The sequence below is a fragment of the Vigna unguiculata genome, chromosome 10 (assembly GCF_037176805.1).
Source record: "Vigna unguiculata cultivar grain cowpea cultivar isolate G323 ecotype 2 chromosome 10, ASM3717680v1, whole genome shotgun sequence".
Lineage (NCBI taxonomy): Eukaryota > Viridiplantae > Streptophyta > Magnoliopsida > Fabales > Fabaceae > Vigna > Vigna unguiculata.
Genome location: NC_140801.1, coordinates 526312 through 650408, shown reverse-complemented (window position 1 = coordinate 650408; position 124097 = coordinate 526312). Strand labels below are relative to the sequence as shown.

Sequence of the window (124097 nt, the reverse complement as noted above, 5' to 3'; positions counted from 1 at the left end):
GCTTTCCAACTGATAACACTATTACAGAGGGTAAAGATGTAACCTGAGAGAGATCTTCTTTTATCAAGATCACCAGCATAATCTGAGTCAACATATCCTACAACATTATCAGTTGTAGCCAATTTTTTGTCAAATACCAAGCCAACATGAGAAGTACCTTTTAGATATCGAAAAATCCATTTTACAGCATTCCAGTGTTTCTTGCCAGGATTATGCATATACCGGCTTACCATGCTAACATCATATGCAAGGTCTGGCCTGGTGCATATCATGGCATACATAAGAGTGCCAATAGCATTAGCATAAGGAACATGTGACATGTACTCCATATCTTCCTTTGTATATGGGCAAAGATCTGAGGATAACTTGAAATGCGCAGCAAGTGGAGTAGAAACAGGTTTACAATCATTCATATTAAACCTATCAAGTACTTTCTCAATATACCTTTGTTGAGATAAAAACAATTTACCAGCTTGACGGTCCCTGCGAATCTCCATACCAAGAATTTTCTTTGCTGCACCTAATTCTTTCATTTCAAACTCATTGATTAGTTGAGTTTTTAATTTCCTGATAGAAAACTTGTCACGTGATGCAATTAACATATCATCAACATATAGTAACAAGTATATGAAAGATCCATCTTGGAATGTTCGAAAATAAATACAGTCATCAAATTGACTCCTGCAGTAACCTTGCCCAATCATGAAAGAATCAAACCTCTTGTACCATTGCCTAGGTGCTTGCTTGAGGCCATATAAGGATTTCTTCAAACGACAAACAAAATGCTCATTTCCAGGAACAATAAATCCCTCTGGTTGTTCCATGTAAATTTCTTCTTCCAACTCTCCATGTAAAAAAGTTGTCTTTACATCTAGCTGCTCTAACTCCAAATCAAACAGAGCAACAAAAGCAAGCAAAACACGAATGGAAGTATGACGAACAACAGGTGAGAATATCTCATTAAAGTCAATACCTTCCTTTTGATTAAAGTCTTTAACGACTAGTCGTGCTTTGCATCTTGCATTTTCAACCCCGGGAATGCCATCTTTCTTCTTATAAATCCATTTACACTTTAATGTCCGTTCGTCTTTAGGCAATTCTGTTAGAGTCCAAGTATTGCTTTTATAAAGACTCTGAATTTCTTCATTCATAGCACCTAGCCACTGAGAAGACTCAACACAAGAAACAGCTTCAGTGTAGCTGACAGGCTCAACACCATCATTTGCCTCTTGTGCAATTGATAATCCATAGGCAGTTAAATAATCATTAGTGTATCTGGTTGGCTTTCTGATTTGTCTTCTAGCTTTGTCCCGAGCAATACAATAATCATCTCCTTGTTGTTGAATAGGAGAAGTGGTTCTATCATCACATTCACCATCATCATGATGATTATCAATATTGGAATCATTTGTAGAGGAAGATGGGACATCAATACCAGGAACTTCAGATTTGAATTCAAACTCCACCTTCTCATTAATACCCTGTATAGTACCTGTATTGGTAGAAGAAGACACAAAAGACTGCTTTCCAGAAGATAATAATGCATACTCATTAAAAATTACATCTCTGCTAAGAATTAGCTTTTGAGACTTTGATTCAGAGCATCATAAACGATACCCCTTAGATTCAGATGCATAACCTAAAAATATGCACTCAATAGCTCTTGGAGCTAATTTGCCATTATTAATATGTGCATATGCAGGACATCCGAAAATTCTTAAATTAGAATAATCAATAGGATTACCTGACCAAATCTCTTCTGGAACTTTGAAGTCAAGTGCTGAGTGTGGAGAACGGTTGACCAAGTAGCATGCAGTAGATACTGCCTCGGTCCAAAGATCATGTCGATCCCATATCCCAGCATTTGAGAGCATACAACGAGCTCTCTCAAGTAGAGTCCTGTTCATTCGTTCTACAACACCATTTTGTTGGGGATTCCTTGGAATGGTTTTGTGTCTAGTAATACCATGATTTGTGCAGAACTCATTAAAGTCACCACTACAAAACTCTAATCCATTATCTGTTCTGAGCTTCTTTACTTTCTTCCCTGTCTGGGTTTCAACCAGAGTTTTCCACTTCTTGAATGTGGGGAAAGTCTCATTTTTATGTTGCAAAAAATAGACCCAAATCTTACGAGAAAAGTCATCAATGATAGTCATCATATAACGATGTCCTCCATAGGAAGGAACTTTAGAAGGCCCCCAAAGATCAGAGTGAATATAATCAAGAATACCTTTTGTATTGTGAGTTGTTGTAGAGAAACTAACCTTTTTTTGTTTCCCAAAAGCACAATGTTTGCAAAACTCCAACTTACCAATGACATGCTTACCAAGATATCCTTGCTTGCTTAGAAGATGCATGCCTTTTTCACTCATATGGCCTAGGCGCATGTGCCATAATTTAGTGACATCATTTTTAGCCATAGAAGATGATACAACTACTGAACCTGTCACAACAGTCCCTTGTAGGACATATAAGCTTCCAATTCGGTTAGCTTTCAAGAGAACAAGAGAACCTTTTGATACCTTTAGAACTCCACCTTCAGCTGAGTACTTGCACCTGAGAGATTCAAGAGTGCCAAGTGAAATTAAGTTTCGCTTTAATTCGAGTATATAGCGAACATCAGACAAAGTCCTGACGACACCATCATTAGTCTTGATCTGAATTGTACCTATTCCTGCAATCTTGCATTGGGCATCATTACCTATCAAGATGTTAAGACTTTGGCAAGTGTACCAAGTCGCGCAAGTAGTAACCGGTAAGACCGGGATATCGTTTTCCAAGAGACTCGTGTATACTAAATAATTGTGTAATTAGTGACTAGTTTAAACTAATGAATAAATTCATGATTTGGGTTTTTATATGCAAGAAAGTAAATATTTCATAAACAATTAAAATTGAACTTGGATATTTGAAGACTCTAGAAAATGGTAAAGGCTAGAAATGCAATGGATTGATATCGTTGGAGTTAGACTTCACCTACTTCACTCTCATGTATATTAAGCAATAAAACTCTTCTCCATTAATTACTAATGTCAACCCACAAGTTTACTCAAACTCTAATTCCTTAGTTGAATGAGCCTAGGTTTCCTTATTTAGAGTCAATTCCTTGAATCCCTAAATAAACAAACCCGCTTTACAAATTAGGGTTTAAGACAACTAATGGGTCAAGTTCCATTCCTAGATACAAGTTCCATTAGGTATCTTGTTCCAATTCAAGGTTTCAAGAGATATTTTCCAATACCTAATGACCCAAATATCATGCAATGAATGGGTAAAACAAAGCAAGCTTTAAATGCATAAACAAAGATACTAGAAATCAATGGAAGAAACATATATATATTCAACCCATTTGAAAATACATAAGAGTTCAGTGGCTACATCTAACCCCAACAAAAATGGGTTTAGCTCTCCATTGTCATGGAGAGCTCAAGCTTACAAAATGGAAATGGAAGAGGAAGGAGACACAAAGAGGAAGATGGAGCTGTTCCCACAAGCCCTAGCAGACCTCCAAGCGCTCCAAAACGTGTTGTTCGAGCTCCAAAATGTCCAAGATGAGTTTCCCTCGCGAAAACAGAAGAAAAGGAGCCAACTTGCCACATCAGCAAACACTGGCGCCTGGCGGAAGGGTCTCACCGCCAGGCGGTATCGAGCAAATAGGGGGCAAAACTGGCAGCTACCGCCCGGCGGTGTCCAGTTACCGCCAGGCGGTTCGTAACAGGGGCGCTTGGTTGGCGCTTGACTGGCGGTCTGTTCCGCCTGGCGCTTGCTTTTGACATTTTTCTTCTTCTCCTTGCTATTTCGGATCACTCATTAATCTGGATTTTTGGACAAAGCTTCCCATCTACAAAAAGGACACAAAAAATGGGGATTAGTGGTATATTTAGATAAATGTAACCCAAAATGTATTTATTTACAAAAGTAAGGTAAAATTGAGGATTAAGTAGGTTAAAAGCTTTGGAAGAGATGATTTTGCTAATGAAATATAGCTTGGATAATGGTAAAAATTAACATTATCAACTCCCCCAAACTTAAAACCTTGCTTGTCCTCAAGCAAAAAGGTAACTTAGCCTAGATGAACAACACAATTGCAATGATCTAGCAAATCATGAAAACATATGTCAATTGTGCCTGCTCTTATTTGAAAGATTGTGTAGCAATTGTGTTTCATTAGCAAGGCAAACTAAAGCTATGGTGTTCACAAAACAAAAATATCACAAGTGCATGCAAGAGTTTATAAGGGATCAACAATCATGGCAAAATGTTTCCTTGATCAATGGGAACCACTTCTCACAAGAACAAGTGTTTCACTCAAGCCCACTAGTGTATGGATATAAACAACATTCTCTCTACCATCACAATGTCACACAATTTAACTTTGCTTTTTGTTCAAAATGTCTAAGACTTTCACAAGCATGCTATCATCACAAGGTCTTTTATGGCTTGTATCGTGGCTAGGCTAAGAAGGAAATTTGGTTTTTCAGGATAACAAAAATACTTTGAGCTAAGAGAGCAACTAATCAAATCATGAAAGTATTTTTCTCCCTTCTCTATTGAACCAATGAAACCAATTCCCAACTTGCTTGCACCAATTTTCTTTTTCTTTCTCTTTTCTTTTCTTCTTCTTTTTTTTTTTTTTTTTTGAATTGAACCAAAAACTTTACAAATTTTCCCATGCTCCCTTGTATTAGCAATAATTCCCCCAAACTTGAACCATACTCATGACTAACAATCATTTGCTCTCTCAAGCTCAAAGTAAGGTAGTCAATATCTTTACTATGCTCAAGGTTCAAGGAATGGCACATATTATCTTTAAGGCTCAAAGAAGACTCAAAGGATTTGCACAAGAAATCAACTTAAAAAGGATTGGCTCAATTATGTAACAAGAAAAAGAAAGATGGCCTTGATCACCTGTAGCATGCAAGTAAATGAATAACAATTGAACTCAAGCAAAGTCAATTATGAGTCCACAGTGATAGCATTCACACAAATCAACTCTGGGGCACAACCTCTCACAGGGTATTTGGGTTCCACAATTGTCAACATATGCCAAAATCATTGATCATAATTAAACTCAAGCATCACTATATCAAAATGAGAACAACCACAAGCTTATGCAAACAAGCCAATTCAACATCATTTCATAACAAGCACAAAAGATGATCATGAAAAGTAGTAATTCAATGCAAAAGATTAGTTCACCACAACCAAGTTACGAAGTTCTACACTATGCTAAAAGTTCAATACTATCAAAAGAAAGTTAAGACTGAAAACTAAAAGCATAAAATAAATCAGGACTATCAACAAAACAAGTCCTGCAAAATGTGAATCACTCTCTCCAAATGCTCAGGCGTCATTCTCGCCCTCTTCGTCTAGCTCCTCCTTGTCATCATCACCAGCAGCTGAGGCTCCACCTCCCCCAGTAGTAGTGGCTTGGGCCCCAGGCCAAGCAACAGTGGTAGCAAACTCCTCAGCTGATGGGGTTTTGCCCTTTCGAAGGGTTGCCAACAGTGGTCTTCATTCTTTTGGGATTTGAGGAGGATGCCATCTGCAAAATAAACATTGGTACAAAGAGGCAATTTAAAGTTAGCATTGGAGTGAGAGATTCAATCAAAAAGAGAGTTAATTGCATCTAAAGACTAAACTAGAAACACAAAATGTCAAGTCATTCAGATGCAAAAACCATTGTAGCATTGGTGCTTCACAACCCAAGCTACAATCACATGAAAATCAAAGAAAGAGGCAAAAATAGGGGCCACCGCCTGGCCCCTCCAAAACTGCCGCCAGGCGCCAGCTTGCAGCAGTGGGCACTGCTAGGCGCCACCGCCTGGCGGTAAAACAGGCCAAAATGGCCACCGCCAGGCGGTATATAACAGGGCAGCCATGGATTGTTGTCAACGAGCACAAAACAGCAGGACATTAGCACAATGACAGCCCAAAAATAACAAACACGAGTGTATCATCACAAAAAGCAACAGAAACAACATGTATATGAAGGCAACGTAAACCCTAAGCTAGTGAATCAACAATGGAGTAACAAAACAAGATGCTAGAACGAAAATAGTACAAGAAGGAAGTTTACTTGAGTTGAAAGCAAAAGAGAATGTTGCAAGAAGAGAGATTGGGGAGTCTGTGAGAGTGGGTTGGTGCGTGGAGAGCTTGAGTGGTGGAAGCAGCTGCAATGGCACTTCGCCTGGCGAGCGTGTGGCGGCAGTGTGAGTGAGTGTGAATAAGGGCATGAGAATGGGTTCCAATTGGAGGCTAGGATTTTGGAATTAGGAAAGGAATTAAGAATTAGAGAGTGAAAATGGGGGCTAGGGTTTTTGCAAGGTGAGAGTGTGAGGGTAGCGGCGCCAGGCGTGAGTGGAAGTTAAGGTAAGGGGTTGGGCCAGTTGAAAAACACGTTAAAAAGGCCCAACAGCGTTGACGCAGTGGTACCGCCTGGCGGGAGGTCACGATCCGCCAGGCGGCGTATCAGTGAAATGCCTCTGCACCAGTTTTTCTGGTGTGGCGCCAGGCGGGCGCTAGTGGGCCGCTAGGCGGCTAGCTCCTGGAATGCTCCCAGGGACTGAATTTACAGACTGCGCCTGGCGGGAGAGTGTGCACCGCCAGGCGGTTAAGCTGCAGGGGTGGAATTTTTTTTTGTTTTTGGGTAATGGTTGGGTTGGCTTTGACTCAATTGTGCTCCCACCAACCTTTCACTCTTGCACACATACTTTTTCAAGCTTTTCAACTTCAAACCAAGCATTCACACTCAAGCAAAACATTCAATTCACTTAACAAATACATAATTTAATTTAAGACATGATTTCACTACACAACTATGCTACTCCTATTCTTACAAACAACCAACTTTACACTACCACAATCTATGATGCATAAATGTTGAACTCAATTTAAAATGCAACAACAAGCATATGCTATCACATCCTAAAATTAATTATGCATGACAACACTCAAAGTTATGGAACCACATGTTCACAGATGCAAATTTAACACAAAGTTCAACATCTCAATAACAAAACAATCATACTAACACAATTCACACATGCATACAAACATCATACTGAATTGAAAACAAAAATTAAACGCTAAAATGAGTTTAGAGCACTGGGTTGCCTCCCAGGAAGCGCTTGTTTAACGTCACGAGCCTAACGGATAAGGCGCTTAAGCTTTGTTGTTGCTTTTGGTGTGCTCCTTCCCAACCTCACACCTATACAACTTCAATTGATCACTAGTCACCAATTTAGTCCTTCTAGAATAAGGAGCTTCAATTTCAATCCTTCCATCAACTTTGATGTCTCTAATAATCCACAACCTTGCCCATTTTGACTTGAATCTTCTAGGAGGAATCTTCAACTGTTCCTTTCTCATCACAATTGGTTGGCCAAGTCTAAGTCCATTAGTCCCCATCAAAGAGTAGTGGTGAACTAGAGCATCATCTTTCTCTTCCCTCTCTTCATTCACCTTCGCAGAGAAACAATTGGAGCACTTTTCAAGCAACTTTGAAGCTTGCCAAGGTCTACTAGTCACAGATAAGACTTCATTGACGACTTTAAGACTAGTTTGTTCATCAGTCGGTTCTTGCACAGCTTCAAGAACATTGAATGTCACCTCCTCATCTTGGTCTTTCAATTTTAGCGTTCCATCATCCACATTGATAACAACCTTTGCTGTCTTCATGAATGGCCTCCCAAGAATGAGTGGTACCCCTTCATCTTTCTCCATTTCCATCACCACAAAATCAACTAGGAATTTAAGATTATCTATTTGCACCACCACATCTTCCACCACACCATAGGGGTATTTGACGGAGCTGTCTGCTAGCTGCAAGGTCATCCTTGTTGGCTTGGCTTCTAGACCACCAATCTTTTTAAGCATAGATAGGGGCATAAGATTAATGCTAGCCCCTAAGTCAACAAGAGCTTTCCCCATATCTTGATTTCCAATGGTGTAGGGGATGGTGAAGCTACCAGGATCCTTGAATTTTGGAGGAAGATTTTTCTGAATTATGGCACTACAATTCCCTTGCACTTCAATAGTTTCCTCTTCTATGTACTTCTTCTTTTTGCCAAGGAATTCCTTCATGAACTTTGCATAAGAAGGTATTTGTTGCAGTGCTTCAGAAAAGGGAATCTTGATCTCAAGCTGCTTGAATATGTCTTTGAACCGAGCTAACTGTCTCTCTTTCTCTTTTCTTGAAGGATTTTTAGGATAGGGAAGGGGTTTCACAACAACTTTCTCTTTTTGTCTTTTCTCTTTATTCTTCTCTTCACTTTTATTCTTTTCTTCTTCCTCAACAATCTCTTCTTCATTCTTTCTCTTTTCTCTAGCCTCCACATTTTCTTTACAACCTAGTCCAACCTCCTTTCCGCTTCTAGTGAAGATGGCCTTACATTGCTCTTTGGGGTTGACTTCGGTGTTGGCGGAAAAAGGACTTCCTCGTTGATCAGCCAATTGCTTGGCTAATTGCCCCACTTGCATCTCCAAGTTTTTTATTGATGCATCAGTGTTCTTTTGATTTTGAATTGACATTTGCAAGAACTGTTGCATCATGTCCTCAAGCTTTGAGGTTCTGTCAGTCAAAGAGGGATGTTGGTAAGTTTGTTGATGTGGGGGCCTATTGGAAGGTCCTGCTTAGCCCATGTTTTGGTGAGGTTTCCATCCTTGATTATAGTTCCCTAGTCGGCCTTGATTGCCCGTATAACTAACTTCCTCTTGAGATGTGCTTGGCATAGCACATTGCCCATTGGTATGGTTTCCTCCACATAACTCACAACTTTGCACTTGTTGGAGTTGAGCTACAGAGGCATTTTGAAGCTCTTGAGGAAGTTGTGACAATTTCTTCATGAGGGTCTCCAGCTGCTGAGTCATAATCTTGTTTTGAGCCAATAGAGCATCTTGAGATTGAAGCTCTAGAATACCCTTCTTTTGAGAATGGGCTCTCTCAGTGTAAGCTTCATTATCATTGGCGGCCATATTCTCTATTAACTCATAAGCTTCCTCTGGCGTCTTCCACTTGATACTCCCACCGGCAGAGGCATCTAACATCAACTTTGATTGGGATTTAAGACCTGCCAAGAAAAGAGTAAGCTGTGTAGGTTGATCAAACCCATGAATGGGAGTCTTCCTCAGCAGTCCCCTGAATCTATCCCATGCTTGGCCCAAGGACTCATCCATATCTTGCTAGTGAGAATGGAAAGAGACTCAGTCGTATGGCTTCATCAGGAACTTGATGGATCTTCACAGTATTGCATATCTCTAAGAATGTGGCCAGATGAGTGTAAGGATTCTCATGAGACAAGCCGTTGAACTGATTACTCTGCACCAAATGAATAAGAGTTGGCTTCATCTCCATGTTGGTAGCATTGACGGTTGGCCTAGCAATACTGTTGAAGTTGATATGGCCTGTGAACGCTGCATAATCTTCCAAAGTGCGTCTTTCACGACCTCTACCATCACCATGAGGATTGAGGATTGTCTGCCATTTCTTCTTCTGGCAAAGGATCAAGATTCTGAGAAGTAGATGAAAGAGTGTCTGAATCAGAAGAGTGATGGGCAACTTGTTGTGCTTGAGCTCGTCTTCTCCTTGTGGCACTATTGTTTCTGCGGGCAGTTTTCTCTATCTCGGGATCAACAAGGAGTGGTTCTGAAGATGCAGTCCTCCTTGTACGGATCCTACCCTGCATAAACTATAGAGCAACAACAAAAACAAGCTCGAACTACAAGTTAGCCCAAAAATAATGTGAGTATATAAGTAAACAAAAACAGTAAATATGCACAAAAGAATTTAAGTCTAAATAAGTCAAAAATCACACAATAGTCTAGGATTAGACACGGGTCCCCGGCAACTCATTTTTATGTTGCAAAAAATAGACCCAAATCTTACGAGAAAAGTCATCAATGATAGTCATCATATAACGATGTCCTCCATAGGAAGGAACTTTAGAAGGCCCCCAAAGATCAGAGTGAATATAATCAAGAATACCTTTTGTATTGTGAGTTGTTGTAGAGAAACTAACCTTTTTTTGTTTCCCAAAGCACAATGTTTGCAAAACTCCAACTTACCAATGACATGCTTACCAAGATATCCTTGCTTGCTTAGAAGATGCATGCCTTTTTCACTCATATGGCCTAGGCGCATGTGCCATAATTTAGTGACATCATTTTTAGCCATAGAAGATGATACAACTACTGAACCTGTCACAACAGTCCCTTGTAGGACATATAAGCTTCCAATTCGGTTAGCTTTCAAGAGAACAAGAGAACCTTTTGATACCTTTAGAACTCCACCTTCAGCTGAGTACTTGCACCTGAGAGATTCAAGAGTGCCAAGTGAAATTAAGTTTCGCTTTAATTCGAGTATATAGCGAACATCAGACAAAGTCCTGACGACACCATCATTAGTCTTGATCTGAATTGTACCTATTCCTGCAATCTTGCATTGGGCATCATTACCTATCAAGATGTTAAGACTTTGGCAAGTGTACCAAGTCGCGCAAGTAGTAACCGGTAAGACCGGGATATCGTTTTCCAAGAGACTCGTGTATACTAAATAATTGTGTAATTAGTGACTAATTTAAACTAATGAATAAATTCATGATTTGGGTTTTTATATGCAAGAAAGTAAATATTTCATAAACAATTAAAATTGAACTTGGATATTTGAAGACTCTAGAAAATGGTAAAGGCTAGAAATGCAATGGATTGATATCGTTGGAGTTAGACTTCACCTACTTCACTCTCATGTATATTAAGCAATAAAACTCTTCTCCATTAATTACTAATGTCAACCCACAAGTTTACTCAAACTCTAATTCCTTAGTTGAATGAGCCTAGGTTTCCTTATTTAGAGTCAATTCCTTGAATCCCTAAATAAACAAACCCGCTTTACAAATTAGGGTTTAAGACAACTAATGGGTCAAGTTCCATTCCTAGATACAAGTTCCATTAGGTATCTTGTTCCAATTCAAGGTTTCAAGAGATATTTTCCAATACCTAATGACCCAAATATCATGCAATGAATGGGTAAAACAAAGCAAGCTTTAAATGCATAAACAAAGATACTAGAAATCAATGGAAGAAACATATATATATTCAACCCATTTGAAAATACATAAGAGTTCAGTGGCTACATCTAACCCCAACAAAAATGGGTTTAGCTCTCCATTGTCATGGAGAGCTCAAGCTTACAAAATGGAAATGGAAGAGGAAGGAGACACAAAGAGGAAGATGGAGCTGTTCCCACAAGCCCTAGCAGACCTCCAAGCGCTCCAAAACGTGTTGTTCGAGCTCCAAAATGTCCAAGATGAGTTTCCCTCGCGAAAACAGAAGAAAAGGAGCCAACTTGCCACATCAGCAAACACTGGCGCCTGGCGGAAGGGTCTCACCGCCAGGCGGTATCGAGCAAATAGGGGGCAAAACTGGCAGCTACCGCCCGGCGGTGTCCAGTTACCGCCAGGCGGTTCGTAACAGGGGCGCTTGGTTGGCGCTTGACTGGCGGTCTGTTCCGCCTGGCGCTTGCTTTTGACATTTTTCTTCTTCTCCTTGCTATTTCGGGTCACTCATTAATCTGGATTTTTGGACAAAGCTTCCCATCTACAAAAAGGACACAAAAAATGGGGATTAGTGGTATATTTAGATAAATGTAACCCAAAATGTATTTATTTACAAAAGTAAGGTAAAATTGAGGATTAAGTAGGTTAAAAGCTTTGGAAGAGATGATTTTGCTAATGAAATATAGCTTGGATAATTGTAAAAATTAACATTATCACAAGACAACACCACAATCAACAGATTCAAAAGTAGTGAATAAGTCCTTATAGGGACACATATGAAAAGTACATCCAGAGTCAAGGATCCATTCTGTTTTACTCCTCTTATTGGAAGAGCAACAGACAAAGTAATGTCACCGTCAGAGTCAGCTTCAATATTGGCAGCTTTAGGGGATTGTGTGGCTTTTCCTTTTTCTTGTTTTTCTTGTTTTTTCTTCAAGATAAAACAATCAGAAATCTCGTGACCAGGTTTCTTACAATAGCGACAAAATTTGTTGGATTTGCGTCCCCTAGACTTAGATCTGAACTTTTTGTCACTTGTACTCCTTCTTTCACGAGTTCTACCTCTGACACTTAAACCCTCACCCTTGTCCACAGAATGAACTTCAAGATCAAATTTTTCTTTGGACAATAAATCAGATTTAACATCTTCAAAGGATAAGGTATCATTATTTCCATACAACATAATTTTTTTGAAGTGTTTATAGGTAGAAGGTAGAGAGACAACCAACAAAACATCTTTATCTTCATCATCAATTTTAATATCAATATTTTCCAGATCCAAGAGGATAGAATTAAACTCATTAAGATGAGATTGAATAGGAGTACCTTCAACCATTCGAATGGTATATAAGCGTTCTTTGGGACGAAGCTTATTTGCAAGGCTCTTGGTCATGTATAAAGAGAAAGAGAAATAACACACAAGGATTTACGTGGAAAACCTCTTTTGAATGTAAGAGGAAAAACCACGGGACGGTAATGAACAAAGTTCCACTATGAAAAGAAGAGTACAAAGCTCTTGAATGGGAACAAGAATCCTCACCAAAATACACTAAGGTGTATAATACAAAATGTGTCTCTGTAAATGTTTTTCTATATTTTTTCAAGTCATGGAGATGTTATTTATAGGCTTCAAAACTGAACCAGTTAATAGACTATATGAAGAGTCTTCAGAAACTGCACCAGTAAATAGGCCATATGAAGAGTCTTCAAAACTGAAGCAGTAAATAGGTCATGTGAAGAGTCTTCAAAACTGAACCAGTAAATAGGCCATATGAAGAGTCTTCAAAACTGAACCAGTAAATAGGCCATATGAAAAGTCTTCAAAACTTAAGCGGTAAATAATTAATAATTAGTGCTTAAGTAACATGTGGTATTAGGAATTGAATGAAACCACGTATTCTAACACATATAAACTTAAAATAATGAGGTAAGCTTTAGTAAATATTCTAAAAGTTTGATTACTATATCATCCCAAATATTGTTTGTCCAATTCATATTCCTCTCACAATTCTAAGTCTTTCTATACTAATTCTCACTTTTATTTTATTTTATTTTATTTAATTCCCCTTCCACCAAATGTAGACTAATTTTTTTCTTTTCTTTGACTATTTAAACTGCTATTGATCATTAATTCATTTGGTAACTCTTTTTCCAAAAACTAGAATCCAAATCCTTATCAACAAGCTCAAAGTCCTTTCCAAATATTACTGATAATAGTTTCTTCTCCGATGATGTGTAACATATAATAAAAAATTACCATCATTACAATAAATTTTTTAAATAATAATAAATTTCAGTAATTAAAAATAATAAGTGATTAATTTATAAACTATAAATTATTAATAACTAAAATGATTTCTATTATAAATAAAAAAGTTAAAATTAATTTCCAAATTAATAACTTAAACAATTTCTATTATGAATTGATTTTCAAATTATTCACTAAAATTAATTAATAAGATATAACATATATGAAACATTTTTCTTTGCACTTCAAGAGCTTATGGAATATGAGTTGGGTTTAAAATAGTGTTCTTTAATGCAAGTGATATTTAAGTTCAAACTGGGATTCAATATACATTTATTTTTATACCTTCAACACTTTCTCATCTGCAAAAGATACAAATTCCTTTGAATAGTATGGGTGAGATCACTCATTTATCTAAAAGTCATCTGCGATGAGAGTTCTATTCTGACATAAAATTGGTAACAGCTTTAGATCTACAGCTATACTGCTCTCAAAATATTTATATTTTTATTGTACTGAAAATGTCTTCAGAGATACACGACAAAATGTTGAAAATTCATATGAATATATAAATGAATTCATCACAGCAAGTATGTAGCATAAAATAACAAGTGGGAATTTAAGAACACAACATGAATAGAAAATGTAACATATAAGTCGATGTAGACAAATAAATTGCACGTATAATTAGTATCCCAGAGCTTTGGTAATGAAACAAATTCAGACACATTAGAAGTTCAGGGAAGAGAGTTTCATGCATATCTGACGGTACCATTTTGGAAGAAAGTGATTTTTTTTGAACTAAGAGCCTTGCAGATCACAGGTAATCACAAATTTAACAGACCTTGTTTCACCTTTGTTAACTTAATTCATTCTCAGTAACCATTTTGATTTCCTTTGTCACTGTTGATTAAGGTTGTGTCAGTAACCAAGCAGTGATTTTGCCATAGGTTGAACAGTTTCAATGGATTCTTCTGCTTCTACCTCCACCGCAGTACCTGAAACAGATCCTCAGATAGAACACATAATTGGCATTCCTGATGAAATTCAGCCTGCACTGCATGATCTGTGTTGTATTTACAAAGTTCCTCTCAATCTCAGAAAGTTGAATGAAGGTGAAGCCTATGAACCAATTTTAATCTCAATTGGCCCTTTTCACCACAACAAAAAACCAGAACTAGAGCCAATGCATAAACAGAAGCAAAGGTACTTTAAAGCCTTCCTGAGACGTGTGACAAACGAAGGGGCTTTGGCCTACAGAGCCTTCCTCAGTAAAAACTTTGATACCATAGAACACATGTATTCAGAGCCAACTAGCCTTAGTAAAGATGAGTTTGTGAACATGATGTTGTTAGACTCAGTCTTCATCATGGAGCTCTTTCTGAGAAAATCCAACATTTCTGAACAGCAAAATGACCACATATTCACCACACCATGGATCTGCAAGAGCATCCAGAGAGACCTGTTACTACTTGAAAACCAGCTTCCATTTTATCTCTTGGAAGATTTATACGAAATAGTGATGGATCTTTTGGATTCCCAACAAAGAGTTGACGAGCAAAACAAGCTAAGCTTTCTTGAGCTTGCATTTAAATACTTTGAAGATTACTATCCACACACCTCAACACCTGATAAACAAAACATTGTCAACAACTTCTCATCTTGCAACCACTTCACTGACTTGGTAAGGCGTTTCTACCTTCCAGACTGCAACAAAGTTGAATGAAGCAGGAGTTAGCTTTGAGAAAGTGCGCCATAAGAGTTTGTTGGACATAAAGCTCCAGAAGATTCCATGTTGCAGCTGGTTTCTTTGCCTAGGTTGCGTACCATGTTTCACATGTGTAAAAACCCGTTTCCAAATCCCTCAGTTAAGAGTGCTTCAAACAACAGAATGTGTTCTGAGGAACCTCATTGCCTTGGAACAGTGCCACTATCCAGACCAACCTTTCATGTGCAACTATGTTTCTCTGATTGACTCACTGATTCACAGCACAGAGGATGTGGAGTTGTTGGTGGACAAGGGTATCATTGAACATGAACTTGGCTCCCACACTGAATTGGCAACTATGATAAATGGTCTTTGCAAGCATGTGGAGGTGAATGGCAACAATTATGGAAATATCACAAGTAAACTCAATGATCACTACAATAGTAACTGGAAGCATTATATGGGTGTGTTAAGGTCAGTGTATTTCCGCGATCCTTGGAGAATAACCTCAACTCTTGTAGGAGTTGTTATCTTCTTATTTGCCATTTTCACCTTTCTTCATATTACTGGTTTGTATCCAAAACGATGAACTGTTTTTGTTGTTGTCACTTCATTTCATTGCAACACTGTTCAATCAATAACGAATGAATCTGGTTCCTTTTTTGTATCACTTGCATTGATTAAATTCAACTCTTACCTCATCAGTTTTGAGGAAAACTGTTAAATCCATTGCGTGAAATGATTATATAACCATTTTCTTTAAACTCATGTTTTATTTTTGTAAGATTACCTAATTCAACAACAAAAATATATATGAAAAATGTGAGGATATTCCTTGTAATTCTCCTTTCACAAATCTCGATAGTGTAGAACCAAATCCTTGACATGTACTATCATATTTTTCATATTCAATACTATTTTGAAGGTCATAAATTTATGTAATACAGTGAGGACATGATGATATTTTCATTATATTTTTCATAACAAATTATTCCTTTTAACATTAAAAAAAAATACCATACACGTAACATTTATCTAAAAAATGTCATAATATTATGTTTATATTATTAATAGTGACATTTATTTTAAAAATATTACTATAGTGTGTGGAAATTTTCTTCTTTCAACATGTTAAATAAATATAACTAAGAAAATATTACTAAAAATTATTAAATAATGTAGTGCATTAGGCATCAAACTCAATCATCTTATAAGTGGCTTCAAACTAAAACAAACATATAAACTTAAAATAAGGAGGTAAGCTTTAGTAAGTATTCTAGAAATTTGATGACTTTGGCCAATTCATATTCCCCTCACTCAATTCTAAGTCTTTCTATACTAATTCTCACTTTTATTTTATTTTATTCAATTTACCTCCACTAAGTGTTGACATTTTTTTACTCTTTCTTTGACTATTTTTTAACTACTACCGAACATTAATTCATTTAATAACTCTTTTTTCCAAATACTAGAATCCAAATCCTTATCAACAAGCTCAAAGTCCTAATTGTTTGCTATTTTCTACTTTTCTAACTGGTAGAAACCAAAACCTTTCGAATTATCATAGTGTCTCTCCTTCTTAGACGATGTTTAACGAGTTCAGATTTTTTACTAATTTTTTGTGTTGTCTTCTACTGTGCATTAAAAATATACTGTATTGGTATTTTAAATATCTTTTTAATATATTTTAAAACTTCAAAATTAATGGTAAATCAGTGTATTATGAAGACACAGTAGAAGAACAACACAAAAAAATCCAGTAGACAATCAAAATTCATGTTTAACATACAATGAAGAATCATCATATTTTTTCTATTTACTAAACAAACTAACCTATCCATTTTAAACAACTAAGAAAGAAATGGCAATACTAATAATCATTAAGAAAACTATTTTCTATATATTTTGAAATGTGAACTGGGTTTGAAAAGAAAACAATTATGCATATTCTCTTCTTAATTATAAATCATATCAATCTTCTTTATTTAATAACTACACACAACATCATTGCAAAACCCAATAAAGTTAAGGTTGTTGTGATTAATTTAGTAACTGTGTTTGTAATTGAAAATTAAACCCAGAATATAAAATCATATATATTCTCCATCATGCAAACATAATGGTTGATATTTAATTACTCATGACCCTCTTCTCAAGTCATGAATGATATCATGCTTCTCCATGCCAAAGTAGCAAATATTATATAGATCATTTCATTTTGCATTGACTGCATAAAGTATACCTTACTAGTTGGAAAAAAATCTCAAGAAGATTTTCAACACAAAAACTTTAATGCATTATCTGATCAAGAAGATTTTCAACACAAAAAAAAAAAAAAAACTTTAATGCGTTATTATGTGGAACATTTCTCTAATTTTCCATTTCTAAGAACCTATGGAATGTGAGTTAGGTTTAAAAATTGTTCTTTAACCATGATTCAAACAAAAAGTTGAGTTATTATATATATATATATATATATATAACATGATTTTAAATCTTAATTTTATAAAATCGGTTCGTAAAGTGAGATATGTAACAATTTATATATTATGAATTGGTCGATGCGTCCATTAAACTTTCTCACACCAACTTATATATTTCGAGCATGAGATTAGTCGTCAATGAATGATATAGCAAATGAACCAATAGATCCAATAAATAACAAATTTCAATAAAATACTAACTTGCATTACTAAAAAAACTTATATTTTCTGTCAATTATGTTTTCAAATTTTTTTTTAGGAAATACTGATAAATTTTATTATGAAAAAAATTTGCAGAAAATTGTTGCCATTTTTTTTTGCAAAATATTTTTGTATAAAACACTTTTTGCAACAAATTTTGTAGAAAATACTTACGAATTTTATAATTTTGTAGAAAATAATTACCTACGAAAGAATTACCTGCCAATTAAAATTCTTTAAAAAAAATAGCAGAAAAAGTCTTTTTCTGCAAATTTTTTTAACAAATTTGCAAAAAAAAATCTCATATAATATAAGAATTTTTAGTAGTGTTTTGAATCTCATATCATCTCAAAAATTAGATTTTAAACCTCGTATTATCTTGTAAAATTGATTTGTAGAATGAAATTTACATTTATTATAAATTGACATTAAGTATATTAAACTTCCCATATATATATATATATATATAAATATATATTTGGGTGACATCACTCATTTATCTAAAAGTCATGGGTGATGAGAGTTCTATTCTGACATAAAATTGGCAACAGTTTAGATCTACAGATTTACACATTAGACTGTTCTCAAAATATTAATATTTTTCTTGTATGGAAAATGTCTTCAGAGAGACACGACAAAATGTTGAAAATTCATATGAATATTAAACGAATTCATCACAGCAAGCTTGTAACATAAAATAACAAGTGGGAATTTAAGTACACATCATGCGAGACACGAATAGAAAATCTAACACAGGTCATTGCACGTATAAATTAGTCTCCAATAGCTTCGGTAATGAACCAAGTTCAGACACATTAATTAGCACAGAAATTCAGGAAGAAGAGAGTTTCGTGCATATCTGATGGTACCATTTTGGAAGAAAGTGACTCTTTTGAACTAAGAGCCTTTGCAGATCACAGGTAATTACAAATTTAACAAGCCATGTGTTTCACCTTTGATTCATTTGTCAGTGTTGATTAAGTTTGTGTCAGTAACTAGTGATTCTGTCATAGGTTGTTTCAATGGATTCTTCTACTGCTACCTACACTGCAGTACCTGAAACAGATCCCCAGATAGAACACATAATTGACATTCCTAAAGAAATTCAGCAAGAACTGAGTCATGAACTGTGTTGTATTTACAAGGTTCCTCCAAAACTCAGAAAGTTGAACGAAGGTGAACCCTATGAACCAATTTTGATCTCAATTGGCCCTTTTCACCACAACAAAAAACCAGAACTAGAGCCAATGCATAAACAGAAGCAAAGGTACTTTCTTTCCTTCTGGGAACGTGTCACAAACAAAAGGGCTTTGGCCAGTTACAAAACCTTCCTCACTGACAACATTGAAACCATCAAACAAAGCTATTCAGAGCCAGGTTGTCTCAGCAAAGACGAGTTTGTGAACATGATGTTGTTAGACTCAGTCTTCATCATAGAGCTCTTTCTGAGAAAATCTGAACAGAAAAATGACCACATATTCACCACACCATGGATCTGCAAGAACATCCAGAGAGACATGTTACTACTTGAAAACCAGCTTCCGTTTTTTCTCATGGAAAATCTATACAAAAGTGTTCACAAGCTAAGCGATTTAACCTTTCTTGAGCTTGCATTCAACTACTTTGAAGATTACTATTCACACACCACAACACCAGACAAAAAAACCATTCTCAAGAACTTCTCATCCTGCAATCACTTCACCGACTTGGTGAGGCGTTTCTACCTTCCAGAAAAGGTTCATGCCAAGGATTGGAATCCATCACAACACTTCACTCCATGCAGCAAAAACGAACGTGTTCTCAAAACAGCAACAAAGTTGAACGAAGCAGGAGTTAGCTTTGAGAAAGGGCACCACAAGTGTTTGTTAGACATAAAGTTTCAAGAGATTCGAGTTTTGAGCTGGTTTCTCTGCCTAGGTTGTCTTCCATGTTTCACATGTGTAAAAGCCCGTTTCAGAATCCCTCAGTTAAAAGTGCTTCAGACAACAGAATGTGTTCTGAGGAACCTCATTGCCCTGGAACAGTGTCACTATCCAGATCAACCCTTCATGTGCAACTATGTTTCTCTGATTGATTCGCTGATTCATACCAAAGACGATGTTGAGTTGTTGGTGGACAAGGAAATCATTGAACACGAACTTGGGTGCCACAGTGAATTGGCAACTATGATCAATGGTCTTTGCAAGCATGTGGTTGTGAATTGCAACTATTATGGGAAAATCACAAGGAAACTCAATGATCACTACAATAGTTATTGGAAGCATTATATGGGTATGTTGAGATCAGTGTATTTCCGTGATCCTTGGAGACTGAGTTCAACTGTTGTAGGAGTTGTTATCTTCTTATTCGCCATTGTTAACTTTCTTCGTGTTACTGGTTTGTATCATCCAAAACGATGAACTTCTTCTTGATGTTGTGAACTGTAATGAAATTAATGTAATCACTTCATTTCATTGTAACACTGTTCAACTGATTATGAATGGATATAGTTGTTTTTTGTGTTAATTGCATTGATTAGATTGGATTCTTGCTTCATCAGTTTTGAGGAAAAATGTTAAATCCAGTGCGTGAAAAATGTTAATTAATTTCTACATATGAATAAATAATTTAACACGTGATTTGATTCGGATGCAACAATTTAAATCATGCATGTAGTAATTAGTTTGAATTAATGAACTTTAATGTAAATAATCATTAAATAATTTTAATTCAAATACCACTCATTTTAATCTTTAAGGTCAAACTTTTGACTTTCTATAACAATGTATAAAATAATATACAAAGAAAATACCTCTTTTATGATTACATTTCAAAATTTTAATTTTATCTTTTAAAATTTAATTATTTATTATATTTTTAAAAATTATCAGTTATTTTTATAAACTTTTATAAAATTTTTGTTTTTTCTCCTTTTCTTATTTATTAACAATTATTTTCTTATCTGATATATTTTTTTTTTTATTTTTAATTTTTAATAAATATAATTTTATTTTATATATTAATTTAATAACATGCATATTTAAAAAATACCTAGACGTGTGACGTATAAGATAAAATGAAAAAATATCATTTTTAAATCTAAAAAATGGAAAAGATATTTAAAAAGAAATGATCTTAGAAAGAAATCAATTAAGTAGAAAAGGTATTGATTGATACTCTACAACTACAACTTTTCTAGAACCATTACTTTTGGTTATTATCATGATTTTTTAAAATGTTTATTTTTTTTTTCTCAAAAATCAAATAAAAGTGTATTTATAAAACTATTTATTTGATTGTCTTCTATGTATTTTTGTTCATAACGAAACCAGACTTACTGAGTTTTTTATAAAAAGATTTCCTGTGTTGATATTTTTAGTTTTGAGTTTCAATTGAGTAATGAAAACATCATTTAGAGTATAAAATAGATCAAGAGATTATACTTAACATCCTTGAAGATTATGATTATATAATAAGGGAAGATATATTATAAACTATACATTAATATTGTAAATTATTAAGTAAATTTTATTACATAAGATTTATCCTATTTGAATTTAAAAAATTAAATATATGTTGCGAATAATCATACATATATTTTAAAGAATTTATTATTTAGTTTGTTTACTAAATTAATTTTTAAATAATAAAATAAAATATAGGATAATATGGATGGTAATTCATATTCTTAAAATTTATGTAAGTCTATAGAGATAGTAAAACTAACAAAATAAAACTTTATTTCTATAATGTTAAAGGATATATACATATTTTAATTAATAGAAGTAAATATACGTGTCTTGTCATAAATAAATTAGATCTTACATGAGAAAAGATTAGGTCAACTACAAGGACTTAAAAAAGTCTTTACTTTCTCCTTTATTTATTAAAAATAATTGATTTCATTTTTTTATTGCCACCACGGATAGGTGGGTACTAGTTCATATCATAACCTTCGTAATGTGTAATTTTTTTAAGATGTAAATTTTCTAAATGTGAACATGATTATTTATTCTAAAAGGGCATTCATATATGATACCAAGACTTTACCAAATATTTATTAACCAAAGATCTTACGATATCTCAATTATATTGATAAATTAGCATATATTCATCTTCATCGTTAGAATCAAAAAGTTACATATAGTCTATATTTATGTTTGATCAATATGAATATTTATTCGTGTTTTTTTTTCATTGTTTTGTCTTAGTGATTCCATGATTTTCTAACCCTCTTAGAAACATGTTAAAATGTAATTGGGTTTGAATTTATTAGTCTTATTATGAGAGACCTAAAAGAAAGAAAGTTAAAGTTTTACCTAATACTACTACTGTGTCCCAGCTAAAGTGTAAAAAAGTCATGAACTTTGAAAATGGAGACGAAGCAGCACAGAGCACGTTACCCCATCCAAAAGATAAAACAAAATAACACTGCACATTCATTTTCTCTAGAAGGCTCTCACAAATTCACCATTTTTAGACCATAATTTTGAAATTGAACACATGTGATGATGAATTCGTGTATCTAAGGAAGAAAAAACTCAAACTCTTTCATAATGTTCAACAAATTTTTGAATGAATACAAATCAGCAAAGTGAACCAAAGTTGTTAAATCAGTCAATAAATAGTAACAAAATAGCATGTGGGAAGAAAGACCACATCTTAAGAAAACTATCAATGGTGGACCACTCACACTTTTGCCAACATTAACAATAATTAAGCAGAGTTACTATAATTAAACATTCCCGTTTTGTTATAAACAAATGCACATGCATCATTGCAAACAGACAAAAACTGCATCATAATAGCTCACATACCAAGGTAGCAGCAGAGTATGAAAGTTACAAGAAGGTGTTAATCCTATCTTTTTAGGCCTTGCAAGCTGTAACACACCAGTGAAACATTTTCTATTCAAGTTTACCAGAACCACCTAGGTTTGTGTTTTATCTCTAGAATGACTCATTTGACAAAGGAAAAACATTTTTGTGTTACCATGCTTGTTATGATTGTGTAACATGTGTGTCTTTCCATAGGTGTTTGATGTGTGTTAGTATGTTTCAAGTTCAAAATTCTTGTTATTTTTTTCACCAGATATCAGTTTTTCATGTTTTCTCAAATGAATGTGAAATGCAGGCCATTTTGAAATCTGAAAGCATCCAAGGAATTCAGACCAAAATCAAGGTTTGAAGGTTTCATTCAACAACCTGGTTTTTCCTTGCTGTCAGAAAAAAAGTTGTGTTTCAATGACTTCTGCTACTACTTTTACTGCTATACCTGAAAATAAGCCTCAGATTCAGCACATAGTTAACATTCCTGAACAGATTGAGCCTGAGATGCATGATCAGTGTTGCATCTACAAGGTTCCTCACCATCTCCATAAACTGAATGTTGAAGCGTATACACCATATTTCATCTCAATAGGCCCTCTTCACAGTGAAAAGCCGGAGCTGAAGCAGGAAAAACTGAAGCAAAGGTATTTTCATGCCTTCTGGAAACGTTTATCTCACAAGCAGTGTTTAGCTTTCTCACAGTACAAAATCTTCCTTGAAGAGAACAGAGAAAAGATAGGGAACTCTTACTCCGAGCCAGAACTCCACAAGAAGGAAAACTTTGTGGACATGATCCTGCTAGACTCAGTCTTCATCATGGAACTGTTTCTGAGAAGAACAAACAAATCTGAACAGAAGAATGATGTGATGTTCACCACATCATGGATTTGCAAGATGACTCAACGTGACTTGTCACTGTTAGAAAACCAGCTTCCGATGTTTGTGTTGGAGGAGTTGCACAAAAGGGTCATCCTTGGAGATAGTGACACCAAGGAAAACTGTCTCAAGTTCACTGAACTTGCCTTGAACTACTTTGAAGACTATTATCCACACAAGTCAATTCAAAAGGTGGAGATGATCAAGAATTGTGAATCTTGCTTAAACTTCACTGATTTGATCAGATACACCTACCTTCCTAGACAAATCCAGGTTAACATGAATTCATCACATTTCACTCCTTGTGCTGTGGAATCTGTTCTGAGGACTGCAACAAAGTTGAATGAAGCAGGTGTTAGTTTTGAATCTGTAGAAGGAAGGAGCTATTTGGATGTAAAGTTTGAGAAATCTCCAATTCTGAGCTGGTTCTTGTGTTTTGGTTGCTTACCATTCAGTGAATGTTTCAAATCTCGTTTGCAAATACCCCATTTGAAGGTAGACCAGGTGACAGAATGTATACTAAGAAACCTCATTGCTTTGGAACAGTGCCACTATTCAGACCAGCCTTTCATATGCAACTATGTGAATCTAATTGACTCCTTAATTCACACTCAAGATGATGTAGAGCTTTTGGTGGACAGTGAAATAATTGTGCATGAACTTGGAAGCCACAATGAGTTAGCAACTATGATAAATTGTCTTTGCAGACATGTTGTGGTGACTTCAAACTATTATGGCAGAATCACTAGGGAACTCAATGAACACTACAACTGCCGTTGGAAACACTACATGGGTATGCTGAAATCTGTGTATTTCCGTGACCCTTGGAGATTCAGTTCAACTATCGTGGGAACTGCTGTGTTCTTGTTTGCTATTTTGAACTTTCTAAGGGTCATTGGTGTGCTTAGACCAAAATATTAACACTGATATGATGTTAGAATCTTGCCACACAAATGCTAACAACTGAGGTTGAAAGAAAGGTATGCTTGTTTTTTTTATCAGATTAGCAATTTTGTGTGTCAGCTATGAGATCGATTTCTTTTTCCACGATTAACCGATGAGAATTCTGCAAATGTTATAAATGCAAACAGTTGGAGTGCACTTGTTCTGAAGTGTGAACAGGGGAATGGATAGAAACACGGTTTGTGTTTTCAATTATATTAAAAGTAACGTGAGTCTTGGTTCGAAATATTAAATCACTGTGACAGGGTAACAAGTCCTACTGTGATATCCACCTTATCAAAATTTTGATTCTAAGTATAATAAAATTTGGTTTTGCATAACTTGCAATAAAAAATGGTTCAATTTATTTTAAATCGCTGATTTAGATAGTTTTTTTTTTATCAAAATTATGTAAAGGGAAGTGATTGGTTAACAAAGTTTTTTAACAAACTTTTTGACAAATTACTAATTTAAGTAAAAAATTATTAGTTTATTATTTTATTTTGGTTAAAAAATAAAATAATAATCTATTTTAATTCCATTTATAGTAACTTTGTCAAAAAAAAAAATTTGTCAAAACATTATTTTCCTTATGTAAATATGTAAATCGTGCTTGGATTCACAATTCTTTTTAGTGTCTGAATGGACATTTTTTTCAGTGATTGGAACAATTTTATTGTGCTTGGAAAAATGATTTTATGACAAAACAAAACAAGTCGTAACTCTAATAAACATGATTTTCTTTTAGTCTTTTAGTTTTATGTTTGAAGTCGCAGTACAATAAAAAAAATTAAAACTCTCTCGTGTTTCATGAATAAAAGTTTGAAAGTAGTAGAGATAATGAACAAACAAAATATTAGAAAAGAGGAGCGTGTTGGTTTGAAATATATATATATATATATATATATAGAACTTATTTACGAAAAAGCTTTGTTAATCTATTATTTTTTTCAATTTTTGGATAATTATCTTTTGACAAATTCTTTTTATTAATTTGGCAAAGTTTTCATAAATAGAATTAAAATAGATTAATTTTTATTTTTTATTAAAATAAAATAATAAAATAATATTTTTTACCTAAATAAGTAGTCTGTGAAATTTGTAAATAAAAGACTTTAACCTATCATTTTTTCTAAACTTTTAGATTCCTTTCATTGTTCATACTATTATTTGTTTGTCCACCAAATTTTTATATACACTTTACATTTATTATTTTATTTTCTAATTTTTTTTAATAAATATAAATTTAATTTTGTAATGATCAAAATACTTCTAAGAATGAGTTACCAATGGTGTAAGTGGTGTAAAAAATACTTTCTTTTTTTTTGTAATTTATCTTTTAAATTCGCTTTTTGTTTCGGAATATAAAAATCTTCTTTTTATAAAATGTTTTTTTTTTCACTACTTATATGAGTTCAGGATCCACAAGTAGTATGGTAGGCAAAGTTAATTTTTATATTTAAAAAAAAAAAGTGAAGATCGAAAAGTAAAATAATGAATGCAACATGAAAGAACCGAAACTCTGGTTGTATAAGAACAACAGAACTGAAAAACTATGGTTGTGTAAGAACGACATGAAGATAATTTCAAACACAACAACAAACATAGGTTTATTATTACATTGAAACCGAAGGAAAGTGACACGATGAAACACTAAAGTCTCAGACACAAAATCCAAAAACTTACATTTTGAAGAGAGCACGAATAGCTCGAAGGAATTGGAAGACAGCGAAAATGAGCACAGCAATTCCAACAACAGTGGAACTTGCTCTCCAAAGGTCTCGGAAGTACACCAACCTCAACGATGCCATGGTGTGGTACCATTTGTTCTTGTAATGATCGTTCAGACCCTTTATGGTCTCATAGTAACACGTTGAGTTCGTCACCACATGTTTGCACAAACCATTCACAAGAGACGCCACTTCCTTGTGACTCCCCAACTCATGCACAATCACTTCCTTCTCAACCAGCAACTCCACATCAAGCTGAGTGTGTATCAGAGAATCAATCAGAGACACGTAGTTGCAGATGAAAGCTTCCTCAGGGTAGTGACACTGCTCCAGGGCAATCAGGTTCCTGAACAAACATTCTGTGTTGTGGTCCACCTTCAACTGGGGTATCCTAAAACGTGCCTTGAAGTGGTTCAAACATTTCAAACAACCGAAACAAAGACACAGACTCAGAATCTGTTTCTTCTCGAAGGTTATGTCTAGTAGCTTTTTCTTCTCACCACCTTTCTCGAAGTACACTCCCGAGTCTTGCAGCTTTGTTGCAGTTCTTGGAACATGATCAGAAGCTTGCCCTTTTTTTTTGTCAGTGGGAAGGTAGTAGAACCTTATCAGATCAGTGAAGTGTTTGTGTTCTGGTTTCAGATTCTGATTCTGATTCTGATTCAGATTCAGATTCTCAAAGCTGCCACCTTTGAGTTTCTTGGAGCCAAAGCAATTTTCTTTCTTGGCTATGTTTTCAGAAGGACAAATCTGAGGGTCGTAGAATGCAAAGTACTTGAAAGCAAGATCAACAAAGTCAGTGTCTTCTTTCTTTTGGTAATCTGGGACAACCTTTTCGTAGAGTTCCGACAAAATGAAAAAGGGTATTTGATTTTCCAGAAGGATCATGTCCCTGGCGATGTTCCTGGCGAGCCAGGACTGTGTCATGATGAGATCATCATCATCAACAATGTTTCTCTCTGGAAACGATTGTGATTTCAACTCACGGTTTCTCAAGAAAAGCTCCATGATGAACATGGCATCCAACAGCATCATGGCTACGAATTTCTCTTTGGGCAATTCGAACTTCTCCGAATAGCATTGTCGAATCTCTTGTTCTTTGTTCAGGAGGTAGTGTTCGTAGCTCTCCATGGCTTCATCGTTTGACACACGAATCCAGAAGCATTGATAGTATCTCAGCTTGTGTTCTTGCATTGTGTTGAGTTCTGGTTTTTCGAAATGAATCGGGCCTATTGAGATGCAGAGAGGAGTGTATGCATCCTTGTTCACTTCTCGAAGATTGCATGGAACCTTGTAGATGCTACGCTCAGACAACCTTAGGTTTTCTGGGACTCCGATGTTGATCACGTGTTTCACCTTCACAAGAGATTTGAGTTCAGATGATGAAGGATCAGCATGCACCCCCATTGTTGCAGCAACTCAGTTTCAACTTCCTTTGATTCTGCAGACACGTGAACTTTAGTACACACACAGGAACAAACAGGAACCAAAGTACGAAGCTATCATCGTACAGTAAAAGTCCTTTGTCTTCAATCAAAGTTTCAACCACACAGCATACGGCAACACACTAATTCGTAAATGACTCCACCTAACTCGAAAGAAAAAGTTTTTTTTTTTTCACAGTCATCTTAAAAATACATTTATTTGACACTCTTTTTTTAATAATATTACAATATATATTATGCTTTTAAATTAAAAAAATAATATAATATAATTAAAATATTATTATTTTTCAATCTCAAATGAATGTAGTTTAATCTTTTGTGCCGTCTAAAGTATCACCACCCTAACACTCAATATATATGGTTACCTTATCTTCTTATAATAAATATTTTTGTCTTACTAAGAATAAATGAAAAGTAAACCTACATTTGTGACTACGCAACACACCATTTAATACATTTTGTGCCATCTTCTTAGTTATATTTGATAGATTTCACAAGCTATAATATATATATATATATATATATAAAATATGTTATGACATTTTTTAAATAAATATGTTATTAATAAATTAAATTAATGCATAGTATATTTTTTTAATAGTGAGAATTATATATTTCTTATTTCTCCTATATCTAGATCACCAATATAGTCAGATTTTTTAAATTCATTACGAAATTATAAAATCCAGCTTGTTTTGTTTTATATGATTAGTTACTCTTAATTCATTTAGTATTTTATTTTGAAAATTATGTAAATATATATTTTTTATTATTATTTGACATTAATAGAGAAAAATATGATAATAAGTTGTTGATAATATCATACTTTCCTTATTTTAATTTGAATTATAAAACAAATTATTTAGCAAATATTTAAGTGGGTACATATACATGTTAACCCAAGTGAATGAAATGTATACCAACTTTCTGTCTGTCAAATTTCAGTGAGGTGAATATGAGATCCATTATCATATTTAATTAGAAGTTGAAGTATATTTTGGAGTTTATCTTAATAAAAATTATTTAAAATTTTAAAGAATTTTTATTAAGATATTAAGTAACGTATAGTATAAAATATTAAAAAAGAAGGAAAATCATACTTTCATAACCACCGATTTTAAGAAACTTGTTTTAGTGTATAATATTATATTTATACTATAATAAAAATTTTAAATAAAGTAATATCATATATTAGATTGTCAAATAGTTATATCGATTATAGAAATATAAAATATTATAAAGTATTCAAAATATTTAAAAAAAAAATATTTAGATATTTTATTAGAACAAAACTATTTTAACACTTTATAAATATTTTACAGGTACACTTCAACACCCTATATTATTTAGTTTTCAGAGTTATATATATATTATACATTCCAAAAACAAGTTTATGAAAAAACTGAAGTGAGAAAATAAATACTGTAAAGAAGAGTTTACTATAAATTTTAATTTTAATGCACTTTTGTTTCATGTGACAAATTCTGAATTCAAGTTATATAGCATACTTGACATCTAAAAACTATAACTATTGTTATCTACATAAAATATGTAATCACATTATAGAAACAAGCATTATAATACACATTCAAGATATGTAACCATAGCTCCATTCAACCTTAGTTGAAAAATAAAGCTGCAAAAACTAAATTTTCAGCAAACTTAGGTTCCATTTTTTAGGTTTAATATTTTAGTTATCGTGAGATATCTTCTGGAAAAAAAAAATCACTTTTTCCAAATGACTTTTAACTGAAAAAGAAAACTTTCTATCAGCCACATTTACCATAAAATAAATGAATTATTAAGAACAATACGAAAGAATCAGAAGACACCATGATTAAAAATAGACAGCTTGAGAAATTGAGAATGGATAGAGAACCTGTTAGAGGAGAGAAACTGAAACTTTGTTTGAATAGGAGTTGTGAAAATATGACTCCATTTCTCTCATTTTATGTTGGCCAAATAGGTTGACCTAGAAAGGCTTGATGCAACTTCATTGAATTTATGAGTGATACAGCTGTTATGTTAGGCAAATGCAATTAATTTTACTTCAGATGACAGATATGAAAAACTGAGTCTGATATTTTTGAAAGATGTGTGAAGAATGTGCAAAAGAAATGTTATTATAAAAGGACACTATCATAAATGGTCTATATATTATTGTATATTACTTTATTGACAGCAAATTTAATTATCATGTGTCTTATACGTGCCTTACATGAGACTATGATCTAATTCTTCAAAGTTTTAAACGTGCTGAAAACATTAGAAATTTTAATGCGTTGGTTGAACATTTTTTGTTGAATTCATGTATTTGTTGTGGAGGAATAATGTTAGGCTCCTTAATGGTCAATTTGTGGTTTTAGTTTGATGTTTTTAAGGCTTAAGTGTAATTTGCCTATGTTCTTGTTGGATTAAGATTACACTTAAACATGTTTTTCCTTTCACTCTACTCAATGTCAAACATGTTTATAATGTTACTTTCTATTTTTAGCAGATCTGTATCTAGTTAGCGCTATGTGTAAGGCCCTTTTTATTCTGTCCCTTTTATTTTAAGGGTTGTACCAATCTTATGGGCCTAAAGGCTGGCCCAAAGAGGAAGAATCAGACTTAATCTGTCAATCCTAACCTTTGTGCTCATTTTTGGTAACACAGAACCTTCACACCCTTAGAGCGGCTGCTGTTTTCCTCTGCTAGGGTTTACTCACAACCTAGAACCAGTGAGCTCAGTTACGTTTCCTAGCCTTATGTAAGTGTTCTACACCTCAGGTCTTGATTTCTTTCCGCTCTTATGTTTGTACTTCCAGTTGGGGGTTCGTCATAGGCTTACGTCTATTCTTTCGCATTTGTTCTTCTAGCTCAGTAATCTGCATCTGGGGCTTTCTGTTGAAAGGGGGAGCTACTTCAACTCATATGAAGATGGTTTTGATGATGTCCAAGGCTACATCTCATGTGCATTACCAGTTTAGAATTAGTCCTATTTTAGTTAGGTTGTGCATTAGGTTGTTTGTATGAAATTATCAAATGTAAATCAAGCCTGCATTAAGTTGTAATTAACCATCACACTCTTGCTTATGCAATCATGAATTGATTATTTGTTTAACTAATGGATTAGTTGTGAGTATTGCACTAAGGCAGTGAAAATACACTCACGATAATCGATTAGGTAAATTCCTAATCCATTAATGACAGTAGAGAACTCTGTATAAAAGTTGTTTTCTGAAATCAGTTTCTGGTCTGGAAAAAGTTACAAATCACTGAAAAACATTCTGAGAAACAGCCCTCTGAGATTCACAGAGTTCTTAAGCATTCTTGAAGATCATTCAAGTGAAGATTCAAGGAGATTGATGGTTGATTCTACCTTGATGGGTCTAGCTTGAATTTAGGAGCAAATTGACAAATTTTCACAACAATAGGTGTATTCGTTTCTTGTTTCTTTTTTATTGTTTCTCTGATTACAGTTGCTTCATTGTGTAAAGTGTAGGCGTAGGTGCAATTGCGTGGATGCATTGCTCCTAGGGGGAGTTCTTGATTGGTAGATCAAGTTCTTTGGATTTTAGGTTCTAGAATTATATAGGTGTTCTTGTAATTCTTGGATGTTTATTGTGTTAGTGGAATCCTCCTAAGTGGGTTTACTTAGGAGAAGACTGGACGTAGATTCTTTTTGAATCGAACCAGTATAAACTGTTGTGTCTTGGTTTCTCTCTTCTCTTACATCATTCTTAATTGCTTTATAGTCCATTAACACAGAACTGCAAAATTGGTTAATTGGGTCATAAGGGTTAAAGAAACTTTCAAGATTCAATATAACTAAGTGAAAAACTTATTAACCAATTCAGATCCCCTTCTTGGTTAAGATTTTTAGACAGATCTGATTTAACACTTTCGCGTTTCGCTGTTGGAGACGCACCCTGCTCTTAGTCCTTTCCAGTATGTGGAAGTTAGGGCTTACTGTTTTATTTCGTGTTCTTGTATGCTCGGTCTGGTCTCGTGAGTTGAATGTTGGATTGCCATTATAAACTGTGTGGGAGTTGTTAAAAACATGTTTTGATCTGTTTGGATGTATCTGCCTGTGTGAACAGTGACGGGTTCTGGTTGTCTCGCCCAAGCGAGTACATCTCACCTAGGCGAGATTAGCAGTAACTCGCCCAGGCTGTTTTTGCGAACGGTCGCCTAGGCGACGAGCACCAGTTTTGAGCGAGAACCCATCTCGCTCAGGCAGGGTGGTCTCGCCTAAGCGAGCGGGCGCGACAGTGCCACTGTTCCAGACTCGAGCCCTCGCCTAGACGGAGGGTACTCGCCTGAGCGAGAGAGACCTCTCGCCTGAGTGAGGCTCTTCTGCCTGAGCGAGGGGCTGAGCGAGGAGTATGTATGTTGACGGATTTCCTTGTTCTTGGATGTTGAATACATGTATGAATTGTTTATGTCTTTCTAAGTATGAATTGAGTGGCCTTGTATGAATAAGATGAATGATGAATGGTGATTCATGAGTTTTAACATGATATGAGTATGCTTTTGGTATGAGATGATTCATGGAATTATAATGATGTGTTGGTATGGATTTGGCATGAGACATGAGTGAAGATTGGTTAATGAATATGGCATGATGTCGGTATGAAACACACTCCTACTTTCGTGGTTTGAGATTGGTGAATGAAAGAGATTGACATGGGATACAATGGAGGATGGAATTGCCAAGGTTGGCATGGGATATTTACATATGTGTGTGTTGAATAATTACTTGTTTTGATAATGTTTTGGTCTGTAGTCAGTGCGTAATTCCTTGGAAATCCCTAGGTGGGGTTTTCAGGGTCGTGCTTCAATGGTCGGGACGTAATTCCATGGCCCTGTTAGTGGGTGCCTATGGTGGTGCCCCATCTGTATAACTAGGTAAGGATTCAAGGAAAGGTTGCATCCTGACACTCTAAGGGGTCAGTTAGTCTCACCTAGAGCGGACTGACTCCTATGGTGAGAGTAGCAGGAGGCCTGAAATTCATTAAGGGCTAACCTTGTGATAAGGGAAAATTGATTCATTGTAACACTTGTAACACATAGCTCAGGGGTGAGCAGCTCGGGGGTGAGCAGAGGTATCCACCACAAGTGCAAGCATTCGCTGAATCCGACCAGGTTATACGTATCCGGATGAGTCGAGTCGTGTCTTAGTGTATTGTCTGAGAAGTCATAACATGTTTGGTTGATATGAGTGTATGAGATTGTGAAAATATATTTGATTGCATGGATGAAATCTTTTGTGCTCTAGCTTACCCTACTTTTATTGTTGTGTGTTCTGTTGTGTGGTACTCTCTTTTGCGATGATCATCAACTTGTAGTTGATGTGAGCAGATGCGAGGAACACCCGTGGGCAACAGGGAGGTGATGGTTCCGCTGTATAGTCTCCATGGGTTGGACTTTAAATTTCTTAATGGGTTTTCTTTAGGGTTATGACTCATGTATTGCTTTATGCTTTAATACTCTACCTTCACCGGTTAGACTTTTCATCTGGTTTTCTGTTGACATCGTGATGTGCCTAATTTTGTAGGGGTTGTGTTAAGGACCTCAAGACTACACCATTGTACTATTTGTGTGTGACATTTCTTTTAATTACGATTATTAATTAAATGGAACGTTACACTATGATATCGAATTAGTGTATTAATATATACAAATTAACTTTTTATATAAGGGTTAGAACATTCTTTGAATATTTTTTAATTTTAATTCATTCTTTACTGATAAAAAAAATACCAATCACTCGTTCTCCTTACATTTGTTAATTTAATTGATGGCTTACTTGCGAAAAATATTTTTGACGCTCAAATTATTTAATTATTTAATGCATATCTAATTGTCAAATCTTGATATCTATACAAAATATGAAAAATGAAATAATAAGAAACATTTAACTTTTTCCCCCCTTATCGAAAAACGTTTTGAAGGAAATTAATTGCATATATCGAAAATGTTCTTGCAAAGTATTAATTATTGTATGGATATGATGTTTCTACACCTTTCATTTCCATCTTATTGGTGGATGATGAGTCAGTGTTATGTTTCTGCTGATAATTGCCCAATTTTTGTCTTTCATACATTAATATGCAATCAATTAACATTATGAAATTAACTTATACAGATTAAATTCTTAATTAAAAATAGTCCTCTAGGAATAGAGTTTAGAAAAATCAATGATGAACTAAAAATTCATATATTAAATACATTTCTTTAAAATATGACCAATTTTTTTCTCTCGTACAAATACGTGACGCATCTATAATAGGTCAGCATCGGCGTCATCTACATAAATATTAGAAAAATATCATCATAAACTATTTCACCTATGATAAAGTTGGAAATTAAATGTTTATCATTTTTCTATTTAAAGTATTAAAAGTATAGTATTAAAATTGTTATATAAATTGGAAATTCTAATTTTTTTTTTACTTTTAGTTTTCCTAACATTATTGACTCTCTAGTTGGTACAACAGCAAAAGATAACTTTAATGTAAGATAAAATGAAGAAAAAGCCTTGGATATTTACTTTCAAAGCAAAACTTTATCTCCTTTTTCTTTCAGTCTATAAAAAAATTATCAATATTATGTTTTCCATATATTTTAAAGTCCTCAATCATATTTAAATAATTGTTTGAACAAGCTACCAAACAAAAGCATGCATTGATAATTGAATAAAGTGGCATGAAGTCTTCATCATTTTCCACTTTTGGCCAACATAAAAAGCACACACTCACACACACACACCAACACCAAGCATGAACATGGACAAAGGTGGCAGCTACTGAAGAAGAACACAAACCTCAAACTCTTCAAATAATTTCTCCACTCAAACAGGTTCTGAAATTTTCCAGTTTTTGATTTTATCCTTTTAATGTTTTAATCACAGGTTCTGCTATGTTCTTTCCCTTTGGTGATTTATGTTGCATGTTACGTATTTGCATATTCTTTGAGATGCATCGATAACTAGCTATTTTCTGGGATACATAATTTATAGATTTCACTAATGATTCATTAAAATCTGATTAATCATATTTTAAGTGGTTTTTTCATGAAATTTTTCCTAGGATTTGGGAACTGATGCTTGTTTTCAGAATTTTTTTCAATAAAGCAAACAAAAACCAAACATATACCTTATTTTGATAATATAAAGCATTTCTACTACATATTTTTCTTTCTTTTGCCTTTTTTTTCCTGTTTGTATTATTATTAAAAAGCCTAACAATTTTTCTTTTACCAGTAGCCACTTTCCTCAATATAAAAAAAAAGTTGATGATAAATATTATAAAAAAGATTTTAAATTGCGGTTAGAGTCCAAGTTTTTTTATAATCTTTGAAAATAATCATCAATTGCAAACGTATAGTTATATATAGTTATATGATTGCAGAAACCTTGAAAACCTTATAACGTTTTAGATGAACTCAGGGTTACTTCTTATGAGAGATCTAACAGTACATAATCTAAAATTTTCAAGGATTTTAATTCTGTTAGAAAAAAATGTTTTGTATAATTTAATTTAAAAATAAAATATAAATTTTTATAATAATTTAGAGAAAAAACATATTTAACCATTTCTTATTATATATATATTTTTTAAAAGTAAAATTTCTCACTGAAACTCAAAAAAAAAAAAACATTTTTTAACTGGTCTCACTAAAAGTACGTTTCTTGGTGCATTTTTTGTTAAAAAAAAATTGCAATTTATGAAGTTTTAGAAACTTAGGAAGGTTACCGTACAATGCATGATTAAAGACTAAATTAAAAGAAATAATTTAGAAATTCATTCAAAAAATTTCAAATACTTCTGAGACTAATGCAGTAGTTTATAATCCTTTAAACTTAGGACAATTGACTTGATAATTTTTTCTTACAATTTAAGTGTCATTTTGTAATTAATTTATAAATATAAAAAAATAAAAAATGAAAGATTACTTAAAAAATGATAAATTATAATTATAAGAAAAAGTTATCAAAACTTCCTTAAAAAATCATTTTCCTTTAACCAATGAATGATTTACAATGCAGACAACAGAGGCTTAGTTTTTGATTTTGATAAAGAGAAAGTTGAGTTGAAGCTGGGTTTCTGCAACAACAATGGCAAATGCTTACAAAACTTGTGGTTCTGCACTGTCGGAAACCGAATTTGAGATGGTGAAACACATCATCGACATGCCAGAGCTAGAGGAGCTAAGGTTGTCGGAGTGCAGCATCTACAAGGTTCCTTACAATCTCCGAACGGTGAACGATGATGCCTACACCCCTCAGTGGATCTCAATTGGCCCAATTCACCTCACCAAACACCAACTCAAGCCAATGCAAGAGCACAAGAAAAGGTACTTCCACTGCTTCTGGGAGCGTGTCTCAAACGAACAAGCCATGAAGAGCTTCAAGCACTACCTCCAAGACAAGGAAGAAAACATCCGAGAATGTTACGCGGACAAATTCCCCGACATCCCCAGAGAGAAGTTCGTGGACATGATGCTGCTCGATGCAGTGTTCATCATGGAACTCTTGCTCCGAAACTGTCACTGGAAATCTGAGAGATCCAAGCACGAGCACGATTACAAGCAGACCAAATCGTTTCGGGTGAAACACAGCGATGATCTCATCTTGACACAGTCATGGCTCTGCAAGAACATCACAAGGGACTTGATCTTGTTGGAGAATCAGATACCCTTTTTTGTGCTTCAGAGACTCTACGACACTGTTGTCCCTAGTGAGAGCAAGAAGGATGAACACAGTGCAGGTTTTGTTGATCTTGCCATCGAGTACTTTGCGTTTTACGACACCCAAATGTCTTCTTCTGATGAAACCAAACGTGTTCTTGACAAGAACCAGTCCAGGAAAAACTACTTCAGTGGCTCTCTCCGAAGTTCCAAGAAATATTCTAAGTCGAAGAACAAAGATAGGTGCAACAAGAGTACAAAACACTTCACTGATCTCATAAGGTATGATACAAGTTTTAAAAATAAGTAAAAAAAAATGAACAAATTGTCAGCTTGGTAGGTTTTCGTTATGCTAAAGTCGTGTGAACTTACACGATTTTTGATTCATGAAAGTAAAGTTGTGGTAGCATATTATTCCTCCGGTGTGAATTTTTTCTTTTTAACTTTAATTGAAATCGTACTATTCTAGTACGACTTCTGTGATCTAAACCAAGTTGTATTAACTGAACCACCATTTTTTTCTAGGTACTTTTACCTTCCTACAGATTGGGGTCGAAGCAATGGGTGTGCCCTTCATGTGTTAAGAACGGCAACAAAGTTGCAAGAATCAGGAGTGAGCTTTGAGAAGCATCTGAACAGAAGGTTGCTGGACATAACCTTTGAGAAGAAGCCATTTCTGAGTTCCTTTCTCTGCCTTGGTTGCTTGCCATACCTGAACCACTTCAAGGCACGTTTCAGGATCCCCCAGTTGAAGGTGGATCACACAACTGAATGTGTTCTGAGGAACCTCATTGCCTTTGAGCAGTGCCACTATCCTGAAAAACCCTACATTTGCAACTACGTGAATCTCATCGATTCTCTGATACACACTCAGCTTGATGTGGAGTTGCTGGTTGAGAAGGAAGTGATCGTGCATGAGTTGGGGAGTGATAAGGAAGTGGCAACGCTTGTGAATAGTCTGAGCAAACATGTTGTGGCGAACTCAACGTGTTACTTCGAGACTATTAATGAACTGAACAAGCATTACCAGAATGTTTGGAACCGCACCATGGCTGCTCTGTGGTTGGTGTACTTCAGAGACCCTTGGAGAGCGAGTTCCACTTTGGTAGGCGTTGCTTTCATTGTTTTCGCTGTTTTCCAGTTCCTACGTGCTGTTCGTGCAGTGTTTGGATGATCAAAACTCATCACACACATGCAGCTTCTTGTTAAGTGTTTTTGTGTTGTTTCACGTTGGTAAAATAGCTGCATATATATGCATGAACTTCTGAAGTGAAACTTCAATTCTAGTTAGAAAATAACACAGCAAACACGTAAGAAAATGGGCTTATCATCACGTATGTGGTGGCTTTCATGGTACATCAGATGAATGATACATACACATTTTGTTCATATCCAATTCTGCATGAGGTAATGAATAAACGGTGTGTTAATTGGGAATGTGTAATGCAACAAATAATGCAATGTGTCCTGAAATATGTTATGACGTTATGCTACTTTAGTAAGAGAAAATGCTTCCGTAATTAGTTATATAAGTTTTTTTGAGATAATAGGTTTTCGGAAGATATACTTGTAAATGAATTCACAAAGAATGTTTTAATCTTTGAAAAATGATTTTTTGAAGACTAAATTTTGACAACTTTCTTTTATAATCTTAGGTGTCATCTTTTAAATGGTTTTCCATTTCTCAATATTTTTATTCTCAATATTCTAAAATCACTTAGAAGATGACATGACACATCATATTAAAAGAGAAAGTTGTCAAAATTTAGTAGTCAAAATATCATTGTTCTTAATCTTTTAAGGTGAAGTTTGCACTAAATATTAACCGGTGGTCTAATAATCTTATAGCGAATGACACAATAAGCCTAATAAATAATTATTTTTTTAATAATCAATTAAACAAATTTAACAAACAACAATATCTGAAAAGGCTCTACCATCGATAAGTGGATTATATAAAACTTACAAAAACGATTTGTAAAAGCAAGGTATGGGATCATCTGATCTTTAATCAATGTGAATGTGAAAGATGTTACATCCAACTCAAAATATTAAATAAATGAATTTGTCTTTTTACTTATATATTATTTAGTGTAGTATATTTTTTTAAAGATTTCTAACTTTGTTAATGCTTGTGCATATTTTGAAAACGGATATCATGAATAAACATGCTTGGACTATTTTTATTTGACTTGTTTTGTCTCAATTTTGCTATGTTTAGTCTAATTTCTTTGCGTCTATTTCTTCTTTCTCAATGGCATAAATATCTATCTTCTTTTCTTTTCTTCTTTTTTTCTCTTCTACCTAAAATTTATATATATGGACTGTTCTTCATTTTGGAAAAGAACATTTTGTTAGTTGTTTTAATTCTCTATCATAGATTTTATTTAGCTAATAATAAAAACGGTTAAGTAATAGTGTAATAGTTAGTAATTAGTTGTTCAAAGATTAGTTTAGCCTAACAGTAAAATAAGTGGATAATGTTTTTATGAAATGAAAATAGGGTAATTTATACAAAGTAAATTTAAATCCATTTACCCAGAGACAAAAACAAAAGTTGTTGATGACATAGCTAATAGTCCAAAATGTTGTTGCTTTTCATGAGTGGAAATGTCACAATCTTCAAAGTCTCAGGGTTTAACTTTTAGCTTTTTCTATTTTCTAAAGTTTGATCTATTATTTTTTGCTTTACACATGCATTATACCCATCTTACATTTGCACCACATAAATCTTTCCACTTTTCACGAAGTGGGTGAACATTTATACCAAAATAATCTAAATAATTGGTAATAAAGAATTTAGATATGATGGAAAAAATAACTTAAAAGTTAATATGGTGCTCGATTTAATTTCACAGTTTAAGATTTTGATATGTGATTTTTTATTTTATTATATAAAAGAGCTTTTGTAAAACTTGAAATACAAAAAAAATTAAAATACTTTTTAATATAATTATGGATATAGATATACATACTTTACGTCTATCAATAAAATTGATAATATATATATATATATATATATATATAAAAGAATTTCTATCTTGAACCAACCCTTACAAAGTCATTGATATTTTTTTTAATGATTTGTTAACTTCTAATAAAAATATATATAATGGTTAGGTGCTAGGTAGATAGAGACTCTAAATTCAGGAGTAATAACAACTTGGTAACAAGTTATTTAGCAAAAAGTTTTATGTTTAAATTTTATTTTATATATATATATATATATATATATATAATTAAATACAAAATAGTAAGAAAACTTATGTACAAATTGGCTTTTTAATGTTAGTGTCGGTTAAATTATCACGTTATTAAAGTATGATTATAGCCGATTCTATTAGAATTATAAAAATTAAAAATTTTAAAATTATTTTTAAGCTATTTAATAAATAAATATTAGTTTGGTTACTAACACAACAAAGACTTTTTATATCAATTACTTTAGATTTTTTATGTCAGATATATGTCTAATTATTGTATACATGTAAATTTGTATTACATGACAAATATACAACGTAAAAATACGTTTGACTTAATAGTATCTCACATAAATTTATGTCAAAAACTTCTTTTATAAGTCTGACATAAATGCGTCAATATACGTTGGACGCTGTCAAGTTTGTCTTAGAAAAATCTATCACCAATAAAAAAGTTATACTAATTTAGATGAGCATTTTTAAATTTGTTTGAATTTAACGTGTTGCATAAAAAAATGATTTAAGGTTATTTAGTTCACTTGAAACTTGATGCACAACATCCCAATCAAAAACAAATCCAAAAATACTTATTTTAATGTATTTTTTTTTATTTGGTACTAGAAATGAGCCAATGCTCAATTTTGGTTTTTAATGTCATGAAAGTGAAAAAAAAAAATGCAAACTTTTACCAACGTGTTTTTGCAAACAAACATCACAAAATAAACAAAGGTGACATTGAAATGATTGAATAGAAATATAAATAGTAAGAAACTAAATTTTCAGAGAAAAGACAAAAATTGATACAAAAAAATCTATAAATGTGATAATCCAAATTGTAACATTTATCATTAAATTCAGGGTTAAATATATTTTTGTCCTAGTAAAATTTAAAATTAGTTCATTTTCAAAACTTGTAACCAATTTAGTCTTTCATTTTAAAAAATGCGTGAATTTAGTCCTTTTAACCAAATTTTGTTAAGTTTATCTGACGTTTCAAGTGTATTTCATGATAGTATTTAAATTGTTTACATCGTTTCACACATTTTCACTTCAATGTTAACTCAAATATTATCATAAAACGCGTTTGAAATGTCAAATAAACTTAACAAAATTGGGTTAGAATGACTAAATTCACGCATTTCTAAAAATGAAAGACTAAATTGGTCAAAAGTTTCGAAGAAGAACTAATTCTAAATTTCACTAAAATTTGATGGACCAAAAACATATTTAACCCTTAAATTTATCATTATTTTTAATATACGATCTTCTCAGAGTATTTGAATTGTAACTATAATCTCTCACTCGTATACCTTTATCTCCATACTTGTGACTCAATTTTCGTTTGAGTCTATGTTTTTCACACTTAACATACACCACATCATTCCTTAGATGCTCTCTTCCATGTCTTAATTTAGGTACCATCAAGAAAGGGTAACCACTTGTAAATTCATGGTAGGCTTATAAGTTATAACATTTCTCATAAATATCCTTTCCACAATTTTAATATTTTAATATTTAGGTATTGAAGTGCCTCCCACAAAAATAGAATTCTTTCAACTTCATTGTACAAAATAGTTTTATCGATTTGACACTAGATGCCCTCCATTTATTACGACAAATAAATTATTTCTCAATGTTTAACACATTTTCATATGTTTTTACAACATATATGTCAATAAATAATATAATAATTTCTTGATAAATTATTTCTCAATTATTGTCAATCACAATTTCGTTATGGCAATCAATATATATATTTTGGAAAAGAAAAATAATTGATTAATTATGGTGATTTTTTTATTATAAATTATTCACATCACCCACATTTTATTTAACTAAATTAAAAATAATATTAGATTCGGCCAATAGTGTATTATACACAGATAAAAAAATTGAATGAGTCGAATTTTGTATATAAAAAAGTTAGTGGAATGAAGTTTCTCTAAATCCAAATCTCTTTTACATTTAATTTTACGATTTTAGTCATTAAATTTAGGCTCAATTATTTTTAAATCTTTTAAAAAGTTTGTGTATTTTTAATCAATTTTCTATTGAATTATTTTAATATTCTACTAAGTCGTGTGATTCTTTTGTTAATCAGGTGGCATAATTGTTATATTGTATTTTCACTTATTAAAATGTATGAAGTGTTATGATTAATATAAAATAATACTACGAATAATATAATAATAAGCGGTTTTTATTATTTTAATATTGATTTAAATTAATTATGTAATTTTACATTTATTAACATACAGAAAATAAGATAATAGTCATGTCATTTAATTAACAAAAAAAAATTAAACAGATAAATGTCATGAATGCTCATTATTGATTAATAGAAATTAGGTTGAAGAGAATATGACGTTTGACATGAAGGTTGGGTAAAAATTTTCACCTGTTTAAATGCATCTTATTAAATAGAATAGGTTGTTATAAATTTTTATCAAATTCAGTAGGGCTGCATTATTAAATGTTGTATAGTATTAATTAAATATAATATGAAAATAATTTAAATAAAAACTTTAAATTGAATTTTATGCTCACATGCATAATAAATATGTAGCCGTACGTAGTTAAATCCAATTAAAAATAATCCTTTAGACACTTAACTAAAAATTATTAAATAAATCAGAAATCTAAAGATTAATTTAATCTTTACAACTTTCATTATCTATTTACACTATAACATATTTCTTTGTGGTTATTTTAATTTTTCTTCTATAATATTATAGCAGTCCTATAATCACTCATAGAGCACAAATATCTCTTTCATTATTTTTTTTAATAATAGTGTTTTCTAAATTTTTCTGTACTATTTATACTAATGAAATATATAGAGACAAATATTGTGTTATATATATTTATTAGAATAAGTTACTATTTAAAAATTTACTACAAAATTTAATAGTAATAACACGTTCTAAAATATGTATTTTAATTATTAAATAGAAAACAAGTATTTTTGTGAAATTATTTTAAAAAAGTCGCATTTAGTTTGATAGGTACAATGATATTTTCTTCGTCTTTTTATGGTTTAATACCATAAATTATAAAATGTGTATATAACTGCTTTCAAATAAAACAAATTTGTAGTGAGAGATTAAAAATCAACTGTACACTATCCTCATCATAAGGGTGAATGAAACTAACATAGTAATCATAGAGCTTTTCTAAATTAGAAAAAAAAATCATGAATAATTAGTATTAGATTAAATTAGTTTTTATCCTTAAACACTAATTTAAAGGGGCTAAAACAATTTCTTTTTATTTTCTTTAAGATTTAATATTTTGGTAGAGACTCTTACAAGATTAATTATCTTTTGATGTCAGAAAGTTTTATATTCTTCTTTTTAAAAGTATAGATTGATACATATTTTAAAGACGTAACTAAATACGATTTGAATAAGTGATTCGAAAATAAAAACATATTTAACTATTTTTTTTCATTTTAAGAAAATAAGTTTCTAAAAAAGAAAACTGAGAGATCTACGAAATATCCTAAATTGAAGTGACCACACTAATTAATTAAAAAGTATTTTTGTTTTGAAAATAATGCAAGATAAGAAATTTAATGATACTGAAAAAAGCAGAAGCAAACACATTATTGTTACTCACCTACCCCATGTGTTATAAAACTCAATCAGTGCACCAAAAAACAAAGAAATGAAAATCTGAGCTACCAATATTTTCATACAATTAATTTCTTGGTCCATCAATATTTCCATTGAATAATTGATCATTGAATTACTATTTATCATAACCTGACAAAATTGTACAAAATTTCATGAATATCATGATATTTCCAGCAGACTCTTTATCGATTAAAATTATAAATATACTGTAATCGGTGTATCATGAAAATACAAAATAGTAAAAAAAAATCCTAGAGAAACTGTAAAAATAACTTAGTAGAAAATCCAAATTCATTTTCACCCTTCCAATAATTCATTTTATCATTAAATCCACCAAACATTAACATACAAAACTGGAACAACAGCGATCACTTCTGTTGTAGTGAAGAACTTTCTTTTCCCTTGGCACTGTATTTGCTTTGACTAGTTGATTTTTCACTTACTGCATCTACAAAGCTCACCAAAAGTTCAAGCACAAACCAGAAAGAGACCGAGAAAAGAGAGAGTTTAGAAGTGAAGATCCAGAAAAGCTTGGAACTGAGAAATTGTTAGAGGAGACACTACTCTTTCAGGTTCATACAATGTGCATTGTAGTTAACACTAGTTTGTGATAACATAAACATAATACCTACTACAGGATCCTTGTACTAGTTAAATTTTTTCATCAGTTTTTCACTCTATAACTGTCATGATCTTTTGTTTCTATGCTCTTCCTCCCCCATCTTTTTCTGTTCTACTTCTGGTTTTTTCATTTTGGTTTTGTTCCTTTTCTATTTGAGATGTTGCAAATGTCACTTTACTAGTGATTCTCTTTCCTTGTGTGTTCTATTCCTTCTTCTGTTTGTAGCTGATATTTAAAAGTTCTAACTTTATCTTATACAAAGCAAGAATGCTTTTAGCCAAAGGGGAAAAGCCATTTTTTTGGTTGAAAAATATCTTCACTTTATGTCTGTACATGAAGATGGATGGATCCTCTGTGCATCAGTGGAATCTGCCCTTTTCTTTTTCAAAGTCATTTATCTTGTTTTGAAGAGGCACATCTGCAGTGTAGATGTCTTTTTACTGCTTTATATTAAAATACATCTTTATTATACCTGAGAGCATGGATTAGCATATTTATTCCCCAAGAATGCTAAACATTGGTTTGTCTTTTAACATGATTCATTTCTCATGAATTTGAAGGAATTTTAATGTTCATATCTCTACATAGCAAGAGGACTGAAGAAAGAAGTTTGGTCATTTTTTTAAAGTTTTGAAAAGGTAAACAGTAGAAATCGAAACTACTTATCCCATTTAGTTTGAGTCCAGATTTTTTACTAAATTTTTAATATTGTTTTTTTTAGTCTTCAAAAAGTACTGATGTTGATATATTAGAGGAGTATTGTCCATCGATGTATGTTGTTGAAAATTCAGCGGAGGAACAATACAAAAAAAACCTAGCAAAGAAACCAAATTTACTAAATTGTTGTGAAGATAAACCTTTTCTTTATTTCTTGAAAGTCTCTACAGGTGTTAAGAATCCAAGTGTGGATCTGAGTTCTACATTGACTAAATATATAAGGATAAATACCCATAAATCCATTGTCCTAAGATTTTGGGTTGAGAGTGGTGTCAATGTCTTATGTGGTTGGACTCAGATCTCATTAGTGTTTGTTCTCTCCGGTGAAACACTAGAATTTCTCTGATGGCTGGTGTGTGTTTGCTGAACAGGAGCAGAAAAAAGAGGTCTGATGGAGAATTGTGTTGAACACAACATCCAACACATAATTAACATCCCAGAAGTGATTGAGCCTGCAGTGTGGCCAGAATGTTGTATCTACAAGGTACCAACCAGTCTTTTGAAGGTGAAAGTGGTGGCCTACACTCCTCTATTGGTCTCAATAGGCCCTGTCCACCATAACAACGCTCAACTAGAGGAAATGCATGAGCAGAAACAAAGATATTTCCATTTCTTCTGGGCACGCCTGAGCCAAATGAGCAAGCTTGATTTGCTGCACTACAAAGCCTTCCTTCAACTAGAAGAGCAAAACCTGCGCCGTTGTTACCAGAAGAAATTCCCCGACATCAGCAAGGACCAATTTGTGGAGATAATGTTGTTGGATGCTGTGTTCATCATGGAACTGTTCCTCAGACAATCAAAAAAATGGGAACACAAGGAGGACTACCTAGTAACACAAGGTTGTGTCGGAAAAAGTATCCAGTGTGACTTGATGCTGCTCGAGAACCAGCTTCCAATGACAGTGTTGGAAAAACTGTACGATAAAGTTGTCCCAAGCAGTGTCAAAAGCCACACCAGATTCATTAACCTGGCTCATGAGTACTTTGGGGGTTATTATCCTCACGAACATACCTCAGAGAACAAGTTTGAGCAAAGAAAGTGGGAGAAATCACTGCATTTCACTGATCTCATTCGAAATTCGTATCTCCCTAAGAACCTGAGCATTCAGAAAAACTATAGTCACAAGGAGTGTGTTCTAAGGACTGCAACAAAGTTGAATGAGGCTGGGATAAGCTTCGACATGGTTCATGACAGATCCTTACTCGATGTGAAGTTTGAGAAGAAACGATTCTTCAGCTGGTTTCTCTGCTTGGGTTGCTTGCCATGCTGCAAGTTGTTCAAAGCTCGGTTTCAGATACCCCAGTTGAAAGTAGACCACACAACAGAGTGTGTTCTGAGGAACCTGATAGCATTTGAGCAGTGTCATTATCCTGAAGAACCTTACATCTGCAACTATGTTTCTCTGATTGATTCTCTTATTCATACCAAAGATGATGCAGAGTTGCTGGTTGAGAAAGAAACTATTGTGCATGAACTGGGAAGTGATCAAGAATTGGCAAATCTGGTGAATGATCTCTGCAAACATGTGGTGACAAATTCAACGTGCTACCACCAGATCATGGAAGATGTTAATGAACACTACAACAATGACTGGAAATGGGCAATGGGAACATTGAGGTGGGTTTACTTCAGAGACCCTTGGAGAAGCAGTTCTACTATAGTGGGTGTTGCTGTTCTAATATTCACTGCCTTCAACTTCTACCGTGTTACTGATATGCTCTTTTAGTAAATAATGATATTTTGACTACTAAATTTAGTAAATAATGATATTTTGACTACTAAATTTTGATAATTTTTTTTTATAATATAAAATTATAATATAAAGTGATAATATTTTAAGTGATTTTGAAATATTGAAAATAAAATAATAGAAAAATAAAAAATTACTTAAAAAATTCAAATAAAATACTAATATAAAATTATCAAAATTTAGTAATAAAAAATTATTTTCCTTCGATAAATTAAGAATTATAATGATTAAAAGACCTTTTTCTATATTACTTCGTTATTAATGATTGTACACTAACTTTTACATTTTTTATTGTCCGATAAAAACATTAATATTTTGATAATTAAATTTTAACAATTTTTAAGAGAAATATTATAAATTAATGTTTTTACAAATTTGGGGCGGTAAATTATAAATGGAAGAATGATTAAATATTTTGAACATAAAAGTCATCAAAGATTTTGAAGAAATACATTAACCAATTGATGCATTGTAATGAAAATTTGATTACTTCTAATATTCTCTCTTATGAAGAAACTCATTACATTATTGGTTTTTTTTTCTTAATTATTGTGATTTAATTGTACTTTTTCATATTATGTTGTTGTACCATGTCTTGTATTAAATGCACCATACATTTTTACACTAATTTTGTATATCTTTTAAGTTTTTAAGAAATTTACAATGCTTGCAATTTTACAATTAGTTTTATTTACATTTGATTTGATTTTATATAAATTTATTTTTTAAATCTTGTATTCTTTTTATAACGTCAAATCATTTGTAATTTTTTATTTTCATCTGAGTTCACATAATGTACCAATAATAGTTTAATATTTACAAAAACTTAATCATACGTCATTTTAAATTAATTTTAATTATTAGGGAAGGACTCGTAATATTATAATTTCATCAATTGAAATTTTTTTTTCTATCTATTATATCTATTAAAGTACTAACAAATTTTCTTTTTATTTTCTCGTTTACTTATTCTTTTTTCTTTGATACAAACAACATCACTTTTAACTTCTTTTCATTTTTTGTTTCATACTCTTAAATCTCCCACCTAATTCACACACATTACAAGTATGTGTGTGAAAGGAGGAGGACTTATAATGTTCTAAGTGTAAATGAATGTATATGAGAACATACACAATGTTTTAAATGTGTACATATGTGAAAAAACCGTAAAATATTCTATATATGTATATACATATATTTAATATTACAATGTATATATGTAAAAAATAATAATACTTTTTTAAGTTTAAAAAAAAAGAAGTCAATAAAAAAAATTCAAAATAAAGAATGATTTGCTTTAATAAAAGTTAAAACAAAATTGTTTGTATCAACACACTAAAAAGAAAATTATAAAACAACTATAGTAATAATAATTATTATTACTATTGTTGTTAATATTATTAATTACATTTATAATTTTTACCATGCTAACTTATCATAATAAGTTAAAACTTAATTATTATATTAATTTTAATTTAATGAATATATTATTGTTGCATATTTTAAAATATGTAATGTTCTTGTGATTTCATTTTTGAAAACCTATGAAATATCGATACTTTAATTTGGATTACGTATCTGTGTCCTAACACGTATTTATATTTGATATTTTAAAATATTTTACCGATATTTATTAATGAAGTATCTAATATATAAAACAATATTTTTATGATGACAATAATTTATAACTTTTTATATTGACAAGTTTAATACTTGTGATTTTAATTTGGATGCACACGATAACATTAATATATTTATCATGTTTTTAAATATATATATATATATATATATATATATATATATATATATATATATATATATATATATAACGTATCGTATTTCATTATGTTCAAAACATATATGCATAACAGATATATATACCATATCTGATACATGTATCGTATCTATGTATCATAGTTAAAAATTCTCAAATTCCTCTCAAATTCCAGAAAGAAACCTAAGATTGGTGAAGCATCACATTCATTCAACACCTATTTTCATTACATGCATTCATTTTATTAAGAGAAATGAAATATTCCGAAATATTTTAAATGTATATTTACACCTATTATATCTCATTCTTTTTCATATTTTGCTTTTAATTTTATTCTTTAGTAAATAACTATTTTTTTAAATTCTAATAATTGTTTTATTATTTTTATTATTTAAATAACTATTTTATTAAATTTAACTGTTTCATTCATTTAATTATTTTTTAAATTAATCATTTTAAACTAAAATAAATATTTTTAATAAAAAATTATCTACAAAATAAATATAAAATATTTATAATAAAATTTATAAATTGTTTATATTTACTTTCAAAATTAAAAATAATAATAAACACACAAACTTGTTTTTACTAGTTCTATTTAACTGGTTGTATTTAACTTTGATAGGAGAAAATAGCAATGATTCAAATTTTAAAAAAATACATACTTTTGTAACTAAATTCATTTTAGTTGAAATTAACAACAACAATAAATATAATGATATCTTTGAATAAGAAAATAACATTTTAATTAAAATGTTTGATTAAAAACCTAACATCTTTTTTTGTTTTTGCATTTAATAAATCTTAATAATTTTTTTACCTCTTGAACTTGAGCCAAATGTTTTGTAATTCCTCAAATTTAAAGTGATACAATTAATCTTTTGATTTGAAAAAAAATAATACATTTAATATATGATAATATAATTATTTTATTATTTTCTATTGATAATATGAGAACACTCGTTATGTCATGTCAATTTAGTTTTTTTTTTTATTCAAAAGAAGAGTGGATTAGAAAATATCACCATAAAACAAATTTTTTATCTCTGAAATGTGTTGAATATTATAATTCCCTAATAGTTATTATAACATGAAATATTTTTGTGTTGTTCTCTGATCAGCAAGAAAAATACACCAATTGTTATATTAAATTCTTTTTAATATACTTTGAAACACAAAAATCTGCATTTTAAAGACAGAAAATCCAAATTCAGCAGCAAAATATCCCATGCAGCATTTTAGTTTAACCATATTTCACTTGAAGCCAAGTAACTAGTAGCCTCCATAACACAAACCAAAACAAGATACAATCACTTATCACATTACAAAATGAAATCAAAATCAAAGATTGTAGATATCCATTGCCAAAATAGACAGTGAACTTGGACAGAATCTGAAGCAGGAAAGACTAACAGTAACTGCTTACAATAAAATCATGCATGAAAATGAAACATTAGTCCTATTGATCAACTGAAAGCACCTTCCTCTTATATCGGACCATCACTTTTCCCTTAACTCCCACAACCATGGCATTCCAATCTATCTCAGGAAAAGGTGACACCAACTCCAGTTCAAAATTCCTCAGCAGATGAGTCCATATTGCTTTAATCTGCAGATATGCAAATGGCTCACCAAGGCATCCATGTCTACCACCTCCAAACGAAATGTATGAGAATGCTCCGGCCGCCTTGTCCTCCTCCCTCCCGGCCGAAAACCGGTCAGGATCATACCTCTCAGGGTCCTTGAAAATGTGTCCTAGCCTGTTGGCAAATGCAGGTGATGTAGCAATTATATGGCCTTTGGGAATGTCATACTCTTTCCCCTCTCTTGTTGTGACACTAAAATCACTGTGTGAGCTTCTCAGCAGCATGATCAGAGGAGGGTGGAGTCTCAAGGCTTCTTTGATGCACCTATACAACACATCCATTTCAGCCAAAACATCATGGTCAACTCTGTCACCATGCTTTTCCATCAGCTGCTTCTGCTCCTCCTGCACAGCTGAAAGGTACTTGTTGTTACACAGCAGATATGCACCAGTCCAAGTGGAGGTGATTGAACTTGTGTGTTGGCCAGCAAAGAGTGCAGCAATGAGGAGTCCAGTGACTTCAGCTTCAGTTGTTGGACGACCATCTTTGTATTTTGAGTCGATGAAGCACTGCAGCATGTCATCTTCTGATTTGCTTGCACTCTTGCGAGAAGCTATGATGGTGGCAAAGATTTGAGCTAGCTTCTTGCGTGCCTGGTCTCGGCGCTTGTGAGCTGGGATAGGAAGGTATGGGAAGAGCACACTGATTGGAAGCATCCCATTGTCAAGATCATGGAACAGTGCAGAGACATCATCAAAAAGCTTGTCCCGAACTTCACGCCCCAGGAGACATCTACTGGCTGTCAGGATAATGAGATGCTCAAGCTCATACTTCAAATCAACCTCACCACTGGGTCCCCACTTTGAGAAATAGTCCTGCAAATTGAGTTTGTGTTTGGGATAGAACAGTCTTCAATGTTAAGAGTTCTTATACAGACAAGAAAAAGTACAAGGTAGGAGTTTAATGTTAACAAACAACATCATGAGACGATGAAAACTGTCAGGTTTGATGTCATTTCATTTCACCATAGTGATGTCAAAATCTAAATGAAGAATGAACTTCTCTGGCTTAATATCAGAAATGAACTCAAGTAACAACGTAAAAGGGTCAAGTGAAGCACAAAAGGCAATAACAAAAGCAAGGAATCTAAGCCTATCAGCCTCAAAACTGGCAAATTTCCAAGGGGGTGACAAAATTTTCCCAGTCCCCCAATCCATCATCACTCCCCATAAAAATCAAAGAAAACAAAAGGGCTAATGGTGTTCATCATCATCACAGTAAAATTTACAATATTGGGCTTTTTATTCCTAACTTTTAAAACATCATTTTTCGTCTTTGAATTTTGTAAATATCCAAAATCAACCTAATTTTGGCATGTGTAGACCAAGGGGTGAAAACTTTGGCATCTACAGAACCATGATGGAAGAGTGGAGGTTTTCAAAAGTGGGGATTTGACCATTAAGTGAAAAAGTGAGAAACCAAAAATTGGGAAACTTAAATCCATAAATAAAATACCCCAACAAATTCCCAATTGCAATGATTAAACCCAAGAACAACAGAGAACGAAACCATCATACAAGATCACTCACAAACAACAACAAAAGAAAAGGATCAAACAAACATACCTCTGCTTCTGCAACCATCTGATTGACATAACTCTTTAGCTTGTTGACCCTAAGAGCCTCAGTGAAGAACCTGAACTGTTCCTGTCTGACAGAGTAGTCAACATCAAAGACCACCCCAGGTCCAAAAGTTGGCACATTGAATTGGTACACCTCTTGCTGGCTGAGATCAGTCTCCGGAGCCTTAAAGAAGTGTGCGGAGACCTCAGGGCCAATGAGGAAAGTGATGTTCTTGTGGAAGAGTTTGAGGGTGAAGACACCCCCAAGCTTAGGGTACTCCTCACGGAGCATAAAGATTGGACCTTTGAGGAAACGGACAAGCCCTCCAACCAAGGGCCACCCCTTCACAACTGGGGGTACCCTCTTCCTGGATTTGGGCACTATGAAGGCCGAAATGAGTTTTGCCACAAGGATTGTGGCAACCAGGAGGAGCCCAGTGCTCAAAAACCTGCTATCAATCTCCATGGTTGTTGAGTGTGATGTGAATTGAGGAGTGAAAGGGTTGAAAAAGAATGTGACTAGATTTGATGTGTATTTGGATATTGATCGGTACAAATTTTGGTAATGACACCAATATCTACGATAATCACAGATCCAGTGACATGGGTAGATCTGTGGAATGTTTGTGTGTGGCCACTAAGGAGTGTGAGAGTTCAATTACAAATTTATAGTGTGAGATTGGCTTAGCTGGGCTCACAGTAATCACAGGGTTTGGAAGATGAAACTGTGGGTTAGGCTTTGGAAGGATATGAAAAACATGCATTCACGGACCGAATATTTTAGGGCTTAATTTTTATATGAGTTCAAGGGGCAATTGGAACTCATGGGGAGAAAAAAGTTAAATACTTTGAAATTTGATCAATTTGTACATCAAAAATAGAAAATAATTAGGGCTAAATCTTCTATTATTACCTTTTTTTTTTGTTTATGTGCTTCTTTTGACTGTTCAGATGGCATTTGAATCGTATCTGGGAAATGTAGGGTGTGTCGATAATTTCTGACATAAGATGTTTGAAAATTTCTTTTATTTATGTGGTCGAGGGTGATTCTGAAAAATCAAAATTTGTCTTGATACAAATGAAAACATGGATATGATTGTTTTTTTTTATTGTAGGTCACACTATCTTATCATGGAATGTTAAAAGTTAAATTTTATATTAATTTTAATTCAATGAGTAATAATTGTTGAATTTATGAAGCTGAGTAATGTTTTAAAGTGCATGTGAGAAGATATGCAATGTTTTAAGGGTATATGTATTAGTGAGAATGTATATTAAATGTGTACTTGTCTGAGAGAAAATAAATGTGGTGTTTGTTTTTGTGTATTTATTGTTTTTTTTTTTTGTGTGTGAATGTTAAAAAAGTTTAATGTCATGAGTATGTGACAATAATGTTTTAAGTGTACCATGTAAGGTAATACATATAATATTTTAACAAAATATTATTTTACACATTTTTATTATAATATTAAGTCAAATATTATTATGAAACGTGTTTTAAAATATCAAATAAACTTAATAAAATATGATTAAAATGATTAAATCTATATATATTAAAAGATGAAAAATTAAATTAGTCTAATTTCAAAATAAATTAATTTTAAAATTTATTAAAAATTAAAAAACAAAAATATATTTAACCCTACGTATAATATCTTAATAGTAAAAGCTTTTTCTTTTACACCACTTGCATAAGATGATAATATGGGGGGTATTTTTTATTAAAAATATTAACTTTTTTATAATAAAAAAAGAAAGATCTAAAGGTAAAATAGTGAATGTAAAATGTCAAAATAATAGTATATTCATCTTAATATTGTAGTTATATTGGCATAAGCATTGTTTACACGTGTAGAAAGACGAGTGAGTGACATAATTATATATATATATATATATATATATATATATATATATATATATATTAATTTGCAAAGAATTGGAGGACTTAATTTGTAGAGAAAAATATTAGATTAAAATATATTTTTTAATAAAATTGTTTGACCAATAAGAAGTACAAGTTAATTTTTTTTAATACACTTCTATAATTTTAAGAAAAATAACTACATAAAATACAATTTTATACAATTTAGATAAAATTGTATTTTTAATGATTGTACAAAATAAAACTAAAAGTTATGTAATGTCATTTCATAGAATTTATATATTCTATCTAATGTATATTTAACATAACTTTTACAAAAAAAATGTTATTTAACATAATTTATTGTATGTTTTATCTAATATATTATTTCATATAATTTACCCTATCACATCTTAGTCAATTTTCTCCTAACCTGTAATAATTTATTTTAACCACTTAATTAGAGGTGCTAAAATCCGTTGAACTAATAAAATCTTTCAAGACGAACAATTAAAATTGATTTTCGTGGATATTTTTTTCTCTTTTCATAATTTTTACCATCGTCAACTTGAATAAACACCACTTTATATATTTAAATACAATGAATCAAAACATTCACATTATCTATTTTCAATTTCTTCTTTTAATTTCAAAGTTGATAATACAAGTGAAAAGCTAACTGCAAATTAGTTTAATGGTTGTAACATCCCGAAAAATATGTTATATTAGTTTATAACTTTTATAACTGTTTTTGTATGATTTTATCCTTAAATTACGATAACAATTTTTATTTACTAAAAAAAATAATAAATATATGTGTATATCTGTTTAAAAAGTAATTATTTTAAAAAGAAAAATATAAATAATTCTTATATCTATTTTATTATAATTATAATTTTTATATTTTAATAAATCTTATTGTAACAATAGTTATAAAAAAAAGTTAATATTTCGCATTTTATTGTTATAAAAAAAATGTAGACTAATTACAACATGACACTGCATATATATTTTCACTATAATATATATATTATAATTGACTCTACTTAAAATAATTTCATTATTTTATAAAAAAGTACAAAAAAAAGAAGTTATTAGTCTCAACCCCTTGTTAATACAAACTCACTATATTTTAATAGTTTCTTACTTGACAAAAAAAAATATTTAAGACATTTATTTAATTATATATGCAACTTTATCCATAAAACATGGATTCCAACATATATTTGTTAATTCTGCTTAAGGTGGAAAATTCAACATACTTCAAGAATAAAGTTGTTCTTACAAGAGTAAAATCTCAACTAAAAAAGCTTTACATTAATATTACTCAAGTATAACAAAACTATATATCCTTGAAAAGGTATAATTAATGAGCTTGGGTAATAATTCTATTTTTACAAAAATATCATCAAAATAAATAAAGAAATTCCCATGTCACCGTAAAATTCTCCTTAATTAGTTAATAATAAATAAATAATGTAAAAGTAAAAAAAAAAAATAAGAGAGAGAAAATGTTAAATAGTGAGAGAGAACGTGGACCAGTTAGTGGGAACGAGGCAATAACTGCCATGCATAACCGTAATATCTTACAGAACATACAACAGAAAACATAGAACACATAACATAAAACTTAGTAGTGTGAAAAGTATTTCGTAGAAAACCAGAGAAAAGATTCTTTAGAGTTTTGTGCTATGCATGCGAGAAAAATGCACGGGAAAAAGGAGCAAGAAGAGTATATAAGGAAAGGGCCATGGAAAGCAGAAGAAGACGAGGTTCTACTGAACCATGTGAAGAAGTATGGTCCCAGAGATTGGAGCTCCATTCGATCCAAGGGTCTTCTTCAAAGAACTGGCAAGTCCTGTCGTCTTCGTTGGGTCAATAAGCTTCGACCAAACCTCAAGAAGTGAGTCAGCAATGTTTCTTCATTTTCTCCTCGTTCTTTTGCATGTACCATGTATCATTGTTACAAGTTGCATCAGTAACATTAAGGTTTTTCAACTTGGTCGTGTCAGTCATATTTTGTTAAAATATTAAGGAAACAGCAATCACAAATCACAACAGCAATTTAAAGCCATGGCTGTTGCTTCTGCTAGTGTTTGTTTCATGAAAAGTTACAAGGATGGGTTGCTTTTCTTTGGTCCTAGCTTTGGATTGTACAGTGTTTTTAAGCTTACATTACACTCTTTTTTTATGGGGTTTGCATGATTTTGTATTGCCTTTATGGCGTTTTATCTATTGATCTTACGTAAAGTGAGTTCAAGTTTTTGCTACAAGTTGGTCCATGTTATTGTGTTCACATATAAATGGAAGGTTTATGGCTGTTACTTGCACTGGTGTTTGATGATTTTACAATAATGGGGTTGCTTAATTGATCTCAAAAAGTTTCCTTTTTTCAATGGTGTGTTTATAGTTTGTCAAAAGCCATTTTTTTCTCAAGTTCTTCTAAAACCGTAATTTCGTTGATGTATTTATTCCAAACTTCATGCCTTAAAGGGAAGAGAACTTATTATTTTAACACAGAAAAAGTAATTTGATGCTTTTTATCTGATTATTGTTTTCTGTGTCTCTCTTGGTCTTCTCAAAGTGGTTGCAAGTTTTCACTTGAGGAAGAGAGGATTGTGATAGAGTTGCAGGCACAATTTGGGAACAGGTGGGCTAAGATTGCATCCTTTTTGACAGGGAGAACAGACAATGATGTGAAAAATTTCTGGAGCAGTAGGCAAAAGAGGTTGGCCAGGATTCTGCAGACATCAGGAACAACTTCCAAATCACAGAAGAGCAAAACAAAAGTTCCTACCCTTCTTGATGTTCCAGTTTTCGAGGTAATTAGATGGAGAGATTTCTCTATTTCCATGCTTTTTATAGTTCTATCATAATGCTTTTTTACTTCTTCCCTAGAATCAGTGTTCATCAACAGAAAAAGAAAATGGAACTGAAACACTAAACCAGTTTCAACATTTGTTTGTTTTACTGAAGATGATAAGATTTTACTTAATAAGGAATATGCTGAAATACAGATTCCACAAACAAGACAACTAAAATTGTGACAGACCAAATTTCAAGAACTAAAATTGTTACTATGTACTGATGTTACTCAAAGGTTCTAAATTGTGGTCATGGATGTGGGTGTGAACACTCCAAAAATGAGAAAAATGTTGTTTTCACTGCTGCAGTTTGTTTACATGGGAATAACAATATTTGTTGACTTGTATAGGCTCCAAAGTTCAGTTCTTCATCTGAGGGAGAGTCATCATCAAAACCTCAGTCATGCTCACTACCCTTGATTGAGAATTCTGAGGTTATCAAAATGGTATCTTTGCCAGATCTCATAAAGTCTGAGTTACCTAGTTCTGACCCAATCCATGTCGAACAAGATTTTACCCTTTTTGAGAGCTATAACAGTAGTGAGCAGACTCAACAGATTTCCTTTCCTCAGATTCCAGAACTCCAAAATGATCTCACATTCCCAATGGGAAGCCAAGATGTCTTAGCCAGAATCGATGAACCATATTTCGTTGAAGACTTTTTTGCTCTTGATGATGCATCTGAGTTTGGAATAGATCTGCAGCACCCCTTTGGATTCCCTTTCTTCGAGCCACCAGGAAGTTGCAGAATTGAGACAAGGGACACCGTTGATAAGTTCAAAAGCAGTGACAGCTTCTTCGATGACTTCCCTATGGACATGTTTGATAACATGGACCCACCTCCAAGCCCTTCTTCAAACTTATTATGACTTTTGTGGACATTGTCGTTTATTCCATGTGTTGTTGTGTTTCTGTCATGTAACTGCAGGCTAATAGTTATTAACTTGGTCATGCATTGGTATTTGAAATTGTTGATACTGATGTCATTCATAGGATAACCAAAAACAGACATTGCATTTGTCCATCTTTCTGACGGCCACATTGTTCTAGTCTTGGACCTGAGTTGTTTCAACTGATAGCTACTAATAGTATGATCTTTGCTGTTATATCTTAATTAATTCATCATTGATTGTTGAAGGTATCAACTGCAATGATATTCACTTGCTATTCAAACAAAATTACATAAATATTGATAGGAGTGTATGCAGATAACAGTGCAAAGCATTATTTTCAACATCTTTGGTTTATTCAACGAGTATTTATTTATATTGCAGCCAAAGAATGCAGGACTTTTATCTTATACAGTCTTAACCAAACTAAACTCTTATATTTAGATCAAGGAATCTGTTTCATGTCTTAAAATGGTGATTTACATCTAAAGAGAAAGGAAAAAGAATAATAGATTTCTAAAACATATGATATGATGAAAGAGAGAGAGAATGAAAAAATAATCATAATTTTTTTTAAAAAAAAAAGGAGTGTGTATATTTATATCATTATCTTTAAATAAATTTTGGTAAATATTTTTGAGTTGACGCATTAAGATCTTGTTAGTCGCTGTTCTGTTAATAAAGTCCTAAGTATCAGGGGTTTGTTTAGCTTCTGTTCTTTTATCAGATTGACCACGTCTTTAGGAGATATAAACGTGGTTGTTACATTCTGACCTTTTTTCATGTTTTGTTCCGTTTCAGAGCTTTAAGCTTCCAAAATTAGTTTCTTCAGTTCAATTGGAAGAAAAATAAAATAAAAATTGGAATCATAGAAAATTCATGAAATATACTACCCGAACACTGGTGTGGTGTAAGTGATCATGACAGTCCAGTTTTGAGGAAACAAATTATTTCCAAAGAAGATTGAACATTACATAATTTCAAGACCTGGTTATCGGAAGAAAGCTGAAAATAGTTCAACAAATAGCTTTTAACACAAAGCGTTGTTCCTTTCAAATACATACACAAAACTAATAATATAATTTACAAGCATTTTCCTCCTTTATTTCCTAAAGACAAACTTTATATGTACAACACAGAAATAACAAACATAGGGGTGACAAAAAAGGTATTCTATTAGAATAAGCCAAATGCAACAGTAATAACAAACCAAGGATTCTCATAAGTAGAACTGTCTACTTAGATCATCCATCACCATAGAGTTCTATCAATTCATATAATGTATCCATTAACTTATTCTGATTATAACACTTTTCTTTTCATCCTATGTTTACCATTCAATCGAGTGAAGAATAATAATGGTGTTTATGTGTTCCTACTGAATCAAGCATTCTCAATACAGAAGTCATTTAGTCTTTGGAGGAATGAAACATAAAGTAGCCACAGTAGCAAGTGAGAATCAGGCTCGGAGGTGTAGATGGCCATTATAGTGAAGTTTTGTTTTTTTGGGTGCATTTTATACCAGTTTGACCATTGTGAATAACAGCTTCAAATTCTCCTGCAGTGAATGATTGGTCTTTCTTGAAAATCGGGCGTCTGAGTTGGACGTAACCACAGTAATCAACATCATACACTTCAACCTCCTCTTGGAATGAAGAATATGCCACCCCAACTCCTTCCCCTACAAAAGATGCAATCAAATTAGAATTCAGCTTGAAAAAATCTCTTCCACACTTCAAAATATACCACAACTTCATCCGGTGACCACTGACAGATTCAGTAAAAGATTGCATTTACAAAGAAAAAGGTGTGTTTGCAGATAAAGTTGAGCAATAAATTGAACATTATACCATGTGTGACAAGCAGCAAGTTCTCAGTAGGATATTTGTCAGCAAGATCTTTAACTATTTGCTTATATCTAGGCCTTGTTTGCAAGTAAGGATCTTCTTCCCACTGGGGCAACTGAAGTTCCTCAAGCAAAAAAGATTTCATCAGCCCAAGTGACATTTGCATTCATACCTACATAACTGTCAACTGTGCTAAAACTTCTCAATTGAAAGTGAAGATGAAAACTTCCATACCTTTTCATAGACCCTTTTCACATTCTTATCCACTGTCCCCGTCGGAAGCAGAGCCTCGATCTTCGGTATATCGAAACCCCAGTTTCCATCTTTAGGAACCACATCAAGTCTAATAGCTGCCCTGCTCATCATTTCACACAAGCCATATTCAACAGAGACCTGCACTTGTGGAAAAGAGGGACAAAATTTCTTAAACTCAATAGCTGCTCATATACGAATCTGCTAAGGATTTGTAAGGCATGCAACATCATTTCTTAAACTCAGTGCAAATTGATTCGTTCTGTGCAGACATGATTGTGAAATTGATTCTTTTAAAATTCGAATTATTCTTTTAGTCAGAATAACTAAAAAATCAAAATCAAAGTTGTCACACCAAAATATTCTCATAAAAGACACAATTACCACAAGACAACGAACTAAAAAGTTACAAAAATGAAAATCCTCAAAGCAGAGTTTAGAATCTGCTAAATTCTTTAGTACCTGCCAACCCAGTTATTATCCTTAAATTTAAAGCAGATTATTGTAGTCTCTTAATTGAAAAAATAAAATAAAAATGAGTTCAGTCTTTCAATCTACAGTTGACCACTAAAAATTACTGTTAAAACGGTATATTTTACTCCTATAAACTAAAAAGGTATCTTTTTTATTTCAAATTCAAATGATTAAAATATATTTTCTAAAAGAATTACGGGCTCAAATCAGGGTTGACCTCAGATTCCAGTTAAACATTGATGTTCACATTCTGCAAAAAGAAGAGAAAGACGATTTTGACCTTGATTTTAGAAGGATCGATGGGGACGCCATCGCCGGTGAGGTTATTTGGGTCCTGGTTGTCGGATACGGCGGAGAGGGCGGTGACGACTTCTGCAGCGGTTTGGACACATCGGAGAAAGGGAGAGACGAAAACGCGATTGAGAGTGAAAGGTAGATTTTTGCGGAACTCGCGACCCGTGGCAAAGGCTCGAACCCGACCCTGTTGGACCAGGGGCGGGTCCCAGGGTCGGGCAGCGGAGGAGACCCACATGGGTTCGAAGTTGTCCATGCGATCGCCGTGGCGCATTACGACGACGTTTTGGTAGAACTCTGGTGCTGCATCGCCACTTGAAGCCATTGTTGGGTTCAGAGAAAGAGAAAGAGAAAGAAAGAAAGAAAGTTATGTTCTACAATTAATTGTGTTGAATGAAAATCATGTAATCAAAATAACAGTATTTCTTTCCTTTGATTCAAATATTATTCATTGAAAATCATGAAATATATTAATCTGCATTTCAATTTATTTTAAGGATCGAACACCTAAGACACGAATAACTTTTTCTCATACAACTTCAAAGTATATTTTATTATTTAATTTGTGTCTTAAGTTTAATTTTAATATAGAGGTGTAATTTCCACAATTTGTGTCATCAACTATATATAAAACAAAATATTAGTTTTATATAAACGTAAACTTATGGCTTGGAAATTTCAACAATTGTACACTTTCAATTAAGAGAAATCTTCAACATGGTAAACATTTTTCTTTTTCTTCTAATATGCAAATTTTAGTCATCAACATTATGCAATTTTACTTCTTTTTAAAACCATTCCTAATTTATATATTTTAACCATTTGTATTTGAGATTATACAAAAAGTGATTTCATGAACATAACTAACTAATGATTTATGTGCAGGTTGATAGCATGATTATGGCTAAAATAACTATATTTTCATTATCAATAATATTATTGTCTGGAAATGTATATTCAGTTTATTTAGAATCTGAAAGTCATATCAAATCAACTATTTTTTTGTCTAAAAAATTTGAAGTAGGACTAGGAAAAATTGCATTGAAAATATTTTTAGATATTGAATTTCCAAAAGGTCATATTAGGATAAGAGTTTTAATGCTCAAGTAGTTGATGAAGATGGTAATTTTGTACCTTTGTATGAAGCTTACCTTCACCATTGGTTTGCTGTAAAATATATTGAAAACAATACCTTGTCATACTACATTGAACAATCTCATGACCTTCGAAACGGTATTGAATACGAAAGAAATGATGGAACTTGTCAAGATTTTGTGCTACTACATTATTGGGGCTTGGGAGGAGAATCACGACGAACATCCTCAAATCTTCCAGATCCTTTTGTGATCAAATTAGGTAATCTCATAAAAATCAAGCATTGATTTACAGAAAAGTGGTTGTTTAACATCATGGTTATTGATACTCGTGGCACACATGATAGAAAAGGTTGCACCCAATGTAGATGCAACCTTTTAAATCTCCCGAAGGAATTTTACAATGTCACAACGGGCATTGATGGCCAACCATTGCACTTAAACTACAAAGGAGGAATATTTTGCTGTCAAGATAACTTACAATGCAAATTACGAAAGGATTTTCATGGTCCAACAAGAAACCTTTTCTTAAGATACAAAATAAGATGGATTGATTGGGATGAACACCAAGTGCCACTTAAGTTTTATATATTTGATCCTACTAATCGTGTGAGATCAAATGGTTCTACAATAATTCATGAGTGTAAGATAGATATTTTATCCAATATACACAATTACATAAATGATAAGCATACGTTCGAATCTTAATTAAATTCCAAAGAAAATTAGTAATCTATTGATTACTTTTGAACGAAAAAATGAGTAACATAAATCTCTTAATTTGTTATAGTTAGAGTATACAATCCCAAGAAATCATGAAAGTGACTCCCCTCATATCAAGAAAGCAAACATCACAATAATAAAAGGTGGTTATCTTATATACGGTGTTGCTCATTTGCACACTGGTGTTGTCAATGCAACTTTGTATGGACAGGTAATATTTGATGTTTATTAACATTCCTATTAATATGTATGATTTGTAATAGATACATTATGAACCTTTTTGTTTTTCATATATTCGTAATAACATTTCTTGATTAACTCTATGTAATTTTAAGAAGTTAACTTTTCTAACTATTTTCTAAATTTATATTTTTATTAACTTAGGATAGAAGGGTGTTATGTACTTCAACACCAAAGTATGGATCAGGAAAAGAAGCAGGAAATGAAAGAGGTTACCTAGTTGCAATATCGGTTTGTTATCCAAAACCTGGTTCTATAAAAATTAAAGATAATGAAATTCTAACATTGGAGTCCATATACGTAAACAAATTTCGTACTGGAGCTATGGGTCATTTTTACATTTACTTGACGGAACAACTTCCTTAAGAAAATTTAAAAATTGGATGTGAAACTAGGGATGTTTATTTTCCTAATAACTTGTGCAACTTGTGGTGTATCAATAACAAATATCGTAACTCCTTTTTACTCTTATATTGACTAATGTAAATCTCCTTCATTGAGTATGACATCAAGTAATTTATATTGTTAAAATGTAAAGCTAAACAAGTTATACAAATACAAGAAACTAGAAAGCTATTTGAGGAATCCTTGTTTTTAGACATCCTCTTAAACTAATATATGAAAGTTGATTGAATCCTATAATTTGGGAAAAGTACAAACTTAATTATCAATGTTAATAATTTCAGTTGTGATTATTTGTGTTGTTTTCTTTTCAATGTCGCTTAGTCTGTGATTATGTTATTGGTGTGGTATATTGTATTGTAAATATTTGTTTTGGCATGCAAAAAAATATATAGTTGATTTCACATCTTTTTGTGTTATATTTTATGTTTTAAAGTTTAATAATATTTTTAATATGTTACAACAATATATATGATTGATTTATAAAATATTATTATTGAATTATATGATTAGAGTTATTAGTTGTATTTATTTTTAGGTTGAATTACTATTTGGTCCTATAAATCCTTGGATTTGATTGGTTTCGTTCTCAATTTTTGTTTTTGGTTCAATCAAATTTATGTGTTAAATCAATTCAATTTGATTATTTTTGTTAATTTGTATAAACATCACGTTGAGTTAACTATATATGTTAATATATATTTTTTTTGGATATTATTTAGCTTTCTTTTATCTCTTCTCCAAATCCTGCAAGTGGGAGAAGTCGGGACAATATAGATGATGATAATTTATATTTCCACCTTAATACTTTACCAAATAAAAATATTTATACTAAATATCAATTTGTAGATTTAGTTAATTCCATATCAAATAACTCAAGTGCTATAATATGACAAGCCAGTTAATTGATGACTAGACAATACTACAAGGTTTATTAGATTTAATAACATTTTTCTGTTGCATTTATCCTAAATGTTACCTTATAAATGGTTATACTAATACTTTTAAAAAAATGTTACCATAAATAATTAAAAATATTACTATAAATATTGTTACTATGACATTATAACATTTTTAAATAAATGTTACTATAAATAAATAAATAATTTTCATTTTTTTACCTTAATTGTAACGTTTTAAAAAGATAACAATAATTTTATTATAACATTGAAATAGTTAATATTAATTTAAAATTTAATATTTTAAAGTAATATTTTAATTTTTTAAAAGTAAATTTAAAGTTATGTTATAATTTATTTAATAATAAATTTAAATTAACAACAAACCTTAAACATTGTTTTCGGTTATTTAAATTCTACGTTGTTACAAATCAATTTTAAAATAATATTTTAATTTATTTAAAAATAAATTTAAAATAATATTATAATTGATCTAAAAACAAACATTAAAAATTAATTTCAGATTTAGGATATACATCTCGATCGAACCCGCATGTTTTTGTTTTTCAACTTAAATTTAAAATAATATCATAATTGATTTAAAAACAAACATTAAAAATTAATTTCAGATTTAGGGTATACATCCCATTCAAACTTCACAAACCTTGCGTGTTCTGTTTTTCAACTTCTCTGACCTCCTTTTTTACCTCAAACTTCTGAATCTTACTCTGTCAACGTTTTCCTTCTTCCTCCAAAGTCTACGAGGTGTGATTTTGTCTCCGTTGACATCTTGCAGTCATTGCCATCTTCAGGTTTGTGTGTAAATATCTTCTTTCGACACGTCTCTTTTAGCTTCAAAGATTCTAATGCTTCTTCACAAGTTTCTCTCAAATTTCTTCCTTTTATTTTAATATATCTCTTTATTACTAATAAATTACTGATTCATTGGTTTTAACTTCACATTAGGGGAAATCGGTGAAGGCATCACGGGAGGTGTTCTTTGCATTCCTGAAGATATTGTGTATAATTTTATTTCTGTGATCGGTTACAACTATATAACAATAACAATAATTGATTTAACATTCCATTCAAACTGAGATTAAACTAGCAGACAAAGCACACACATGTTTATTTTTTACTCACATGCACAATATCTTCAGGAAAGCAAAGAACACCTCCCTGATTTGTGATGTCTTCACCGATTTCCCCTAATGTGAAATTAAAACCAATGAATCAGTAATTTATTAGTAATAATTGAAACTAAAATAGACGTGTCGAAAGAAGATTTTTACACACAAACCTAAAGATGGCAATGGCTACAAGATGAGTCAATAGAGACAAAATCACACCACCTCGTAAACTTTAGAGGAAGAAAAAAAATGTTGATAGAGTAAGATTCAGAAATTTGAAGTAAAAAAGGATGTTGGAGAAGTTGAGGAACAAAAAGACGCAGGATTTACGAGGTTTGAATAGGATGTATACCCTAAATATGAAATCAATTCTTAATGTTTATTTTTAAATCAATTATAATATTTCTTTAAATTTAAGTTGAGAAACAGAAACATGCGGGTCCATTGCTATGTATATCCTAAAAATTAATTATAATATTACTTTAAATTTATTTTTAAATAAATTAAAATATTAATTTAAAATTGATTTGTAACAATGTAGAATTTAAACAACCGAAAACAATTTTTAAGGTTTGTTGTTAATTTAAATTTATTATTAAATAAATTATAATATTACTTTAAATTTACTTGTAAATAAATTAAAATATTACTTTAAAATATTATATTTTAAATTAATATTAACTATTTCAATGTTTTAATAAAAGTATTGTTATCATTTTAAAATTTTACAATTAAGATAAGAAAAATGAAAATTAATTACTTATTTATAATAACATGTATTAAAAATGTGTAACAATATTTATAGTAACATTTTTAATTAATTATGGTAATATTTTTTAAAATGTATTGATATAGTTATTTATAAGGTAACATTTAGATAAATGTAACAGATAATAAATCCTGTAGTGTCATTGTGTCACCAAAATATTGATCACAAATTTAGTATACACAAAACAATGCTAAAAAAGTTATTTTTAGAATTTGAAATCGATAAATAATTTTTTAAAATATTATCACTAACAAATTTAAAATTCTATATATTTTAACATGCATACGCATATCAGTTTAAAGTAGCTTTAAGGAAATTAATTAAGTGGTCGTTAACAATGTTATAGAGGTTATCTCAATATTTATGAGAATAATTATTTACTTATATTAATTAATTGATGTTATGAAAATATCAACAAGCATTGCTTACTGTGAACTAGTTGCACACTTTCATTTTGAAGTTAATTACTCATTCATTCACTGATATTTCTTCTGTAACTCCAAATTCTCAAAGCGTTCAATTTGAAATGTATTGTAACATAATGCATGTAGAATCATGTTTCATTAAATTCCACAAACTGCAAAAACAACAATGGTGGTTTTACAATGAAATATCTCAAAACTTCCACATTATAGAAGATGTTTCAAACTAAAAGAGAGAGAGAATGAGCAAACTGAAGAACTCTCTATAAATTCACCAACTTTTTCATAAACCTATGAAACATATATTTGGTGAGAAAAACTGCATTATAGTTAATCAATGGAGGCCAAAACTCACATAGCAATAGTGTCAGTTCCAGTATACAGTCATCTACGTTCAATTCTTGAGTTCTCAAAGAGACTGGTTCATCTCCACCATGATATTCATGTCACATGCATTAACCCTACATTTGGCTCACCCTGCAACAACACCAAAGCCCTTTTTGATTCTCTTCCCTTAACCCTCACCCAGATGTTCCTTCCACCAGTGAACTTGGAGGACCTTCCACATGACACTCACCCTGCAATCCAAGTTCAGTTCACAATCTCTCGTTCTCTACCTCTAATCCATGATGCATTGAAGGCACTGCATGCTACTTCAAGGCTTGTTGCAGTCATTTCTGACGGTTTGATAACACAAGTGTTACCCTTTGGAAAGGAACTCAATGTGTTGTCCTACACATATTTTCCATCCACAGCTATGTTACTGTCACTTTGTTTGTATTCTTCTGTGCTTGACAAGGCAATATCTTGTGAGTACAGAGACCTTGCAGAACCTATAGAGATTCCTGGTTGCATACCGATTCATGGAACTGATCTTCCAGACCCTCTTCAGAATCGATCAGGTGCAGCATACAAACAGTTTCTTGAAGGTAATAATGAAAGCTTCAATCTACTTTTGTTTTCTTTCTTTCATAATGAACACTGATGTTTTGAATCTTTTGAGTAATGAAGGCAATGAAAGATTCTACCTAGCTGATGGAATATTGGTTAACAACTTTTTGGAGATGGAAGAAGGGACCATAAGGGCATTGCAACAAGAACAGGAGAAAGGAAGAATCCCTTGTGTTTATGCAGTAGGACCCTTTGTGCAGGAGGAGCCATGCAGAGAGGGAAGCAACGATGACACGAAATATCTGAGATGGTTGGACAAACAACAAAGCAATTCTGTGTTATATGTTTCCTTTGGAAGTGGTGGCACACTGTCTCATGAACAGATAAAAGAGCTTGCTTGGGGATTGGAACTGAGTGGCCAAAAGTTCTTGTGGGTGTTAAGACCACCAAACAGGTTTGGCATTATTGCAGACATTGGTGCCAGAAATGGGGACCCTTTTGAGTTTCTGCCAGATGGGTTTGTGAAGAGAACAGAAGGGCATGGCTTGGTGGTGCCTTATTGGGCATCACAGGTTCAAATCTTAGGTCATGGTGCAATTGGGGGGTTTTTGTGCCATTGTGGTTGGAACTCAACACTTGAAGGTGTTGTGCATGGGATTCCACTGATTGCATGGCCACTCTTTGCTGAGCAAAAGATGAATGCAGTGCTGCTGAGTGAGGATTTGAAAGTGGCTCTTAGGGTTAGGGTTAGTGAGAATGGGATTGTGGAAAGGGAAGAGATAAGAAGGATCATAAGGAAGCTGATGGTGGGAGAAGAAGGCAAGGGAATTCGTCAGAGAATGAAAATTTTGAAAAATGCTGCTTTTGATGCTGTGAAGGATGAAGGGTCTTCAACAGTAACCCTAACACAATTGGCACTAAAGTGGAAAAGTTTGAGTTTCTGATGCAGTGATTACAACATTTTTAATTTTTTTTTTTTTTTGCATAATTGGTTCGAGAAAAATGGTATATGTATACCTTTTAGTTTTTTACACCTATTTAATATCTAGAAAATTTTAATATATCTTTTTTTCTATTTATTTCTTCTTGAGTTATTTTATATTTGAAGATGAAAATATAATTTTATCAATGAAGTATTTATGTATTATTACCTTTGGTTCAAATAGAATTAAACGACTCATGATGATTATAAAAATAAAGATGATACTTTCATATTTATGTATAAAAAAATACCAACTTAATTATCATTATATTACATTTTAATTATATTTTTTAGCTGTGAATTATAAATTGATTAAATTTTAAAAAATAATTGTTAACATTTAACTCAATTTAATTAAAATATATATACACATTAGTATTATGAATTAAAAAAAAATAAAAAAAAAGGTATGATTAAAATATGAATATAATGGTTGTAGTGGGTTTTTTTTTTTTGGGGAGTGTCAAAGTATACTATACTTTTTCATTAAGGAAAGAGGATTTTACCAATTATATTGAAGTAAATTATTTTTCTATAGAATTGTTTAATCCAATTTTTATTTGAGATATATAGAACAATGTCATTTATAAAAAAGAAGGGGTTTGCAAACGTGTCTCGTAATCTTTTATCTTAAAATTAGAATGGTTTCATATATATTTTTGAATAATATATAAATAATGTGCGAGTTTAAGAATTGAAATAAAATAGTGAAAATAAAAATGAAAAGGAAAAAAAATAATTTCTAATACTGAATCTATCTTTATGATTGTTGACTAAGGAGAATAATATTTTTTTCATAAGAATTGTCTCAATTAATTTCTAATAATAAAAGTCGTATTACTAATCTTACCTGCAGATATCTGCAAAATTAGAATATTTTTGCCATCCCTGCCTTAACAAGAGACACACTTTAGAGGATAAAATAACCTTATAACCAAGTGTATTAGAAAATCAACTGATTAAATTTTAACAGAATCAAATACATACTTAATAAATTTAAAATCAACCAATTACAATTACAATCGTCCGTTTTCTAATGAACGGTGATTATTTTCTTTATCCTCAAAACTGGTTTTCCTTCACTTTAAAGGAAACGTTTTTTAATGTAAAGAGGACTGCAAGATGAGATATTTACAGACAACTCAACAGAGATGCAAATATCAGTATATTGACTTATGAACTAAAACGGAAAAGAGGTGATTATTATGGGCAAAAATTTACATTTTACATCATCAAATTTACAAAGGAATTTGCCGAAGGTATGGAGAACACAATGGAGAACTCAACAGATATTTACAGTAGCATCATGGGATAATAACTATATCAACTTTTACTCTTTTAGTTTAGAAGGTTAGAACCTGATCCTCCAAGCTTTTTACTCTAACCCGACCTATCATCAACGAATTTTCTTTTCCAAATTTTGAATGAATTTGGATTGGTATAAGAAGTGGAAGCTGCTTCTGGGATTCAACCAAGCATTAGTTGCATCTAGCTTTGACATAGTTTAAAGATCATCTACTCACGAGCCAACCCGGTTTAAATAGGATGTCTTCCTTAAAATTGCGACCTGATACAGACACTGACTCACCTTGACGACGGTAACACTACAAAGGATTAAAAAGCATAAATGAGAGAATTGAATTCTTAAAGTAGTAAACAATGAATTTTAAAATAAAAGTTCTAGCTGGATTTTTATACTAAACAGATTATTTAACAAAATGACGGAGTATTACTTCGAGAATGAAATGGATGAGCTCAAGAAAGTTCTATAAAGAAATGGAGAAATAAGTTTTGCAGCTACATTTCCTCTGTTGCATTGGAATAAAGATCAAGTGTCCTAAGATCAAACATTTGGCAACAGCGTAGCAAGATTGTGGTGAGACATGGAAGGTTGGGACAACTAACCTTGTAACATACAACAGTGTCATCAGGATACATTGCAAATAGCTTCGTACCAAGGCGTGCATCACAGGAATCACAGAGACTCTCATCATCAATTTGAACATGCCTTGACCTCTCCTCCAATCTTGATAATCTTGCATCAATGTCCACAGCACGAGATAAATTATGCACAATCTGAAACAATTTCTAACTACGATCACAAGCCCATAATACTTGATTGACAACAGAAAGAAGAAATCAACCTTGAAATGTCAGAGTACAGAGCAAAAAGAAAAATTAATCTCGGGAAGATGGCATGTAGGAGTTATTGGTAAAATTAGTTTCATTTCAGAAATTACTATGAATTTGGTGGTTACATCCATATAAACTGGTGCTACTGTAAAGACTATACCAAAACTATCTCACAAAATTAAGTCATATACAGTGTTCTATAAGTATTTAAAAAACAGTTACATTTGCCAAAGTCTTGCTGAATGCTGTAAAAACCGAACTTCCAGAGAAGTTTCATAACTTAGGATTACTGATTATTCTTGACAGACTACACCCTGAGTGGAGTTTAATTTTTCTTTCTCTATCACGTAGAAAAAAGACCTGAGATTAGGACAATCTATCCATCTGGGAAAAAAAACATTTAAGTACCTGTCCTTGACGATGATGATGAACTCTGGCCCTGAACATTCTTAGTAAAGTATCAGAAGCAAGTTGAAGTGGCATATCTGGAGACAGTTTCTGCATTATAAAGCCAAAACTTTAAAATTAAGATCGAAAACTCTGAAATGAATTAAGTATAGTTAAAAAATGACAAACTGCATTTCAATAAAAAGAGTCCTTTAATTACAGAGAGATATATCCTTCACTAACAATTATAAAACTTAGCATTTTCAATATGCCTACGGAGTGGCTTGCTCAAGCAGCTCCATTGACTAATTTATAATATGACTGTTTCATAAAAAATAATAAAACTATTCATGAGACATCACCAAATAGTTTGAGGTTTGGGATAGTACACCATTGATATCGGTATTAAAGATCCCATGACAAACACTCAAGAATTCATTTGTTGCAACCGCTATTTTTCTACACAAGTGTTGAGTTTCAACATGATCTGAGTCGTAAATTGCATTGTTCGATGTCCCAACATCAAACCCAAGATGATCTTGCATGTGGAGGAACTTTTAATACAACCATCTATATGCCTTCTGTTAGAAATTGTTTAGATATTGTTTGATATTGTTAAGATATTGTTAACCACAATATCAAACAATATCTTCTCTTTAGTCTATTTATTTTCAGTTACTCTTTTTAGTTGTACTTCTCTCTATTATAAATAGATTACCCTATATGTGATTTATACACAAGAGAAATTAATTTCAAACCCTATTTTCTCTATTCTCAACAAGATATCTAGAGCTTAAGGTTTTTTTGGCATTTTTTTGGTCGCCCCTGCCCCATTCACCTAAGAGGTTATTGACAATAACATCAGATGAGAGGAGGTGACACAACCCTTCAATCCTTACCAAAGGGCTGAACAAGTTTAAAACCTGATGGTTTTATATGGGGTAATCATTTATTTATATTAATAATCTAAAGGAACTTTTCCAATGAAAGGAATCAACCCAATTAAGAGAAGCCTTTCAAGGTCTCTATCCCCATAGGCCCAAAAGGAAACTTGTCTATTCAGAATTAGCTATTTTGGGGAGAAGGAAGTGAATCAAGGAGAGAGAATTATGTTATAGGGGAGAGAATCAGAACTGAAGCAGACATTGTGGAATTGAGAATTGATTGGAGTCCAAATATCTTCTGTCTTGGGGGAGAACATTGTTCACATTCATCTTTATATTTTTCCTTCTTTGCTAATTAAATACACATCATGGCGGTATCTGTTTGGATATTCCTAACAGACAGGTAGACATATTTTCATGCTAACAGATCCTTTACCCATTTACTGTGGAGTAGGGTGCAAAATATGTACTTCTTGCAGTGGAATATAGATGTTGCAAACGATTTGATTCAGAACTTAATATAGTGAGTTTAGTACCTCCAAAACTTGCAACGGATCTAATGATTCTCCATGATTATGGAGTAGGCGAACAGCAGCAGTAAACATGGGATCCTTACCATCTTGTGGGTCCAAATACATTTCAAGCAACCTGAGGACAACAAAAAAAGAGCATTAACACAAACGTGTTAACCAATCTCAGCATAAATAAATATATAAATCAAATATTAAAAGGGTAAATTGTGACAAACTGCATGAATGCATCAGCCCTTCCTATCTCAGCACAATACTGCTCAGCAGCTTCACTGTCTTCAAGTTTCCTGGGAGCCAACATATAATAATAATAATAATAAAGAAAAAAACTAATAGTCAGTGATTTAAGAAATTGTATGCCAATTGGTTTTTCTGGGCGTGTTTAACGTTATTCACATTAAACCTCACTATCCTAAAACTATGAGAAATTCAACTGTCTGCTAAAATACATATCCAATGGAACCATGCTGATTGCAGAAATCTCAACTTTAGACAATGACATTAATCACAAAATACGGTAAATTTATATCTCCCAATGCTTTTAAATGTTTTTTCTTTACAATTTATTAGAAACTGCAAGCTTTGACACCATAAAAGGATAATATTTGCTAAAAATGTAATCCATATTCATGTTTTCTATTTTGTCTACAACAACCAAGCCTTGTCCCACTTAAAGAGGACAGTCAAATATAAGGATAAAACATCCTCTTTCATCCCAATCAAAAACAAATTTTTCAATGAATCAAATTATTGCAAGGTCAACTTTAATCACATTTCTTGCTAGTGTACATAATAAAATAAAGATTCCAAAACCACAGCGAGATCAAAACTCCCCCTCCTCCAAAAGGTAGTGCAGTCCAAAGATGAAATCAAGTTCAAAAAATCTAAAATATTACTCTTTGAATGTCCATGGGCTATTGATCACGAGAAAATCCCAGGTTTATCTTGCCTTTTTTGGTCTATTTATCACACACCTCTATTGCAACAAATTACTCTCTTTCTGCTTTTGGGTCTGTTCTTCATCTGTTCTCATTGTTTACTATTTTCTATCCTAAAAATTGCACACAGAAGCAGCACTATTTACTAGAGTTGTCTTGCTTGGGTCTATTAAGTGTTGGTTGTTTCTATATTTGCTATTACTCCTTTCATCCCCATTTATAAGACTCTTTCAACAAATTCAAACTCTAAGAAAATTAGTAGTCAAAAACAATAAATTGGTCAATAATTTGTATTTTTGTTCCAAAATTAATTTATTTATGCTAAAAGTTTGTCTCTATATATTTATTTATGCTGAACAACAAACTTTTAGCATTATGACCTTGTTATTTGCTCATTTACGTAAGGGTTTAACTTTTACTGTCATAGCTTTGACTGAATTTAAATGAAAGCTAGTGAAAATTTTGAAGCTTATCGACACTTACAAAGCCAAAATTTGGAGGACCAAAGTCTCCTGCCCCAGTCTTCTATATAGAATAGCCTGTCAAGTAAAGAAAAAACAAGTAAAGAATGTTAATCATCCATTTGAACCTGAGGGAGCTAATAACCACACTCTCCCAAAAGTCTACTATTACTGTTAGAATCTTGTAAATATAGAAGTAACGTAGACATTAGGATTAATTAGATTGATTCTATATTTATATTAATAGCCTGAAATAAGGTAACGGAATTCATCTTATAAATTCAATAGCTTATTTGTGGTTTAACATACAGTATTCATCTTATGCTCTCTTGTTCTCTCTCTCAATATCTTATCAAGAGCCTAACGAGAGGCTGACATGCAGGAGGAGAAGTAGAAAAAACAAAAAACCTTGCACAAAGAGAGTGGAACTGCTACTGCACCAGATCGAAGGCAGTGTTGTAGTGGTGCGGCAACACCGATACTGACAAAAGAAATGAACACTAAAGTGGATCAATGATGACAGTGTGGGTTTCTTGGAGCGGTAGTGGAATTGAGTATGAGAAGTTGTGGCATGGGGTGTGTGGGCACGCTATGTTTTTTAATTTTTGGTTTAGATTTGGGTCGAGTCCTATGACTCAACATTTCAACAATATTGAGCTGATTACTGGGCTGGGTTCAACCCAAAATAGAAACTAAAACAGAAAAGAAAACTAGGGTTACAAACTGTCGTGAGTTGTGTTAGGTTGGATCATGTCACACTGACTCAAGACTTTTTTCTTTTGACTGTGAGTTGCGTGAATTGCTATTTCCGCCATGGCCAATCTAAACCACCATTTTGCAACACCCAAAGCAGCCGCTATAAGCCACCATGGAAAACTGATTCACCACCGCTATGTTGTGGCAGTCAACAAAAAATGTCACCGCTTTCCACCATGGCACTGTCATGGCCGTTTTTTTATAACACTAGGTTGGATTATGGGATGCTTTTCCCACCATTACCAAAATGCCTTCTATATGACTATTCCTGCTTATTGTTGTATTTGTCCAGGTATTTCATTCGCAGTAGGTGTAGTTCGTTATTTTCTAAGCTCTATATGTAAAGAACATTAGGACACAATAATTCACACTGTTCAATACATCTATGAGCTCAGGGAAAGGGTCTTTTATAGGAAAACAAAAGACACTAAAGTTATGGGATATTCTAATGCAGATTGGGCAAGCTCTCCCATTGATAAAAGGTCCACTTTTGGGTTTTGTATATTTGTCGAAGCTACCTTGTCTCTTGAAAAAGCAAGAAGCAGAATACTGTAGTAAAGTCAGTGCATAGCCAGAGTATGACTATAGCAAGTCAGGACCTAATATGGCTCAATACAGTTACTTAAGGAACTAAAATTTGGGAGCTTATACAGTTTTCACTTACATGTGATAACCAGGCAGTCATACAAATCACTTCAAATCCAATATTCCCTTAATGGACAGTATATAGAAATTGATTGTCACTTTGTCAAAAGAAAGTCATGTTCAGGGAAATATCTACTAGTTTTGTAAATTTTCAGGATCAACTGGCAGATATATTCCCCAAGTCACTACAGGATCCTCAAATAAACTACATATGTAACAAGCTTGGTGCATGACCTATATGCTCCAGCTTGAAGAGAGTGCTAGAATCTCGTAAATATAGTCACACTAGATATTAAAATGAATTCACTTGTTTCTATATTTATATTATTAACCTAAAATAGGATAACTGAATATTCTGTAATTATATCCTCAATATGTTGTAATTATGTTTTCTCTCTTGTTTCTCTCTCTGTCTCTCTCCAATTACAAAGAACCATTAGTATCATGTATGTCAGCATTAGATAAACATTACCCAAGAAAACAGTCAAAAGTTTCAAAATTACCTTCTCTAACCACAATTCCGATCCTTCAATCAAATAAAGAACTTCTTCTGGATCATACAAATCTGAGGATTGCAAAAATATCTGCAATCTTTCCCTGACAGGAGTGTCAAAGATTGAGTTCTTCGACACAGCCAAACTTCTCGTCTCTATATTTTCACTATCCAGATTCTCACAGATATTTTCAGATTCAAAGACTTCAATTGCTGATTTGGCAAGTGAGAGGGCATACAACGTATGCAACTGTGTATCATTACAGTCCTGGTCTTCAATCAACCACTGGAGATACCTAAATACAAGGAACCGTGCATAAACTAAAGGATCAGAATTTTAATAAATAAAAGAAAAATTTATATTGTGGTGGCAAGAACAACCAAGAGTTATCCTGTCAAATAAAATTTGCCAAGTGGATAAACCAACACCACCGAGATCAATCCAAAAAAATATTTCTCAGTAAAAGCATGTAGAACAATAACATTTTTCATGGTCTCTCATGACTAGAAGAAAAACTGTATGGGACAGAAAATAGGTGTTAAGAAATTAAGTTACTGGAAAATCCATTAAGAAGGATAGATCAATGGTTTGTCTGTGAACAAGATTCTAAATAGAGCATTATGGCATAGTTTAACCAGGTAGGTGACCCCAACTAGTGGGAAGAGGTTTGGTTGTTGTATGCTCTTGCTACTAGTTTGTCACTTGAGACGATAGATCAAGAATGACGAATCTCCAAACATTCCCCATCATTAGTGTCTTGCAGCATATTTTAACAGCTTTTACACTAAGAAACTCCAATCTCCCAGTCTATTTCAGTATCAAAATGAACAAATATCTCAGTCTATTTCCAATTTACTGCGGAAAGTGAAGGCTCCTTCAAGCTTAAAGCCTATATTAAATTGTCTATACTTTACAAACAAGAGTCATACTTGATGTAAATACAAGATACTTGAGTTTGTACCTTTTCCTTCCTTGTAGAATTCTAAAAACATTTGGTACTATTGCATATATCACTAGACTTCTTTTCTAATTTTTTAAAAATGCCAAAGAAATGGAGATTTAGAAAATTTTGGAACTCTGGCTGCATCAGTGATAAGATGATTCATGTCATGGATAATGGTACTATACAGCTTCCAAATTGAAATTATGGGGAACAGAGTAAAGAAGAGAAAAAAGACAAGAAAATCTCCTTCTAAAAATAGAGTTTTGTGGATATAAAAATTTTAAAATTCTGAACGCAGGTCACAGAAGCTCTGCTCTATATAGAGTTTTAAAATCTTGGAGGCATACAGAGTCAGTTTTCCTTTCTTAGGAGCGATTCAAAGGATTTCAGGAGGGTATGCATTTTCCAACGAGCATGCATTAAATCAAACAGGACTCACTACTATACCAGATCAAAGAAGCATACCAGATTTGGATTCAGTGCTATACCAGATAAATCAGAGCATGAATTACATTTTCAAAAAAGCATGGCACATCAGTAGTCCAGGAGAAATTTACATTTTCAACCATCATGAAAACAGAAGAGAATCACAAAAACATTGTTAATATGTTCATTTTTTGGATTCTAAGGGATCAGTTTTGTAGATAAATTTTAAATATTAATAGATTTTGAATGAGAAACATGTTTTAAAACTAAAAAGACAGAAGGCATCAAAACAGGTGCTGGACGAATTTCACAATGATGATGCAACAATGAGAAGTGTATCTATATAATATTCCAGGAAATATAGGTGTAGCCTAACTAATGTAACACTTTCTAACTCTAATCAGTGGTCATGTTTATTATATGGTCAGCAAAACATAAAAGGAACGAAAATGAAATAAAAGAAGAATTAATAACTTTATCAAATCCTTCAAATCAACAACCATAGGAATTCTCATAAAATTCTTAAGGCATTATAGTTTTGTGAGTGCACTGCAGACAGATAACACAATAATAGCATACCTCTGTAAAATTTCTACCTTCTGTGGATCAATGGTTGTAACAACTTCGTCTGTAATGTGAAAGAAATAACACATCACTGATTGTTTCAGAAATAAAACAAACTTAACAAAAATTAAAACATAACAATGACTATCATATTCGAGAACCTTTTGGCAGAGTATATTAGGCACTGTATGATAATATTCATTAAAGCAAGTAGTCCAAACTAGTAAAGATTTACATTTCTCAATAAAAAGTATCAAATCATAATAATAATCCAAATAACGAGCACAAAATTCTCATGGAATCAAGGCCAACCAGGAGAAAGATGGATCTCTCGTTTCTCTGAAGTTAAAACTTTGACTGCAAGAACCTGGCTAATATCTGCAATCTGAAAATAAAATATTCAAAACAAGAATAATGATCACTCAATAAGATTATCAAGTTGGAACAACAAACTTCTAAACACTCGTACCCATCCTAGATGCTGTAGAATCAACTCTTGGTCAGATGATTCCTCAAGAATCTTTGATGCTTCAGCTGCAGCAATTGACCTGCTAGAAATAAGGCTTTCCCCACTGTCCTTCGTGCTATTCTCCAAAGCAGGGTCTTTCCACAGGCCAGATGAATAATTTCTTGCAAGGATGCGCCAAATATGCACAGCTTTTGAGCTCATTCCCTTACTTGCACACAAGAAAGCAAGTGTCCGTAGGTGCCCAGACTCTTCTAACATCTGCTCCAATTCCTCCTGAAAGAGAAATGCATTTCATAAGGTCATTTTTCAAGCAACCTAAGTTTTCATTAAAGGGTTGCTATTGATGCTATTTTGTTTCCATAGAACTTCAAAAATAGTCATATCAGGAACAAGAAAAGGTAATTCCTCAAATCTACTTAGAAATAATATCTCCGAATTCTATTTACTACATATTTTTTACATTGCTAACTACGAAAACGTATCAAAATCATTTCAATCAAATAATTAAATACATGTTACAATAATGTTCAGTTCATATATTATATTTTAAATGCTTAAAATTTTTAAGAATAAGTATTTTGGAAGTAGCACCCATTCATGAGTATTAGGAATCACTATTATATATACAGATGTTCTGCATAACCTAAGCATCATCCTATAAGTCAGTCAATTTCACTTAAACAATTCCATCGCACCTCTCTCTATTTCTCTCCTGTAAATTCAAAAATAACAACATCCAGAATTCAGAGCTTATGTAAAAACAAAAGCGTTAATTAGCATATATCTATTGAGAAATCACATAAAATATGGAAGCCACAATAACAGTAATTTGTACGTACCACAACACACCAGTTTGTAGAAGACGCCAGCCTCTCCATGTCTTCAACACAATTTAGAGCTCTATAGAGATACATTAGCAGAGTGTCAACTCCCTCCCTCACTGATTCTGTTAGGTCTTTTTCTCGACAGGCCTCCAAATACCTAAACACAATATTGATCAACATAGATGGTTACAAAAACAAGTCAAAGACCATAAAAACAGATACAAGAAAGCTTCCACAAAATTATTAATATATGATGCTATTTTGATATGAGACTGAAACGCAAATATTTCAACTTTCAAGTATATTCATATCTTCTATGCAAAATACCGGAGACTGCATGAATATAATCAACATCCAAAACTGAAACAAATAAGTGAATAATAACAAAATTGAAGTCAGACCTACTAATGTTCTTGATTGCTGACTTCAACAAATCAGCTCTATTCACTGGATTGAGAAAAAGATCATTATCTACTATTGTTTCTACACCTGCTTTCCTCAGAAAAGAAGCTCTTTGGATTGTCATCAAGCCATCATCTATAACATCTTCAAGAGGGGCTGGTGGAGGATGCAAACCCCAATACCTATTCCTAGGAACCTACAAAAGCCAGTTTGAACATCTGTACTACATTCATACAGACAAATTTTAAATATTTGAATAATGTATATGTATTAAGGACAAGTACCACATTTCACAATATAGCCCACATGACCTAATAGAAAAATTAGTAGTTAATATAGTATATTTAATTGAAATTCATTAAGCGCACTGCCCAGGGTATCACAAAGTGAATGAACTTCAACCATTATGAGTGTGTTAAGCAAAGCTTTTTAAGCTAGCTTCTGGCTCATTTGACTAGCTTATTTTAATATTAAACCTATTTGATAAAAAGAACTTATTTGAGTAGCTTGTTGCAGTATTTTGCATCATTTTTCTGAAGTTCTATCCTCTCAAAAGCACAACTATTTTTGCAAAACCTCCAACCATGCCACAAGCACAAGAACCATACCAGCCATGATAGTCACTTCAACAGTCAGCATATCAAATGAAAGTTAGCATAGCAGAGCATGGATCCGCCATGTGATAGCACTATAGAACCACTATTGCTGCTATTCAAATTCAACAATACTTTCATATACGCACTTGCACATTGATATTTTGCCAAAAATATTACATATCACAAACATAATAGTCAGAGCACAAAGCAGCCACTGCCAAAAACACTATATCAGTATCTTAAAATTTTAATTTAGATACGCCTAATACAACCCTAAAAGCTGGTTCACAAGATGAGGGTTGCCCCAAATATCTTGACACTATTTATATTCAACGTAGAACTTGGGCTTTTCCCAAGACAGGATGGCATAGAGCTAGATGGCAACTGTTTTAATTTTATAATAAATAACCAACCATTAAAAGTATTATTATTATATATTATATTATTAGTGTTCGAAAAACTTTAACAGATCATAACAGATTTTATGATCGAAAAAATATTAAACCAGTAAATGAAATGAAAAAAATAACACATCAAATAAATATTTAAATACTAAACAATACTTCATAAGTAATTTTATAAAAATCATTTGTGTTTCAACTTTCAAGTACTAAATGAAACCTGAAATTTTAAAATATCTACATTAAAATTATTTGTCTAGTTTCTAAAATATTTTGCTTAAAATATCTCTATTTAAATTTGAATAGAAAATAAATATTGATTATAATGTATCTAGTTTTGAATATTGATTTTTTTTTTTCTTCCAAATTTTTATTAGAAGGGATAGAGATTGATATATGAATAAGGATCCAAAAGTTAAAAGTAAGGCTCACGACAACAACAGTTAAAACTGATAATCCAAACAAACAATAGTTAAAACTAACCGTCAAAAACACTATCTTGTCTCGAAACAAAAAACAAAAGGTTGTGAACAAAAAAAGTACAATTTTGAAACAAAGCTTAAGGCAGTAATATAAATAGAGACAAACACAATGTACCAGTAAGGACCATCGATTTGGATCACGCATTATAAATGGGAATACTTCAGAAGGTTGCATCGTGTCAGAAAGCAAGAAGTGGTCCACTGCTTCTTTAAAATGTAAGTCAAAAAGCAAGAGGAATCCCACTTGAGCATGAACAAACGACAGCAAATCTTTTGACATTTCCCCTTCTGACTCAAGCTCCTCCACCAAGGATATGGCTCCCTTATAGTTCTTCTTCCTCAGAAGGTCTTTTATTTGTTCTACAGAAGGTAATTTCTGATAACACACTACCTAGAAAGATATGTAAAAGAATTAAATACTTCATTGAGCTAGGACTCCGACAGTCCAAATTATTTTTAATTTTACAACAGAATAAATTAACCCAACATAGGATCTAATAATTAATTGAGGCATGATCAACAGTTAAAAGTGTAAATGACATCAACAAAACTACAAGCAATAGAATAACAAGAAACCAAACAATCACTTTGCATCACAAGGTCTCTATTTTTCCTGGCGTTTACAACTGAATAACAGTTGGTTACAACTGAATAGTTGTTAGCTGTAGTCAGTTACAATTGAACAGTTGTCAATTTTAGTGCATTACAACTAAACAGCTGTCAATTAAGTAGTGTTTCTTTGTCCTTATAAACATGTATTTTGCAACAAAGGTTTACTCAATTTTGTGTCTTTCACTCCAAGTAATAATCACTCTTCTTGTTAATTCAATATGTGATCCTCATTCATGGCTTCCATCAATCCTAACTCCTCGTATCCTCCTCCAACCCCTCCTCCACTAGGAGATTTGCAGTCATCTATTTTGGTACATGCTCCGGTAGCATTTTTTTGCATCAAATTACCGAACAAATTGATAAAAAAAAATTATACAGGTTGAATAGGTAAGGCACATTGTTTGCGTCATTTCATCCAGATTTCTTATTCTTAATAGAATTAATACAAAGTATCTTTCTTGAGAACAAGATCAAATGCTTCTTGTATGGCTTCAGTCGTATCTTTCCAGCACTGTCTTGTAGCGTGTGCATGGGTGTACTCAGTCGTATGTAATCCAGGACAAGATACACGCATATTTTCATCATTAAACTAGGACAAAAGCATGTCAATTGTGTTCGAAGTTCAAAAACTCATTTTTGGATAATTACCGTTACTGAGAATTTCTTCTTCATCTTACGTCTCTTATTGACTCTCTTTGTTCAGTTGGAGATCCTGCTTCTTCAAAAGAACGTATGGATTCCATTTTTGAAGGACTTCCAACTAAAATATGATTTTATTATTGTACTTCTTGAAAGCAAAATTGATACTGTTACTATTGAAGAAGTTGAAGGTTTTCTTGCAAAAGAATTGCGATTACAGAAGTATATGAAAGGATCATATTCTACTCTTTCTCTTAATATTGCTTAACATCCATTGGCTCATTCCTCACATTCATGATCAAAAAAATCAACATAGGAACATTGATCAGAATACTCAGTTTTAACATACAGGTTTTGGTGGTTCTAGACGAGGACGAGGAGGTTGCTTTTGTCGTTGAGGAAGAGGCTGAGGAGGTTGTAGTTCTATATAGTGCCAGGTTTGCTTGAAATACGGTCATACTGCCCTTTTATGTTATCACAAGTTTAATTTACAATACCAATCATCATCTGTGACCCATACATCTATTGTGGCTTGGGCGAATTCCCCAGCAGCTGCTCCTGGTTATTTTTCAACTTAACATTGGCCTCAAACATCTAACATTCCATATCAATATATTCATCCCACTCAACCACAGGCTAGGGTTACAAATACTGAACCATCTACATCTCAGACCTGATTTCCAGATTCAGGTGCTTCCTATCATGTAACAAAGTTTGCTTAAAACATCCAACAGAATGCTCCATTTGAAGGATCTAATCAGACTTTTGTAGGCAATGGGCAAGGCCTTCACATACACTCTTCTGGTTCCACTACCTTCTCTTCACTCTTTAATCTGAAAACCCACTTATCTCTCGATAACTTTTATAGGTTCCTTTTATTAACGAGAATTTAATTAGTGTGAGAAAGTTTCTTTAAGATAACAATGTCTATTTTGTTCTTTTTTATCAACCATTGCTTTGTCAAATTTCAAAAATCCTAGGAAGTTCTTCTTCATGGACATGTTGGACCCAATGGCCTCTTTCAGTCTTCAAGTCTTCAGTTTATGCCTCTGAGTATTGTTGTTTGTTCTAGTAATACTTGTATTAATACCACTATTTCCAATAATTGTTCTACAAGCTACACTTGGCATCTTAGATCAGGAGATCTTAATCTCAATGTACTACATACTTGGCACCTTAGATTAGGATATCCCATTTTATAGTGAAAGTTCTATGCCTTTTTGTTCAGAATCACCTTTTCAAATAGTGACTTCTGAGGACCTTCCCTGTTCCCTCTTCTAATGATTTTTCTTATTACATTTCCTTGGTGGATGCCTTTTTCACATAATTTGTTGTCTCCCGACTATCTGTTCATGGAAGACACTTACAACCAATTTCAACTCCTCTCCCAACTCCCAAACCTAAGTTTCCCCTCGCAGACTATGTTCTCTGTTCAGAACTTCAAAACCTTTAGTGCTGGGTGACATTAATTTTACACTATATACAAATTATGTATTTTATATGTTGACCTTTTTATATGTTAAGAAATGAAGTGTGAAGCTTAATGAGACTAAATTCATTAATATAACGTAGGACTAAAATCAATTACAAGCTATTAAGCACCTATTCGTGCATTTGGTTCATGCATCCAACACAAATATTCTCATATAATTCACCTATATGTATCTATGAAGTATCCAAGTCTTTAAGTTGTGAAAAACCAATACAGCAAACTATGAGACAAAAGGAGGCCCGTAAAATTGCAATCGTTATTATGAACTACTCCATATTCAGATTACCCCAACAATCCATTATTCCAGATACACCAAAAAATCAAAAAAATAAACCGACCGTCCAAGATAATATCACAAGTACATCATCAATCAACTAAATTATGATCTCAATGACACTAGATTCAAACTACAACATACCTTGGTAGCAGTGGCAACAACAACAAGCCTCCCATCCCTATCTTCCTCACTAGCAACAACGCATCGCCCAACTCCTTCCCCACCAAACGGCAAAACCTGAACACACCCACCATACCTCTTATGATACAACTCAATCTTCCCATCACTCACCACAACCACATAAGAACCAATCTCTCCAACTGAATCCAACCCATGGCGGAACACCAGACTCCCTCCCACCGGCTGCCCATGTGCATCAACAATAACCCCCACATTGTCCACCAACAACAGCACCCTCCACTCCTTGTGCAAAAGCTTCAACCTTGGCGGCCGCGACACATCCGGCAGCGAGAAGATCACACTGCTCTGCCCAGTTACACAGGAAATCAAACTATACCCATTTACAGTACCAACAACAATAGAATCATTAAGCCACACCATGGCACTAACAACCCCATCCACACACTGAATCTCCTTCAAAACCACAAGAGAGCCACCACCACCATCATCCCTCTCATTTTTCCCATTCCTATTCCCCAAGACAAGCTCCGCAAGAATCAACCTCTTCCCAACCACAAGCGCAAAAACACAACCACCCTCACTCTGCATTTCACCCTCCTTCACTGAGTTCATTCTCAATTTCTGAAACAACCCTAACCCCGAACCTAGTCCTGAACCCGAACCCAAACCCAAACCCAAACCCTCGGATTCGCCGTTCCTGAACCTCCTCCTCGTGACCAACGACACTCCCTTCGAGAAACTCAATTTCGAAGCACGATTCGAGAGCTCCGAGTCCACCAAGAACAAAGCCCCATTGGAGAGCAACAGAACCTTCCCGAACTCCTCGATCACCGATATGCACTCGACTGCGGCGTCGCTCACCGAAACACTCCGCAGAAACGAGAGCTTCCGCAGAACGGCATCGTTCGGGGCACCGTCACCGTCGTCGATGTCCACGGAGAGGGAGAAGAGGGTTCCGGAGTTAGTGCCGACGTAGAGGACAGTAGAACGGTGCCGTCTCGCATCCGGCAGTGTGGCGAGTGCGAGTGATCGAATGGAACTGGCGCGTGAGTGGGCGGTGAGGTCGAACTGCGCGTGTGGCTCCAGAACTACCCGAGCCATGCTGCTTTCAACCTTCGCCATTCTCTAATGTGAGAGTTTCGTGTTCACTTCACAGAGGAAGTAACTAAAAGTGACAATCACCCAAATTTTAAATAAATAAATATTCACATAACTAAATATGAATATCAAAACACTGTTTTCGAATCCGGCGTCGAAAATTCTCCACCTAGCGCGCCGATTACCGTCGAAATATTCCGGCAGCGGCGGCGGTGGTTGGGGAGGTTCCGTTATCCCACGAGCTGTCTTTGTCGGTGGTGCAACCGCTCTCGGTGGCCGGAGTTATAAGTCTAGAAGGAGCTGAAAACAAAATTAACTAATATACACACTTGTAATTTTGTAATTCAGGTTTAAAATAGTATTATTTTACTGTGATATGAATTTATTATATAATTTATATTTTATTTAAGTTTTATTTTCTCAATTGCACACGCTAAATTAATATAAGTCTCTCGTAATTTATTATAAATTATATAAAAATGTTTTTTTTTTAAATGAACTGAATATTCTTTGGAAAAGATTTTGTTGAAATGTGATCTAAATTGATTTGTTATTTAGAAGATTATGATAGATCAAAAAATTTAATTAAATATTCAGTGGACTAAAACAAACTCATAAATTTATTTATCGAATTTTCTTATAATTTAAAATAAAATTCATCTTTTCCATCAGTTTTGTTTTGATTTTTCAAAAGAATTAAACTATAAACCATTTCACCTAATTTTGCCAACCAGAATTATTCAATTCAAAATTAATAATATTGTATATTTTTAATACAATATTAATATTTCAGACTGAAGAACCTTTTTAATGATTTTTATTTAAAGCTTCATTCATCATATCATTTTTAAGTTAAGAAATTAAAAAAGTTTGATTAATCCTTGAATTGAAAAGCAATTAAGTGTCTATCATCAATAAATAGTGAAAGAAAAAGAAATAAGTTGTCTATTGAGATTATAGATGGCTTATGTTTAATTTTTTCCCACATTTTATTGGTCGTGTTAATTTAATTGCTTATCAATTAATAGTTGATAGATTCGCAACATTAGTTTAATTTTTTAACTTGAATAGTACAATAAGCCAAAAAGAAAAAGTTGGCAAACAAAATTTGCAATAAAATAATATATTTACATCTTTTGAACTAAATTTTATTTAAACAATATATTTATTATTTTTTAATAAATAATTAAAAAATGTAAAGTTAATTTACAGTTGCAAAAAATACCTCACAACAAATAAAATTGTGGAATCATAAGTATATATAAGTTGACAAAGGAGAGACGTGAAGGACCACATGATTTACATTTGTACCATTGAAATGTTGAAATTGTAGTCACAACATTTTCTATGGTGTGTTTAGATTTAAGTTAAAATATCCAAAATATTGTTTACTTTCTATTGAACATTGTATTCATATGTTTGATAAATTTATTTATATGTAATTAGGAGCAAATTTCGTATTAAATTTAAGTGATTTTTTTAATGAAGAAATCATAACCAAGGTTATAAGCTTTATAATGGAATTTTATGCTCCTGTTGAAGTTACATGAAATTGAAGAGTATAAATATTAAACAAGACTATAAATCATGAAAATGATAAATCATTTATAAATTTCAAAAAATAGAAAGTATGAATGAAATATTATTAAAAAGAAAAATTACAAGACCTTATATTGTAAATAACCTTAAAAATTAAAATAAATTCATACTCCTGTTTAATAATAATCCTAAAAGTAATTATTTTATTTTTAAATTTTGTTTATATTTATTTTTATTAATTAAATATAATATTTTATTATTCATCTGCTTGTAAAATGGAAATAAAAGAAAATAATAGCTGTCAAATTATAATTTTTCTTCTTTTATGTCTGGAGTTTAATTCTTTATTTTGTAAGTGAAGAAAATTTTTGTTGTTAGAGAGAATGTGGAAATCTACAAAATTATGTTTTAAGAGTGTCAGTGTTTTAAAAATAATGAGTTACTATTATTTTAATAATAAAAAGCTTACTTATAAATAAAAATTTTATGAAAGGATCTAATTATTTAAAGAATACTCTCTAAAAACATTTTCTAAGAACTTTCTTCCTTCTCTCTAAAGTTTTTCATCGTGTGTTCATCTCTTTGAAGATCGAAGGACGCTGGAGTGATTTCTGTGGCGAGCTCTTCACATATGTCCGACCAGTTTCCTCATTTGAGTAAGTTGGTTTTCTTCTCTTTTCATTCTTCCTAGTGAATGCATGTGAGCAATTGTATCTTGGATGTGGCTTTTAAGTCTTTTTCTGAGTTTTTACTAATCAAAGGTTCTAATGATGTGTTATGATCATGTTTGTGTTGTTCATAGACTGAGTTGTGCGTTCTAATAGCCGGAAGAGAGATTCGATACTCCTTCGGTCGTTTGAGTCATTTTTAGGTAAAGGAATCTAATTATACTATGTTTGTTTTTTGCAAATGTGGAATTGGTATGATTTCCTAAGATTGCTTATGAATATTGAGTTGTTGCATGTAATTCTTAATGAGTGAAATTGGGTATTGATTTTGATGTTGATTGTTAGAAAGCAATTGTTAAGTTGATATGTTTTTAGACTCCTTTGTACTTATGCTTGTTATGAACTTGAAATTCGGTAATTGAGCATTTGAAATCACTAAAGAGCTGCTTAGAATAGGCTCAAAAGACCTTAGTATGCAAAATCTCATTTTTCATAATTATGTAGACTCGTTGGTCCAGAGTGGGCTCGCTGAGCGAATCCAAAGTCAGAGGCTAAATGACTTGGAAGTCACTGAACGAGAATTCACTCGCTATGCGAAACCAAAATTAGGAACTTACTGACTTGGAGGTCGTTGGTCGAGTACCTACTTGCTCAGCAAATCCAAAGTTTGTGAGTTGGTGAACTTTGTAGTTGCTGGTCGAGCTTAAGCTCATTGAGCACGTTAATGAGGAATTTACCTCAGGGAGCTCTAATGATTCACTTGTTCGGCGAGCCATCCAGTCACTGGTCGAGTGAACTTTTGTACACTTTTCATTTAAGTCTCGCTGAGCCAAGGGATCCAAGTCTAGCAACCCTTTTTATGTGAAATTTTGTGTACTTTAGCAAATGTGGATTATTGGTTAGAATATTGTCGGTGCCTGATATGAATATATACCTGTGAATGTGAAATGTGATGTGGTTGCTAGAATTTTAAGGAGAAATTCTATGTGGTATCATTTAGTGTATGCATTGACATAATGATTCAATATGGGGGTATCCTTTCTCTAATAACTACTCACACTCAAGTAGAGTAGAGTAAGTTATGTCGTGAAGAGAAGAAGGGGGTCATAGTACTGGACTTGATCATGTCTTAGGCATGAAATGTACTTTCCTTGTGAGTGGTTGAGTAATAATCCCTTGAGGCCAAACTTACAGAGTTTGGAAACCACCACAAGTGCACACCACCAATGAGTTTAATGTCAAATACATGTATCCAGATAATCGAATTTAGTATCAATTGTTCCTATGTTCATGCATACATATGTATGTTATCCTGCAACGTGACCATGACTTTACATAAATACTTTCTGAATGACTGTATAAATATTTTTATATATTTGTGTTCATCTATATGTTATGTTAGCCTCTCATTTCCAACAATGACATTAAATTTTGTTTGATGTCCCACTTAGACATGTATTATTGACATTTATATACCGGCACACTTAGACATGTATCCAGATAATCGAATTTAGTATCAATTGTTCCTATGTTCATGCATACATATGTATGTTATCCTGCAACGTGACCATGACTTTACATGAATACTTTCTGAATGACTGTATAAATATTTTTATATATTTGTGTTCATCTATATGTTATGTTAGCTTCTCATTTCCAACAATGACATTAAATTTTGTTTGATGTCCCACTTAGACATGTATTATTGACATTTATATACCGGCACATGTCTAGCACGTATTAAATTTTAATTAGTTTTCCCTTTTGCTATTTTCTTTTTTTATATGTACATCAAGAGCTTGTTCTTCTTTCTCTCCATTCTCTCTATTTACTTTTCATGTCTTTAAGTCTTTATTTGGTAAGTGAAGACACTCAATTTTTGAAACCATATTAATTCAATACGCGGTTGTCGGTTATAGGAGTCAGAATATTAACTGCATCACAATTTAATGGTCACGTTCAAAATTTACATTTTAAGTTTAGAAAAAAAGTTTAACCAGTTCCTATAATTATATAAACTTTCCTATCAATTTAATATCTAATCGTATAGCTTTTAATTTATATCATATATGAAGTCCTATGAACTAAAATTTAATTAAAAAAATGAATATAGACTAAAATGATTTTTATTATGTACAAGTAAAAGGTATATGTTTGGTTAGGTATAGAGAACAAATGAATCTTTTAATATGACCTTTCAAATATAGAAAACCAATATTTTGTATAGAAAATATAATATGACCATGAAATAGTTTTTAATACAAGAAGTACATAAGTAAAATTTTAAAATAAAATAATAATATTTAGATTTGTTAGAGTATAAAAAATGTGATAGTGTTGAATTGTCGACATACCACTATTTGTACATCCCCAAAGCATGAGATTCTTAAAATTAAATTTAATTATTATTTTTTTTAGTTTCTCGTATTCATTTTCTTTACTAAAAAACACATATTTTGTGTCAATTTATTATTATTATTTATTTAGAATATACTTATAGATTTAGTTATAAATAATACTTTGTATGATTTTTGTACAAAATTTTTCGTAAAATATTTTACACAAAATATTTTTTTCATGAAATTTTATAAAAAATACTTGTAAATTTTATAATTCTATAAAAAATAATTATTTATAAAGAAATTACCTGTTAAGTAAAATTAAAAGAAAATAGTAAAAAAGTGTTTTTTTTTATAAAATTTTATAATAAATTTGTAAGAAAATTTTTATAAAATATAAAAGATATTAGTAGTGTTTTTATATTTATTTTTGACTTATTTAAATTTTAGTATTTGTTGAATGGAGTTTATGTAATATTTTCACTATATTCACGTTAACATGTTTAAAACATCCTGTCTCCAACTTTAAATTTATTACATATTAAAATTTTCAATTTTTGAGAATTAAGTTTTGATAATTTTCTCTTACAATATAATAAGATTTTTTAAGTAGTTATTCATTTTTTTATTTATTTATTTTTCTATATTATAAAATATGATATCTTATATTACAAGATAAATTTGTCAAAATATCATTTATACCAGTGATAAAGGTGCTTATATGAAAATAGGAAAATTCAAAATTTTAGATGTGAAAGATATAAATTTTGACATTTGACATTGCTTTAAGACAAGGGACTGCATCGTCCACATATACCTCTGCTTTATGAGATGTCAGATACAGTATCCACACGTGTTTAACACAAGCAATAGTTTCTCCTAAACCATAATAATGAATTATAAAAGCAACCACCCACCTTTCGAAACAAAAACCAAACAAACAACCTTCTACAAACTCATAGGTTATTTTCTGTTGCCTCCATTGTCATCTTCTTCTGTCTGTGTTCCTCACCTTGTCCAAAAAACCTCTTCCCATGGAGTCATCACCGCCACCAACAACAACAACCACCCACATAGCCCTAGTTTCCGTCCCTGCTTTCAGCCACCAAGTCTCGATCCTCGAGTTCGCAAAACGCCTCCTCCATCTCCACACCGACACCTTCCACGTTACATGCATCATTCCCACACTCTCTTCTTCCTCTTCCAAACACTCCTTCTTCTTCGATTCCCTCCCTCGCAACATTCACTGCATCTTCCTCCCCTCAGTCAACTTCCAAGACCTGAACAACAATGGCGCCTCCGTCGAAATCCAGACTCAGCTCTCAGCCTCTCGAGCCATGTCCTCCGTCAGAGAAACCCTAGTTTCACTCTCCAGAACCACTGCCATCACTGCTCTCATTGCTGATGCCATGGCCCCCGAGGCTCTGGAGCTTGGCAAGGAACTCAACATCTTGTCCTACATATACTTCCCTTGCTCCACCATGGTCCTGTCCATTTGCTTCCATTCCCGAAACCTCGACCACGAGGTTTCGTGTGAGTACAAGGATCATCCTGGTCTGATTCCCCTCCCCGGTTGCATCTCTATCTCTGGCAGAGATCTTCCAGACAGCATGCAAGATAGAGGAAGTTTGGCATACAAGCTTTTCCTCCAACGATGCCAGAGATACCTCGATGCTCATGATGGTATATTGGTGAACAGCTTCATGGAATTGGAAGAAGAAACAACAAAAGCAATATCTGAACATGAACATGGTAATGGTAATGAACATGGTAATGGTGCTGGTAATGGTAATGGTGGTGATTACCCTCCTGTGTATTTAGTTGGGCCCATCACACAGAGTGGTTCAAGAAGTAGGTGTGAGTGTTTATTGTGGTTGGATAAACAACAACCTGATTCAGTTCTTTATGTGTCTTTTGGGAGTGGTGGCACACTTTCCCAGGAGCAGATAAACGAACTTGCATTAGGGTTAGAGTTGAGCAAGCACAAGTTTCTGTGGGTGAATCTGAGAGCACCAAATGATAGGGCAAGTGCTACTTATTTCAGTGATGGGGGTTTGGTGGATGATGATGATGATCCTCTGCAATTTTTGCCAAAAGGGTTTCTAGAGAGGACGAAGGAGCAGGGTTTGGTGATGTGTGGGTGGGCCCCACAAGTGGAAGTGCTTGGACACAGGTCAATTGGTGCATTTCTGAGTCACTGTGGTTGGAACTCGGTTTTGGAGAGTGTGGTGCATGGAGTGCCGATGATAGCATGGCCTTTGTTTGCTGAACAAAGAAGCAATGCAGCTTTGGTGAGTGAAGGATTGAAAGTTGCTCTGAGGGCAAAGATGAAGAACCCTAGAGGGAAGAGCAATGGTGTGGTGGTGAAGGAGGAGATTGTTGAACTGATAAAGGGTGTGATGGAGGAGGGTTTGGAGGGTGAAGAAATCCGCAGGAAAGTGAAGGAACTGAAGAAGCTTGCAAACTGTGCAATGATGGAAGATGGGTCCTCAACAAGGACAATAGAAAAGTTGGTAAATAAGTGGAAACGTTTGGGAAAATCTTTGTAGAAGAATATATAAACGTGGAAGAAATCATCACCTGAGAAAGTAGTTCCACCAGATTCTCAGTTTCTTTGTTTTATTGTTGATTGATCATGTTAATGATTGAGGCTTTGTTTGATTAGGTTTTGATTAGGTTTTGAGTTTATCCATTGATTGAGTACTACCTTTTGGAGAGATCGATGAAATCAAAATAAAACACAGTACTATCATAAAGTTATTCTATTCATTTCATCTCATTGTTTACTATCTTTTGGAGAGATCGATGAAATCAAAATAAAACACAGTACTATCATAAAGTTATTCTATCCATTTCATCTCATTGTTTACTATCTAGTTTTTGTCATCATAAGTTGTTCTTCATAATCATTGTATGAATTTCTGTGTTTATAATTTTTTTTTCGTAGTTATATGTTTATTTAACAGAGTAATAAACGAATTTAGATTATCTGTTTTAAATTATTTTTTTTGCTATTTTTTTATTGTATCTTCATAATACAATAATTACTATTAATTTTGACGTTTTAAAATATATTAAAATAATATTTAAAATATGAATACATTGTATTTTTAATATTTAAAAAAAGACTGTACAAAAAAGTTAATAAAAAATTTGAACTCTAATAAACAAACAAGTGTAATACATTGTATTAATACTTAATACACCTACTATATATATAAAAGTTTGATTCGATTTTAAAATACGAAAATAAAGAAGCTTTAACTTGTTATATGTAATAATACAATTAATTGTAATTTTTGTCTTTATATGTTTTAAAAAATCCGTAAATTTTGGTCTCTAATTATTTTTTCCACAATTTTGGTCTCTTATATTTTAATTCATTTTAATCTCTTCTATTTTTTAGGCAATTTTAATCTCTAAATTTGAAATACGTTTTAAACTTTGTTCAATTTTATGCATAATAAAAAAAATTAAAGGATCAAAGTGGCTTTTTAACAAAGTCCTCATATTTTTTCAATAGTTTTTGCATTATCAGGCTAAGAAATTGTTTTCTCATTCTTATTGATGAAATATTTTTGTTATCCAATATATTTTGATATTTTGATGAAAATAATAAAAATTAATGTACTAATCATAAAATTTCATATGAACAAATTAAACGATAATAACTCAATTGAAAAAATATAAAAACTTTAATACTTAACAAGTAAAAACAATTTAATAAAAACTCAATTAAAAATATCTAAATTTATCATAAAATTCAAACGTGACCAAATCTTTTAAAATATGAAAATTAGAATTAGAATTAAACAATGTTAAAATTATTTTATTTCTATTAATATCAATAAATTTCTTTCCGGTTCATCTAGCAAACTTTAAATAGTAATCATAACATTGCATCGTTTTGTTCAAACTGAAGTTCAACATTAAATGAATTATATTAAACATAAAAGTATAATAAATGATTTAAGATTAGAACCTTAAACCATATTGAGGAATGAATTTGTGTGGATATCGAATTTTGTATCAATATAATAGTAATAAAAAAAGGTAATACATTAATTAATTGCTTCTACTATCAAATACAATTAAATGCTTCACATGACTAGGAAAAAAGAGGACCACATGAATTGATGCTAAAGAACTGTACTCTGTCAACAACGTTTTTAATGTTAGAGGTTGAGTTGCAAAGTTCGAAAAATTACTTATTAATGGAAAAGGATATGAAGATAACTAAAGCATCAATTTACACTTCTTTTATTTATTTATTTTTATTTTTTTGAAAAATTATGTTAATTTCTTACCCTTGGTTCTGAATTTTATGGCTCATAATTTCAGAAAAAACAAAAAGTGTCACATTAGTTTAACTCAGTTAAATTTTTATAGAAAAACATGAGCATAATCCTGATTTTTATTTGAGTTTTCTAATCACGATTCAATCTCTTACTATTTTTTGAAACAAAATAAAATAAATGGAATGAATGAACCAACGGTCATTGTATGAACTATCTGGGAAAACGAAAGTATTATCAACATCTCAATCTTTTACATGGAAAATTATAATTAATAAAGTGGTCACACGTAACAATTTACAAAATAGTTTTTTTTTTAGGATAATCACATGCATATGCAGATGAAAAAAAAATTGATTCTTAGTTAAAACTTTACTTGTATATCATAATATTACTAAGATACATTTTTGTCAATTCAAACACATAAGATTAGAAAAAAATGCAATATAATTTAGAAATATACGTAGGTGACCAGTGTATTTGGAAAAAAAAATAATATCATATTTAAAAATATAAAAGTAAATCAATAAATTTTAAAGAGGATTTTACTTTAACATAAACTAAAACTTGACTCTAGATAACAAATAAGTTTTCAAAACCACATGTTTAAAATCGATGTGACTCTAAACTTAACATGTCAAAGTCTACTTTCAAATAGACACATAGGAAAGCATAATCCATGAATTTTACAAAACGTGAATTGGCTAACATGCCTTAAATTTGTTGTCACTTTTTTTTTTTTCCGGAGAAAACCAATCAGCTAATTATTTTGTGTATGTAGATGTAGCTTAGATTCAACTAGCAATGTTAGTGTCACCGATAGTTGTTTTAGGCTTTATTTTGTTGTGGCTATAATAACTCTTTATATCTTTGTTTTGGCAAGATGAAAATTTTCACAAAATACACTCTTACAATTTTTTATGTGAAAGTATTTGTTAGATTGTTTTAGTTATTAGTTAGTGTTTGTTCCCTAGTTCAATTTTTTTAGTTTCTCTTAGTAACCTTTGTATCATAGGCTATATAGCTCTTTGCTTTTATGTAAAAAATAACTTTTCAATCACTCACAGTTTCTCAATAAAAAAGGTTGTTTCTTTTCTTACCTTCTTTTATCTGATATGGTATCAAAGCGTGATCTTTTATCATCTAAAGCTTTCGTTTTTGTTTTTCTTCCCTTGTTATTGCCTTCTTCTTTCTCTTCTTGCTTCCATTGTTGTCACTAGCCAAGATCTTACCACCGGTAAAGAACCTCATCTTGACCCCCAACCACCCTCTTTACCTTCATCATTCTAATATGGTCTCCTTCTAACTTCTCAACCCTCAAACACACCAACTTCACAACGTGGAGTTGAGCTATGCGTGTTGCGCTCTCCGTCAATAATAAGTTACCCTTCATCAACGACACTCTTCCCCAACCGCTAGAGAATTATCCTTCCTTTCTTACTTGGTTTAGGGTTAACAGTGTTGTGATTTTGTGGCTTTATAATTTGGTCTCCAAAGAAATTATCACAAGCATCTTGTTTGCCATTATTGCTCGTGAGATTTGGGAAGAACTTCGCACTTGCTTCTCCTGCAAAAGTGGGTCTCGCATCTTCTAGCTTTGGCGTCAACTCATGTCATTACAATAGGGGTCAGACATTGTCAATACTTATTACACGAAATTGAAGTTTGCATGGGAATAACTCTTTAGCTACAAACCTCAGTTCAACTATTCTTGTGGTGGCCTCCAACATCTTCAACAACAAACTGAAGTTGACTATGTCATGTCCTTCCTCATGGGTCTACATGACTTATGCTCTCAGATTCGTGGTATAATACTCCTTTTCGGCCCTCATTCCTTAATCAATAATGTTTTTTCCCTTGTGTTGTAAGAAGAAGTTTAACGTGAGGTCATTGATCACGAATCTACAGACTTTTAGCTTTTGTTGCTCCTTCCACTCAAAAACCCCAATTTGATAAACAAAAATCTATTAAGAAAATTGGACCTAAATGTAGTCACTGTGATGTGTTAAGGCATACTAAAAAAAATGTTACAAACTTGTGGGTTATCCTCCAAATTATTTCAACAATCGACCAACACACAATGTTAATAATGTGAAAAATTCCTTTGGCAATGTTGTTTCTTCAAATTTAACCACTGCTTAATGTCAATAATTGCTTCAATTCCTTATTGCCAAAATTTCAAACACCTCATCTCCATAAGACATAGCTACGAATGTTGTAGGTAATATCTTGAACATTAACCTCCATGTCAATTCTTACAAATGGATTATTGATTCTAGTCCACATCTCACATATGTTGCTATAAAGATCTATATGATACTTATTCCTATGTCTGGTTCACATATTATTCTTCCAAATTTTGTGAAAAATCCTATTAAAGGCATAGGTAACATCAGACTTACTAAGGATATTTTCTTACACAATGTTATGTATAATCCAACATTCAGATTTAATCTTTTATCCTTAGTTATTCTGCTCAAAGCTGACCATTTTTGGTTTATACTAGAACCTAATATTTTCTTTTGCAGAATCTCTACACCATGAAGATGATTGCCATTGCTAAGAATCAACATTGTGTACTGGTTTTTGATTTTCCTAAAAATACTTTGTCAAATGTTAATTTCACTTCTTGTAATAATGTTAACTACGATACTTTACATAAACGTTTAGGACATCTTTCTAGTCCTGTTTACAATCTTATTGCTTCCAAAAATTATTTAGCTATTATTGACAATATTCAACATTGTAGCATTTGTCCTATCTCTAAACAAAATAGATTATATTTTTTTGTTAAAAATCATTTTAGTGTTAACTGAATGGACATTCTAAATGTTGATATATGGGGCCCTTTGGATGTACTAACTATGATGGTTTTAGATATTTTTTTAACCTTAGTAGATGACAAAAGTCATTTTACACGAATTTATTTGCTTAAGAACAAAATCTGATTACATTAATGTCATTCCAAAATTCTTTAACTACATCAAAAATTTATGTCATACTATTATTAAAGTTTTTAGGTTTGATAATGCTAGAGAATTATCTTTTACTGATTTCTTTTCAACGAAAGGTGTTTTACATCAATTTTCATGTGTTGAAAGACCTTAAAAAATATAGTGTAGTTGAAAGAAAGCATTTGCACGTTCTCAACATTGCTAGGTCTTTAATGTTTTAACATAATGTTCCTCTCAATGTTTGGGGAGATTGTATTTGTACTGTTATTTTTTAATGAAAAATATTTCTAGCCTTGTTTTTTGCATAAGAAATCCCTATATGAAATTCTTTATACATGTCTGATTATTTTGCTCTTAAAATTTTTGGTGCTTTATGGCATGCTTCTACCCTTTTTTTTCTTTATCTTATACATTATAAAGGATATGCAGATGTGTTATGCCTTTTGTAGGATGCAAATTGGCTAATTTGGCTTAAAATTGTAGTAACTTTTGTTTAGAGGGAACAAATTAGCTCAATATTTTGTGTATGTAGATATGGATCAATTATGTTTACCATAAATGTTATTAGTATTTTGTGTATGTAGATGTGGTTCAGTTATGTTTACCACAAAGGCTATACTATGGAATTTTAAGGGCTTAGATTCATCCAGCAAGGTGAGTGTCACCAATAGGTGTTTTAGGTTTTATTTTGTTATGGCTAGAATAACTCTATATCTTTGTTTTGGCAAGATGGAAACTCCACCAGATTAAATACGTCAAAATGGTTTCCAACCCGTGAGTCAACCCGACTCACCACGGGGTTTGAGCCGGTTTAGGTTGAGAAAAATTCGTTTTTTCACAAGTGGGTTGAACTGAATCGACTCACTTAACTCATGGGTTAAAGATAGGTTGACTCACTTAACCCACAAACATTTTTTTACAATTTTAAAATTTATTTTTTTATAATTATTTACTACTTCTAATTATATAGATTCACAATTTCATATTTTTAAATGCTAGAATGTTGTTCAATAATATTTGAATAGTTTGAATGTTTAATTAAGTTGTTTGTCAAGTTATATATGTTGATACTTTAATCTTTAATTATTATCTTTATAATAATATTTTGATAATCAAGTGAACACTTTAATTTCACTATTATAAAAAATAAATTAAGTCAATTTACTCTCATTGTAATACAATATATATATATATATATATATATATATATATATATATATATAATAAATTTCAAAAAAAAACATTTGTATGTGAGCCAACCCACTAACCCACCAACCCGTGGTAGATCAGCCCGGTTGCAAAATTTGTGGCTCACCAAAAAGTGAGTTGGGTTGAGTTGACCATTTTTTAGCTCACCCCGTGGTGAGCCAGCCCATGTGAGCTAGTTAGCTCACTTTGACAGTCCAAATACACTATTATAGTTTTTTATGTGAAGGGGTTAGGCACATGATAGTTAATAGTAGATGTTGGCCTATTTTTTGTCTTTTTTGTTGTGAAATTGTTGACTATGTTTTTATTTTATTGATGTAGTTTATCATTTGGAAACATAAATGAAGGCCACAAAGTTTAGGATAATAAGTGAAAAATATAATTATGAGACATGGAAGAGAACAAGAACCCTTGCTCTATTTGAAAACATATACAAGGTTTACTAATGGATGTGTTATTGGGACTCACATATGATATGGATTGCAATGTAAAGTTTAGTTATGAGTTGGGGGAGTTATATTGTTAGGTTTTACAGAGGGGGTTTCACTGGGGAGAACAACACCAATGAGATCTGAGCCTAACCACATAAGACACTGACACCACTCTCAACCCAAAACCTTAAGGCAATAGGTTTATGGGCCTTGATCCTTATATGGTGCTCTACTTTCTCAATTCTGGTCAATGTGGGACTTAGACTCACACTTGGATTCCTAACAATCTCCCCCTCAAGGGTGAGTCCCTTCAACCACATTGGTACACTCCCCCTCCAGCGGAAGCTGCCCAACCACGAGTACTCCTTTTCTGCCCTTTTCTGTACCGCCGTTATTCTTAACGGGACACGCTTTACCTGGAACCCTTATTTGGGACTCTTGCTAGGAAGACTTTCGATACTAGGACCATACTGGTACTGCACTCGTCTGAGCCGGTATTAACCATCGGCTCTGATACCACTTGTTAGGTTTTACAGAGGGGGTTTCACTGGGGAGAACAACACCAATGAGATCTGAGCCTAACCACATAAGACACTGACACCATTGGTGTCAGTGTCTTATGTGGTTAGGCTCAGATCTCATTGGTGTTGTTCTCCCCAGTGAAACCCCCTCTGTAAAACCTAACATATATTGCTCCCATTTATTTTTCTATTTGTACATATTAATTTATGTGAGTTGAGATAACCTAATTCTCCAAATTTAATATATTTATTATTATTGATAAAACAAAGTATCGTCTGCCTATTGTTAATATATGTTCACCGCACCTTTCTCCAATATAGTTTGAATAATAAGAATGTTACAAATGAAATCAATATCTATTATAAAAATATTCTTTTGTTATACATGTCGTTTGATTAATTATTTTGTAATATGGATCATAATTTAAATTGGGTGAATGAGACATAAGTTGTGTGATTTGCAATTCAAATTTCATTGTGTGTAATTCACGATAAGGAATAAAATATGAAAAATCATGAAGAAAAATAATTGCAAGAAAAATTTAAGGAAGGTAAAGCTCAACGAAAAAGGCAAACAATATAGAAGATTAATAATGAGAATAAGAGCAAAGAATAAAAACAAAGGAGAGGAGGAACACAAGAGTCCAAATCTTGCCTGAAGTTTCAAGTTCTTTATAAATTTGAATATTTTCAGTTGAGTCCCTATTAAATTTTATTTGCTTATGAAGTACTTAAAATTTATATATTTTTCAGTTAAGTCTCTATCATTTAATTTTTCTTTAAATACAATTGTGACTATCATTTTTTTCCTAGTCATTTTATTTATTTGTCTCCGTGTATTAAAAAATGTAAGATTTGTGATTAATAAAAAATGATATTACAATTTAAAACAACAAATTTTTTTTATTACTTATATTAAAAACATGTTGGATAACAAGGGACTGTCATTGCCACCTATATCCATGATGGTAATGGCGACAATCCCTTGGTCATTGTAAGTGGTGAGGACAATAGTTTTTTGGTTGTTGTAGGTGGTGACATGGAAGTCATAAAGGAACATGATGATGATTTTACCATCCAATAAGTTTTCATTTAAAACATTAAAAGTCACTTTGCATTTTACATTCACCATAAAAATCATTTTATATTAATCACAAAATCTAACATTTCTTAACGCGTGAAAACAAATAAGCAAGATGACATAATATAACAATCACCAGTGGCATAGGAATAAAGTTTGCAAACTTTAACAATCTTTGTATGGATTAAAACAACCAAGTAAGAAATGATATGCCAAACTATCTATATTACTTATTTCATATGGTTATAATTATTGCTCAATTGATCCGTCTTTATTTTTAAACAATTGCTTTCTAGTTTATGTGGATGTCATTGTTCTCATTAGAAATGATATCGAGGAAATCACACACATAATGAATCTTCTTAATAAGAGTTTTCACATTTAAAATCTTGAGAATACCACTTGTTTCCTTTGCCTAAATTTGCACATAACAACACAAAAATACACTTATGTCAAAGAAAGTGCATGTTAGATAATCCCTTAGAAACTAGCATGTTTGCCTATGCTCTTGTTCCTACACCTGTAATCTCAAAGGTATGAACACGTGAATGCAACTTACATATCCGTCTCCAGGACGTATCCAACACAAATACTTTTTAATTTGTTGAAAATTTGTTGGTTTCGTGTCACATCACTTATTCTTTATTTTATTAATAACACATATTGTACTAACATTAGTTCAACCTATTTTTTATACATTACAAATTTATTTTTTATTCCTTTTTAACATTATTATCTTTAATATTAAGAACACAATACTAGCAATCCACATAAACATAGATTTAGATAGATTTATTAATTAAGTTTTCTTTAACTTATTAAAAAGTTTTTATTTTATTTTTTTAGTATTTCTTTCTTTAATATTAACCACCAACATAAAAATAAATTTGAATATTATTTTTAATTTATTAATTATCATTCAATTTTTCTTTAAATTAAATTTTCTAATACTGATTACAATAAATAAAAATAATTTCAAATAAGAAACAAGTTAAAATTTAAAATATTAGTAACAAATTATAATAACATCATATAAAACAAATTATAATAACAACATATAAATCTCGACGAATCGTCATATTAGATACGTGTCATATTCGATACTTGTATTTTGTATTGTGTCCGTTCATCATTGCTTGTGATCCATTCCTCTTGTCTTTCTCGTGACAGTGGTTCCAAACTTAATGATATCATCTTCATGTATAGAAGACTCATCAAATGTCTCATTTATCTCACACACTTGACCTAATATAACTTACTCTATGAACCATTTTAGCAAATTTTTTTATGCTCCTATTACTGGTCATCAACAATTCGCTTCTCGTATCCTAAGATACCTAAAAGGTGCTTCCGATTATGGCATCTTTCTTAAAACAATAACATTCTTCGACTCAAAGCGTATAATGGCTTTGATTGGTTATTCTCAAACCAGAAAATTTCATCATAGAGCATGTTGTATATCTTAAAGAATCCATTATATCTTGTAAATCCAAGAAACAATCAACTATATCCAAGATAGTTCCTTTAATGCTAAATATCGTACCCTTGTTGCAACCACTTGTGAGTTGCAATGGATCACCTATCTTCTTAAAGATTTTTAGATTCTTTTCCTAATCAATTACCTATTCATATTGTATCAAATCAAGTTTTTGCATGAACAAACAAAGCACATTAATATTGATTGTTACATTGTGTGTGAGAAAATGATAAATTAATATATATTCTTGACTTGAAGGTTTATAAAAGATAAAATTGCATATTACAACTTTTTCTCTTTCATAATCGTTTCTCTTTTCCCACTTCATATTATGACTCTTTCCTATTTTTCTTTCTCTCCCTCCCTTTCATATCCTTGCTTTCTTTGGTGTTAAAGTAAGAAAATTTGAATATATTTTTCTGCATTCTTCTCTTCTTCTTTTCTATGGTATATTTTTCACACTATATTTTTCACATAGTTTCATTGTAACATCCCATTTTAATAGTCAAAAGCTATTAAAATAAAACATTCCATAGTTTAGAATTTCAAAACAGATAATCCATGGTATAAAGGATATTAGTGTAGTCCTCCAAAATATAAGACCATAATAATATAACTTTATACACCTCAAAACATTATACGTTGGTTCTAAGACCAAATGTCTCACCATAGAGGACCTAATCAGTTCTAAGATCTTCCTTAGCTGGATCATCATCTACTAGAGGAAATTTTAAACCTGTAGCATCATCTACTCACAGCCAAAAAGGTAATCATTGCAAAAAGGAGAAAACACGATTGCACAAGCACACAAAAAAGGTAAGCTAATTTGTAAAGAAAGTAGTCATATAACAGTTAAACTAATTACATCACAAAAATAACATATTTCAAACATTCATAAAATACCAAACATACAATTACAGGCTCTCTAGACTCAATTATCTGGATCTAGGCATTGATGTATGATTCTTGGTGATTTTTTCACTTGTGGTATTAAAGAATACTGCTACACCTGAGTTGTTGTACCTGAGCTGATACACACAAGGTTAATCGTTAGTCCTTTTAATCGTCATAAGAACCATGTGATTGTTCTTAATGACAGGACCTCCTACCCTTCTCACCACATAACCATTCTACTCTACGTGAATCTTGAATGAGTATTAGAGTATCATGATAAACCTCCAATTATGATTCCTTACATCAATGCATACACTAAAGAAACGCCACCATAGAATTTCCCTATGAGATCCATGAAATTATGCTAAACTCATACTTTCATCCACAAAACATATTTCCACATCAAATTCCAAATTCCAAATACCAAATAATCCATCGTATTTGTATCCATCCTTACTAAGTAATCTCACATTCGTGATCATTTACAAACATCATATACTTCTATACATGCTCATAACCATTATCAAACCCATCATCATCACAATTTCATACATCATTAAACACATGCATATTCATCAATGAATTCATCAACAATTCTATAAACAACCAGATACCTTCATTTATTCCAAGTTAAATCAAAACCACAAATAAGAAGTGCTTTCCTAAAAAAGGAAACATAAAACATGACAGACATAAGAAACTAATTTTTCTAACTAAAGACCTATAATTAGAGACCCCTCTTATACTAATAAGCTAATACATTTTCCATTATAAATCATACTATAAGAACATGAACAACATAAATCATAAAATCACAGGACCAAAGAACATGAAAACATATCAAAACATAAAACATAAACCACATGAATTATAACATTTACGAACCCATAAATGAGTGAAAACAAATTATTAATTAAGTAATATCAATCATTCCAATTCAACATGGTTAAAACTCTAAATTTCCACCTGATTTCATATTTTACCCTCATTATTATCATATCACAATCCAATTCCAAGTTCAACTCCAACATCACATTATTCCAAGACCACAATTTTAACCTCACCATCATTAACTTTCTCTTGTTAAACTAATCTACTTTCAACATAACACTAATAGACTACCAATTTCAATACATCTCATATATAAGAGCAATCATAACATATTTGTACAAATTCACCAATTCTATTAAATTAAAGTTTTTAAAACTCAACTTTTCTCACCATCATACATAATTAAATCACCAATTCACAAAAGCCCCAAATTTGCTAAACGAAAACGAAACCCCCCTATTACTAACAAAGTCAACATGCAGTATTCTAATTACTCAGAAATAAATCACATTAATACGAAATTTCATTAGTTTCCCTTACCTTCAAAGGACCGCTCAAAAACTCTATGAACCCCGAAATGCCATCGAGCCCGCAAGAACTCTACCTCAACCTAAAGACAGTGAAAAGAAATGATCGGACCGAATCAAACAAATAATTAATCGAACTCTAGAAGCACATGCAACCTAAGAAGAATCACATGCATGACCCAAAACAGAGTGGGTACTAAAGAAGGTGGAAATTCGACTTACCTAAAAGAGAATTTTGTTCGGTAGGATTCAAAGAGGGCTTCATGACAATCACAACCTCACACTGTGATTACGAAGCGAATGGAATGTGAATGAGCAAGAGAAGAAAAAAAGATGAAGATAGGAAAAAATGATTTGTTTTCAAGATAAAGCTTCTGAGCTTTTGTTTTGATATACAAATAGAGTGTATGAGTTCTTTTAAAGGGGTTTTACATCCATGATAAAAAAAATGATAAATTTGTTCATCAAATCTCCAATAATCTTCTATCATACCATATTATTAGTATATACTTAACAAATTTTGTAGTTTTCTAAAAGATAGCTAACTGATATTACAACTAAATATTAAATATGATTCAAAATAATATTAAATAATTCATTGTGATACAAAAATTAATAATTAAACACTATTTATAATTTATATATTATATTGAATCATTTTAAATAAAAATTAGGTAATATTTGTCACTTTATAAAAAAATAAAAAGAAATATTATTTATAAAAAAATGACCTCTCATATTATATAAGTACAAAATTTGATTAAATTAAGATAATTAAAATAAAAAATTTAAATTTATGCACATTTTCCTCTTTTAACATTCAATTCATAGTACATAATGGCACAATAAAATGTAACTAAATTATCATTTTTTTTTCTTTATTTCTCATAAACATTCTTATTTTTTTTATTCTAAAATTTAGTTTATGACCATAATTTATAGTTTATAATTTATACTTAACAATTTTTATTTTATAATTTGTAATTTATAATGTATAGTTTAAAATTTACAATTTAAAAGTTTATAATATTCTTCTATCGTAACATAATTTTTAAAATATAATTTATATAAAATAATTTTTCATTTATATAAAATACAAAATAAAATTTTAAAAACATATGTTAATGTAAAATTATTTAATATCTCATTTATATAAATGAAAATCAAAACATTGTAATTTTTAAAATACAGTAAAATATCATTTTATCACTTTATTTTATTATTGTTATTCAGTATTAATAAAGTTTAACATAAATTATCATGATGATAAGAAATCATATTTTTATTCAATAAAATAAAATTCTTTTTAGGCAAAATATGTTAAAGTCATCAGTGTAAAACCTGATTCTGGTTTTGTAAATTGCTTTTATAAAATAATTCAATTAAAATTTCTTGATATGCCATAAAATTAAAAATCCTGAATCATGTAACTAAAATATATCTTATTTCTCATCTTAAAAATAACTCTCTTCCCGAAATTTCAAAGAAAATTGTTATTAAATATAATTTTATAAAATATTTACAATGGAACAAAAGTTAGGATAAAATATTTTAAAAATGACATTATAAATGAAAAAATATTAAAACATCATAATTTAAAACAAGAATGACATGATATAATATATGTAAAGAGTCATAAAATTTAAATATAAACTTTATAAAACATTATCATTAAAGTATTTACATAGTATAATATTTAAAATTTTAATTATGAAATAATATTCTGAATTAAAAAAATAAAAATATTTTTCCATTTTAAAATCACATACTATAATCAATAAGACATTAATTAAAATATAATTCAATATATATATTAAAATAAAATTATTAAAAAAAATAAGTGTTGTCACATCAAAGACATCAAAGACATCGAAAAGAGTACATTGTTAAGTGCCGCCGCCATGCGTGACCAATTTGTGCTAAGTATGTCAGGCAGGCGTCGTCACCAACGTTCGGTCTAACTAGCCGCACCCTCGCCCAATTGAATCCCAAACAATGTCACAAAGTGCTTTGGTACCAAGCAACCTATTTTTACAAAAACAACCACCTAAGCCATATCAACAAATAAACAACTCTACTGTTTCGTTATTACTTCCTCCAAACCCAGTTTAAGGTGGTTTTAGCAATTCGGCCACATACCAACAAAACCCTTTTTTCAATTTTTTTTTTTAATTCCCTTTTTCCTTTCTAAACCCAATTCACCATAAATACATTAAACTAAACATAACTATTCCTCCCTTTTCTCTTCCTTTCTCTTTGAGGGTTTCTTTCTCCCTTGAAGGAAAAGAAGAGTTACCATCATCACGCCGAGTGTGGTATGCTCTCTCTCTTTTTCTTAATCTATAGCTTTTGCCACTCAATTGTTGTTCAGAGTTCAGATCTGTTCATCAGTTATTTCAATTGCGATAAGGTTCTGGATGGTTTTGTTTCTTAGATCCCTAACTTCATCATTGATTTCTAATTCTTTTCTCTTTTTATGTTTCTTGGGAAATTTCTGACATTTATACACTGCCTTATTTTCAACCTTTTATATCTTTTTCATTTTAAGTTTTTGATTGAATTTGGGTTTGGGTTGTGACCCTCATTGACTTGATTTTGGAATTTTGTATCTGGGTGTAGAAATTTAGAAAACTCTTTCTGCTTTCTTGATTTTGGGTTAGGTATTTTGGGATTGTAAATTAAGGAAACAGTTTATATTCTTTGGTGGCGGTGGTGGTGATGAGAGACTCTTGTTATGACTTTGAAGATTCTAACTTGGGTGGGTTTTGTTGTGTGAAAATTGTTGTGAGAAGTGTCAGTGTTTACTATTGTGTCACTGCTTGAGATGGATTGTAATGTAAATGTAAACATGTTCAAAGCAAATGAATTGAAATGCTCTGCTACCTAGTCCATGACCTGCTAAGATTTTTTTTTTTCAATTTAAAATCTATAATTTATTTTTCTTTTCTTGTGCAGTGATTCTTTGAGGTGCTGCAGTCATGTTTGGACGTGGGCCGAGGAAGAGTGATAACTCCAAATATTATGATGTTCTTGGAGTTTCAAAGAATGCCACTGAAGATGAAATCAAGAAGGCATACAGAAAGGCTGCTATGAAGAATCATCCAGATAAAGGTGGAGATCCTGAGAAGGTAAAAGCAATATTTTGCTGCACTTCATTTTGATTATACCATTTGAATACCCAGCTCTTTACTTGGACCTCTGTTCACAGTTTGATTTCATCATATAAACTTTACACATCTTATACTAGTGGTTCTGCATGTACCTCTTATAGTATATTGTAAATAGTCAACAGATCTGATATATTAATGTTGCATGCAGAAGACTTGAGCAAGCTATATTGTGTGTTTTAATTCTATATGTTTATATGAAACATGTTATTCACTTGGTACTTGAAAACCTGCTAACTTCATGTTGTACTCTGTTCTAATACCAAATACTTGATTCTTGTATCAGTTTAAGGAGTTAGGTCAAGCATATGAAGTTTTAAGTGATTCGGAGAAGAAAGAATTGTATGATCAGTATGGGGAAGATGCCCTTAAAGAAGGGATGGGAGGAGGAGGAGGTGGCTCGTTTCATAATCCATTTGATATATTTGAGTCATTTTTTGGAGGATCAAGCTTTGGTGGTGAACTTTTAAATTTATGCTATTTCAGTTCATTTGTGAATCATCAATGTTGTAATATTAACCAAATCACTATTACTATCATCTCTTAGGTGGTGGTAGTTCTCGAGGCAGAAGACAAAAACATGGTGAAGATGTGGTGCACTCTTTAAAAGTGTCCTTGGAGGATGTCTATAATGGTGCAACTAAGAAATTATCTCTTTCTAGAAATGTTTTATGCCCAAAATGTAAAGGGTATGCACCACCTACTTGTGTTTATATTTTCCCAAAATGTAAAGGGTATGCACCTATTTGTGTTTATATTTTCGTACATCTACTTTATTTGGAGAACACGCGAGCTAACTAACCGGAGATTCAATCACTTTAATTCTTTGCAAATGCAGCATGTCTTCTCAGACTGTTTGTATTTCATATCACAGTGTAATCAATATGCTCTTTCACCTTTACTTTGTCCAAAAAATATATGGTATTAGGTTAATATGTTTTTAGTAATGTTCAATATTTCCTTGCTGTCCATGTGGAATCCCAGATGGAGCATGTTAAGATGTCTTTTAAACTGAGAAAGAGATATGTGGGAATTTACTTGTATTAGTGCATAATATGCATGGTTGTCTATTAAACATGATTTTACAGCTATAGTGACATCATATTTGTGTGGATTGTATGGTCTATTGTGTGGAATGATTGTTTCTGTGTAGATTGTGAGATATAGTATCATGTGTTATTGTATGTATCACTTCAACAACTCTGTCCTATCTTTCAGACAGAGTCTGTTTATTTATTTTTCTCTAACACCTCTTTGTTCTCTCTCCACTGCACCTATTAGTGCATGTGTATGTCTTAGTTTGTGGTTGTAGAATTTAATTATATAATTATAATCCTGCATCTTTATGCTGATGTTTTTGTCAGAATTTGACAAATAATAAGCTATAACAATAACAATGAATTCACATTCAATTATTGATAATTCAGGAAAGGGTCAAAAAGTGGAGCAGCTAGTAGGTGTTTTGGTTGCCAAGGCACTGGTATGAAGGTCACAAGAAGGCAGATAGGACTAGGCATGATTCAACAAATGCAGCATGTCTGCTCGGACTGCAAAGGATCTGGTAATGGAAACATTGTTTTCCATATTTGTCAGGTTGTTTTATGATGTTTTCTCAATCTCATATTTCATTGATGCAGGTGAGGTTATTAGTGAGAGAGATAAATGTCCTCAGTGCAAAGGAAACAAGGTTACTCATGAAAAGAAGGTACTGGAGGTGCATGTTGAAAAGGGGATGCAGCAGGGTCAGAAGATTGTTTTTGAAGGACAAGCTGATGAAGCTGTAAGTGGTTACATTTTGTATTCTATGTGTGTTATTGCATTTGAGTTGGTAATGTTGGTTTCTTACATCAAATGAACTCCTACTTGTTGCAGCCTGATGCATTGACAGGGGACATTGTTTTAGTATTGGCAGTGAAGGAGCACCCAAAGTTCAGAAGGGAGCGAGATGATCTCTTCATTGATCACAATCTCAGCTTACGTGAGGCACTCTGTGGCTTCCAGTTTGCTATCACACATCTTGATGGCAGGCAATTACTGATCAAATCAAACCCTGGGGAAGTCATCAAGCCAGGTAATAAAAAATTTCGGGAGTATAGATAGCTGGAGTTTCATGCATTACTTAAATTCCTAAAATCCAGCAGCACTACCACAACACTTCTTTCTTTCAAGCAACTTTCATTTGTGTTTCTTCTCTTGTTTTAGTCCACTTCAAAGTTATTTCTATTTTTCTATTTTCAATAGTAATGTACTTAAAAATTATGAATATTACTTCAAGAAATGGGCTTATAGAAATTATTTCTACTGATTCAATTAAATAAAATAAAGTTGTTAAAATTCTTACAGACCAAAGAAATTAGCCTGTGTTTCTTATGCAAGCCAAATGGGTGCGAGCCGTCCTGCATTGTCATCCCTAATATGTAAGTCAAATGCAGGTCAACCCATTGTTGGCCTGTGTGTTTCTTATGCAAGCCAAATGGGGGCAAGCTGTCCTGCATTGCCATCCCTAATATGTAAGTCAAATGCAGGTGAACCCATTGTTGGCCTGTGTGGGTTATGCAGGGTGGGCCTAAATGGGCAGCAGGCTAAAATACTCAGCCAGTCCGGGACTTTTTCATGCGGGCCTGTAGACCTGCCTGCATGGCCTGCATTGTCATCCCTCAGTTTCATTCAACCTTTTTATTCAATTTTTCTGAGTATGCATTTAAATTCTGCTATGTAGGTCAATCTAAAGCAATAAATGATGAGGGAATGCCACAACACAACAGGCCATTCATGAAGGGTCGACTCTACATCCAGTTCAATGTTGAATTCCCAGACTCAGGGTTTATTTCCCCTGATCAATGCCAGTTATTGGAAAAGGTATTACCTCAGAAGGGCAGCAAGCGCATTTCAGATGCAGAGCTTGATGACTGTGAGGAGACCACTTTGCATGATGTGAACTTGAAGGAGGAGATGAAACGAAAGCATCAACACCATTACCGGGAGGCATACGATGAAGATGAAGATGAAGGTCCTTCTGGTGGTCACCGAGTGCAATGTGCTCAACAGTAGTGCAATTTATGGTAGAGTTTATATGTTTTCTGCATGTTATCTTCTGTTTGCATAATGCAGCAACCATAACTGCGTGATTAATTTACCTTTAGGTCTTGTTCTTAGTCTACAGTTCATGGCAAATTAGTTTACAGTTCATGGCAAATAACTAAGTATGTTTTTTTTTTTATTGCAATGTCAAGTTTATGAAAATTAAATGCCCTTTGGTACATGGTGTGCTATAATGATTCTAGATGCCTCCTATACTATCTTTGTTCTCATTTGGTTGTAGGGCTAATAAAGATTGTTAGTAGTGTTAGTATTCTATTTCCCGATTGCTCTTTTTGGTAAAATATTTAGTGCAAGTTTTGGTTTGTTTTAAAAACTTTTTCATGAATACTTCTGTCTCCAAAGTTAATTCAATGCTTTTTATGAACTAAAGTAATTTTTTGAAACTTATTCATACAATTTATGTAATATCTTAAGTTTATAGTTTATGTTTTATATATATATTTTTTTTCTAGAAATACTAGTAGAAAAGTTTGTTTATGTTTTTGTGGAAATCTTATGAGTTAAATCCACTTTGACAGTCCTACTTGAAAAGTTTTAATAATAATTTTAAAAAAGCTTTTGCTATAACTTTACCAAGTCACAGGTGACACCCAAAAGATTTACTATTGGAGTAAAATTTTTAATTATCAATTATTTCTAAATTTCAACCATTCAAATTATATATTTTCTTCTATAGTATTAAGAAGATGCTTTTGTTTTATGTTTCCTCTGCCACTAAAAGGGGACATTTTGAAACTTCAAATCTAAAGTTGTACAAGCTTACATATTCTGAGACAATGATCAATTTTTTTAATATTTATTATAAACATTTTTGTCACAAGTTAGTATGCTAGAATGTTTGACAAGAGAAAAAAGGTAAATCTAATTCCTACAGAGGTTTAAAAAAAATTACATAAAAAGTGTGGTTCATGAAATCTTCACAACTCAATCACTAAATTGACTTAACATGTTAAAACATGATCTATTATTAAAGTAGTCAAAATACTATTCAAAATTTAATTTTATTCGCCATCAAACTGATTTCGGTAAATAAATGTTAAATGCAAGATACTTTTAAACAAACATATTTATTTTTTAAAATTTTATTAGAAATAAAATGGTTAAGAAATTAGTTCTTGCTACAATTGATTGATCTGTCCAACTTTGAAAACTTTGCTAAATTCACATTTTAATTTAACTAGGTAGAAAACTACCCTTTAGTTCACTAAGAAAATTTTAATCTCTTACTATTAAGTCATGCTATGTATGATTTAAATTAAAATCTCTTTTCCTACTTAAAAAAGTATATGATTATCAGTAATATTAGCTTAGGCTTTTTATCAAACATATAGTGAGCAAACACATAATTTGACTAAATTGCACAAAATGGTTTATAGCTAAACACTACTCATCAAGCTGATTAAGGGAGTCTCAATCATTTATGCAAGCTTTAATACAATTACACTATAAGTTGAAAACTATTAGACTAAAAACAAATTAATCAAATAACTAACTAAATTATTGATAAAAGTGTTTAATTATGTTGCAACCTGAAATAAAACAAGACAATGATACATACAATAATTAAATTTAAATTATAAATTTAAGAAATAAAACTTATGGCAAAGGAAAATAGAGAAAGAAAGTATTTTGAAGAGAAGAGAATGTCTACTATGAGAGCAAAGATAACATAAGCTGAAAGTAAGAGCGAGTGCAAATCAGAGAAGTCGAGAGGAAATATTAAATTTCAAATTTCTTCTTTATTAAGTGTATTTGAATGTACACTTTTTTATTAATTTGAAGTGTCTTACAACAATTCTTAAATTTTATTTTACTTTCTTGCCAAAGAGTTTATTTTATGATACAAAATTCTAAATCATTTAAATTAATTAATTATCTTCTTAAGTTACTTCATCCAAATATACTCTTAGTCATTTGGAAACTTCAAATCCAAGATTGTAAAATGTTACATATTCTTTGAACCAATGATATTTGTTTTAATTATTTATTCTATACATTTTATCAAATTAATATGTTAGTATTTTAGACAATAGAAAAAAAAATCTATTTCCTATTTGAAAAAAAAATGGTATATGGTTAGCATTTCATCAAATAGATTGTAAGTAAATTGGTTAAATTGCATGAAATGAGATATCTTATAGGGATGTGCCTTGATACCTCATGGTTTTTTTGCATTTCAGGGTCAATTTGATGTTAAATTTGTAAAATATGATCCGTTGAATTTTTTTTTGCCAAACAGGGTCAAGTTGTTGGTAAAAGCAAAAGACAACTTAAGATGCTGAAGCAAGATTTTAATGATGATAAAAGAAACCTAAAAGTCATCTAGAAGACAATATGAAGACAAATGTTTTATGTTTAAAGTTATCTTGTAAAATGTTTAAAGTGCTTAGAATAGCTTAGAATTAACAGTCAGATCATAACTCTTGCATTTTTGTAAAAATCACTGTGATAATCGATTATCCTGAGCTGAGTCCAATTTTTTCAGAAAAGCACTGGAATAATCAATTATCTTGCTCAAAGTTTTGTTTTTAGAAAACACACTGGAATAATCGATTATCACCCTGTCAGTTTGAACGTGACTGTTTAGTTTTTGACCTAATTTTTGAAACCCCTATTTAAGGAACAACAAAGCTACTTCGAACTTACCTTTTTGAGAAGCTAGAGTGCTAGTGATGTGATTGCAAAGAGAGTTCTCTGAGTGTTCTCAAAAGAGCTTTGAAAAAACTAGTGTGGGTAGAGCGATAACTTTTCCTGAGAGGGTTTTCTAAGAGATTGAGTGTTGTTGTTGCTAGGAAAGCTAAGGTCAAGGTTCTCTGTGTGATTCAGAGAAAGGTGTTCATCTCTTGTGTTTTCAAGAGAGGTGTTTTCTTTCCCTATTCTTTTGTTATCTTATTGTAATTTGATATTTGTTAGTGATTGAGTTAATCTCTTTATTTGAAGAGATTAACAACTGAACGTATGATCTTTTGATCTGAACCAATATAAATACTTGTGTTCTATCTTCTTCTCCATCTCTATACTGATACTACTGTTGCATATAAAGGAACTAATATCAAATTAATCAGTAAAATTTCGGAAAATTTTTAAAGTATTAATTTTAATACTCAAAACTAATTCACCCCCTTCTTGGTTTTTGTCCAAACGCTAAACATTTCGCTGCACGATACCAACAATCGTAAGGGTGGAGGACGACATTACAAGTGAAGTCGTCCTCCACCCAACCAGTTTCTCTTTTTTATTTTTAAGAAAAAAAAAACAAAGTCGTCTTATGCGAAAACGATTTCTGTCTACGTGAAAAGTGAAGTCGTATTCTAAGATGATGACTTCACTTTTTCTTTTTTTTAAAGCATTTAACTCGTATGCAACCTCTTTGTCAAGTTTTCCAGAACCATCTAATCCCCAACTCTCTCTTCACTTCACCCACCTCTCTTTTCTCACTACCCCTTTCACTTACAACTTGATGCTCCTTTCTTCAAACTTCGCCTTCGTCTACAACTCCGACCACCACTCCTGGAGGCGCTTCCAGGGGTTCCATGCTTTCCTCAATGACAGTTGCCTCCAACATGGTACTTTCTTCCACGACGGCTTGTACTTCACCACCCCGGGACCGTTCTTCGTGATGCATTTCGATTTGGAGAGTGGCAAGTGGAAGAGCGACGTGGCATAGTTGCCCCCCACAAATCAATTCTCAAAATTAATTAATTAATTAAATGCTTAAAAAAAAAGGAAAAGTGAAGTCGTTGTGTTAAAGGACGACTTCAATTTTCACGTAGATAGAAACCGTCCTCACATAGAACAACTTTGCTTTTTAGAAAAAAAAAAAAAGAGAAATTGGCTGGATGGAAGACGACATTAGGATGGAGGACGACTTCACCTGTAATGTCGTCTTTCACTCTCACGACTTGACCCTGTTTGACAAAAAAAATTTCAACGAACCCTATTTTATAAATTTAACATCAAATTGACCCTCAAATACAAAAAAAGTCATACCTCATTGATTACTATAAGAAAACTATAAACTCTTAGACTATTAAGTAATTCATGTTATGTATTGTAAGGTAAATTTCCTTTCCCTAAATCTCTACTTAAAAGTATACGATTAACATTTCATCAAATAGATGGTAGACAAGTAAGTAAATTCGTTTAGTTGCAGAAATGACACATTCCAAATTAAGGGATGTGCCTTAATCAGACAAGTTATTAACTAATTGCATGTTAAACAACTGATATAAGTGTTGGTTTTGTTGCAACCCAAAATAGACAGAAAAAGAAACTCTAGATCCATGAAACCATATAATACAAAATAAACAAAAGTTAGATTATAAAGTTGAGAAATGAACCTGATAATAAAGGAAGAACATAAAAGAGAAAATTCTTGAAATAGAAGAGAATGCGCGCAAAGAGAGCAAAGAAAGTTTGTGAGATGAGAGATAAGTGAGTAGAAGAGTAGAAGAGCAGAAGGTGTGTTTATTGAATAGAGAGTGAATATGGTATTCTAAATTTCTTCTTTATTAAGTGTATTTGAAATTTCAATATCTTGCTTATTTGTGTATAAAAAAGTTCTTAATTTTTTTTATCCAAATAATTTATTTTACTTTAAAAAATTATAAATTATTTTAAAAAATGAAATGTTCTTTTAAATTATTTCCAAACACAATCTTAGAAATATTTTCCTATAAATTAGTAAAACTTCAAGTCCCAAAGTTTTATATTAAATTTTATATATTTTCACATGTATCCTGTTTCAACAAATTATTATGATAAAAACATTAATGAAAACAAGGTGAAAGATTGTAATTATTACGATAATAGCTATTAAGCTAAAAACACAACATAGACAAATTAATGATACGGCCTATGACTGGTTCTATTTTACACACTAAAACATGTCGCATATTAGTCTCTGATCAACCAGTTCTACAATCTTAGGTTTGGTTCTGACTCATGTGGATTAGGGCAGAAAAATCTTACATTAAAAAAAGTCTTCATAAAAAAATTCACACGGTCAAAAGTTTCACAAAAAGACTTGTAGGTCAGGATCAGTCCATTAACTTTCTTCTTAAACATGAAAATTATATTAATTTTAAAATATATTATTAAACTTTCTAGCAACCTAGACATGCCTGATGATTCGGATTGATCGAGCGGACTGAACAACTAGAACGTGCTCGACGACTCAGATTGATCGAGTGGTCCCAACAATCCGGACGTGAACGATGATCCGAAAGGGCCTAACGACTCAGACTCGAGACAATCCGGACTAACCCAACGACCCGGAGGGACTCGACAACCCGGACGAGCCCGACGACCATGACTCGACCAACAACCTAGACGAGCCCAACGACTCGAACAAGCCGAACAACACAGATGGGACCAACGACCCTAACAGTCCCAATGATACGAACTCGACCGAAAACCCAAACGAGCCTGACAACCAGGACAGACCCGATGATCCAAACAGGCCTGATGACCCAAACATGCCTAACGACTTGGATGAGACTGACAACCCGAACGGGCCTGACGACCGAAACAAGATCGACAACCCGGACGAGCCTAATGACCGGGACAAAATTGACAACCCAAACGAGCCCGACGACTCGGACGACCCAATTACCAGAATCGGCCTGATGACCTGGACGAGCTCGACAAGCAGGACGAGCCTAACGACCCAGACGTCCTGGATAGGCCAGAGATCGACTAGACTACTCGAACGATCTAAATGATCTAAACGGGCCCGGCGACTCAGATTGACCAAACAAGCTCAACAACTCGAACAAGCCCAATGACCCAGATGGAACTAATGATCCGGATGGACTTGACGACCTGGACGAGCCCGACAACCAGGACCCGTTCAATAATTTGAATCAATCCACTTATATGACTTTGTCTCCATCCAAATTAAAATATAATAATGTTGTATTTGAGGTTGTTCTTTTAATATTATCAAATATCAATTGTAACAATATTTTTCTAAAGATACAAGAATTTTTTATCCTAATTTTATATATATATATATATATATATATATATATATATATATATATATATATATATATATATATATATTATAGAATAATGAACATCTACAAATAAAAATAATCATGTTCATTCATTATTTTTTTTAGTTAAATATTTTTACTTTTTAAACTTTGATATTATTTAGATACCGGATTTTAAAAATGAATAAATATAGTCATCATAACCAATTGTGTTACAACTTTTTGACATGACCCTTCAAGTTGACGTTTAAGTTATTTACACCGTTGACACGTCTCAACCCAAATGTTAGTAAGAAAATTTGTTTAACACATAAAAGAATTAACATCGTTGAGATGAGAGAATTCTATTTATTAATTCTTAAATTTTAGAGACTAAAATATATCAAAGTTTAACTCATGTAAATTCTAATTTTGCTTATAAATTAAACCACTACAAATATATTTAACTTTTTTACTTTCAAAAACGTCACAATAATATAATTAAACAAGTAAAATACACTAATAAACTTAAATCTCTACTTGACAATCGTGTTGTCATACATTATCAAATTCCATATGGCAACCTTTGTACATAACTATCAAATTTTGGTAACTTTTTGCCCTAAACTAAATAATATAAATTTCATCTGATTTCAAATATAAGTAAAACTCAAAAATCAAACAATTCACAAAATTGTGCAAATTTCTTTCAAAATTATCGAAACTATCACATTTTTAAAGATTTTTGAATATGGGTAAGTGATGCTCAATGAGTGCTATAGGTTTTTCTGGTTGTGGAAAGAAATATCTTGTATAGTATAGTACATAAATGATATCTTAAACACTTTTCATATATGGTGTCCTATTCAAAGGTAGGTGAGACCTTTGTGGTGGCTCAAAGCAGTAACCATGGCCCAAATTCTTCTCTATTAATATTAATATTAATATTTATATTTATATTTATATTTATATTAATAGTATTTAAGATGTGATATTTTCAATGAATGATAAATGTGTCGGAGAAGAATGGATGACACAACACACACCCAACCACTGAAAGCACGCCAAGAATATTTCTCATGTTTTTGTTTTTTTCCTTTATTCAAAGAACCAAACTCTACAATTATTTTTTATTATAAAAAATAAAAAGTACTACGGTTCAAGATTTTAATCGTACATTATAGAATTTCTTTTTTAATGTGCTTTATTTCATATATAATATGATCAGCATTGAAAGTATAGTCGTTTTATACTTATTTTCGTACGTTATATTTGATTTTTTCTACAAATTCGTCCAAGAGTTTGAAAGTATATAATCCAAGAGATTCATTAAAAATGAGAAATAAGTTCATTTTATATAATATCAGTTCTATTCTATCATAAAAAAATAATTTAGAAAAAAAATATAATATAAGTAAAAAAGATAGTAGTGTATTTAAATATAATCATTTCAATATTGCATAACAGATTGGAGATATAAATTATACTTGATCATTTGCATATGTAGACAATTAAATGAAAATAAATAATAGTACTAATATGCAATTATTTTCTTATTGAAATGAGACCTTGAAAAGATTAATGATATTGCTATATTTTCAATATTCAACTTGACAATGATTAGAGAATAACCAACAAAGACCATTTATTGATCATGGAGAGTTCTTAACAAATCCACGATAATATTATTAACAAATTCCTAACTTATTATATTATATATATATATATATATATATATATATATATATATATATATATATAAGAATTACAAGAGGATACAATACAATATTTTTAATCCCTTTTACATTTAGAAATGATTTTTTAGTTCCTCTAATTTGAGAAAAAAAAAAGAGCATGTTTTGGAGAGTCTTTCATTCTAAACACATTAATTATACTTAGAGAAATTGTCAAAAAATAAAAATAAAAATTTAAAAGAATGGCAAACATGTGATTGAATATTGCATAGAAAAAGCAAAAATTGAAGGAGATTCTCATTATTGGTTTTAGAAGTGAAATCTTTAAGACATTTTGCATTTAACAAAACTACATTTGTATTTGTTTATTTTTTATAGGTTTGTGAATTATAATTGAAAAAGAAAAAGAAAGACTACATATGAAAGCAATTGAGTATCTTTTGTTATTATATAGAAAGAGAAAAATGAAGGAGTTAGGTGATGGCATCACACACAAGTTAAATGATATAATAATATGAATAAGATTTGTTAGTGTATGATTGATTAGATACGTATTTGGTCTAAAGGGAATTATTGGATTTTGATTCTTTCATATTTGAAGTGTGCAAGCCAAAGGGCAAAAAAGAGGCTATGCAAATTAATTTTTAATTTGTGAATAATATATTAAGATAAATTAAATAATGTGTAGGATATATTTGGATATAAAAAGTATGATTTATTAATTATATGAATCTTAATCATTTTGAATGATAATTAAAATATGTTTTTTTTTTCATTAATGTAATTGCATTGCATTGCAATTTCCCTCCTAAGTGGTAGTTTTCTAGAAACATCTTGGGAACATAATGAAAGATTTTTAGGATTGGTTTTATGAATAGAAGTCTTTATAATATTATGAATATCAAGAAATACTAATTTTCTTTATTTTAATAATAATATTGTATTATTTTACATGTAATGTTTATGATGCATACTAAGGATATATTGGAATTAATAGTTGAAGTATAATTAATTATGCCTTTGAAACGTATACATTTGAAATAAAGTTTAACAATTTTCTAGAGAATCTATAAGAAGGTTAATGTTAGTAGAAGCAAAAAAAAAATAAAAAAAAATAAACATTACAATTCGTATTTTAGTGTTAAATTAATGCATCGATACATTGTTAAAAGGGTGTTAAAATGGGTTTAGATTAGTGATCTGATCGTATGTTATAATATTAATGTATGAATATTTGATGAAATATAAAAAAAAATACATAAACTAAAATCAGGTTATGTATAAATTAATTTGTAAAAGATTTTTTATACATTTATTAAATATTATTAAATATTTAATAAAAAGAATACTCATTTTATATTTCCCCACCATCAAATATTATTGTCATAAATATCAAATAACAATTAAATAAATGACGAATAAATACCTAAAAAATAAAAATATCAAACGAGTCTTATAGATAAGTAACAAAACTAACAAAAAAAAAGATTAATATAAATTTTTAATAAATTAAAAGTATTTTATTAATTTAAAACAAAAATGAGTAAGAAGTTAGAAACAAATATTAAAACAAGTACGATAAGGGAGACAAGACAAATATATTCGTAACTGTGTTCAAATTTAATATAATTGACCATTATCTATATTCTTATTTATTTTTTTATGGTTCGAACACTATTAAAAATTCTAATATTACATAAGATATTTCTTATAAATTTGTTAAAGAAATTTACAAGAAAAGACTTTTTTTGACTATTTTTTCTAAGAATTTTAATTAAAAGATAATTCTTTCGTGGATAATTATTTTTTGTAAAATTATAAAATTCGTAAGTATTTTCTTTAAAATTTGTTGTAAAAGGTGTTTTATAAAAAATATTTTGTAAAAAAATTGGCAGTAACTTTTTACAATTTTTTTTTCATAACAAAATTTATAAATATTTTTTATAAAATAAATTTTAAAATAAAATTGACATGAAATATAAATGTTTTTAGTAGTAGAATATTTCTAGTAAATGAAAAATGGTTTTTGTTTATCCTTTTACTATGCTTTAGCCCTAACTTGTGATGAACTAGCTAGTTTTATTTATATTTTTATTTTCAACACTAGTTTACTGTTTTAATTCTTATATAGTTCTTTTTGTGTGAGAAAGATTATCAATCGAAAATTTTTGCAATTAGAGCTTTGTAGGACCAGAATTTAAAACTAAAACAACTGTGAAAAATCAAATAAATAATTGAAACTACTATATCTAATATAATAGATTATCATATAATATCCACATGTCATAGTATTGACATAATAAAAATCATACTCACAATGTTTATATATAATCAGTTCAATTTCTTAAAAAAATAAATAAATAATTATCAGTTTAATTTTCTTTAAATGAACATTACACTAAAAAAAAGACTTCACACGCCCAACTTCATTTTTTCTTTATTTCATAATATTATCTTAGCAATTCAATTAGTCTTGAATAATATATATTCCACCTAATCAAAGTAATCAACATTTTTTTCTATTTCAAAATAATATATTTATGAATTTCTAAATTTAAATGATATATGCATTTAGTTTGACCTAAAAACTGATATTGGCCATAGTGAGGGAATCTCCATAAGGGAATATATACCTACCAACATAGGACTTGTTCATTATGACAATGATTACGAGTCCAGACACAATGTATTTGACACTTGAAATTACCTATATTAGTTTAAACATATTTATAAATTAACAAACACATGTTTAGATGAAAGTGTAAAAGGAAGAAAATTATGTCAAACTCTTGTAAATGTGACTACATAATTCTTTTAGAAAAATAAAAGAAATCAAAGTAAACTAATAATGAATAATTTGGGTAATTAAAAATATTAAAAATAGTTTATTTTTTTTATTAAGGTTTGTTTGGATAAAGTTATGAGAAAACCCGAGTTTTCTTCACCTAATTTAAAATTAGTTTATAAAAAAGAGCTTAAATAATTATTTGATCCTATTTTTGGTTTAGTTTTTTCAATTTGGTCATACTTTATGATTTTTGTTTAATTTAGTCTTAAATTTCAAAAATATCTTAAAATGAAGTCCTTTTATTTAACACTGTTACCTATTTGACGATACGAACGTTACACAACAAGAATCTTCTCATGTAGTTATCTTTTCTCGCTTAGAACGAAAGGTCAACCAATTTCGTTCCACCACTGAACCCTACCAAATATTTCTTTCACTAACAAACCCTAATTCCCTTTCCCTTTCAATTAATCCCAATTTCTCCAATTCAAAAACCTAAATCGATTTGAATAGTCCATGTCACAGTAAATATACAGCCATCTCACTATACAGTGAACCACAACTGAAAGACTAACATGTATACGCTACTCTGTTATCAATCAATTTTAACGGTGTTAAGTAAAATGACTTAATTAAAAGACATTTTCAAAATTTAAAACCAAATTGAACAAAAATCCTAAAATAGAACTAAAGTACAAAAATTAAACCAAAAGTAAAACCAACTAACTATTTAAGCCTAAAAAAATGATATAAGAGATCTTTTATAGATTAGTTTATGTATAAATTAGTTTTAGTTTATGCTATTTTTTTATTTTTTCTTTTCTGATTGTTGAACTCTTTTAGAATGCAAGTTCTTCTGGATATTATTTATCATAAGAATTATTTTGATTATCTTTTCATTAATGTATTTTGACTAAGGGTAAAAAATATGTTTTCCAATGACTTAAAAAAAAAATGCAGAAATCAACTAAGTCAAAACTTATTCATCTTTTTGTTAATAAGTGTCATACTTATATTTGTATATATACTATTTTTTTTATCATATCCACATAATCATTTTGATTACTCTCTTTTTTTCTTGTTATCCATGCAATTATCAATATTTACGGTCCTAAAGTGTTTGTACATAATAAAATTCTTATTTATTGAACTTGATAGATTATTTGTTATTACAAGTAACATCACTAATGTCTTTTCTATTTGACAACACAACGTGAATCATATATGAAACATTTTTTTTTTCTCACTATTTCGTGTGTCATTTTCTAACATTGATAACTTGGCATAAACTTGTATATGACATTTATTTCTCAATTTTTATGTGCAAAGTAATTTTTCCATTATTGTTTTGCTAAAATAGTGGCAATAAATATTTCCTATTTTACTCTCTTACTCAAGTAGAAGTGCTTTGATTAATTCCATTGTTTATCCTTAAACTAAAGTTTAGAGTTAATATTTTGTGTTAACCCTTTTAATCAAAACTCGAGTTGCTTTAGATGATAAAAACAGTATCTATTCTCGAGTTGCTTTATATTTAAGCTTTTTTCTCCAAAAAATCTGAAATAAAAAATATATTATTTTCCTAACAACATTTTTTTTTTTACAAAAGTATTTATATATATGTGCCTTTTTACTTTTTTTTTATTGACCTTTTTGCAAGAATCTTTACCCTAGTGGTGCCACCTTTGTTAGTGACACTTGTTTGCAAACGAATCTCTTTCTATTGGTTACAAAATCTAGTGAAAATCCTTAATAATTGACTTTAATACACATATACCTTTATTCATTATTTTGTCAACGAAAACAGCTCACTAAATTATCATTCATAAAAATTTTATTAGTTGAACTTTAGAAATCATTTTTATAATATTATAAATATTATATATATATATATATATATATATATATATGATTTGTAAAATTTAAAACTTAATTCAAATGTCAAAGTATAATATAATAATATCTAATATGAGTTTTATAGAAAAAAAAAATTACAAAACCTAATTTACAATTTTTATGTTATCCACACTTTGGTAAGAGTAATTAAATGTGAAATTTTCAACGTTTAAGTGGTGTTTATATTTCCTTTTTTTCATTTTTTTTTTTAAAATTAAGCAATTGTGGTTCAATGTTCATATATTATATAATTATTACAAGAAAATATTAACATATATACATTTATCTTACCTAATGAATAGTTGATATTATTATCGGCATTGGTTTTTTTTTTTTTGGAAAAATATTATTGGATTAAAGTTGCCTAAAGTTTTTGAAAAATTGGAAAACTAAGTTTACAATCAATGTTTTACAAGCATAAAAATTGAACATTTATAAATTATAGGAATGAAAAGTGGATTAGGGCTTTATTTTTAATATCTATATTGGCTTCTTAATTAATCTATAAAATTGTTTTGATCATTTAGTTGTTGGAACAATGCCAATGCATAACATAACGTAATGAAGTGACACTATTTATGAACCCTACTTTTAAGGAAACTTCATTAACTATGAAAACTCAAAAGGATCTAAATAATGAACACATTGTAATCATCAAAGAAAATAATGTCAAAAGTGACATTTTACTTTCTATTGATATCTTTTACACTTTGAGAGTTGATATTTGATTTTTCCTACATTCCATTTAATGATGAATGAGAGTTTTTTTGTGTTCCCAACACTTTTTGCACAAAAGGAACAAAAAGAAGAAAAAAAATTATCATTTTTCATGGGGACTATGACTTTATAAGCCTATAATCAAATTAAGAAAGATTTGGTTGTTGACTTTTGTGTTTGATCAAATTAAAAGAACAAAGAAAACAATTAAATCGTTTAAAGGTTTAGTAGGTTAAAGGTTTTGAGTATTAGAATCTTCTCTTCTCAATTAATTACCCTCTAAGACAAGCTTAATTTCTTATAAATCCAACATACTCTTTTGTATGGAAAATGTGGATCTACATAAATCAGATAACCTTAATCACATTTTCATCATTTTAATTATGAACAAAACAAGGAAGAAGGGTTAAAATTTTGAGTCTAAATTTTGAATTCTCACATTCCTAATTTGTCCTAAATAAAAACCCCTATAGATTCATTAACCTTTTCCATTTAAAATATGAATTATATTATTTATTAGTTATTTCTCATATTTTTTGCTAAATTAGTGCATTAAATTATATCTAAATAACTTTATAAATCTACTTAAATTGGAACTTTATAATCTTAGAATTTTGTTTGTCATGAAGAAATAAATAATCAAACATTTAGGATTAAAGCATATCTTTTATACATCAATCTAATCACACATTCATATTTTTGCAAGAGACATTTATAAGATCCTATAATCTACAAATTTGTAAAGGAGATATATTTTTACATTAGAACAAGTGTGGTATAAATTAAGAGAAAGTATTTAAGGACCAAATTAATATAAATTTCGTTGGATATATATCACATGAATAGGAAGTGAAACTCTAAGTACCTATAGAATAAAAATGAAAAAATTGAGCCATGTATAAAAAGATAAATATTCACAAACGTATAGTTTCGAATTAAATGTAATGTCATAATTATTTGTATACATATCCTTTCATTAGTGCCAAATTTCTTTTACAATGAAAAAAAATAAGAATCAATCTCTGACCAATAATGAAAAATTCTAGAATCATACAATGTAAAACAAATTTCATTTAATATTTAATGTTTGAAAAAGTTTGAAAACATGTTATCGATGGTAGTTAAATATATGTTTTGTATAACTTGTGAGCAAATATCATCCAAATAATAAAGGATAATTTAACATTTGCTTCATAATTTTTTTTTGTTTAGCAAAAGTAATAAGAGATAAATTTGTTAATGATGCTTAAGGAGTCTTGCATTACAAACTTGCATTTATACATTTAGGAAATGAAAAGAGAAGTATTAATTAAACATGTGGGTGATAAATAATTAGGGAAGACAAAAACATCCGTGTTTGCGGGTATCTGTAGATAAAATTCATAATGGATAGTTGGTATTTGAGGGTAGTGAGTATTTTAATATCCGTTTATAAAAGAGTCGGATGCGAGTATCATATTATCTGTATCCGCAAATATTCATTACTTACAAAAAATTAAAATTAAAATTTAATTTATATTTTACTAATTTAAATTAAATTTTAAACCCACGGATTCTTTTTAAACAGATAACTAACAAATAAATTGATAATAACGAATACATTTTTTTTTTGTTACGGATCGAGTTATGGATATATATTATTTGTGTCCGACTCCGATATGTTACCTTCTCTACAAAAGAATGCATGAAGATTGTTGTCTTTTAGTTGAGACACATTTTGGTTTATTGTAACATGAAACATAAGATGGGGACCAAGAGTAGTGATACCTCGTTAACAGGATAGAAACAAACACAACGTCGTATTTACTAGAATGATAAGAATCAAAGTATGTTTGTCCATTTCATTTTTGTTGCAACCTTTATGATATAATTGTTGATGGAATGAGTAATCGTTGAACCTAACCCATTAACTTTCTATTGTCAAAGCCGTTTCCTTGTTACTTGACTTCTGCGGCTTAGTTAAAATTCCCCTATCCTATTTATGCTTTTTACTCACTCTGCCGCATTTTTTTTTTCTTTGCACCTAACTGTTCCTTTTTGGTAAACACTTTACCTAGTCATACTACTAATGTACAGTGTTCAATGAGTAGTACAGTGGCTAATATTTTCAAATCTTTATATTCAATTCATAATGATTTAAATTCATTGTAAGATTAACTTATTTAATTATACTTTTTGATTATATACATTAGATAACTTTTTTTTTTAATTTTAAAAGTCTAAAATTAAGATGAATTTGGAATAATTCAAATTATAAAAACTTAGGTTTGGTGAGGTCTAAATAA

General features: G+C 31.6%; 10 protein-coding genes, 1 long non-coding RNA gene and 3 pseudogenes across 25 annotated transcripts; 9 read left to right on the top strand and 5 right to left on the bottom strand.

Moving 5' to 3' along the window:
- The first annotated feature begins 13922 nt into the window (after window positions 1-13922).
- LOC114166899 (UPF0481 protein At3g47200-like) lies at window positions 13923-15602 on the top strand (annotated as a pseudogene). Its single transcript, XR_014985317.1, has 2 exons — window positions 13923-14128; window positions 14256-15602. The product of XR_014985317.1 is annotated as a UPF0481 protein At3g47200-like (transcript).
- Window positions 15603-18479: 2877 nt separating this feature from the next.
- Window positions 18480-20202, top strand: LOC114166380 (UPF0481 protein At3g47200-like). Its single transcript, XM_028051098.2, has 2 exons — window positions 18480-18617; window positions 18711-20202. The coding sequence occupies exon 2, from the start codon at window positions 18720-18722 to the stop codon at window positions 20094-20096; it is 1377 nt and encodes a 458-aa protein (XP_027906899.2). The 5' UTR covers window positions 18480-18617; window positions 18711-18719; the 3' UTR covers window positions 20097-20202.
- A 2252-nt stretch (window positions 20203-22454) lies between these two features.
- LOC114165714 (UPF0481 protein At3g47200-like) lies at window positions 22455-24518 on the top strand. Of its 6 annotated transcripts, none has more exons than XM_028050285.2 (2): window positions 22455-22610; window positions 22810-24518. In XM_028050285.2, the coding sequence occupies exon 2, from the start codon at window positions 22920-22922 to the stop codon at window positions 24300-24302; it is 1383 nt and encodes a 460-aa protein (XP_027906086.1). In that variant the 5' UTR covers window positions 22455-22610; window positions 22810-22919; the 3' UTR covers window positions 24303-24518. The 6 variants fall into 6 exon arrangements, with proteins under 6 accessions (XP_027906086.1, XP_027906087.1, XP_027906088.1 ...); XM_028050286.2 differs by lacking the exon at window positions 22455-22610 and adding an exon at window positions 22613-22726; XM_028050287.2 differs by lacking the exon at window positions 22455-22610 and adding an exon at window positions 22630-22722.
- Window positions 24519-25843: 1325 nt separating this feature from the next.
- Window positions 25844-29477, bottom strand: LOC114167495 (UPF0481 protein At3g47200-like). Its single transcript, XM_028052592.2, has 2 exons — window positions 29378-29477; window positions 25844-27494 (listed from the first exon to the last, which is right to left on the bottom strand). The coding sequence occupies exon 2, from the start codon at window positions 27458-27460 to the stop codon at window positions 26006-26008; it is 1455 nt and encodes a 484-aa protein (XP_027908393.1). The 5' UTR covers window positions 27461-27494; window positions 29378-29477; the 3' UTR covers window positions 25844-26005.
- A 4738-nt stretch (window positions 29478-34215) lies between these two features.
- On the top strand, window positions 34216-37608 carry LOC114165981 (UPF0481 protein At3g47200-like). Its single transcript, XM_028050626.2, has 3 exons — window positions 34216-34341; window positions 35531-36453; window positions 36697-37608. The coding sequence occupies exons 2-3, from the start codon at window positions 35600-35602 to the stop codon at window positions 37343-37345; spliced, it is 1503 nt and encodes a 500-aa protein (XP_027906427.1). The 5' UTR covers window positions 34216-34341; window positions 35531-35599; the 3' UTR covers window positions 37346-37608.
- A 5750-nt stretch (window positions 37609-43358) lies between these two features.
- LOC114166357 (UPF0481 protein At3g47200-like) lies at window positions 43359-46137 on the top strand. Of its 4 annotated transcripts, none has more exons than XM_028051074.2 (3): window positions 43362-43578; window positions 44189-44266; window positions 44717-46137. In XM_028051074.2, exon 3 carries the CDS (start codon window positions 44737-44739, stop codon window positions 46069-46071), a length of 1335 nt encoding a protein of 444 aa, XP_027906875.1. In that variant the 5' UTR covers window positions 43362-43578; window positions 44189-44266; window positions 44717-44736; the 3' UTR covers window positions 46072-46137. The 4 variants fall into 4 exon arrangements, with proteins under 4 accessions (XP_027906876.1, XP_027906875.1, XP_085524165.1 ...); XM_085668039.1 differs by having other exon boundaries at window positions 43363-43578; window positions 44723-46137; XM_028051075.2 differs by lacking the exon at window positions 44189-44266 and having other exon boundaries at window positions 43359-43578.
- A 2990-nt stretch (window positions 46138-49127) lies between these two features.
- CYP51G1 (CYTOCHROME P450 51G1) lies at window positions 49128-51856 on the bottom strand. Its single transcript, XM_028051756.2, has 2 exons — window positions 51081-51856; window positions 49128-50330 (listed from the first exon to the last, which is right to left on the bottom strand). Exons 1-2 carry the CDS (start codon window positions 51540-51542, stop codon window positions 49329-49331), a joined length of 1464 nt encoding a protein of 487 aa, XP_027907557.1. The 5' UTR covers window positions 51543-51856; the 3' UTR covers window positions 49128-49328.
- Window positions 51857-54621: 2765 nt separating this feature from the next.
- DUO1 (myb-like HTH transcriptional regulator family protein) lies at window positions 54622-57766 on the top strand. The gene is made up of 3 exons (XM_028049754.2): window positions 54622-54840; window positions 55522-55759; window positions 56152-57766. Exons 1-3 carry the CDS (start codon window positions 54629-54631, stop codon window positions 56668-56670), a joined length of 969 nt encoding a protein of 322 aa, XP_027905555.2. The 5' UTR covers window positions 54622-54628; the 3' UTR covers window positions 56671-57766.
- An 82-nt stretch (window positions 57767-57848) lies between these two features.
- Window positions 57849-59966, bottom strand: LOC114165971 (uncharacterized). The gene is made up of 4 exons (XM_028050619.2): window positions 59545-59966; window positions 58773-58931; window positions 58542-58653; window positions 57849-58372 (listed from the first exon to the last, which is right to left on the bottom strand). The coding sequence occupies exons 1-4, from the start codon at window positions 59881-59883 to the stop codon at window positions 58176-58178; spliced, it is 807 nt and encodes a 268-aa protein (XP_027906420.1). The 5' UTR covers window positions 59884-59966; the 3' UTR covers window positions 57849-58175.
- A 5584-nt stretch (window positions 59967-65550) lies between these two features.
- On the top strand, window positions 65551-67072 carry LOC114166898 (hydroquinone glucosyltransferase pseudogene; annotated as a pseudogene).
- A 1219-nt stretch (window positions 67073-68291) lies between these two features.
- On the bottom strand, window positions 68292-84008 carry LOC114166729 (Vacuolar sorting protein 39). Of its 2 annotated transcripts, none has more exons than XR_003600015.2 (14): window positions 82607-84008; window positions 79561-79836; window positions 77966-78162; window positions 77580-77721; window positions 76741-77013; window positions 76584-76656; window positions 76287-76335; window positions 74348-74633; window positions 72466-72521; window positions 71263-71331; window positions 71051-71162; window positions 69652-69741; window positions 69016-69145; window positions 68292-68714 (listed from the first exon to the last, which is right to left on the bottom strand). XR_003600015.2 is itself a non-coding variant. In XM_028051515.2 (14 exons), exons 1-14 carry the CDS (start codon window positions 83726-83728, stop codon window positions 68622-68624), a joined length of 3009 nt encoding a protein of 1002 aa, XP_027907316.1. In that variant the 5' UTR covers window positions 83729-84005; the 3' UTR covers window positions 68292-68621. The 2 variants fall into 2 exon arrangements, 1 of the variants encoding a protein (XP_027907316.1); XM_028051515.2 differs by having other exon boundaries at window positions 69016-69186; window positions 82607-84005.
- Window positions 84009-89177: 5169 nt separating this feature from the next.
- LOC114167420 (hydroquinone glucosyltransferase pseudogene) lies at window positions 89178-90914 on the top strand (annotated as a pseudogene).
- Window positions 90915-100761: 9847 nt separating this feature from the next.
- On the bottom strand, window positions 100762-102873 carry LOC114167580 (uncharacterized). Of its 2 annotated transcripts, XR_003600271.2 has the most exons (3): window positions 102693-102873; window positions 102484-102553; window positions 100762-101246 (listed from the first exon to the last, which is right to left on the bottom strand). It is a non-coding gene; the product is annotated as an uncharacterized LOC114167580 (long non-coding RNA). The 2 variants fall into 2 exon arrangements; XR_014985294.1 differs by having other exon boundaries at window positions 100762-102553.
- Window positions 102874-104539: 1666 nt separating this feature from the next.
- LOC114166772 (dnaJ protein homolog 2-like) lies at window positions 104540-108897 on the top strand. 4 transcript variants are annotated; one of them, XM_028051591.2, is made up of 8 exons: window positions 104540-104785; window positions 105426-105598; window positions 105924-106092; window positions 106185-106326; window positions 107065-107198; window positions 107275-107417; window positions 107510-107708; window positions 108357-108897. In XM_028051591.2, the coding sequence occupies exons 2-8, from the start codon at window positions 105449-105451 to the stop codon at window positions 108686-108688; spliced, it is 1269 nt and encodes a 422-aa protein (XP_027907392.1). In that variant the 5' UTR covers window positions 104540-104785; window positions 105426-105448; the 3' UTR covers window positions 108689-108897. The 4 variants fall into 4 exon arrangements, with proteins under 4 accessions (XP_027907392.1, XP_085524202.1, XP_027907390.1 ...); XM_085668076.1 differs by having other exon boundaries at window positions 106185-106371; XM_028051589.2 differs by having other exon boundaries at window positions 105924-106095.
- Window positions 108898-124097: the final 15200 nt, after the last annotated feature.

Bases quoted from the DNA above. Each gene is read 5' to 3' on its own strand.
- LOC114165714 (XM_028050285.2), top strand. From the start codon at position 22,920: ATGACTTCTGCTACTACTTTTACTGCTATACCTGAAAATAAGCCTCAG.
- LOC114166729 (XM_028051515.2), bottom strand. From the start codon at position 83,728: ATGGCGAAGGTTGAAAGCAGCATGGCTCGGGTAGTTCTGGAGCCACAC. The intron at 78,163-79,560 runs GTACATTGTGTT...TGGCTTTTGTAG, and splicing joins CAAATCGATGGTCCTTACTG to GTTCCTAGGAATAGGTATTG. The intron at 72,522-74,347 runs GTAATTTTGAAA...TTTACTTGACAG, and splicing joins CGGAATTGTGGTTAGAGAAG to GCTATTCTATATAGAAGACT.
- LOC114165971 (XM_028050619.2), bottom strand. From the start codon at position 59,883: ATGGCTTCAAGTGGCGATGCAGCACCAGAGTTCTACCAAAACGTCGTC. The intron at 58,654-58,772 runs GTATGGAAGTTT...GAGGAACTTCAG, and splicing joins TGAAAAGGGTCTATGAAAAG to TTGCCCCAGTGGGAAGAAGA. The intron at 58,373-58,541 runs GTATAATGTTCA...CATCTTTTGTAG, and splicing joins CTTGCTGCTTGTCACACATG to GGGAAGGAGTTGGGGTGGCA.
- LOC114166357 (XM_028051075.2), top strand. From the start codon at position 44,737: ATGGAGAATTGTGTTGAACACAACATCCAACACATAATTAACATCCCA.
- CYP51G1 (XM_028051756.2), bottom strand. From the start codon at position 51,542: ATGGAGATTGATAGCAGGTTTTTGAGCACTGGGCTCCTCCTGGTTGCC. The intron at 50,331-51,080 runs GTATGTTTGTTT...CTCAATTTGCAG, and splicing joins AGATGGTTGCAGAAGCAGAG to GACTATTTCTCAAAGTGGGG.
- LOC114166380 (XM_028051098.2), top strand. From the start codon at position 18,720: ATGGATTCTTCTACTGCTACCTACACTGCAGTACCTGAAACAGATCCC.
- LOC114165981 (XM_028050626.2), top strand. From the start codon at position 35,600: ATGGCAAATGCTTACAAAACTTGTGGTTCTGCACTGTCGGAAACCGAA. The intron at 36,454-36,696 runs GTATGATACAAG...ATTTTTTTCTAG, and splicing joins CACTTCACTGATCTCATAAG to GTACTTTTACCTTCCTACAG.
- LOC114166772 (XM_085668075.1), top strand. From the start codon at position 105,449: ATGTTTGGACGTGGGCCGAGGAAGAGTGATAACTCCAAATATTATGAT. The intron at 105,599-105,923 runs GTAAAAGCAATA...TTCTTGTATCAG, and splicing joins AAGGTGGAGATCCTGAGAAG to TTTAAGGAGTTAGGTCAAGC. The intron at 106,372-107,064 runs GTATGCACCTAT...TTGATAATTCAG, and splicing joins ATTTTCCCAAAATGTAAAGG to GAAAGGGTCAAAAAGTGGAG.
- LOC114167495 (XM_028052592.2), bottom strand. From the start codon at position 27,460: ATGGGGGTGCATGCTGATCCTTCATCATCTGAACTCAAATCTCTTGTG.
- DUO1 (XM_028049754.2), top strand. From the start codon at position 54,629: ATGCATGCGAGAAAAATGCACGGGAAAAAGGAGCAAGAAGAGTATATA. The intron at 54,841-55,521 runs GTGAGTCAGCAA...GTCTTCTCAAAG, and splicing joins CTTCGACCAAACCTCAAGAA to TGGTTGCAAGTTTTCACTTG. The intron at 55,760-56,151 runs GTAATTAGATGG...TGACTTGTATAG, and splicing joins TTGATGTTCCAGTTTTCGAG to GCTCCAAAGTTCAGTTCTTC.